The sequence below is a fragment of the Aquila chrysaetos genome, chromosome 4 (assembly GCF_900496995.4).
Source record: "Aquila chrysaetos chrysaetos chromosome 4, bAquChr1.4, whole genome shotgun sequence".
NCBI lineage: Eukaryota > Metazoa > Chordata > Aves > Accipitriformes > Accipitridae > Aquila > Aquila chrysaetos.
Window position 1 is genome coordinate 61,451,618 of NC_044007.1, and position 102,672 is coordinate 61,554,289.

The 102,672-nt window shown below is 38.0% G+C and overlaps 2 protein-coding genes across 2 annotated transcripts; both read right to left on the reverse strand.

Annotated features, from left to right (window-relative positions):
• Positions 1 to 33,474: 33,474 nt before the first annotated feature.
• LOC115340063 (protein-glutamine gamma-glutamyltransferase 5-like) lies at positions 33,475 to 47,278 on the reverse strand. Its single transcript, XM_030010854.1, has 13 exons — positions 47,116 to 47,278; positions 44,549 to 44,728; positions 44,007 to 44,249; positions 42,921 to 43,039; positions 42,294 to 42,422; positions 41,884 to 42,061; positions 40,846 to 40,978; positions 39,720 to 39,823; positions 39,373 to 39,615; positions 37,665 to 37,991; positions 36,610 to 36,767; positions 36,142 to 36,275; positions 33,475 to 35,170 (listed from the first exon to the last, which is right to left on the reverse strand). The coding sequence occupies exons 1-13, from the start codon at positions 47,276 to 47,278 to the stop codon at positions 33,475 to 33,477; spliced, it is 3,807 nt and encodes a 1,268-aa protein (XP_029866714.1).
• Positions 47,279 to 73,869: 26,591 nt separating this feature from the next.
• TMX3 (thioredoxin related transmembrane protein 3) lies at positions 73,870 to 100,345 on the reverse strand. The gene is made up of 15 exons (XM_030012133.1): positions 100,244 to 100,345; positions 99,895 to 99,949; positions 95,437 to 95,476; positions 94,089 to 94,212; positions 90,863 to 90,908; positions 89,282 to 89,362; positions 87,771 to 87,870; positions 87,441 to 87,518; positions 85,125 to 85,191; positions 82,436 to 82,534; positions 81,141 to 81,198; positions 80,189 to 80,242; positions 79,814 to 79,870; positions 76,131 to 76,260; positions 73,870 to 73,973 (listed from the first exon to the last, which is right to left on the reverse strand). The coding sequence occupies exons 1-15, from the start codon at positions 100,287 to 100,289 to the stop codon at positions 73,944 to 73,946; spliced, it is 1,065 nt and encodes a 354-aa protein (XP_029867993.1). The 5' UTR covers positions 100,290 to 100,345; the 3' UTR covers positions 73,870 to 73,943.
• Between the last annotated feature and the right edge of the window lie 2,327 nt (positions 100,346 to 102,672).

The following is a 102,672-nucleotide window of genomic DNA, read 5'->3' on the forward strand; positions in this document are numbered from 1 at the left end:
TGGCAGAGGTGCTTGCCAAGCCACTCTCCATTTATCAGCAATCCTGGTCAACAGGGGATGTCCCAGAGGACTGGAGGCTTGCCAATGTGACGCCCATTTACAAGAAGGGTTGGAGGGAGGATCCGGGGAACTACAGGCCTGTCACCTTGACCTCGGTACCAGGGAAGATTATGGTGCGCTCACATGGCAAGTCCAGGACAAACAGGGGATCAGGCCCAGCCAGCATGGGTTCATGAAAGGCAGGTCCTGCTGGACTAACCTGATCTCCTTCTATGACCAGGTGACCCACCTAGTGGATGAGGGAAAGGCTGTGGATGTTATCTACCTCAACTTCAGCAAGGCCTTTTTCCCCTGTTTCTCACGGCATACTCCTTGAGAAGCTTGCGTCTCATGGCTTAGAGAAGTGTACTCTTCGTTGGGTGAAAAACTGGCTGGATGGACGAGCCCAGAGGGTTGTGGTGAATGGAGTTAAATCCAGTTGGCGGCGGGTCACAAGTGGTGTTCCCCAGGACTCAGTATTGGGGCCAGTTCTGTTTAATATCTTTATCAATGATCTGGATGAGGGGATCGTGTGCACCTTCAGTAAGTTTGCGGATGACACCAAGTTGGGAGGGAGGGTTGATCTGCTCGAGGGTAGGAAGGCTCCACAGAGGCATCTGGACAGGCTGGATTGATGGGCCAAGGCCAATTGTATGAGGTTCAACAAGGCCAAGTGCCAGGTCCTGCACTTTGGTCACAGCAGCCCCATGCAGCACTACAGGCTTGGGGAAGAGTGGCTGGAAAGCTGCCTGGCAGAGAAAGACCTGGGGGTGCTGGTTGACAGCCAGCTAAATATGAGCCAGCAGTGTACCCAGGTGGCCAAGAAGGCCAACGGCATCCTGGACTGCATCAGAAATAGTGTGGCCAGCAGGAGCAGGGAGGTGATTGTTCCCCTGTACTCGGCACTGGTGAGGCTGCACCTCGAGTACTGTGTTCAGTTTTGGGCCCCTCACTACAGGAAAGACATTGAGGTGCTGGAGCGTGTCCAGAGAAAGGCAATGAAGCTGGTGAGGGGCCTGGAGCACAAGTTTTATGAGGAGCAGCTGAGGGAACTGGGGTTGTTTAGTCTGGAGAAAAGGAGGCTGAGGGGAGACCTTATCACTCTCTACAACTACCTGAAGGGGGGTTGTAATGAGGTGGGTGCTGGTCTCTTCTGTCAGGTGGCTGGAGATAGGACAAGAGGAAATGGCCTCAAGTTGTGGCAGGGGAGGTTTAGGTTAGATATTAGGAAAAATTTCTTTACTGAAGGGGTCGTCAGGTGTTGGAACAGGCTGCCCAGGGAAGCGGTTGAGCCACCATCCCTGGTGGTATTCAAAAAGCACGTAGACAAGGCACTTCAGAACATGGTTTAGTGGGCATGGTTGATGGTTGGACTCGATGATCTTGAAGGTCTTTTCCTACCTAACCGATTCTATGATTCTCTGTATATCATTTCACATTCATCTACATTGACTTTCTTCTGCCATTTTGTCCCCAGCTGACTCAGGCAGCCCCTTCACAGTTTCTCACAGCCTTTTTCTTACTTTGTACACTTTACAGAGTTAGGACGCTTTTTTACCTTATTTCCCCTATCATTTCCCAAAGCATAACTGAATATTCTGAAAAGCACAGGCTCAGTGCAAATCTCTGTTGGAAAACATGAACATTTCTTCCTATGCTTATTTTACAGGTTTTTATGCTACTACTTATCCACCTAAGGACCTTCCCTTTTATTCCAAGAAGCTTAGCTTCTTAGCTCTTAGTGGCTCCCTGTGAGACAACATTTAATTGTTTTATCTTCTTTGTTAAGATTGATCCAGTCAAGCTTTATGCACAGAAGCAGAATTTTGGGCATTGAAAATACTTTCAGGGCTGGCTGTAGACGTAGTTGAAGTAAGAAACTGTATTTGTCAACAAACTCAACTCATTCTTACTAATGGCAAAAACATGGAAGCCAAGCGGGTGGCTGCTGCTATTACAGGCTACTGAGGGAGTGAGAGATGCAGAGCAGAAGCTATATCAGGGTAGGAGCAAGTGGAGTTGTCTCTCAGTGGCAGTCTCCTTTATGCCAGGGATACAAAGGGAAGCCTGACTCTGCTCCGAGCTTTCTCCTGATTCACAATCTTCTCTTAGAGGTCACACTAACAGTTGGACTAGATGATCATTGTAGGCCCCTTCCAACTGAAATATTCTATTCTATTCTATTCTATTCTATTCTATTCTATTCTATTCACCCTTAGTGGTCACATCACACATTTTTTTGGCAAGGTGGCAAAGCACTGAGGCCTAATTCTCAGGTAGAAAAATTTAATTTTACTTCCTATGACTTTAAAGCTACTGGTGTGTCCATAGAAAAAAAAGAATGATTGACCCCAGGTTCACTTTAGGCATTTGTAGAAACTTGTCTGTCTAGTCAACTCATGTCAGCCTTTTGCAAGAGACTAACAGCATCTCTCAGTTTATCTAGACAGCTCAGTATTATCACAACAAACTCCATTTCCTACCTGTGCTTCTGCAATTTCATTTCCCTTGACCAGAAATCCTTTTATGCAAGAGTACACATCTAAAAATAAAAGGCTCAAGAAAAGCCAGAATCCTTGGAGAATGCAGTCTGGTCCAAATATCAGATAATGGTTTGGATATTCACATTGTTTTAAGCCAAAAATTATTTTTCAGTCCTCCATGCAGATAGGGCTTGTTTTATTTCAGAGAAAAATACAGAGTTTATTTTGACATGTAATCTTCTAGAGCATCCAGATTCATCGGTAGTACAGTCCATTAGTATCTAACTTGCCTGTCAGTCTGTATCATTATCATCAGCAGCACCTGCTACTGAACTGCATAGAGTGAGCTACAGATTTAATGAACAGGTGTTTATTTAATACTGAACTTATTTTAAAGGTGTTCTGTTATCAATTGATATGCTTCCAGCAACACCAAGATGCTTCAGGAATAAAAATATCAGGCACTTAATGAGAATTCTGTCTCTAATGGGTGAAAAGACTATGAAACAGGTCAAATTCACTCCTTGGCAACACTGGTTAAAAAAGTTTTTCTAGCAAATACACAAAACCAAGGCAACAAAAGTTATAGCTGCCAATAACAATAACCCTTCACTGCACACTGTCTCAACATAACTAAAGCACTAAGAATGCCATGGGAAAATCTGAACTCTTTCAAGGGTGTAGAAGAACTACAGAAAGCCAAAGTTATTATTCTTATTAGCCTTTGTGTAACGCTTCTTTATGACTGACAGCAGAGAATATGCAAGACCATTAACTCAGCTGTATAATTGGATGAAACTTGCAGGCTAAACAACTCCAAAATAAAAAGAGCAAATGTATAAATTGTCTACATGAAATTTTGAGGCAGGTAGTAGCTCCAGCCTCATCAGAATCCCATGTGCTTATGGCCCTCTTTTTTAAGCCTGAGTTTACTTTATACTTCTCTTGACCTGGTCAAATAATAATATGCGTCTCATGTAATACAATTACAATAAAGTGTTTGCCAGCAGGATGATAAGAAAACTGCTTCTTTATAGCACTGCAGTTCATGTCTATAGGAATGACATATGAAATAAGTGGAATATTACTCCTTCTTTTGCATATACTGGAGAGCACAAATCTACAGAATTAATCTATGAGATCTCCACATTGTATGGATCTGTGCAGAAAGCTGCAATCATGGTGATACACAAAGATCCTGAATTAAAGGTAAGAATAATAATCTTCCTCTACTTAAATTTCCTTTGGTGTGTAAAATAATGGCCATTTTTTTGCTGGCAAAAGGAAGGACTGATAGGTATGTGTGTTGTTGACTGTGGTAATGACAAGATATGAGGTTACTACAGTTGAAAGAAACTCATGGAATTCTTGAGTAATTTTTAAATTAAAATATGGACACAAAGGTCTTTAGTTAAATATAACAATAATAAATACCCATTCAAAAAAATCCTGTTGTGTCCAGAATATGTCACAGAGAAATTTACTCATTAATGAAGTACCTGAGAGTATATTTGTAACAGGGTGGAGGTAAGGAGGAGAGCAGAGACAGAAATATTTTTAAGGTGCCTATTTTTTACATCTTCCTCTTTTTCTAACAGTATTTCATCCTCAGCTTTTCTTTCCTTCACATCTATTTCCTTATATAAGTTTTCTCAATGCCAGCCCAGAAGATAAGCAGTAACTAGCTTTTTTGCAACAGGAATGTTGTTCATAATTTATAAAGTATTGACACTGAAAGATATGGGAGGAAAGAGAAGAGGAAGAGAAGAGACAGAGAGAAGAGAAACACAGAAAAGTGAATGGTAGCCTGCAATAAAACAGCCATTCTTCTTAAGTTAATGGAAAAAACATGGCCATGAAATAATGATGGTTCTTGTAGCCCATTTGTTGACATTTTGAAATAAGACATAGTAAGCATTAGCTGGCTAATTTAAAGTATTAATTGTAAATTGGGGCTTGAAGCAGAGGAGAGGATGGAGAGGAGAGAGAGGCTCAGGACCGACTGGTGCTACTGACAGCTCAGATGGGGACTGGGAACTACCCAAACCACATCAGTGCAGCCAACTCCAAAATGAAACTCCTGTCAACTTCACTTCATCTCCACCACTGTCAGCACTGTGCTCCCTCCATTATACAGTAGCCTCCTATTCTCTCTCTCTTTTCTGATTGCTATTGGAGTTTATACCTCAGGGAATAATGCCACATTATTTTTCACTTTGTGTGTAATCACCTGTCTCTTTAAATCAGCATCAGGTGACAGCTCAGGACCTTCACACCAAAAACCTCTTACTGATCTGGTGGAAAGTAAGACTTATATCCCAGTGCTTCATCAGGTTTTTTAGCAGCTGCTTTATGAGAGTAGCCTCAGAGAAAGCTCCTGTTTTCACCTGTTTTCCTTGCCCTGACACCATTGTTTTCTGGATGGAAGCATGCTCCTCTGGCTTAATTTGCTTTACTAGCACACAGTGCATTGGGGCTTTTACAGTTGTTGCTGACTTGTGAAACAATTACTTGCAATGGCAGCGGTGCCATATTTCTGTGGGGTTTATTTCCCCGTAGAATGTAAGGATAATTCAGGTTGGGAAAATCCAAGATCTTATTATGCAGTATGTCCAATCAGAAAAAAAAAATACAATAAGGACAGACAAAAATCATGTCATTCCATTAAAAAAGTACTTACAGGGCTATTACTCCATCTCAGTAGAAGGGAAGACAAGGAAGTTCAAATCTGACCATTGAGGAAATACAAAATGAAGCACTGTAGATGCAGCTAGGTAATTAGCGGGCAGACAGGAACCAGGTTCTGCTGGTTGGAGCATGTTAGGCTTCATGCACTGCCCCTGCCCGGGGCAACTTAGTGAGTCCTAGGAACTGGCCACAGCAACAAAAGGTCAGCCAAGAAGACACGCCTAGCAACTAATAATGGGCAAAATGTTTATTTTCTCCAGGCAGACAGCGGAACCTTCTCTAGAGCTGTACTGCATGTCCTTTTCCCATCTGATGTCAGTGGTTAACTGGTATTTTACATATTAAGACTCTTCTAGTCAACCTCCAGACAGGTAATAAAGGTGAAAGAGGGTGATTTCTGCCTTTATTTCTTTAGAAATCCCAGAGATCCTCTAGACAATGAAAAAGAAGGAGAAAGAAGCAGGAGTAAGAAGCAAGACAAATTATTAAGAGCAGGTTCAGCAATCACTGCATCCCTTTTGAACGGCTCATGATGAGGTGTACCTGTTCTGTTTTCAGCTAAGGCATATTTGATGTGTCGGAGAAGATTAAAGGATTGAGAATGAAGGTAATTTAACAACAGAAAAATAGTAGCATCATTTCTGCAGATAAGAGAGAGAGGAACTGGCGGTAGAGCTGTGAAAGGAGGGAATGGAAGGGTCATAGCTGGTATAGATCAAGAGGAAGAAATCTGCAGGTAGAGAACAGAATTGAGGATAAAAAACCATGGAAAGTAAGAAGTGCCAGAGGAAATCAGTGAAGTGGTGAAAGATGAGAAAGGAGTAGCAAAACGAGAGGATTATGGCACAGCATTCATTTGCTGGAGAGGGAAACACCTGTTGCGTTAATCAGAGCAGTCATTGGCCTGCAGATACCTTGTTCTGTCAGAGGTGCTGGGCTGGGTCCATGGGGTCTGTGGTGACACAAAAGAGGCTGGTGAGGGTCAAAGTGCAGTACTTCCAGAAAGAACACTAGATTCTGCTTCATTGCATGGGGACAGATAAAACTGAGTAATTATGCTGGTTTTATGGAGAGATTATTGGCATCTTTTGTGGCCTCCTTTCTTTGGGCCTATCTTCTCTTTTTTTTTTTTTTTTTTTTTTTTTTTTTTTTTTTTTGGGAGGTTAGTGTTGTGGCCAAAACAGTACCAACTTCGGGAATTTTAGTTAATTTAATTTGCTGATGGTTAAAACAAACTTTTGATGACTGATTTGGGTATTGAGAAAAAACAACCACCAAAACATAAGCAATTAAACAAACACTTAGGGAAACACCTACTGTTCACCTTCCCCATTAATCCAACACCTCTCCTTCCCCCTCCTTGTTCTCACCTCCCCTTGGTTTTGCCTCTGGTTACACTCAGCCCCTCCCAACCCCTTTGGTGAGGCAAGGGCCAGAGCAGGAGGTAGGGGCTGTGCTCCACATGGTTTCTTTTTGCTTCATTTTCCTTCACCACTCATGGCTTCTTCCTTGTTTCCCTCGCCCCCAGTGTGGGTTGACTATGGCTGCAGTCCCTTGGGAGTGTCCCCTCCCCAGTGTGGGTCACCCACAGCCGTGGTCCCTCAACAGTCCCTCCTCTGGCAGGGAGCACATCCTTCCCGGAGCGTGTCTCCAGCCATGGCCTAGCCATTTCTCCTCACCTCTTTCCTCCTATATCCCCTCCCCACAGCGGCTGCAGCTCTTCCTTAAATATGTCAGGGTCAGGGCCCTGAGGATCCCTGATGGCCTGTTCCCATTGGCGTCGGAGCCGTTTGGGGCCGTTCACGAGTGGCACATGCGGATCGTGGCCTCCCACGCAGGACACCTGCAGGCCCCTGCCCAAACCCTGCCAGGTGTGCCCAGTGCGGGACTGGCCGAGAGCAGCGCACAGAATAACAAGGATATTCACTCAAGGACAGACCTTTCCTAGCATTAAAAGGCATTCACAGGTAACTCAACTGATCTCCAAAGACATTTATAAACAAGAGCTCATATTCATGAGGAATAAAATCAAGGAAGAATGATTAACTGAGCCTCCCAAAGCCAGGAGTCATTACAAAAAATACCTACTCTTACAGTCAAGTTTGAAATCCAGAAGTCTTTTATATTCCTATACACAGTCTGCTGTTAATTACAGGCCTAAAATTGTTATCAATGAAAGGACTCATTGATTTCAACAATAAATAAAGACTAAATTGCAGGTTTTGCTGCATAAACAGTAAATACATATTGTTGCAGTCTCAACCTACCTCTGTCCTATGTTTAACCTGCCAACTAACTACAGTAATTATGATTGATTTCAGCACCTACCTTTCCTTTACAACTAGAATTAATCCTTCCACTCTATGTTCCTTAGTGAATAACCAGTGTGCTTGAAAATATTTCCCTGTTTGCTTACATGTATCTGTCTTGACAGTGAAGAAGGAGATTCCCTGTACCATTTTTTTAAATGTAACACTATACATTTGCCCATATAGGTCAACATCACAGGTGTTGCTCTGGAGGATTAAGACACTGTCATTAAACCCCACTGGGAACAAATGGCCTCAAAGATAGCTTAGATCTCTCACCTCAGAATTTAATTCTCAGCATTTTAGGACCAGTTACTGAAGCAATGAGAAACTAGAGGTTTATCTAAGATATACTTAAGAAAAAAATGGCCAAACTACTGACTTTAATTTGTACACTTATTAAATAGTTGAAGAGGAAAAAGAAGCTAATACAATGCCCATGAAAGCATTTCCCGTGAGAAGAAATAAAAAGATTATTTTGGTAGTATACAGGAGCATGAAAGCCTTTAAAAGAACTAAATGTCACCCAAACAGGTGACACACTGCCTTCAAACCAGCCTTGACCACAGGACAGCTAATGTAAGCAGGGGTCGAGGTGCTGTGCTCTCCAAATTTCAGATGAAATGTTGCATTTCATTGAATTAGTTTAACTTCTTTCTACTTCCTGAATTTATTTCCCTAGGTGTTTGCGTGCAACATGAGGGGGCAGGGGTGAAAGGGAAGAGCGCACTCTGCAAAAGTCAATTCTGAAGGAAGATTTTAAAATCTAATTGTTTATGCTGTGCAGTGCAGTTTGGTGTAATTTACATGCTTGTTTTCTTACCCAGGAAGATAAAAGGCATCTGAATAGTAACACAGAAGTAGAAAATCAAAGGAAAACAGACAAACAAGAAACAAACCTACACCCTGCTGCCATGGGGCATTGCTAAGGTTTGGAAGAAATAGATTTCTTTGCAAAAAATGGTGATGAGCTTCCTTGGAAACACATCTGATCTGACAGAGAAAGAATTATACAGAAACCAGAGCAAAGGAGGTGAAGGAGAAGGAATATCAGAACTGAGCGTAACTTCAGGGCTGTGTCTTATCCTTTGGTTGTCTGAAGCAAGTTACCCCTTATTGGATTTACTTTGAGCTACTTAGGAGAGAAACATTATTGTACTAACATCTGAGCCTTAAAGGGACAAGGTGCGCTTTTAAGTTAAAACACAGTATAGATGCACTTAAACTCCTGTTTGTCAAACTATTGCTGTTTAACCAGTTTATTCACAACATCAAACACTGAACGTGAAAGAACTGACTGAAATACGTACGCTGTCAAGAGCGCTGCCAGACATTCTCCAGATGTAACCAACAGAAAACATAACCTTGGTTATAGAACCATATTAGTATTGTCTTTTGGTGCATAGCTTCTAATAACAGTAGTCTTTTCAGTACCAGAGTTATTCCTCGATTCACTGTTTTGAAAAGGCACATTTATCCACAGACAGAACATAGAGTTTAAAAAAAAAAAAAAATTGCTTTAAAAGGTTCATGACGTCCTGCTGACAAACAGTACAAGTCATCGTTACTTGCTAAATGACTAGGTTATTTGCTGAATGACCAGGTGATGGAATTAGTTATAATTTTGCTTTAAAACCTGACATGCAACCATTGCCCTTTAATTGTCTTGACACAAATTGCAGATCTTTTAATTACAAATTTCTTAACAGCTGTCCTTCCCCTTGGCTGCCCTACACTACAGTTTCATTCCACAAATGTATAATGCATCTCCTGAGAGATATGCAAGTTAACATTACTTTGCTTGAACATCTGTAGTCACCCAGTAGTGAAATTCCTCACAGCACCCATTGATTTCCTCATTCTTACAGTTTGCTCCAGTCCTCCAGTTCTCCATTAACAGTCCCTTTGACTACCTTAAAATGAGTCCAAGTTCTGCATATTCATATGGAACAACTTATTTATAATAACATGTCCCTTTCTGCATGAGTTAAAGCCTTCCCTTTCTTCTTAGAGCATGATTAACAAAGCTAAACACATACTCTTCAGTATTTATAAGCAGGACACAAGGGAGACAAATCAGAAGAACTTTTTTTTTTTTTTTTTGGTGGGGGGAGATACACTGTGCCAGCTGTTTATTACCCAAAAACTGATGAACAACAAAACTGAAAGCAGATGCAAAACATCACACATACACACACACACAGAATCACACCCAGTTTTAATAACATCTGCCTCCTGTCCCCACCCACTGCCCCTGGCTTTTTTTAATGCACAACATTGACTGTCCATCTTAAGTCATTCAGAGGAAGAAATAATAGAGCTTCTTTTTATTTGGCACAGAAGGTCTTGCAAAATGAAAGTGGAAAGAACATTTGAAAGGCTTTCAGAGTCCACAGTGCTATTTTCAGAGAGCCTTTGTTAGTGTTTTCAGAGACAACAACAACAATCTAGGCTCTGATTCCTCGTCCTTCCCCCAGGGAAATTCATAACTCTGTTCTCAGGCTTCCTGAGCACCTGCATGCCTGGCTTTCACAAAACATGGTATATTTTTGAAATTTCAACAGTTAAAAAAAAGGTAACACCACATAAAGCTATATTGTGTTCTAGGTCTGCCCACTGAGGTGCCTTCAGTCCACTATGCCCAATTCTGACAAAGTTTAAAGTTATTGTATTACTTTCAAAAAGTACTGGAGAACTTTTTAGATATATTATTTTTTCAGCTCAGCTTTTCTGCATAAACACATTTAATGGTAGGAAGACTTGGTGCATTCACACTTGTGATAAACACTGAAATCTAGATTTTCAAACAGCTAATGCCTCTGATTTAAGATTATCAACTTGAGGATCAGGAAATGTACTTTTACATTTCTGACTTTAAAACATTTTCTTAAAGTTGTTTAAAGATAGGTAGTCAACTATTTGGAGCTCCAGATAGGCTTGTGAAAATTTAAGCTCCAAAATTTTGTATGGTATAATACACAATATTACACTTCAGTACTGTTTTTTTCTGCTATAATATACCTTTATATTTCAAAATAGTGAAATGCTATCTGTTATCATGGTATGAATATCCTCTAAGCCCATGTATTGACAGAAATAATGGAGTTCTGAGAGGAACTCATGGAACATAGACTTTTCTCCATTTTTTAAAATAAAAAAATATCCTGCTTAGTATACTGTTTGTTGATTAGCTTTTAAAAAAACTCTAAGGGTGAAACTATTTATGTATTTTTATATGGCTTGTTTTTTCTAAGGCTTTTCGTATTCAGCCCAGGCAGAATATTTTGTTTCCCAAACTCGGTTCTTCTGAGTTAATCTATAAAACACAGAAATAGAATAGAATAGGAAATTTTCTTTAATTTTGTTCTCTGCATGCCTGCTTAAAGGTATACTGTATTTTATTTATCTTAACACAGTTCTTTAAAGAACAGCAGTTTGCATATAACTTCCATAGTGACTTACTATAAAGAGACAAAAATTACATAAACCTCCTTCTCAAGTGAATTACAAATAATGTACGTAAAATACTTTGGTTATCTGTTGGTGTTTTATTTTTTCAAAGGCTTATACCTACCTACTTTGCATGTGGTGTCTTCTGCTGAAGCTTGGTTTCTGCAGGAAACATCAGAGTTAAACCAAGCACATATACATTCACAAAATCCAGTAACTGTCAAAGTTTTGCCTCATTACAAAGGACCATCCAGATGCCAAAGCAATGGAACATAGTCTACTAGAGGCAGCATCTGGCACTTTGGCAAACTCAGCTGGCAGATGGTTTTACATTTGCTTCTCCTGCTCTTCCTTTTACTGCCATATTCTCAGGTTTTTTTCTTGATACAACTTCATTCTAGAAAACTAGCCACTGTTCGTGTAACTGTTCTGTTTTATACCAATATTTCATTACTTTTAAATAAATACTAAAAATAAAAGAACAGAATAAAATAAATTCTTGTGTTTCTACAACTGTATTGCGTTTACTTATGTGTAGACATTGAATTCTGAATTCAGACATCCTGCTGGTTTTTTTAAGCATAAGTTATATGTGTGTCTTCTTACACACAGTTCACACTCCACCTCACAATGAGTTTGTATCTGAGAAGCACAAGGCAAGTTCTAAAATGGGGAAAGTTTATAAAGTTCTAAGTTTTCATACACTTCTAATAAAAAAACCACTCCTACCTTCATTTTTAAGAATAAGCTCATTTATAGCTATGATGAACAACTCTAAACCAATGAGTTTGCTTTTGCCCAGCATTTTAGAGTGAAAGCACTACATAGCTGATACTTCTGTTATTGATATTCCTGAGCAAAAAGCTCAGGCCTTGCCACTCACTATGAAAAGAGGAAAATAGTGGGTCTGGATTTCAAATCCAAAGCTTCATAATCAAGTTCTACCTCTTCCAAGGAAGGAATGCCTAAGACAGACCCCAGTGATGGAACAAGTCTATATACAGTTTAAATGATTCCAGGTCTACCTCAATATCCAAACTAAATAGCTGAACACTGAGGTTTGCGAGCACCTTTAACAGTAACCAAAAACTAACAGTGGTTTGCATCTGCAAAGTGGTGTGGCATTTGCTGATCTACATTGATTCATCAAATGTCATTTCATGATACCTGAACAGGCAACCTTACTACTTAAATAGCACTGTTATGTGATCTACCATCTATGTCATTATATGTATGTGTCTCTACTGCCACCTACTTGTGCTAGCACTAGGAAAGTTTTCTTTCTACCTTTGAAAAGCTGTAAAGAGAGTGTCATGAATTACAGATGGCTTTTCTAAACTTTCTATTTAAGTTTCATCTCTATTCTCTATTAAAAACAATAAATCTTAACAAAACCTATAGAAACAATGGAGGCAGAAATAAAAGAAATGTCAGGGAGCTTCAAAAACTGTACAAAAAAGTGATGGTTTTTTACTTTCTGCCAGGCAGAAAGGACCTGCATCTAATTGCATTGTTGCACAAAGGTAAAATTATCTGCCCTGGCTTCCCATAAGCCTTCAATGGTACATCTCATCTAATTCTCACTCTTTCAGCAAAATCCATGTCTGTATACATAGAAAAGGTGAGTTACTTGTACATGTACTTATATATACATATGAGTAAAAGGTGATCTCAAATAGGAATGTAAAATAAAAAATAATTTAAAAAAAGCTCTGCAATGAATGATGAATCAGGTGAAAGGAGTAGACAATTCCTATCTTTTCGTAAAAACAGAAAGCCCAAAAGAACGTAGTGAACTACTATAGCAAGGGCAACACTGAGAAGGAAGCAATGTGAGAAGATAAAGTAAAATTCAGGAGAGAATTTGGCACACAAGTGGGGAAAACAAGTGAGGAAGCCCTCCACACTTGAGAGGAGTTATTGCCATGATAATGATATCACTTAGATTCACACAAGGGTTGTCAAATATACACCAATTCACTTTGACTCATGAAATCACTGGCATGAGCCTAAGCACTTGAGAAGCGCAGTCTGAATTACGTGGTCAGATAGACAAATACAATGTGGTCATTTGTCAAGGCCAGTGCCAGGACATTATGTTTGTTCAATATGTTTGCAGCATAGACATTTGATTGCCTTCAGAATTTTAGCTTTTCTGTGCATAGATGAGCTCTGGGTCCTGAAAAGTTGAGTATCTTTGAGAGTTTTGCCATCACTGTACAAAGATGATGACTACTATACTGAGGCTTCTGGTAATACCTTTCTTGTAAATAGCTGACAGAAAATGTGTAATTTCAAAACACAGCAAGAACACCAACTGCAGTAAATAAAAGGTTCTTTCTGCACAAAGCTTTTTTTCAGGGTTTTCCCATTTCAGTGGGGAATGAATTAAATGACTGTACTAAAGAATAAAGAAAACATAAAAGAGAAACCATAATAGGTCCTGAGAACATTGTGACTGGCTGCAGACATTTCTATGCATCTGTGAGACCCTACATAGTCTTTATGTCATTAGATAGGTGTTACATTTAAAATAATATTTCTATATTACTTAACATATTATTATAATGTTGGCTGTAATTTACTTCCCAATGCACTTGTAACGCTGGTGTGAAAGGCTGGACTCCTAGCAACTGCTGTTTGACAGATTTTCACATAATACCATGTTTTCACACAGAGTATTTGTATGTGTGAGCTAAAGTTACTGTCCAAATCTTGTCTGAGAAGACCCTGATGAGGAAGGGGAAGAAAGCTTCTTGTTTTCACACCTGGAACATGTTGACAGGGAATACCACTGACACAGTCAGAGCTGTGGGCTTTTTTTGCCACAGATTAATGACCAAGACACAAACGACCTCCATTAGCCAGGAGAACACCACTGCTTGGCAAGGACCACCAGCCAGACACTGTAAGAGGGCAAACCAGCCAACATGGACCTGAAATGGAGCCCTGAAAATCCACACAGAAGAAAGCTACTGTCAGAAAGAGGGTGGCTGGTCCCTGTGTGGAGCTGAGTGGCTGCCAGACGTTATCCCTAGGGGCTGTAGGCAGTCGGCATCTGAGCTGACCTGGATGAAGAGAAATAAGTGCTCCCTTTCCAGGACACATGCTCCCAGATCAAGGCCAGCGCTGACCCATCGCCAGGGATGGGAAAACAGGAGTGGGAAAACAGCACAAGTGCATGATAGCAACCGCCTCACCTCAGTGTAGACAGGGTTTGGCTGATGTATTGCAGGCTGGGCTCCAGGACAACTGTCTGGGACATTGACTTCACAAAACCAAATAGGGCATGGGAACGTTCCTGAGGCCTGAATACCATTTGTCCCTCCCATAGGTACTGTAGGTTTCAAGCTCCCCAACCTGACAACCGTGAATGTGGAGAAGAAAGGTCACTTTGCTGAACGGTAGGGTGCCAGGGAGCAGCAAGGGTGGGTGGCTCTGCAAGGGAAGGTGAAGAGGGAGCCAAGGGGGACACCAGGGCTGGCAGGGCAGGGACCTCACTTGCAGAGGCACCAGATGAGGTTTCCCACAGCTCTTTCTCCCAAATTGGGTGTTTTCACAGCAATCTGATGCTCTAAGGTCACAGCTGCAGCACCTCTGAGGAGAGCTTGTGCACAGGCTGGGGAGGAAATTGCAGAGGGGGTACTACAAAAAAAGGACATTACAGACCAAGCAGGGCAATTAGAGCCTGTCGTTGCCTCCAGAACCCTGACAGTTTGGGTAGTGCCTTATATATTTAAAAGAAAGTGCGGGGAGGTAGGTGGAAGTCACGAGATGGGCGTACCACAGACAAGGTGGGGTGAACCGATTGCTGTGAGAGCTTTGGTGACACAAGTAGGTCTCTGTACAGTTAGGCACCAGGTGACACCCTGTCTAGGGTGGACACTGTTAGGCTATTTAGGATGTTGCAGTTTGGATACAAAAGCATTTTCTGGAATGAGCTGCCACTCACAGAACCATTTGGGAAACACACAGTGGCATAACAGGCAAATCAGAGCAGTTAATTACACAGGAGTAAAAGGTAAACTAGTTATCTTATTCTGTCTTCCTGGGAAAAAAAAAAAAACCAAAACAAAATACAAAACACCACACAGAGCTATGTCTCCCTGTTGTTTAAAAGCTCTCATTTGAAATTTGAAATACAGCATATGAATTCATAAAAGTTTATTTGGATTATGACTGTTCCTCAAGGGTATTTCTGTAGTTTTTCAGCAAACTGGTGTTCAAAAGCTGTCACTGAAATAAACGAAAAACAAGTTTACTTTCTGCAATCTTGGGTGGCCAAGTGTTGTCGACTGCAAAAGTCAGACACCATATTTGTGGTTCCCCATTTATGGGCTACACTGTGTGGCAATCTCAGCCTTCAAAAGCAGCATCCAAGACTGACTGAGGAAAAGGTTTACCTCTGTTCTCACTCCTTTACCTCATGGGGACACACTGGCACCAGCAGGGACGCTACAAACACGGCCATCTGTTATAAGTGAACATTACAATTCATCTCTAAGGGAAGAAGTCAAGTAGCCCAAATAACAGTATCCCTCCTGCAAGTTATATGCAGTACAATATATATCTTTTTTAAAAAATTCAGAAACTAAATGTTATATGAACAGAATGTAAGATTTTTAGACCAGCTTAAAATGTGTTTAGGGTGATGTCCATCTCCACCTTTAATACACCACTATTAAAGGAACATACTCTTGAATGTCCTGTCTCTTTAAAAAAAAATAATCTGAGCATCTTACAAGGTTTGAAAATCCAATTAGCTTTGACTTTCAGTTATTCTCTTAGCTGTGACTTGGCTTCCCCACCCCACTTAAGCTGATTACTAAAGTACACAGAAAAGACAGAATAACAAAGGATCAAATATTCCACCTTCAGGATTCTATATCAAATACAACAGTAGCTTAAACAATAGTATTATTCAGTACAAAACAAAAACTCTTGCTTACTATACTAAATTATGCAGTCAACAGGGTCAGAAATTCTAACTTGCAAGATCTATTAAGACTTCCACAAACCACAGTATCATAAAACCACCATGTGTCATATATGTTAAATCAGCCATTTCAACTTCATTTGTAGTTATAATGTTCCACCAAAACACCCCAATCACATCAAATGTGCAGAAATCCCCATACAGTGAACAGTGGGGCTATCTTTCTTTGAAAAACTTAACTAAACATTGAATAAACAACTGAGCAGATGTTCTTGTTTATTCCACAGTATTTTACTGGTCTAAAGCTGCACAGGGCTAGAAATCAGTTGATTAAGGCAGCTGTGAGTGCCCCCAGCAAGAGGGGGAATCTTAACAGATGCAGAATAACCCATCTGACCTCCTCATTACAAGGGATGCACCGGTGATACTGCAAGTGTATCAGAGAACGCAAGCACCGAATTCAGGCTGTCTCTAGCTGCTGAACAATCCCTTGCAGAAGCTGCCAGCTGGCATGAGCCGTAGGAATCGGAGCCTGAACTGTCCTAAACAACACTGCAGATCTGTTGTCAGAACTGGGTAGCCACAATGGACTCCCTGAAGACCTCCTGCTAGATTTTGTTTTTTGGTCCTAATTAAATGTTTTCAGGATACAACCCCAAAACTTCCAGTATTTCTCAGAATCCTTTTTATTTTCCCCATCTGCAACAATTTGTTTGTACATTTGTCCTACATTTGGCCAATTGTGCAATTTTTGGCCGAGAATGGCATGGCAGCTGTAGCTAAAAAAAAAATGAAAAAACTCCCCTACTAACCCTGCAGAATAGAAAGCATACAGACATTATAGAGGAAAGGGTGATGTCGTATCACCTAACCCAAGTTAGGTGTCTAAGCTAATATAAGCCAATATGCAGCAAAAAGTTCCTGCCTAGTGTCAAGAGGAGTGTGTCCTCCCACCCTGTTGAACCGTTAGACATGGAAAGATGGTCCAGATGGTAGGGAAACATCTGTCCTGATGCCTTACCTACTGCTTGTCCCAGCTGAACCACTCTTTTGCTTTCTGTGCACATAGCAGCATTTGTCAGCACGCCAAGATAAAGTGTACAGAAGGAAAGGGCTGCAGAAGCAAGTTTGGTCTGTTCTTTCCTCAGAGAAAAAGGAAATTTTAAGAAGCAAAAGGAAATTTTAAGAACCAAAATTACAAAAGGGACGACTGCAAGCTTCCATAGCGAGAAGCTGTATGTTTAGACACTGACATTTGGAGGGATCTGTCAGTTACAGAACTCAGTAAGTCTTTTTGATCTCAGCTAACAGACTTGGCTAATCTTATGTTAAAATCAGATTTACACTTTTCCATTATTGGGTAAACTGAAGGATTAAGTTCTGTGTGTTTACTAGGTGGAGTTGCTTTTCAATATTAGCATATATACTTAAAATGAATCCAATTTATAGCACCACAAAATGGACACATACAGATTGCATGTGGCTCGCATGCTGTGTGATATGTAAACCCCGTTTCTCAGGCACCGCAAGAGAGAAGCCAATTCCAGAGCTCCCAGCTGGGTCCCCGGTCCCTCGGGCGACCTTGTTAGCAGCCTCCCTGCTGACTCCGTCCCTCACCCTATGCTCCCCAGTCCCTCTCTCTCTGATAAATACCAGGTATCCTAATAAAACACCGATTGACCGTCAGCAGGGAATGTGAAACATTGCTTGTCTTCATTTTTATGCTTTAAACACATCGTTTGTTTCGTTGTTTTCCTTCTCCTTCCCAGCCATTACCTGCTGTCATGTCATCTTGTCTCTACTCTTCCCTGGTGCTTTATGTTTCATTGCTCTCCTTTCACCCTCTCTCCATGCTCTGCTAAGCACCTTGGCTGCAAGCAGCTTAAGGAGATGCTCTCCCCTCTTTTCTAGCTTAATAACCATTATGCCAATCCCTGTTCTGTTGCACTGGGTGCACTGCGATTAATAACCATTTGTTGCCTCCACACCTTTTTACTCTAGCACTGATTTCATGGAGAAAAAAATATTTGCTCCTGGAAGATAAAAACTAGAGTAAATTACATAATTTTTTAGGTATATCAAATGCATTTTACTCCATTAACTGCAAAACATATTTTCATATAATTTCACATGTGTGCAAAATACTCTGTGTAAATGCGCCTTTAAATCTGCATTGGTCTTAGGTTGAAATATGTGGAAAATCAGGGATGAACAAGGTAAATGTGGAGACCATTTTGAAAGGATAGGATGTAGATTTTGCCTGTATACATGGAGAGGTAAAAAATGAGGCAATAGCTTGTTTACCACTTTTTTCTTTCCACCGTGCTTCCACCTTCACCTTCTCTTGGCAGTCCCTCACACTCAAACCAGGACATGCAGCAGGTTCAGTTTCTCTGCAGCTGTTGCTGATCTCCTGTTTGATGACTCAACTCAGCTACCAGTCTCTTCTCAGTGGCATTTACATTCCAAAATAGAAGACTCTTAATGTATGTCATGTCCATAAAATGGAAATATTTAGGGTGATGCTACACCCCGTACTTCCTGATGCTTATAAACTTGCCTGGGAAAGTACTGTTAACTTCAGCTGTGCCTTGCTGGTGGAGCAGGGAGGGAATTTTGGCATGGTTTTTTTATGTGTTGGCAGGGAGTTCCCAGTGGCTTAGATATCCAGTCTTGACACTGAATAGTTTCTTGACCTAATTGTATAGGTTTAAATGGTTCAAAAATATAAGCCATATGGGTTTTTTCAGGTTTGCAGCAAAATGGTGTATCTATGAAAGAACTTGAAATAACCTAGGTATTTCATATATACCCCAAGTCCTTTCTCTTAAAAAGCAGTTAGAGTAAGGAATTAATCCTGACAAAAAACATACAAGCTCGTGTGACTCAGGAATTATTGTGACTGATAGGCCCTTAACTTGACTAAAATAATCTTCTCTTACTGGAGTGTGAGTTCAATGCACGACATAAGCAGTGTTTCCAGCTGGTGAATGAATAGTTTGTAGCATTTCTCAATGGTATGCTGACAGGACACAGCATGACATAGTCTGCTATGTGAAGAATTGATAAGGAAAAATCATGCCTATTCAAGCAGCCACAAACAATTGCTTCTGCAATTGCAGTCAGAGGAAGAACCTAGAAAGCATTCATGGAAAGATGTATTTCATTCACCTAATATTTTAACATGAGGTAAAGGTGACAGTGAAACCAAGTACTGACAAAGAACTGCCCAACTGACTACAGGCAGAGGCCTTAGGGACTGCATTGCACGGTCGTGAATACAATGCCCAGTAGTGCAAGGTCACTGTGTGATACGTACACATTTACAGTATTTTGGGTGCATTTATGCTAGAATTATGGGACAGAGAGGTGCTTTTAAAGCTAATCCCTCAAATCTCAATTATGAGCTTTGGTTTATATTTCAAAGTCATCTTAGAACACATGAACAACATTTCTCTTGGGTGAGCTGACCTGGTAGATCAGCTCCACCCACTTATGTGCACTCCTGAAGCACATATTCTTGGGATATTGGCTGCTCAACATCAACTGTTCTGCTTTCCAAATTCACTTCTATTCACTTGCATTGTTATGTAGACATACCTTTTAGAGCTCAGGGGAAAGTTAGTGAGCGCAAACAATGACCTACATAGACTGTACTCAGTGAAGCTTCTTCAGTACCCAGGGAGGTTAGCGTACTACTTAGAAGGCATCTCCTATTTCTTGATACCCCAGTACAGCTCTACCTGGAATAGGAAGAATGCAAAGCATCAGTTGCTTTATACTATTTTTCTTAATTCAGAATTGCATGAACATGTTTCAGTAGAATCGTTCATTTTGAGTCATTTTTAACTTACTGTTATGTGTGCTCTTCATTTGTCCTAAGTAAATAGCATTTTTCCTGTACTGGATGACTGCAGTTTTTATAAGCAGAGGAAGGACCCTGGAAAGGTTCGGAGATGGACACACAGGCTTCTGGACTAAATTCTTAACGGCATGGACATTCACAAACCAATCCCTTCTTAAATATTCTGAGGATTAAAAATTGCTTGTACTGTTGGTTTTTTTTCTGTATTTGTTTAAGAAAAATGGTTGCAAATGTTATCCAAGTGACTCAGACTCACTTATTCAAATCAACATTTGCAAATACTTCCTGCTCTCACTTGCCCTACACATTTTATTAGAGAAAGCATTCAGATTATTCTGACTACTTGCCTGCACACAGAAAAACTAAGCATTTCTGAGGAACATTCTTTGACGGTTTTATATATTCTACACAGTAAAACAGGCATATAAGTTTATAATTACATACTCATATTTGCAATGAAAACTCTTACTCCTTGAGGGAGAATATGGCTTTGTCCTTATTTTTTGTAAAGAAATCTCCTATACTATTCAGGTAAAAGCCAAGAAAATGAGTCAGACTCAGAGGAATGTTCAAATAGATGTTATGGTGGTAAACACACTCACCAAACTCCCCAAAGCACAGAGCAGGCACTACCAGCAAAATGATCTTCATGAAGAGGGACAGTTACTAATTCCATAGGTATCATGCTGGAAAAAAATTAAAGCTCTAAGTTTGAATGAGATCTATTAAAGTCACAGATATTCTGAGAAAACGGAAGAGTACAATTATGTGCCTGCTGAGCTTCATGTCATGCTTCTTCTTATGTATATATGTCTATTTACTAAAATCCATTCAGAAATAAATAATACTGGGATCATTTTAGTGCCAACTATGTTAATCTAACTGCATTCCTCTACTATTCCTGGTTTTGCTCATTGCTATTGTGTAAATTATAGAATTTATAGAATCCTATAAATTACAGAAACAGACCCTGACTATCACGTTTAAATGGATCAGCTTTACACTGCAGTATCATAACCAGTTTAATATGACATAAGCCAGCTCAACCATCAGAGAGTCATCCCACCACCCCCTCATTCCTGGGTGCTTCTTTCTCCACCCATAACTGCAGACACATGCAGTCATACAGCCGTGCAATAACTACCTCAGGGAAGTAATCTGAGATAATTAACCTGGGGAAAAAAAAACCAAAAAAAAACCCTGGGTGTTTTTTCAAAGAACCCTCTTCAGCTGTCTGGGTTTTTGTTTTTTTTTTTTTTAATTTTTTATTTTTGACAGCACAAGGGAAAATGTTTTGGGCAAGAAAAAACTGCCAAGAATTTCCGGTGGTAGTGCCACCTTATGCAGATTTAAACTAACACAGAATGATGACATCATCATTCAGTCAATTCTGTGCACTCCAAAGAGCTATTAACTAAATAAAATGAATACAATGCTACTTCAAAACAAAGAGAAAATAACCTGGCTTAGAGTAAACCAATAAAATCTGAAGTAAAAAAAATGTATCACATAGACTGCTTGCCATATAAAATGGTAAAAATGCAATGCCAGCATATATATCTATGGTTCAAAAATACAACAGGAAATCTGAAAAAATTTAATATATGAAAAAGAAAATTAGCTGTCTGATTTTGCAATCCAGCTTCTGTTTCCTGCATAAGTACTGAAATAGAGTCAGGTATCGTCCATCATAGGAATTATCCTTAGCATTGGTTATTTTTTCCTGAAATAAATGTGAATTTCACAACGGGTTTAAGCTCTTAAAGTGAGTTATTGACAAACGCAGGCACCTACATGCAGAGTTCCGAGAACTTTATCTTGGAGGCACTGTAATTCTGTATGTGCCTAGTTTGTTGCTTTACTTTTGCCAAACCTTGCAGTTTGCACATCCCACTCTTGCTAGCTGAGCAGCATAAGCAGCTCGCTTGTGCCAAACCAGGTCAAGATCCGCAAGCTAAGCATTCTTTAGCACACTTGGCACTGGTAGGGTTGATCTTCCTCTAAGTGCAGCTACTGTTTTCCTTTAAGGTGGAGGAGATGACATTAGCTCTTTTATTGCATAGACTATTGGTTAGCTCATCCTCACGGGAGATGGAAATATCCTTAACCAGCAGAATGATATAGCACTTCATCACAGGCTATTTTGTGCAACATACCTTTCACTTCTCAATTTGAAACTCAGCTACTGAACTGAAAGAAATGCAAGAGCTATGAAATTTCTGAGCTATAAAGTGGCAATGAACATGACTCAGTAACCAAATGTTTAGGATATTAACCTGGGAACAGAGAAGCCTTGTTTTCCTGTCCCCACCCCAAAATCATTTTCTGTTTTTTCCTTTTCTTATATACTTTAGGGGCTAGTGGGTAAAATATAGAGGTGGTGCTGAGGACCAAATGTCCCCTCCACCTTAATCTCTACACTGTAAAATCATAGTGTGTCTCAGTCTGAGTCACCTACAGTCCCCCGTAATTTGTTCTGTTGCTCAGTATTTCCTACTAGATTGTTCCAGAGTCCAGTTATGCTGAGTTTGATGGGATAATTTTGAGACAAGCGATTTCCATTGTTTATTGTGTGGGAACTTATGTTATTGGTTTGGGTGTTTGGTTCCATTTGGGGAATTAGATCATTAAAAAGTCAGCACTGAGGCAGTCTGTCTATCTGGGAAGGGTCTGTCCTTATTCTTGCTGGTTTCTGTAAGTTATCTGTATTATACATCGGGGGGCCTAAACCGCCAGATCATACTAATTAAAAATAATAGTTACTAAATAATAATAATAATAACTACTATTATTACAGTCATAATAATGAAAGTAGTAACTGATTCACAATTTAAAAGCCTAATCATTATTACAGAATAGAGTTATAAAGGGAGAGGAAAAAAGATTTCTTCAAGAACTCCTGCCTTTCAAGGAGATAACTATATTTTTCAGCAGAAAATATTTGTTATACAGGTATAGATCATTTCAAGTATAAAATCAGCTTATTATTTTATCTCAGGTTCATTCTTTCAAAAGTTCTTCTACATACATTTTTAGTTTGATGCACATTTGTTGTCTGAATATTTATTATGAGTAGGGCTGTGACTGATATTTATTTCTCACAGGCACACACTAAGGTTGAAAATTTATTGGAGGTAGGGATGTTAACATCTCATTGCCAAAGCTGTATGTTATCCCAGTTTTCCAGGGATTTTGTCAGTAATTAGTATATTTCTGTGTCAATGAATCATTTGTATTTTCATTCTGAAAGATAATTTCAGCCCAGAGAGAGACTGTAATAAATACTTATTATGTACATGATATATTGTTAATGAAGAAGATGATATATTGCCAATGGAAAAAAAAAAAAAAAAAGATGTATTGTGAAAGCCTTGCTGAAATATAGGTAATGAATATTACACTTAGAATACAATTTTTCAGGTGCTCAAACATTATTATTAGATTTCATATCCCCTTCATACACACCAAGCTCTTCCCGTACAATTCCACACATTTCTTCCTGCTCCACTGAATCCGATGGGACTTTGGACGCCGACGTCTGTAGGAGCCACATCAAGCTGTGAATTAGTTGAGGAAGAAGAACATCTAACATGATTTTACGTGTCGGCAGGTTGTTCCGCATGATGCCAGGTCTGAAATACAAGCAGTTTGTCCAAGGAACATTTGGTAAAATCAGTTCTAGGAGAAAACGGGAAGAATTAAAATTCTGTATGGAGGTCAGCGTGCTTGTCAGGGACAACACGCGAGGGAGGCGAGCCGAGAGCCCAGTGCGACAGCAATGCCAGTAGGTCAGGGACCTCACCAGCACGGGAGCTGGTCCCACAGCTCCCAAGCAAGGCGGGGCAGAGCAGGGCCAGAGCAGGGGTCTCAGCCCCAGCATGGCTGGGCAGGGACGTGCGGATGGGCTGAAGCCGGGCTGGGATGTCAGCCCATGGTGGGTGGTCAGGGTCAGGAATGGGGAGGTGAGAGGCTCAGGAGTACCTGCCACCTAGCTCAGGCAAGACCAAGGGTGAGAGCTGCAGCTTCAAAGCAGGTCCCAAGCGAAGGACCTCACCTCTCTCAGCAGCTTGCACACAGCTCTGCTTCATGGCTACGCAGCTGCACCAGGCTGGACCCCAACGCAGGCCAAGCCCCTACAAGTGGGTGGGTGAGGGGAGATTTGCACGCAGGAAGGCTTTGAAATGTTATGCTATTATCTCTTGGGCTTTTAGTCCTATGGTCGTAAACTGTGAGATAACATTTCCAGAGTGAAAAACCAGATGCCAAAGCCAAAGGTATTGTCAGCCAAAGGCCAGACAACTAGCATCATCACTTATATATTACACAAATTAAAATTTCTTAGAATCTTAAAAAGGAAAAGTATTCCCAGTGGACATCTGTCAAAGGAAGAGTTTGATGCTCAGTTCAATAATCTTGGAAATAAATAACATAAAATGAAGTAAGACTCACTTTTAATGCAAAATCCTTTATCCAGCAAACTTAAAACCATGGATTTTAGCATCGACAGATGTTAGCCAAGGTCAAAAATTGGACGACAAGTTCTGCATTCACAAAAAAGCTCAAACAGAGTTTCTTAATGGTAAATCATTTGCAACCCAAATCTTTACTCTTTTGAGAGTATGTACAATCTACCAGCCATTGAAAAGTAGATGTCAAAATTTCTTCATTAAAAGAGGCTATTTGAGCATCATTATATTCCGATCTTGGAAACTAGGAATGCCCACGACAGGATGTCAATTCTTTCCTCCCTAATAGCTTACTTCAATGTTTTGATGAGGCTTAGTTTCCAGGTCTCTCACATGCAAGCTCTAAATACTTTGATATTGTAATGTTATCCCTCAAAATGTTTTTTTAGACAAAAATACCCATCTTGGTCCTGCCTCCCGAGTCCCTTGGACTTCTGAATCAACACAAAGGATGTTTTCTAGTTAGAGCACAATAAAAATACACAAGTGCTTATGTTACCTTTTTTCTCTTTAGTAATTATTTCAGTCAAACTTTGTGCCATAAAAATTCTCAACACAGGGCATTTTTGTAACATGCTATATTGTTTTTACACAAAACCAAATAATTATTTTCTTCCAATCCAATATCATGAACCACTTACTAATTTTCTTTCTTTTAATATCTGAGACATATGGTTTTGAATTAAAATGCTCTTACTTCACTCTCCCTGGTTTTTTTCAGATATAGCATTCCCACTTTATTTACTAGGGATTTATTAAGCCATGTGGTGAATAGTAGCATTACATCACATAGGACTCAGTCAAATAATTAAGCAGCTGCTGCATTTTAAATGCACTTTTCAGTTGCAGTGAAACAGATGAAGATAATGCTTACTATCTTACTTATACATTTTCTTACTTAAGTGCACTTAACACAGATATACGACAGGTATCCTGATTTGTAACAGCAACTCAAATCTAAATAGTTATTTGCCTAATGTCATTATCTTTTAATCATACATAACATTGTGCCAAATAATGAGGCAGTGCTGAGACCTCTCATTAAGGCAGAGTTCCTTTTTTTTCCGGAATAATAATATTAGGGTTTTTTCGGCTACAATTTACACTTTAATGGTTTCTGACAAAACTATTGTGTTCACATAAAAGCTTAGCAGAAGTATCTTAAAATTTGCAATCCAGATTAAGTTTGCCTCTTCAATTTTTTTATTAATGCAGAAAAGTCTAGCTGTGTTAAGTATAGGTTGTTAAATTTTGTCTTATTCCTACCTGAGTCCTAAGATGAGAAACCATTTGCACTATATCCAATCCGTATTGCTGGAGATTTCCATGTTCTTATCTCTGAAGTGCTTTAAAATGAACTGATAATTACAAAAAAAAAGTACACTGTCCTTTCCATTACCTGCTTTTATATTATAATAAACTTTTTTTTTCATTCTTATTTTCAGATGTTTGCTGATTCACAAAAAAAAAAAAAAAATCAGATAATTTGGCAATTAAAAATACTCGTTACAATTTTCAGAGGCGATTAACTGTTGAGGCAATACTCCACTTCAGAGACGTCAAATAATTCCTTACACTACAACAGAGATTATAATCTTTTAACATTTAAAAATTATATGCAAGAGATTTTAGCTCCAACATACCAATATATGTGTGTTTATTCTTGTGAAAGGAAGATTATCAGTGCCTTAGCCCTATTATAGTTTATTTTCAAACTGAAGACCAAATTGACTAGAACTAAACTTTTTAACAAAAACTTGGTCAATAAATCACAAGCTCTGAAATTAACAGAAAATTATCATCCACACATTCAGCAGTTGTTTTACCTTACTTTTATTAGTACTATTAGTATTATTTACTAGTACTCTTAGCACTACTAGTAGTTCTACTGAAACAAAAAGAGGAGAAATAATTTAAAGCTACTTCACTTTTCTATATAACCAAAATAACATGAATGTAAACTATTTAATACTTTCACCACTTGACCTTGAATACAGATCCCCAAATAATTTCAAGTAATTATCCCCCAAATTTGCCTGTTCTCCAGATATGGCACCTCTCTGCCCAGAATACCTGTGTGGGTTCATCCTTCAGCCATGGCAGTGGCAGGACCCATGGACCTGACAGCATCTCTTAACCTTCTGTACACGATTGAGACTCTCTGCTACACTGACTGAATGACTGCAGACTGCTGCTCTGAGGAACTTTTATACACAATTAACATTTTTCTATTGAGTTTTACATCTTATGCAGATGGAAGTATATATATATATATATTTACTATAAAAGTTACTTCATCCTGAAAGACAGTACCTGGCAGAAGTTTTTCACAATGGTTTCCCTCTGTCAGCTTTCTAGGGCTCTATCAGGCAAGGTAGAGAAACTAAATATTACATCTAAAAGCAACTCAAAGAACGTTCACCTTTATAAACTAAATCTTCTAGTAGACAGCCTCTTGCTAAAAAGCAGCATACAGGCCAAGCTTTGAAAGAAAGCAACTGAGAGATGAATGTATTCAGGACAGAAGAGCATTTACACTTATTTATAATTATTATTTTTATTTGCATGAACACTTCCATTTGCTTGAACATCTTTGCTCCTTTCATACTTCATTGACATAAAATCCCTTTCAGACATCAAAGTGGTTGCCATACTCATAAAAGGATAGGTGATAGCTTCATTATTTCAGGGTAGCCATGGCTTATAAGGAAAAAGTTCAGTAGTTAAGCCAATCCACACTGACAGATTTGGACAATCTTCCCCTGTGAACTTCATTTGGTAGAGTGTGAATAGCTGTGTTATCTCATACTGCAAGGCTTGTATCAACAAAAAACTGTCCTCTTTCTTTTTCCCACCACAAAAAAAAAAAAATCATACGAACTTACTTTTTGCCCTTCTGAAGAATGCATTTTCTTGGGATTAAGGAAGCAGATTTCAATTCAGTAACTATGGGAAGAATTGAACAGGAAGCTTCTACTGAGCAGGCAATGCCTTTTACATAATCACCGTGGTGACTAATGTTTAGGAGTTTTCCCCATCATTCACTCATTTCCCTCTAAAATCGAGAATATGATGCCATGTGGATGGTGAGAGTGTTAGTGGCCCAGACAAGGAGCCAGTGAATGCTGGCAGGTAGCCAGAACAGTTTGCCTTCACCTCTCTAGAGACAGCCAAGAAGAAAACATTTAGTAAAGAAGCATGTGGGAAAAAACTTTATGCTATGGGGATTATGCACATTATTCGGAGCAATAGCCACATCCATCCCTCTTGGAATCAGCAGAACAAGGCTAAACCTTTCCTTTAAAGTACAATCAGCATCAAGTGCCTGCAACATTTATATCAAGTAGTTTCCTATTTGATTCTTTGCTCACTGGAACTGAATGTGTCCTTTGTCTCCAGAAACACCCTCCCATGACAGATAGAGAAATTTACTGTCTCTTTTGTAATGGGGAAGAGAAAGACAGCACCTTTCTGCTACAGCTGGGAAAAAAAAAAAAAAAAAATATATATATATATATACAGTGGGGAAAAAAACAGAAGGACAGTCTTTTGGCATGTTGATAAGGCACTTAGCTGTGTATGTAATTCCTAGATTTTGGTTCTAGCTTAGAACTGTGCTTGCATTTTGCATTAAACTATAGATGCAGAGTAGATAAAATACAAATGACGAAGGCTATTTCTAAACTTTGCGGATATGCTTACGTTATATGCATTCTGACCACCTCAAGGATTAGACCACTAAGGGAATTTAGGCTGGAAATACCTAGCTTCTGGACCTTGATTTGGCTTAAAAGTAATGAGGAGCACACCAGGATCAATCCAGCTCTGACTGGGGCAAAAATCTATACATATTGGGACACAAACCTAGGCACCTCAAGATTTTAAAAAGAAATGGTAAAGCTCCTGCAGGGTTTGGATGTTACCAGGATTAAGCAGTATCCATCACAAAATTTTCAGAATTTTAATTTTGGGCATTTAGTGCCTAATTTTTGCCTTATGTGTCAGATAACCCTTCTATATCTTATTTCTATTTGATCTGTAGTCTTTGAATAAACTTCATACCTAGTTTTATAGGAGCCTATGAAATTTCACTGTGAAGTTGTTATAGACCAGATCTCAATGAATCCTGTTTATCATTCCTTCTGCATTGATATTGTCCTTGGCAAATGGCCTGAGTCAGTGATGCAGAAAAGTGCACATGTTAGTATTCAGCTAATGTGCAGTTGGGACCCCTAATGACTCATGCTATTATATAATTGACTGAGATCACCTAAAGGAAAGAAACAAGATCATTACAAAAACCTCAGTATTCTCTCTGTCTTATAATGTTTGTGCTCCGAAGACAGAATTCCCTATTAGAGACTCTGAAATGTCTATTGAAGGCTGTTGAAGCAATTTTGATGATATTTGCATTTGAGCAGCCTCTAGCTATTCTAGTTGTTCCCCCTGCGTGAAAAAGAGATGAAGGCCAAAAAAGGTCGAAAAGAAATTAAAAGATAAGGAAAAATTAGAAGATGAAGATGCTACGTTTAGCTCAGCCAGAATTATAGAGTATTTTTAGGTCAGGGTTAATATCCAGTGTCTGAGCTCTATACCCAGAAACTGCTGCAGATGATGGATTAGGTTTACTGGTATATTTTAATATATTGGAACAGCAAGGATTCCTGGTAATATTTATCCCAAACATCAGCATTTCTCTATTTCTAGTTAATCTAAAGCTAACTTGACATACTGTCATAGCTTTAATAAAATTTGAGGTTTGATATTCGAAAAGAGGAATTGGAGAACATCAGAATCACAGGAGAGATTTTCTAAAAGGAAATGGTGTATAGTGGTGACATTTCTTTACACCATAAAGATTTTCCCTTCTTTACACATAACTCCTGGTTTTCTAGACATTATTTAATTTTATTAATTTTTGCAACCAGTTCATATGTATCAATGAATGCTCTTTATTCAAACCCTGTAGCACTGAGATAGCTTGCACTAAACATGCCTTAAGAAGCGAACACACATGCAGCTCAGATGTAGGATGGCTGGATATGAACATACGAAAAAGTAAAGGCTGCTCAAATAGCTAATGCAGTCTACTGAACAGCATCAATGGCAACTTTTCTCAGGAGAGAGGAACAGGAAAAAAATTATGGTTAGTTGAAAAGTTAGACAGGTGTGGCCAGTTAGTATATCTGAAACAAATAGATTTAAAAACCAAATTAATGTGGTAGCAGAGTAAATTATTACTGTAAACAAGCAACAGAATAGTAACAAGGGCTCGGCTGTGCACGTACACTGTATTTGATCCTTGGGCTGGGAACACTTTCTGTTTTCAGTCCTGCATTGGTCTCCTGCACAGAACTTATTCCAGTGTTAGTCAGAGAGTCGGACAACTACCCAATACAAATGAGCATACGTGCACATTCCATAACATACCTTGCAGTTCAAAGACAAAGAATTTAAAAGCCTGAACAAGATCATCCAGGAAGAACAAAGGCGTGGAAGAAATTCCTCCCATCTAAGACATCAAAAGAAAGAAAGAGCTGGGATGCCTGTAAAATATTTGAATAGGACTTCCCTCTACAAATAAGGACCTTCCCTTATAAAAACACTTCTATAAATGCAGTATGAAGAAATCGAGTTTTGAAAGTTCAGATATAATGGAAATGTACAACAGATGACATAAAACTGCTGCATAACAAAAAAAGAAATCCTTGTCATCTTTTGCATTTTGAGTATTTTCACGTTTTCCTGGTCAGCATATTTCATTTCTTTATTTTTATACACTTCATAGTACATGTTCCAAAAGATTTTGTTTGGTTTTAACACTAAGTAAAATGAATATAGTGTTTCCCTAATTTAATCTTATTGTCTGATACAATATATCAAATTTAATTTACCTCGATAACTAATGCTTGGTAGGAAATTGGTTCATTGAGTTATACATTTCAATATTTTTTTTGCAGGTACTGGAATATATAAAAATAAATCACATTTCACTCAGGCATTTTATGGTATGTCACCAGCAAATGTCCAAACACACACAAACCTTAAGCATCTCAAGTTTGAAACAGTTAACTTGCAGCTAAATCTCCATAACTTTTCATCTAAAAAAAGATTTGTAAAGGTCTAATGAACTGTTAGGCATGAGAACTGAAAATTATCACATACTAGATTCTTCCTCATCTTTAAAAGAAATACAACCTTATTTTAGTTGCACACAAAAATAAATTCCGGTACTCCCATTTATTATATTAAATCATAGAAAAGGTAACTATAAAAATGCATGAGAAACTGCATTTTTTCACCTTCACTGGCCTAGAAACAAGTGAATATATTTCCCTTACTTCAATAAAATACATGTCTGAATGGAGATTAAAATTAGAAATGTATTCCTGAACACATAAATATGATAGTACTGTATTCAATATCTGATGACTATAACCGTCATGCTTGAGCTGGCCTCCCATTCTCTAAAATAGACTTCTCTATGTATCACACCACATTACAGAATACTGTTAATCTTCAGTATATTAAATACACTAGGCAAAAAAAACAACCCCAAAATATTTAATTCTGGTGGGTTCTACTACAAGAAAGTGCATTTGAGACAGCCAAACATGTAACTTCTGAAAAAAAACCCAAACAACCTACAAACAAACCAACCCACAACAAAACAAAACAGAACAGAAATTTTGTGGAAATTTAAACAATGCCTCTTCTTGATAGGAGATACCTTATAAAACATAGGTTGGAACCTTTCACTCAGAAACATTTAAGGAGCTAATTTAAATCCTGTTGTTTGGTGGGGGTTTTTTGTTGTTACTGGGGGTTTTTGCTGTTGTTTAGTTACCCCCACCTGCCCCCCCTACCCTTCAAATGATCATGAAGCTGTAAAGTGAACTTTGCTAGGAGACTACAACCTAGCTTTTGTTTTTACTAGGACGTATGTGACAACAACACATTCAAGATAATTTCTTTAGTATTAGAAGCATTTTGAATTTTAAAGGATTTCTGTTATCCTCTATGGCTCTAATTATAATGAACTTGCTACAGTTTTCAAAACCAATGTGTATTCAGCATACATGGCAAGAAGAGTGGGGAGTAAAGTTTGCACACACTCTCAACAACTCCAGTGACATTAATAAGTTGGGACCAAATCTTTGGAGTTTCTGAAATATGGAATCAGGCTCATTCTCAGAAATGCGGAAAATCAGAAAAGTCAAACCACTACTAGGAAAACAAATCTGAAATGTTATTTGGTAATGATGTAGGTGCCATATACTATTAACACTTCCTCAAAAAAAATTATATTTTTTCTTAAGTAGATAGTGTTGGTATCTCTTGTGTCTCTTCCTCTGCCACCCAAAGATTTGTTTGTTTTGGCTTGGCTTTTCTGTGGATTGTGAGTTTTGCAGCCCATGAAAGCAAAGGAAAAACTCATGCAGCATCTGCAAGTGGAAAGCTTTATTGTGAGCAAAGAGGATGGCTGAATTTTTCCTCTAATACCAAAGGGAGTATTTCAGGTATAGTAGGAAATCTATAGATTTCCCCTAACTTCAGATCTTATTTTGAAGCCTTGGTTTCAGACTTTACGGAAAGGAAGTGGAAATATAACAGAAATGGAGCGGAGGAAGATTTTACATTCCAGTGCATCTGGAGAGATTTATTCCCCACTTTTGAAGAGGTATTACCAAAAAAAGAAACCAAAACAGAATTACAGGTGTCGTTTTTAAGTTTCTATTTTTATTGTGAGTCAGGCAAAGAAATTTTCAGCAAACACCTAACAGAGACTATTGAAACTGCGTAAAAAACAAGTCACAGAATTATGATCACTCTACTACAATATCCAGGCAAATATTTCTTCTACCACACTCAGAATTGCTTTGTAGGTGATAGTGTTGGCATGTTCATAGCTACCATCTGACACCACACCTTTTCAAAATCCCTGGAAGTTTCCTCAATCTCATCACAGAGCATAGGGGTGTGAACTACAGTGATACTACTGAAATACTATTGCTACGTGACTGAAGATTCTGCAGCACCAGCAAAATTACCTTACCACAAAACCCCACTAACACTTGCTACTAAAAATAACGGAGCACTAGGGTAAAATAATGGAGGAATGGGAGGTGTTGTCAGTAAATACAGAATTCTTATGAGCAAATCCAAAATTTGGGGACAGTTCCATTATGACAATGTATTATTTCGATTCCTAAAACACTGGGAGAAGGTTAGCATTGAAACGGTACCAATTATCTAAAGAAGACGTAATACATTTTCATTCACCTTCTTAACCTTTCAGTTGGGAGGGCTGGGTGTTGGAAAGAAAGGATAATGTCATACTTCCTTCTCTAGTTCAGGTCTGGTGACAGAAGTTTTCTAGCTATATTGAATCAAAAAGGCACAGCCTTGGAATTAGAGCTTTTCCCATGAACCTAAATGCATGCAATATATATGAGAAAATTTTTGGAATATGCTACTTGAAAAACATTCAGTTGTGAAAGCCAATTAATTGGTTTTAATTGTTCATCGAGTTTTGCAGCCTTTCTAATCTGACCTTTGGATTCCTGATACTGGACCTGTAATACATCCAAAGTAGTAACACTAAATTTATTATAATTGCCTTTTTTTTTTTCTTCTTTTTTAACACTCTTCAGTTGATTTGTAACAATTTAGTTACTCCATGACCTCCACGCTTTTCATTGCCTCATAACTAAGGAGCGCATGCAGAACTGACCTGAGCCACAACAATACCGGGACTCAGGGGCCCAACGTCTGTTAGGCGAGATGTAAGGCAGGTCTGCTGCCACCTCTTTGCAGCGTCCCAAGGACCGCACATTTCATGCAGGGAGAGAGATTTGCTACGAGTGCTGTAGCCCAGGGAGATCTGAGAAATACGCATTGCAAGAAATCAAGAGAAGAGAGAGTGAAAGCACATCATTTATAAAACAGCTTGACCAAGCAAGTAAGTCCGATTACCTGCACTGTGCAACTATTGTCACGACGGCTCCACATTCATTTGTCACTTCCAACGTACCGTATCTCAAGACATACGAGTATTACATCAAAGGCATCCCTCAGCAGTCGGCTAGCAGCCTGCTTTCTGGCACATCTCAAACACGTGGATAAATACTCAGGACTACGTACGCTGCTCTCCATCACCCCATTTCTAACTTCTTTCAAAGCATCTGCGCACGGGCTTCAATTCACTGGCTTTGGCTTTTCCCCGGGTTACTCTCCGTTACAGGTATTTGCGTCTGAAGTAGGTGAGAGAGCTCCTGCTGGGGCTCCAGGGCGTGCGGGACCCTGCGTGGGGCAAGCCGCTGCCAGAGGGGCGCGACCCGGAGCGGGGCAAGGTGGCATAGGCGGAGGGAGAGGTGGAGCGGGGTAGGGTGGTGTAGGCAGAGCGGGACAAGTTGTAGGAGGAGCGGGACAAGGAGCTGTACGGAGGGCGCGTGAGCGTGCCGTAGGCGGTGCGGGACAAGGGGGAGTAGCCCGAGCGCCCCGTGGGGCTCCACGCTGAGCGGGAAGCGGGACCCCACGTGGAGTGGGTGCCCGAGCGAGCGGTGGTGTCGCAGGAGGGGCCCCACTGAGGGCCGCACACCGAGCGAGACCCCGGGGTGCCCACGAGCCGGGACACCGAGCGAGAGGTGGGGGCGCAGAGGGAGCGGGCCGTGGCGGCTGCCAGCGGGCGGGGGGCCGGGGGGCAGGGGAGGCAGGCTGCCGACGAGTCCTCGGGGCGCGGGGCGGGCGAGCTGGCGGGGCGGGCCCCCGCAGCCCCCAGAGAGACGGAGGCGGGGGAGCACAACGAGTGGGCCGCGGGGGGTCCCACCGGCCGGGGGGCCGGAGAGCACAGAGAGTGGGCTGCCGGGGGTCCCACGGGGCGGGGGCCCGGGGAGCACAGCGAGTGGGCCGGCGGGGCGCTCCCCACCTGCAGCCCTGCTGGGGTGGCGCTACGGGCGGCGGAGCGCGGCACCGGGGAAGCCGCTGGGCAGGGGCCTGGGGAACAGACGCCGTGGGCTACCGGGGCACTCGGGGGTTGGCAGGGCAGGGTGGCCGTCGGGCCGCACGGAGGCTGGGCGGTGGGAGAGGGCGCGGAGCCGCAGACGACGTGCGAGATGGAGGCAGCAGGCACCGAAAGGGGAGCTGGCGGCGGCACGGGACCGCCGACGGCGTGAGCTACCGGAGAGCACGCCGGGTGGGATGGCGGAGCAGACATATGGGTAGGGACCGCCTGGGTTGCCGCAGTGGGACCGGAGCCAGCCATGAAGTGGGTCAGCAGGGCACTCACCGCGTTATTCGCGGGGACAGAGACAGAGTAGGACATCGGCCCCCCTCCGCCTCCGGGCTGGTGCGCGGGAGCAGGACCGGTCTCGAACATCACGTGAGGCATAGGGGGGCACACGGGGTTGGACGTTGGGGCAGGCATGGAGCCGTACACGGTCGGAGGCATCGGTGCGCACGTAGCGGGAGGCACGGTCTCGCATACGACACGGAAGCCAGGATCGCATCCCAGGTTGAAACCAGGATTGACGCTTGGATTGAAGCCTTGGTTGCAGATGGAGTTGCATAAGGGATGGCCTGCAGGGAGGTACACGAAGTCGTACACAGGCTGGCCCCCTGCACTGCAGTTTGGGTTGCACATTGGGATACATATATATTCACACATGGAGTTGAACGCAGGGTCCGCCACGGGGACGGGCCCAGAGCCGTTCATGGGGAGGGAGCCGTTCTCGCACACCGGGAGCGACCCATTCTGGCTGACGGGCAGGCCGCCGTTCTGGCCTGCGGGGCAACACACTTCGGCCTTGGCACATCCCTTGCAGTAGGCAAACTTGTGGCATCCGAAGTTGGCCAGGAGCCGGTGGCTGCCAAGCCTGTAAGGTGTGAACTCCACGATGGTCCGTGCCTGTTGATTGGATGCCAGCGTTCCCAAACTGGACAGGGAGAAGGAAAAGAATTAGGACCCTGGGTAGCTCAGAGACATGAAGCGCTACGAGATGAGTGCACACGATTAGGTTTGATTTGCTATGGCATGTTTTCAGAGACAAACTGTTATGACAACTCTGTTATTCTTGCCTTCCTTCAAAAAAACTCACATTCTGTATTGTGAAAACCATGGTAACAACTTTTGTCCCAAAAGAAGATTTGGAAGTCTCCCATAGCTGGTTCTGTAATTGGAACTGGAAACTCATTCATGATGCTCTCTTGAATTCTTCAAAAATGTAGCACCCTTCTGCCTCAAAGATGTATTCACTGCTTCCCACTTCCAGTAGTCTAAGTTGGATCGGGCAGCTTTGTGGAATTGAGTTCACTATTATTCAGCAAGAACCATTCCTAATTGCTTCCCCTCAAAACTAGTCATACTTCTGTTGGTTCTCCTTGTCATGAACAGCAATGCATATTAATGAACAGCTACTTTTCCTAGGAAGTTATAGCATCCTGGAAGTTTCCAGCTTCCTGTGATTAACATGTTATGAGCTTAGAATGCATATTGCTTTTTCTCATTGTCGTTTTCTAATGGTTCACGTATGTGGTGCCAGTTCATGAATATTTAGAGGAATTCTATTATAAACTCAATAGGATTCTAAGGGGATGGGGGACCCAGCTAGAATTTCTTGTAAAGAAACAGTGCATTCCCTTTCAGACAGAAATTTGAAACACACACTTAAATTAAATCTTGAGAAAAATGAAGCTGCAACATATCTTGGCAGCTGTAAATGATCCATCAGTTTCAAGAGGAGTGAGGCTTTTAATGGAGTCTCAAAGTAATAAGGGGTAAAAAGTCCTGTTCAGGTCCTAACCATCAAAAATATCAGAACTATTGTCTTCCTCAAAACCTGCTCTGATCTAGCACACCTTAGTGAACCCCCAATATTATCCCCATTTAAATAATTAATGATCTTACTCAATGGTCATCGGCTCTTTGAATAAACCACAGCCTTCTAATGTCATTACACAGTTTTTCATATCTTCCTGGAGAGGATTGCAGAAGGAGATCTCTGCAGTACATGGTACTTTCAGCCTGGGCTGGCTTAGTAGCTAGTCAGAAAATAAACAAACACATTTTATGTTTTGTAACCCTTACAAAATTAACAATGAAGTAAATAAATGTAAGAAGGGGGGGGGGGGGGGGGGAAGGATTATTTATTCATACATGTTTCTTTCTGATTTACTTCTATGATCTCTATACATCACTCTAAGTCAACTGTTACACATCTAAAATCACACTGATCTTGCTAAAATAAAAGATGCAATAAAAGAAAAGAAAAAAAGAAAGAATTTAAATTTTTTCATCATTGTACCTAGGAATTGGCCAATAAGAGTCCCTAAGTCTGTTCCTTAGGTCACAAATCCCATAATTAAAGTTCTTTACCTTTACAATAACAGGTGGCCTGTTGATCACGATATCCCTGCTCACCATCAGAACTTCTTCACACTCTGGGTCTGAGACAGCAACTACTTTCATAATGTTGTGATCACAGAGATAAGGTCCATATTGACTATATGATATACACAGTGGAATTTTTTTCACTGTAAAACAAATTAATTTTAATTATTTTTTCTGATTTTTTGGGTAATATTTCCATTTCCCTTCCTCCTAAAGTTTAACTGGTACTTAAAATGGCTTAATTAAATATTAAGTTATCACAGCATCTTTGCCAACAGACATGACTTTTCCTGGTTTAGGGTGATATATCGCTACCTTCAACAACCAGCTTCACAGTTTTCAGTTAATGTAACTATATCAGTGCATTTACAAGGAGGTTGGTTTATTATTATTATTATTATTATTATTATTCAAAATTTGGAAACTTTCATTATAGTGTAATTCTTAAAGCAATAATTCAAATGTAGGCAAATTAAAGCTTGGTAAACCAGAATGTTAATATCAGTATGAAATTTCATCTTATAGTGATGTGTTTTAATTAAAGGGATCATTTTTCTTTCAGAAAAAGATATTAACCATGAAAACAAGTGTTTACGTTCTGATACACCTTTGCACTTCCCAGCATGTGATATATCTAGAAATAATTACTTTAGTGCTCAAAACAAGTGTTTTACACTGGCTAATATCTTCTGGCCAAAGGAAACAAATTGCTCTTCTGATAGACAGCTGCAACTTTATCTTTGTATTGAATATAGAATCCAGAATTGAATTTTTAGCAGAAACAAGTTTTTAAATGATCATAAGAATCTCTAAGCCTTGAGAAATTAAGGAAAGGCTACAATTTATCTGTCACTATACATGTAGTATTGATACTGTTGATTTTTGAGCAATCACTCTACAGCGAATTCAGCTGTCAACATTTAACATTGTATTTATTTCACTTCCCACCACTATTAGGAAGTCTCCACTAATCCTAAAAAAACCCAATCTCCTGAAAAGAACAGTAGACAAAAGGGTATTAGACAAATTCACCTTCTTACCTTCCCTTGGACCCAATGTGACATTCACACTGTCTTTCCAAAATTGATCCATTGGGCAACCACTGTAGGTTATTATTTGTGCACACAAATTAAACTTCAGGTTTTTGTTTTCACTACGCAAATTTTCAAGCAGCCAGTGCAGTTGGACATCTTCACCGTACATTGGGCAGTTAGCCATCTTTAACCTCATGTTAATACCAGAGTCACTCAAAAACGGGTTTTTCAGAGATGATAGCTCTCTCTCAATATGACAGTTGGAAGCATTGCAGTACCCTGGGTGAATTCTTCTGTAAGCCCGGTAATAGGCTTCTTTGTTTTTCACAGAACCTGTTGAAGAAGATACATGATAATGATCCTGCTGGAGGCACAAGGAGCCATATCTACCCAAGTAATAAAGATGAGTAAATTTCTTCCTCGTCCTCCCTGAAACCTAATGTAGTGGCTTGGTGTAGAACAAATCCACCAGATAATCAAACACAAGATACGGTAGTCTGAATGCATAGAAGAAAATAAGTATCTTGGAAAAACACTCAAAAAAATTTATTTTACTTTGATTAGTTAAATTTAAAAATGGTCATGTAAATCTCAAAATGTGTAGTTAGTCCAAAACTCAAAATATAACTGTTTATAAGGGTTAGGGTGAATACGAAATGCTACCATGTGTCTCAAAGGGCAAGATACACCATTCAAAGAAAGAAACTATCGATTGTTTTCTTTTTTGTTCCCATTCAAAAAAAACCCAGAGCTTGCAATTTTACAATCAACTGTGATCCACTCTTCTTTCCTTTAGGCAATTTTGCTGGTTGAACTCCTCCCTACTACTGGAAGATGAAAATCAGTAATCAGTAGCCCAAAGTAAGAACAGCAGAATATCCAAATAATACATGAATTCAGTAAGTAAGCATATTTTCTGACAGACCTGGTACAAGAAGCAACAAGCAAGAAGTTAATCCTGGGTTTAAAAAAATTTAGGGTGTTTTAGATTGCCTAAAGTCTGCTAATATTTTAAACTATTGTACAGGTGAGACCAAAACATGTACATACGAATAGTGGTATTAAAAGGGCTGGAAAGCATGTCCAGGCCGGCCAAGGACACTGGCTTTGCCTAGTTTGGAGAGAAGGAGGCTGAAGGGCAACCTCATTGCTCTCTACAGCTTCCTGAGAAGGGCACGTGGAGAGGGCGGTGCTGAGCTCTTCTCCCTGGGATCCACTGCTAGGACGCATAGGAATAGTTCAAAGCTGTGCCAGGGGAGGTTTAGACTGGACATGAGGAAGCATTTCTTTACCGAGAGGGTGGTCAAACACTGGAAGAGGATTCCTAGAGAGGTGGTTCATGCCCCAAGCCTGTCAAGTGCCTTAAAAAGAGGCATTTGGACAATGCCCTCAGTAATATGCTTTAACTTTTAGTCAGCCCTGAAGCGGTCAGACAGTTGGACTAGATGATCATTGTAGGTCCCTTCCAACTGAAATATCCTATCCTATCCTATCCTATATGGATGTAATTACTGTGTGTTTTGTTTAAATCATCTAAATATATTTAGAAGTTTAAGAATCAAGATCTTTGAACAGAAAGGCATCATCCTCTTTCTCAAAAAGATACAACTTCAGATTGTTCTACTCAATTTAACACAGGACAGATTACATTGATAATTTTATATGATTAGCATTTAAAATTTCCGCTAACCCATTTAATGACTTTTCATCATACCTAGTTCATACTTGTAAGCCCCAGTGATATCTTCGAATTGCTCGCTGCCAACACTCTTGGTGATTAGATGTTGTCCACATGGCCAAGCGTCACAGAAAAATTTTATTTTTTTGGCATTGTTTTGGGAGAGCCAGCCAACATAGTTCGAATTTACTCGAGAAAACATATGATGACCATCATAGTCCAAGTCCAGTTCCCCTTCTCTGATGCTTCGAACCCAGGTAGGACCGCTGCAAGTTGAACCTAAGCCAGGCAACAAAAATATTATAATATGTTATAACCTAAGTAGTAGAGAAACTCAACAACATAAGCTGAGGAAAACAGCTACAGTTATAGTAAACAGTTACCTCTGCCCGTTTCCAAAGGTGTTGGATCCAGACACTGCCAATCACCACAGCATTGATTTAGGTCTCTGCGAGCCATCCAAGATTCATTCCAGCAGTGATATCGCCTGTAGGATGCAGGAATATAGGATTAAAGACATCTCTTGGATCATCAAGTTCAATGCCTTACGACGAAGGAAAAACATGTCAGAGATAACCTTTTAATCAACTGAAGACTCTCCATTTCTTAACACAGTTAATGATGTTTGGGGACAGGAGCTGTTTGTTTTGCTTTATATCACTCAGACTGGAAATTTGTTCCAGAACCCTGCAGACCTGATTGCAAAACATTCTTCTTATAGCCCCTTTTTTATTTTATTTGATAAACAAAATAATTGTGTTGGCACATTGAGTAGTTTATTTTCCTAACATTTTCCTCCTGGTTCTTTAAAGGAAAATCACATACTGTCTTAGTCTTCTTTTTAATGGCTTAACAAAGAATAAACTCTTAAGTCTTTTGTGCTAAAATAAGATCCTCATTCCCTTAGTATTTCAGTTTGACCTCATCTTTTTGACATGTGAAAGGGCAGAAAATTCATTAAAAGCTCTCGCAGATGATACCTGGATGCAAACAAAATTCTGGTGCAGCAAAACTATGAACATACAGGTCGAGGGTGAAAACACGAAATTCTGCTATGATGAGTGATAACGTCATAGTTATATGAACATGAATTGAAGGGTTTACAGGAATGAAGCAATCCATGATAAGGAACCTCAGGAAGACAACATAATTATCAACCAAGTGATTATGACTGAAAATAATAGTCCTAGTCTGTGATAAATTTTCCCTTGCATTTCATGACCTACTTCATATTTTTACAGTTACTAAGATTGATGGCCTTATTCTTTACACTGAGAAGGATAAGCAGGTAGCGTCAATTCTCACAAAAAGTGGGGTTTTTTTTTCTTTTTTGAAAACGTAGACTGAGCAGACTGTGTCTTCAGTAACTGCATTCTTTTGAAATGCATTATTAGGAAACTAAACAGTCTTGCCACACCAGAGAGATACACTGATCTGCTAGATTTATACTAGTCTATCTATCATTTAGTTTTTGACAAAACCAGAAGAGGTTGTTTATTTCTTATTTACCATAGTTTGTCTTTACCACACAGGTTTTTTCCAGTACAGTCAAAAATCTCATTGATACCAAGGGGATTCTCAACTGAGCATGGAAAACAGAAGTTCGTGACAACACGGCTTGGAATTCCCAAACACCTCATCACTGTAAGGAAAAAGTATAATGAGTTATTACAAATAGTAATTAATCAAGCAAATCCTTCACTGATTTTATAAATAATTCTCCTATATTCTACCTTGCAATTATATAAACACAGCGGATAGGAGGCAATATTTGGGATGCAGTGATTCTGTCTTCAAAACTTATTTTTAGTGGTTGAAAAGTAGTCTGAAAAGAGCCTAGCATGAAGGAATAGCTTATTACTCTTCCAACTTTAAAAAAACCCACACAAAACCAGATCTGTTTTAAGTTCAGAAATAATGAACCTAATCCTGCATTAATAAAACACCCTAATGTTTTTTGTAAACAGTGTAGTACATATAAATTCATCTATAGAATATCAATTTAATTTTCTTCAATGTAGTAGCAGGTTCAGTAAATAAATGGTATAAAGTTGGAACTCAATTTTTTTGTCTGTTCTGTTTAGTTCACTATTATCTCATCCTTTGCAGTAAAAGAAGATAGTAGCCTGTTGCTTTTATGTTTTGGAGGAGACATTGCTAGAGGTCTTCTTCCTGTTCATAACTTAGCATTTTTTCTCATCCTTCAAACCTCGCCCAAAGGACAAGTTTTGGCTCCACAAAGCTGCACTTGCTCTGTGTTTTAATAAAAGCTGCAGTATCGATAGCTGCATGGTATAAAGGTCACAGAAAAGACAGTACTGCTTTTCTTCTTGCTCTTCATGCTGTATAGGAAAGCAATAGGTTGATGATAAACACTACGTTAGGAACCATGCCATATCATAACAAGATGAAAATATTACATTTCTTTTCTGGTAAAATGCTTATGAGTAATATTATTCCAGTAGGTTTTAGGGTCAGAGGTTTTTGATCCTGGTTTTCTCTCTTCCTTTTTGGATAACTAGGTAAGGGCAGACTGAAATGTCATACCTGTGCACATTACTGAAGCAAGAGACCCACAGTACCCATATCTGACTGGCCTGCATCTGCCATTGTACCACTGCTGAAGAATAGGAACACTTCCATTCCAGGAAAATGGTTTTGTTCCTTTCAGGTAATCATTGTTTTCTGGAATCTTCATGATGCTGTTAGTGGTATGGCTGCTTATCTAGAAAGAGAAAAGAAAAACAACCTTTCCAAATAGTTGACCATGTCTTCACATCCTAAGCATATCACAAAATCATCAGAGCTTAGTGTTACAAGTTTTTCCTGTGTATCTGAGCACAGAAAGGATTTTCCCTGCTACTCATACTGTGCTAGATTACAGTGCAATTTGTCCTTCTATAATACAATGAAATGACCCGAATTATTCAGAGGTCACACACCACTAGCGGTCTTACCATGTGATTTACCACCATGCTGACGTGCACAGGGTCATTGCGCCAACAATGGTCACGATCAGAGCCGTGATGGTAACTCGCACCCATGTCTAGGATCTTCAAGCAGATATCCAGAATCCCATCTTCAAACTGTGGAAAGAGTAGTTAACACAGACATTGTGGTACTCTGACATTGATAAAGTTCCTTTGTTGTCAATAATCCAGTCTTTTTCATTTGTATGAGCTGCCCTCTCTCCTTCCCTGACTTTTTTTTTTTTTTTTCCCTCTCCTTAATCAAGCACAGCTCCTAGTGGTCTGCATGGTTTTGTCTATCTGCCTGAAGGAAAACCAAAGACATTTTTGCTTATGTTTGACCAATGGAATAATTTTCCTTCAGAAGCAATACCCTGTTTCACCTTTTCCAAGAACATTCTGTAGTTTCCTTAATTTTATTACAGATCTTTCTTCCAGTTGCTTGGGCTACAGTGAGATGCTCAAACATTTTGTTCTGTGCATGCATAATCTGGACTGGTCCTAAAAATCTTTCGCACTCCATAACATAGCATGCATTTCAGAAAAAATATGGATAACACTTCATTTATCTGTATATGGATGACATATACTTCTGAACAAGACTTCAAAAAGTACCTGTCCAAAGTGCCATGGTCGAGAGGTAATATGCTTGTGAACTCCTTCATACAATATCCCATGTTCATTCAGAACATATTCTTCTCTATGGGCCTGATTGTCCATATATACAGGGTCATCTGGAAAAGATGCAGAGCTATCAGTCAGACAATATGTACATTTCTAGCACTTCTTTATCTTCTACTTCACTGGATCCCTCTTTCTTTTCCTACCTATTTTTGGTTTATACTTTTAAACATGTTCAAGGGTGTGGGCTCTTTCAACATTCACAGACAATTCTTTTCTACTTAGAGCTAGATATTATCTTTATTAAGCTTCTCCCTGCTGTAGTACACCTGAATTACAGAGCTTGCAATTTATCTTCACACTAAGCTGTTCTAGGAGTCAAACACTGCATGCTTAGAGTTGGATATCTGATTTTGATCAAATCAAAAGCACAGCCAATGTGAATATTTGCCATGCAATGATTTTGGCAAGGTCCTACAGACTCCAGAATTGCATGCTACCAGAACAAGGTCTACAGAATTCCATTTGTATTTGTACTATATTATTTCATGGTGATACCACAGAATTCACAGAATCACATAATCATTGAGGTTGGAAGGGACCTCTAGAGATCATCTGGTCCAACCACCCTGCTCATGCAGGGACACCTGGAGCCGGTTGCTCAGGACCATGTCCAGGCAGCTTTTTAATATCTCCAAGGATGGAGACGCCATGACCTCTCTGAGCAACCTGTGCCAGTGCTCAGTCACCCTCACACTAAAGCAGTGTTTCCTGACGTTCAGAAGGAACCTCCTGTATTTCAGTTTGTGCCCATTGCTTCTTGTCCTGTCAAGCCATTGTAAAAGTGGGGGTAAAAAATTACACTACATCCCTACTACCATTAAGAAACCAAATCAAAACACTGGCTTAAGACAGTCTTGAAGTCAGAGGAAAAAAAAAACAAACCACAAAACAAAATCCATTCCTGTTTCTCATTATTTCTGTGACTCCATCCTTCCCCAGCTAAGTAATAAATATGTTCATTTTTACTCATCACTAGCATTTTTCTTAAAACTACCTGATCATCACTTGAGTTCTTACCTGCACACCAAGGGTTAAAAAGGACATAAAAATCTCCGAGACATCGCTGATATGTGTGACCACAAGATGTGATTTGCATATTGAGAATGTAACGGCCAATGCAGGCACTGGAGGGAGGAAACACGCTGATATTGATGCATTTTGGCTGATGAATTTTGTAGGAAGAGCTCCAGCAGGTTTGATCTAGACATCTGCCCATTGGGAAGGTACATTTTGTCTCATTTGATTCACAGGGTCTGAGGCCTTTTTGGGAAAATAAATACAACTTTAATCAGACTAAACAAAGCACATGTAAAGGGCAAGTAATTTGCTTAGCCATCATTTGCAATGCAAAGCTCCCAAGGGTGGATTTCTTTTTCCCTTGTCACTTCTGTAGCAGAGTGAGAAAACTTTACATGTTAGCAGAACTGCCTGAGTGAGGGGAAGGTAGTCTCTTCACACAGAAGATTAATTAGTAGATACTATTTGTCACTGAGACTATGGGAAATATTACTTACCAGTAAAGGACTAGGAAAGACTACACAAAGTTTGGGAGTGACTACCTGTCTCCACGGTGAAAATAGCCTGGTCCACGGAGTCATCCCATTCCCGATTTTGGAAGCGAGCATAAAAGCTGAAGGCTTGCCCTCTCCTTATTATCTGTCTGTCAGTTCCAAAGAAATGGGTATTATGAATTTGGCAGTTGGAAGGACAGTTCAAGTCGACTTCTCCCAGCTCAATGACTGCAGGATGGAGAAAAGCACACAAAGGAAAAAAACAGATAACTGAGTTCCCATTATTGGCTGAGGTCAAGATCACATGAAAGTGTAGATAATGATGAAAGACAGAGATAAATGTTTCAAAAAAATCATTCAAGAGTTTGTTCAAAATCCAGCAACACTGAGATTGAGACATACATCCATAAAAGTATCCTTACAAGTTCACTACTTCCCCAGCTTGCAGGTGGAAACTTGTATAACGCTTTGATTTATAAAGCTGTGCTACAAGTTTCACATCTTTTATATAGTGCCTTCTTGCTTTATAAATATCTGATGCTGAGGCACAATATTAGTACCTCTACTTGAAAAATTGATTTTGTGTTGTTATATTCTCTCCACATTACAGCATGCTGTCTACAGTTACTTTTCAAACGCAGCTAGACAGCAAACGTTTTGCACATGCTATCAGTTGAGAGTTTTTTATACAAGTAATAAAATAATAAAGTAAATTGAATAAATAAAAGATTTAATAACAAATGTAGGTGTTGGAAAGCTTAAGTGGCACTCCAAATGAGTTATGAAAAAAATCAGATATGAATAAATATTCCCCCAAAATTGTAAATACTGTTAAATATGCATGCAAATGTCTCAGTCTGCATTTCCCAAAGTCATAAAAGGTTTGCAGACATCTTTGAGGAACTTAATGAAGAAGGAAATATTCACAAATTGTGATATTTAAAAAAATGCTGACAATCTATCCCAAGTGCTATGATTAGCTTGACAAAAATCTTAGCTGATCCCCCCTTAGGCATCCTGCCTGAATATCAGTCATTTCATAGGGGTAATTATGATCCTGGTGCCAGAAGGATGGGTGGCAACACTCATTTTTACTTATTTGCATACAACTTTTTATTTTCAAAAGTGCTTCACTCTAATTGAAGACAATGGGAGCCACAGATTCTCAGCAGTTTTGAAAATTGGACTTGCTGAACTACAAAGTCTTGTATATTATTTTAATTCTAAAGGGTTAAATTTGGTCCTGCTAAGCCTACAGAACAACCAAACAATGCAACTTTTCTAACTATATTGGCACTAAGTTGAATACAGGGTTGGTATTTAGGGAAAACTAATTTTTCCCATCCAGAAGCAAGGGTGTATCCACAAGAAAGGAGACTCATAGCTAAGCCCATGGGACTAGGACACTTTTAACACAAACCAGTGGAGTTTCCCAGGATCACATCCTGAAGTAAATCATAATTGAAATAAATTGGGAGGGGAGGGAAGGGGGCCAGGTGTGTGTGGTGGGGAGGGGGACCCAAAACAAAACAAGCAGGTTTTTCTGATTTCTTTCCTTGAACCAAAATAATTTATTTTTTCGTCTAACCATTTAAATTTGGTCATTCAGCTCTTCAGCAAAGGTCAGTAGATAAATGTAGACCTGGGCATTGCCCATGTTAAAAACATGCACACTGTCAACAACCACCAAAAAATACACCAATGCATTACATCATTATTGCTCATGAATGCATCGTACCTGCTGACAAGAAAGAGTAACAGAATTGAACTGAAAATCTCATATCTTAATGAGAGCTGTCAACCATAATGCAAAGTGTTCTGGTTGAACAGAAAGGATTAGAAGTGTTTATAGCACACATGACAAATTCCTGTGGTCAAGAACACTGAAAGAACCTGATAGATCCTCACCCATCCTCTGGAGGCGTTTATAAACCAAAACAACTACACTTCATCCACTCATTAATCCAGCTGAACCGGAACATCAGGGTGTTGAGATATTACATGTTTCTCAGGGAAGTTCTCTAAAGTCAGCCCACAGTTTGCTTATCAGAGTTAATTAGCACAACTGGATCACAAAGAAGCTAACAATTGCCTTCTTAAGCAAAGGCAGCTCAGAGAAAATTCTAAAGGCCAATCAATTTCACATCTCTCACTGGTTTTCTCTCTCTGGTAGAAACCTGACCTTCAATACTAGTCAATGGGTTTTCTCTATCAATTCACATTTTGCCTTCATTCCAGAGAGAATACTTCAGGTATCCATTGTGAAATAATTGCTTCTAACATGAGAATACTAAAAACTAGAACTTTGTAGTTTATGCTGGAAAGAAAATGTATTCTTTTCCATGCTCTTTCTTATTCTCAGAATTGGGTGTTTTTTCACCAATTCTTCTCTGTAGCTCTCTTTTTCCTTTATAAAAGGAAAGGGTTTTTTCAAATTTTGGTTTTTTTCCTCCTTTCTCCCTAAGTCCACAAATAAAATCTAAATCATAGAACTAATCCCTAGACTTGATTCCACACAGCAATACGTACAATTTTTTTTGTCCCTACATCTGACCGTTTAATTATTTCCACTTTCAGTACTGAGTCAAGTGATAGTAAAGTTTCAAGACACTCACCTTCCATTTTTCTTCTACATGTACTAGTATCTGAAGCACAGTACTGGTGAAGGTATCTGCTCCTCAGCAAGATGCACTGCAAGGTCTGGCTGATCTCCTCTGTGAACCAACCTAATTTCCTCTCAGTAACATTTATATTCAGAGCTAAAAGGCTGTCACACATATTGCGTCAACAAAATACCAGTTTACAAAGAGGCCCCACCCATGTGTCTACTGATGCTCATAAATGATTCATTTTAACTTCCAGCATTATTAGGGAGAGTCCTGCAGCCGAAGGGAGGGAGAATCTTGCTACCTCACCTATAGCATAGTACTCTCCATGTGCCACAACTTGCCATGTCTCAAAAATATTTAAAGACCAGGATGAATCTAAAGTCATTTCAGCATAAGCCATTATTTTTAGCCATTTAAAGTTCCCATAAATCCCAGCACCTACTGTTCCCTTCTGGCTAGACATCTTCAGTCACCTACAGGAAAATAATAAAGAACACTAGACTTAAGCTGACTTTAGACTCTCTGAATATGATCACCAGTGGACATTTTTATTATAATATAAGCAGAAATCCCAGCTTTCAGAAAGTCTGCACAGCACTCCCTCCAAGTGGAGGTCAGAGTAAAATGAACAGTTACAAACTTTCCCAGCTAAATTGTAAAATAAACAGAGGACATGCATTAAGATGTTTTTGAAGTCGACAGTAAAATTTAATTTTAAAATTACATAATTTATTTATACTTTGTGTGCATTTATGTTCTAGCACACAATCAGTTTTGCAGCTTCTTAGCTTGCTCCACCTCCCTTTCCCCAAAATTATTAAAACCATTTGAGATTTTTTCTGTTAACAGAAAACTTTTAAATATTTTGACACAAAAATGTATTATTTTATTTAGGTTCCAGGCATATTTAATAAAATAAAACAAAACAACTACAACAGCATTCTCTCTGCACACTCAGTGATGAGAACATTGGCCTGCAAATAGGAGAGATGGATTGCAATTTCCTCTATCAAAACCAGAATGAACATTTGCTACAGTTGCCTCCTATCCTTCTTGCTCTATGCCAAGCTTTAGTCCATAAGATATCCTTTGAATCCCTCCAAGTTATTCTACTTTGGGTTAAAAAACCCCTAAAACTAAAAAAAAAAAAAAAAAACCCAAAAAACAAACTCCCCCTCCCCCCCAAAAAAAACCAAAAACAAACCCCAAAAAATCATTCATTGATATAGAAAAAACATGATGACTGAAGTTCAGTTATTTGCGTAACTGCCTGGATTAAAATGGAACAGCTTAACTAACAGTGAAATAACCTAGTAAGCGTAACTTAACAGCTCAGATATTGTGAAATAACTTTACAGAACTTAAAGTAAAGAAAAAAAAAATCAACACATCAACAGTGGGTTCAGAAGAGAGTGGTTAAAACAGTTGTATGACAGATGCATATGAAAGTGAACATAATAGTCAATGTGTTCATATTTGAAATTTGTAAACGTTTGACTAGTCAGTAGGCAGACATGAAAAAAATATGTGAATCCTAAATATTTCATTCATTTCTCATATATCCGAAAACTTTCTTTTTCTTAATATTGGTCATTTGACTATTAAACTTCAACTCATTGAAAAATGAAAAATTAAAAACAATACTATTCCATAAGAAATAATTTAGCAGCCATTAACACATAATCAACTTTAAATCAACCTGTAAAATGGGAATGGCAGTGGTCTGTCTAGTCACCCATCGGAGACCTGCCTACAAACACATGCCCGTACTAGCATCCAGAGAACAAGCAGAAAAGTACCAAAGTGGGTGATAGTTTCCAAGAATAGATTAAAATCCCCTCAAATACCTCTAGTTTAATCACCTGCCTAAAATATTTTGGTAAATGAAAGCCTGCGACAAATAAAAGAAAACAAATAAGCATCAGTAAGTGGCTGCACCTGTGGGTTCAAAGAGACTTAATTAAGAGTTTAAAATAATAAAGGCCTGAATCAGGAGCGGAACACTTTCTGTATGGATGTGAGTCACTGACTTCAGTAAGTATGCTTGCTTAGATCCTTGAAGGTGCTTTGGTGCCTATCTGTCTCTGCAGGATCACCACATAGATACCCAGCCCCAAAGCAAAGCCTCCCAGATACCCAAGGTCCTGCCTATCAGTGTTTGCAAAGCCACCCAACTGCTGTTGCCAGCTCACAGCTATCAGACTGGTTGGTCCTCTCACTCAAGCCCAAGTCCCAAGCGCCTCAAGTAAGAAGCTTTAACAAAGTAGAAAATCACAGCATACTCACTCTCTGGGTGTACTCAGACTATTCTTACCCCTCTTGCCTTCCAAGCCCTGCACCATGTGAGTTGACTCAGGTAGTCCATGCAACAGGGCCACCACCCTAAAGAAAGAGGCATGGGAGGCTGAGCACAAACACAACATAGAGATACGGTTCAAAGAAAGGTTCTGCCTCTCAGCTTATGGCCTGTCTAAACAACTCCTGTGTCCCGATTGCTGACCTCCAAGTCAGGTTGCTGCCCTCTATCCAAGGAGTCTTCTCCTGGACAGAAACAGTTGCCTTCTCTGCCTGACAGTGAGGTATGCCAAGCTAAGGTTGATAGTCCCTTGGTCCCAGCTGGGGATGCTTTTCCCCTCTGCCTCCATTCTTCTTCCCCAACACTTCACTCATTGTCCACTCAAGCTGTCCTCTCCACATTACTACAGTATCTTATTTACACGTCCTCCATTCCCTGAAATTGTACAAAGAAGCTGATATACCTGATGCAGGCCTGAAAATTCTGCAGGACAGCGTATTTATGAGGATTTATGCACTTCCATTTAGGTTATGAAGTTTCTTTAAAGACCTTGACTTTGGCCCTGACTGCCCAAGCACATATGTGCTAAGAGTTTAGAAAGGATTTTTTAATTTGTGGAGTAATTGGTACTTACAATAGTACAGACTACATTTACCTTTTACAACTTTTTTTTTTTTTTTCCCCAAAACTATTGCTTGCATTACAATAGACTGACATATAGTAAGCATTGACAAAGTCAAGTGGCATGCCTGCTAAGGCTCTGAAATGTTCATAGCTTTCAATTGCCCATTATGTCACTAAGAAAGGGCAAGGATTGAAGAACAGGGCATCGCAATCACAGAAAGAACACCTGTGAACGGCGCGGATGCAGTTCCACAGCATCACTAATATATTCAGGAACAATAGAGAAGTCACAGTAATCAAGCATCCAAGGAATCCTTTCAAGAAAAAGGAACACAAAATGACAGCTCAAGAGGGGATAAAGGAAAGAATCAGAAAATATGTGAATTGAGATTAAAGTGTTTTGGTGAAAGTGTCATCTAGTGGAAAGCTGTGGTAACTACAGTGCCTAAAAAACATTTTAGCTACTCAACTAAGCATGTGTCAATAGGCAGCCCTAAAGTTCGCTTTTTGCACTTGGTCATATAATTGTATTCCTTTGATCACTGGACCTGGAGTTCACCTTATTAAGGAACTTACAATTTTGTAAAAATAGCAATGAGTGACTGAGTAAAAAGTTACCTGTTAAGTTGGGATATTTGAAGTCGTTAACTGGCATTGCTATCTGCTCCAAGAGTTCAGGAGTATTCAAGTCTAACAAGGAAAGGGGATAGAGAAGAAAAAAATTGGATGCCATAGGTTAACTCTAAAATAAGCACATGTTTTTAGGAATCCACATCCGATGTTTAGAAGCTTCATATTACAAGGGCAATAGGCTGGCAAACTAACATGAACTCTGTCACAGAACACACCCAGAAGTTTCTTAAAATTCATAAATCAATTTGCAATAAGGGTGCCTTTCATTAAAGAACCTGAAAGCACTGGCAGCTACTCTGTTGAGTGTAAGCAAGTATTACAACACCCTATTTACAGACAAATTAGAACAAAGAAATGCTTCAAATGAAATCTCAAACAAGAAGCCTATGTCTTTTAAGAAGTACATGGCAGCTTTGTCTTTCTAGAAGCTGAAGGAAATTAGTAGCATTAAATAATTGTAGGTGGTTTCTGACACAATAAAACCACCAGTCTTCATACAAAGAAACCAAAAACCCCTTCAAGGCAGCTCCTGTCCAAGCCGGTCCATAGGATTTGCTTTGCGTTCTGATGGAGCTACTCGCTCTCTTGTCTCTTAGCCTTTTACTGGGTTTCCATTAACCGTGTAAGCCACTTTTTTTCTCCATTTAATAGGATGTTTTTCCCAATATCCACAGTGCCAATGAGAAAGACACACACCTATAATGTTGCAGTATATGCAGAATGCAGAAAGGTCAAACAATTACAGGATGTGTACCTCATAAGAGCAAGCAACAACATCATTTGTGCTTAAGGCATATTGTCATCATATTTAGAACAGAACCCAGGTAAAATGCTAACCTCAGTCATACTTTAGGCCTTACTTCTGTACTTCACCTTTGCTCAATAGCACTTCCATAGGTTTGGTGGTTTTTTTGGGGGTTGTTTTTTTTTTTTTTAAATTGGCTCTTTTTTCATGTACCTTAATAACAGTAGCAATGGTGACCGGGTTAACATAATAGACTAAAAGTATAAACATTGCATAAATTGCAATTAATAAGTTTCAATAAAAAGAAAAATTTTATTTGTCTACCAAAAAAACCCCCAACCAACCCCTTTCCACAAACTGAAGCTAGAATTTATAGCTGAGTAATTTACCAGGTAACCTACTGAGTACTGTAAGTTCACTTTCAAATGAGTTTTTTCACAACTGTATTTAAAAACGGAAGGCAAATAAGGTAGCAGTACTGTAAATTCAAACCTCAACTTACTGAGCAGTAGCTTTCTCACACAGAGAAACCTATAAATCACTAGGCCCGTGATTACAACCCACCAGTCTAACTGCCCATGCCACGGAGTAGACACCATGGATCTTTTACATAGGCAGGCAATGCTCATTGGAAAAGATTCAGTCTGAGCAGTGTGAGTTGAAAGAATAAGACAAGGAGACACATTTACTGGGTTGGATCACAGGAGGTTTGAGGCTCTGTAGAAGAATGAAAGTTGGCTCCTATTCTGTTCGTTAATTTAAGGTGTCAACTTCTAATGAAGACTGCTTGTTTAAAAAAAAAAAAAAACCATCCATTTTCTCCACTAACACTTTTTTGTAGATGTTCATTTAAAATTTCTTTATATAAGAGTAGAATTCAACATCTTGAGGTAGAGCTCTAAAATACAGATCTCCATCCCAGCAAAAAAGTAAGAGTCTTGAGTACTGACATTTACAATATAAAGAGCTCCTGCTTTTACCTGGGAACTACCTAATGGTAAAAACAGAGATGAGGAAATATTTTGGTTCTGACAAGCTGCATTCAGTACCCACCTGATGTAACTTTTTCAAGATTTCTAAAATGTCCCATGCATTGCTTATTTTGAAATTAAAAAATATGTAGTTATGTTCTGTTTTTATTTTAAGCAGTTGGGAGTAGAAGACTCATAAGTTAAAATTGACAGGGACAGACTCTTAAAATTCCTGGCCATGTCAGATCTCCATAGTGGATATCTTGGACATATACATAACATGGTATATGAAGAAGATAGTATTGTGTACAAAGAGTAAGGACGATGCCATGTATCAGAAATGCAAACCCCAATTTTTATTCTTTTTTAAATATATATACAGACATATGCTTTCTTCAATGAGAAATAGCATAGCAACTCACTTGTAGGCTCTGAAGTCACATATTTGGGTTGGGGGGAGAAGGGGGAATAAACAAATACATTTCAACTTTTAAAATTTTTTTAGATTATCAGGCCTGACAGCTGCTTATTTCTCTGCTTATTCAGGAATGATTAGACAGCAGGTTTGTGCAGACAAACTAACGCATTTGCTGGAACGCCAGGCAATGACATTGCCCTATTGGTATTTGCCTCAGCTTTCAGAGCCTTCCCAATAGTAGGGGATTGGGAATTGATTTCAGTGAAACATGGAGCTCTGTTTTCAGCAGTATAAATACAGCACAAGACATAGAATGAAAAGTGTCAAAGAAGGATAGGGAGCTGGAAGCACTGGTTTAGGTGGAGGCAGGCAGTAGTGCAAGTCAAAGCAAAAGCTACTGTTCCCCCATGTTGAAACCATCTTCCATGGATTGGTTTTAGACACGTAATAGGCTCCATTCCACTTCTGATTGCTCGTCCAACTCAAACTCTGCTCCTTCAACAGATTTTTACCTCTAGTTCATTATTGTGTCAGGAAGGACAGGCAGCTCAACTCAAACACTAATGGCAAGGTATGAAAGGAGGTCAAAACATAGGCCAGGACTAGCATGAAGACAGCTTATGTCTCTCAACATGAAGCAGTAAATACTTCCAGCTCCTGTACAAGTATAAGCATGGTGTACAAACATAATCTTAGAATGATGCAGCAAATACTTTCAACTCTTTTACAAACACAGCTGTACAAACACACGTATAAATGCCAACACCTTTCTTTGAAGGCCCTTGTCTCCCTTTACTAGAAGTTCCTGAGTCAGTAGCCTTTCCTAACTTAATAAATATTCTTGGCTTGCTTTGAGATCTCTGCCTTTTGGCAAGATGATTCTTGACGCATCATTTAGCACCTTATATATAGAGAGGCCACAATCAGGTTTTTAACAAGACCATTTCATAGTATTTTATCTTTTCTACAATAGCTTCTGATACACACTTCAGTCTATATTTATAAAGCTTTACTAAGCAAAATACCCATTAACATATTCTGTAAAAGCTATATAGGTGCTACCATCTTCAAAACAAAAAGATATCATAACAAAAGGAACTACCTTAGCTTAACTTGGATTCAATATACAGCTTTTATTCAGTAAGCATTAGACATAGAAAAGCTGTAGTACACACAGTGCAAATGTTTTGGCAAAACGTTGTGTAGTTATTCGTGATTCAGCATCAATTTATACTGTCAAAAGATATTAGAAAGTTCCAAAGAAGATGGTTTGGTTGGTTGGTTGGGTTTTTTTAGCAGGATGCTGTATGTAAAGTCATTATGCTCACTGGACTGAATTTTAAGTTAATGATCTAAGTTAAGACAAGTGTGAGGTGTTAGTTTCATCTAGCCGTGCTTTGCTTTGTCCTGAAAACTGGCACAGACAACTTGTTTTTGCAACTCTTAATGAAATTCCTTTACACATTATAGAAAAAAATAGCATAGGACTGAACATGCATCCTTATACCAAGATGACCAGTAATTCAGATACAATTGGCTTAGTACTGTTTCCCTTTATACATAGGCAGCTTCTTCACCTAACACATCTCAGCAAAAATTCACAGTGCTGAATTTTTCACATATTGAATTATTTTCAGTAGAAAATCCAGAGTAAGATTCTGCTTTCAGTTACTTTTATAGTTGTTTTAATACATTCCTAAGTGCACAATCCTTCCAAATTTCAGCTGATACACAGAAAGAAAATCCAGCTCACACCTTTCTTCTTGGCACTTCACTATCAGAACAGTGAAAAATAATTCATTAACCCAGTAAAAAAAAAGTAGAATGACAACTTAATTGCATTATGAAAATAAGCAGGGAGACATCTACACACCCAGGTATCACATATTTCAAGCAGCACCTTCCAGTTTTTCTAGTTAGCTTTTAAATAGGACTATATTTTAAGGACATACTAAAATGCTTTGGGCTAGCTTACTACATACAGGCATGGATTCTCTGCATGTTGAAGTTACAGTAGCCATAACCTTGGTTTGCTGCCTTTTAAACTAATCTAGCTGTCTTCAGTAATGTCTTTGTCTAATCCTGCTTTCAATTATGTTTTAAAGCTTTTTTTTTCTTTAACATCAACTTTCTCAGTTTCTGTGCAAAGAAACTGAATATTCACAAGATCTATTGCAAATAATTTTGCTACACTTAGAAATCAATAATAATATCAAGTCTATTCTTTGCTGGTTTCAAACACCACACATTAGAGAGTGCCATCCTAACATCCTATACAATAATCTGAAATGAGTTCTTTTTTTCATAAGCACACATCCAGCTGAGCAATAATTACAGTGAAATGTGCTGTCATCTTTCCTAAGAATAGCAATTAGGGATATGAGCCTGGATGTCTTGTATGCTTATGGAAACATTTTTTCTTTCCAGCTAATGATCATCCAAATAGTAAATCATTAAAAGGAAAATGGCAAAGGGTGTGGATAGTGGCTGCCATCAGCCTTGTGCACCAGCTCCAAACTCTGTCATCTTCCTTTGGAAGGGAAAGCATGATGATGCAATAGTTAAAATTCTTCACGCTTCTTTGGAGAAGAAAACAAGTACAGGTAATTCATCTTGTTATTTATTATTGGTAATATTTAAAGACAAATCTCCCATGTTTTTCTCCCTTTATTGATCTGGGAAAACATCTTTATATTAGACTATCCTTATTATGTGGGGCAAAGAGAGTCAAAGACCATCTCATGCAAAAAATAGCCATGTATCTATGATTATTATAATAATTTAAATCAACATCTAAAAGCACAGGCATCTAAGTACCTCTCATCACCAGAGAATCACCAGCTTTCCTTTTTCTAATCAGACCAATTTTTAACATTCACATACTAGTGTGAACTGATTGCCAAGAGGAATGAAAAAGACCTCCTGGGCTCTATCACTGCTCCACTGCACTGGAAACAGGAATCTGGAGCTCTTTTTTGTTTAATGTCTCAATGTCAAATAAACATTTAAACAAAAGTAATTACTACCAACTCTTAGTATTATTTTTATTATTTTTCAATTAACACTACAAGGGTAACTGGTACCTTCTTTGCACTTTTTCGAGTGATACACGCCAATCTGTTGTACGACCAATGCACCAATAATAACAACATTCTCTTGAGACTTAGAAGAACCAGCTTCCAGAGATACAGGAGAAGCTACTTCAAACCAAACAGTGTAGGTGTGACTTTAACTCTTATCTCCCAAATTGTATGTGATCTAATCCCAAAGCCCTAACGGCAAAATTTTCTCATCTCCACCATTTAGGTGAAAAATCATAGTGTTAATTAAACAAACACCTCCCCCCACCCCCCCCCTTTTTTTTTTAAACTCAAGTACAGCAAATTTCTGTGAATTTCCCCCTCAATAAGTAAGCACATTCCAATGGAAACCATTTTTTTCATCTACTGCTAATTTTGAACTTGTTCAGAAAAATATATTTTAGAACATAGGACATGTCAGCACTGAAAGAAAGCTTGATAAAAACATAAAGAAGGAGACAGCAAAGCAGGACTGAGACACTATTGTTTAATTAAAAAATGCTTCCCTCTTTTCCAAATACTTTGACCAATCTTTTTTTTTTAGAACAAATAAGTGTCATCAAATCTATTGAAAATTATTCCCCTTCCAAGTATTTGTTTTTCTTCCTCCAAGCAATAATGCATTTCAGGTTTTGCATTTGTTAACCAATATACTGCATACAGACCACAGGCATGTTCAGAAACAAAGCAACACATTGTATTTCATCAACCTCACCGTGATGAAGCCAGTTCGTACATATTCCTGAAGCACATTATTGCCCACTTTGAAGAAATTCCAAAATTGTGATGGCTGCTACTCATGCTCGGGATATAAAAAGTTTTAAAACTGATAATACTCCACAGCAATATAATTTAAACAAAGCCCCAGTAAAATATTATAAAGATAGGACACAAGATTAGAACAATAATGTGTTAGGGCATTATGCAAGATTTACAAACACCTTAGTTACAACCTGCATTAAGCACTACAAGCAAACTAATAACACACAGCTCATGGTTTAATCCCAACACAATAACCAGAGATAAGTATTTTTTTAAATGTTTGATGTTTGACATACAAAACTGTAATTATAGGGATATTCCCATTTAGCTGTGCGTAAGTAATAGCGAACACTTTATAAAAGCCTCATGCACAGAAAGAACAGGCCTAGCAGCACCTCAAAGAGCATGTCTATCGAACATTTGTTATTTACCACTGTCAACAAATCACTCCTGCAGAACAGGTTACACATTTGTACTGAAATTCCACTGCCTTCATTATGACATCAAAGAGCTTACAATCTAGGAAAACATCAGGGCCGATCTGGATGTCAGAACTGGTTTATCATTATGACAGGGGTTTTTTTTGGGGGGGGGGGGGGGGGGGTGGTGTTAACCATTTTTATTTTTATGGACAAATATGTATCATAAATTACATATTATATATTATACTAGGATAGACATAAACTTTACTAGTCTTTTTTAATACTGACTGTATGCTTAACTCCCCCATTGCCCTTTTTTTCCCCTTTTGTGTAAAAAAATATGCAATTGATTTTCCATATTGAAAAACAGAGATTTATTAGATCTTTTAGTTAAGTAAATCCAACACATCCTTTATATTCTGCCTATATCCCTGACCAAAATATATTCTTCCCATGATTTTCCCCATACACTTTCTATTCATATTTATGATTTGGGGGAAACCATGATGAAGTTATGAACCATACTCATTTGCTTTGGAGTCATTTATAATCTGCTGAAAATTAGACAACACTTTCCTGTGCTTCGGTGTTTATTGATACAAATTAATCTTGCTTATATATCAATCCTTGTTTATACCATGAAAAACCTGTATTTAAATCTATATTCTGCTACTGTACCGACCTTTGAAAAGTGTCTGTTCCAACAATCCATCAGTACAATATAAAACTTAGAAAAGTTTGGCTATACCTGGAATGTTAAACACTTGACTTTCTGAAACACTCAGCTGACAGCGAGTGTCTTTCAAGTTCATTTTAAAAAATATATTCAGAAAATCTTGGAGTAATAAGAGTAAGTAAAAAAGACAGAACATAACAGAAAAGTAGCATTATTCCTTACCAGACATATTATTAACCTGACTGTGACTTTTCCTTCCCACACTTAAGAAAAGAGAAATTTAAATAGATTAAGCAATTTTCTAAAAATGAAAGCTTTTCCATTAAACAAAAAAAACCCTACATGACTTTAATGATTATCAAGAGATTTAATGCTAACTGTACTCTAAATTAGAATCTAAGTATAACTTCTCATTTTTTATTAAGAATCACTATAAAACACTGTGTTTAAATGTAATCTAAACACAACTGGAGTAAAATGCTTTTTTAAAATGTCTTGATACAATAAAAAGCATTCATTATAACCAGAAGTGCAAAAATGTAGCCAAGTAAGGTATATATGGCACATTGTTGAATCTTTTACTGACTTCTGTCCACCATTAATTAGTTAATTTACTATTAATTTCAAAAGAAATAGATGAAGAGTAATCATAACTCAGCAAGTGTATTATCAAACACCTGAGGTTTTTTTCTTTTCTTTTTGCTATTAGTGAAACTGGCACAGAAAATAAGCATTAGAAATAGAAAATATTGGGGTGGGTGGGAAAGACCTACTGTAAAAGTTTTTATTGTCTTTCTAGCAGTTCCTACAGGAAAATCATACACAGCTTATGGTTAGACTGCTAAAGTATCTAACATTTATGTATTATAAGCACGATGCAGACATAAAACGTGTTGTATGAACAGCATTCAAGCACCTAAGCAGCTGAGACTGTTGGCTTCCTTTACATTGGCATTCCCTTTTCTTTGGTGAAGAAAGTTGGCTTAAAGATCTTACATACTGCTCTACTGAGTTCTCAGAAAAGGAATTTAAAAGTACTGTAAGGGTAAGAAAGGGGTAAGAAAAATGGGTAAGAAGTAGCTCACACTCCATTCTCTTGAAGTATATATATAAAAAAATAATTAGTATGCAGCTCTAAAAGTTACATTTTAGTAGAAAACATGATGTAAGAGTCCCAGAAGTTCAGTTATGGGACACTTTCATAGTGCATCATATTAGAAATGTTTCTAGAACAGGACAGAGTATCTTCACACTAGAAATGCATACATTCACCAACTACAGGTGAGTAGAACAGTATGAGGAGAAAGATACTGAAACTAATAGACATCTAAATACAACAGACTTTGTTTTGCTGTCTCTGTCCTAAAGACAGACAATTGAAGAGTATCCCAGCATGGAGAAAAATAACATATTCATGGATGGGCCACAACAGTAAAAACAAATGCATTGAGTTACAGTAGTCGAATGCTCCAGAAAAAAAATTAGAGTTGGTTTGGGGTTTCTTTTTTTTAGTTTGGAAATGGCATCATCCTCAACATTCTGTAACCCCACTTGGAACAGCACAGCAGAGTAATTTTCAGGCAAATTCACCATTTTAGGTGCACGCATTCATTACCTCTCTAAAGTAAGGTATTATTTTGGATTACTCAAAAGACAGCTCAAGATGGTAATCAGAGCATTTTAGAAAACTTGTTCATAAAAACCAAACAAATGGTTTGCAGCAGATAACAGCTCTGCAACTAATATTACAACTTTCACTTAAACCTCTAACAGTTAAAACACAGAATGCACAAAACTCTTTTGGAGCTGAGTCAAACCCATGATTCATTGTAGCAATGTAGTCTCTCTTTTGATTAGTAGGAGGTTTTAACTGGCAATCATCTTTCTCTCAAATATATATGTTAGAATTTTAAACTGTGTTGACCAATTATTTTCAAATATAAAGCATTAAAATCCACTTCTGGGTTTTATTGGTTGTAACTAATGAGTCACAAAGCGCTCTGAGTGGTGGGGATCATGAGGGGAACATGTTAGAACATTTGCAAAGAGAAAACATTAAAGGAAGAGACATGAAAACATTATTTTTGAAAATTCTTTTGAAAAACACTATGCTTTTTTCCACTGAATTATTTCTAAATATGTAATTATATTTCAGAGACTTCCAGTGGCCTTGCACTAGGAGGACTGGATTAGGCTGTTAATTATTAAGATCCCACATTAACACATGGAGTTAGATTCAGAGACTTGGCATTTACTAATATTACCATATTAACAGAGAGGCACTGCTGGAAGATTATGACTGGAAATCCCAATTAAATTCTATGGTCTGTTTTCACAAGCAACAGAACTGTCTTGATTTTTGTTGAAAAATGCATAGTGTTAACTACAGAGATGTTCTTTTAATTTTCTGTGGAACAGACCACCCATGGTATTCTAAATCTATTTTTCAGGGAAGACAATCTACATTTTCTCTATTAACCTCCCTAGTAATTGAGTCACATGCTGTTAAAAAATTGAATTATACAAATGATTGACAGTTATAATCTTTTTCTCTTTTTATTCATCAGTGTGATTTTTTTTCCTGAATCTCAGAAGACTTAAAGAATGGATAATTAAACAATCCTTTAATATTGCCCTTGTGTGAATATATGAAACTGAAAAGACATAGATATTAATTTAAATAAGCATATTATCATTGTTACCTGTGTGATCTAGTAACACCTGTGTGATCTAGGTATGAAATTTTATTAATGATGAATTTATTTTGAAGTTTTATATTTTGTCTCTCATTGGGATTTAGAGTTGTAGAGAGACTTCAATTGTTTCTATACTTACACTGTCCGCATTTAAAGACATTTCATAGCGACTGTGTAGATACATGTAGTCTATAAAATTATAAATTTAGATTATTTACCATTACGCAGCAAGTTACTCTAGAACAGCATAAAGGTGCTGAACAACCTGATGGTCAACGGAACACAGAAGCAAAGAGACAGAAGTAAATTACCTTAGAATTCTGTTTCTTACAGCTGTGTTTCAGACAGTTGACAGGGAGAGGTTATTTTGCTTTGAACAATCTGTAGACCGACTTCTTTTAAAGTTAAGTATTACCTTAGTCTTTCATCTCCAGAGCCCATGGTTCAAATATTTCAATGAACCACAGTTTACCAGACATCAACTACGGTGCTGCAGGACCAGACTAATACAATTTTTTCTGGGACACCTGAACTGTGGCATAGCCTAAACAGCACCATATAGAAATCAAACATTTCAGCTCATTGCAGCAGACACAGATACTAGAAATTATACTAACTAGCAGTCTTAATGCCTAAGCTTTAATAATCACAGGCAAATTAACTTTTAATTTGTGATGTTTGGGGGTTGCGTTGTACAAGAGAGAGAGTTTGCGAAATCATCATTTTTCCTGTTCCATTTCTGTAGGCTGCACAGAAATTTAGAACTTGCACATCTAGAAGTTTGCTGACATAATGGCATTGACAAACAAGCAATTCACAGAAAAAATTACCTTGCAAAAAGGTAATAAAGTACAGTGGTAGAAAGCTTTGAAGAATCCACAGAGAACTTATAGTTCTGCTCAAGCATAAACTATTTGGACTAATTGGGAATTATTCTTGTGAATATTACAGAAGCACTGGTCATGTCTAAAACAAGCAAAATGAGATTTTCATTATGAGAACACAGCTTATCAACTGCACAGGACCCGGTAGTTTGTTTCTATGTTGACATTTATGTTAACAAAGAAAGGGAAGGAGAAAGATACACCTTGGCTAGATGAAAATCAGAACGCCATTATGGCATTCTGGAAAAACAAAGACCATTAGTTATGCTCAGTTAAAACAGTTTTGCCAAGAGAACAAACACATATCAACTGCTCTTTGACAGTAACCACTGTGTTTTCCACAGACATTGTGCCATTGCATTATAATGACTCGCTTCTAGATCACATTATTATCTGCTTTCTCTAGATTTCACTCAAAACTATAAAAACAGGAGACAGGGAGGAAAGAAAAGGCCTCTGAAAAAAAGCATTGGTTTTTTTCAATCTGAAAAATATATGCTCTGCATCCATATTCTAATTAACTAGACATCAACTGCTGATCCAAAGATTAACTATATGAACAACAGGAGTAGCAGATAAGTTTGTATCTACAGTATTTTAATCACAGAAATTAATAATGGGCTAGAGGGAAAGAAGTAATTTGCAAGACCATGTTTATCATCTGAGGTCAAGACAAAATTAATCAGCTAATGCTTATCTGTATGGTCTTCACTGAAAGGAAGGCTTAAATTCTTCATTAACTGTAGTAAAAATTCAAGAGAGGCAAATCTAAAATTGCCTTGTTTTCTAAATATAGGAGTGAAATGTGACAACTCCCAAGAGGAAGGCTCAAAGGCAAGATGTTATATGTACTGCATACAAATGTGTTAAATCTCAAATCTGTAAGTTACCTGTAACAAGCTTTTCCCTTATTTTAATAATAAAATATGCTATTAATTTCAACTCAGCCAGTCAAAATTAATGAACAAACCTATGTAAGATACCAGAATATTGAGCATGTTGGGCCACCAAGGAAACAACATCATTATGAAACAGCCTGAGAGGTCACGCAGTAGCCTGAATGAAGATTTTTAACTACAGACTGTTTCATCGTTATCTGGTATTTTCTATATCTTTCTGACTGGTAATATATATGGAGGGAAAGAAAGGAGAATCAAAAAAAGCTTGGAAAAGGGCAGGGGAAAATGACATGGTAAAAGAGTTAGAGGGTACAATACAAAAGGAAAAGAGACAATGAAAATTAGATGAAAGGGGAAAAGAAGGGAAACAAAACAGAACAACTTAATAGATATAATAGGCAAGTGACCAACTGGTTGAAGAGAGCAGTCTTTTCAGCCAAGAGGAGTGGTCAAGGCTATCACTAGTCATCAGCATACATCTCTGGCCACTGCTGGTTAAAGGTGTCTTTTGCTTTTCTGTCAAGTTACTAGGAACATAATATATATAGCATTTGGGACTGTATCCTCTGTTTCTCCAAGGTTACAACCACAATGTTCTCATCTAACTTGGGAAAAGTGCTTCCAAAATAAAGCATTGCAGACATTTGAGATTTTCATTTGACCTTCTTTTGCAACAGTTCTTAAATCTGTCCACCTGATAAAGCTCTTAGATTCTCATACGGAAAACTCTACCAAAAAACCTCCAACTGCTACATGCCAGACAGATTAGTCTAAAATTCGTGTAGTTATCTTTCTCTATACATGAAAGAAATTTCTCTCCTAAAATGCAAGTCTGAAAATCCTGTCCCTTTCTATAATGCAGCTCCTGTTTCTCTCGGATATTTGCATAGGTAGTCATGCACAAATGAAAAGGATTGCTGAGTCTGGACTCAGACTTCAAGCATTCTGTGGTTTTAAATGTACATGCAGAACTGCAAAGCAGAATTTATCTACAAATGTATAACCTAGTGAGTCATCCTATCACTATGACAGCGATTGTCCACAGTTACACTCTGTGAAGTGCATCCTTCCTACTCTTACCTAGTTATATCCTCTGCAAGATGCATTTTGCCTAAAATGACAAGACTTGAGATTTTTTCCTCTTCCATTTTAACTGTCTCCTAGCAAGGAGAGGTTAAGGTACATTACAAACAATATTACTGCACTACTGAAAGAGGGATCATGGGATAGCAACCCACAGGGTCTTCACAGTAAGGACTCGGCCAAATCATCTCTGTTTTCTGGAAGAAGCAAGCAAGGACGAAATAAATACCTAAGTCAGCATAGCCAGCTTGTCATGAAATATCCTTAAAAAGTTTCCCACTTTGCTGCTGCCTCCAAACCCTTGGGGCTCCCTCATACCCTGGCATGCTGGTCCATCCAAGGAGTTGTATTCACCCGGATCAGTTCATTTATCCACTTACAGTGCTGCTCTCCCAACAGCTTGCACGGCTGTAATTTGAAGGGCAGCGTACAAAGGCACAAAGCTAGAAAGTCCTTAAGCCAGCACTGTCATTAAAGTGGCAGTATAATGAAACTATGGCCTAAGTGCCTAAAACTGCACTCCACGTCAAAGGAAGATGGCCAGAAACTGAACTTAATGCTCCATGGCATGTCTACACTCTAATTTAAACATGACAGGGCAAGTTCACTGCCCAAGGACCAAGAGGCACAGACCAAGAGGCACAGACCAACCTACATCTATGATCATGAACTCACTGTCCCCAAAACGGAGTGGCCTTGTCCTAGCTTCAAACGAGCATGCATGGGCCCAAGCAGAGGAAATACCCTGCAGGTGTTTGTGTCTGCTCACCTCTATACCTCATGTATTCTTCCTCGCCTTATGATACATCATCACAGCGATGCAATGATGACTTTAAAGTGTTTAGAAAGAGTCCTTTCCCCTGTGTCTTCAGACGGTCATTAAAACTACTTACAGCAGCACACATCCTGCATGTCAAAGCTGAGGCTCCCGAAGTCTCTGCTACTGCCACTTTTCAGGCTCATGTTCATTGCAGCCAACATCCAACTCTTTCGGAAAACCACTGCGGCTAACCCACGCGTGTGCGACGGAGGCTACCAGAGCCACTGCTCACTGGAGACACTGCTCCATGCAGTCGAGCTCCTGCTTCTGGGAAATGATGTGGGACAAGAAACTGGTGTTGGAGTTCAGCCATGCTAGGTCACACCAAGGGTCTGCACCAAGGTATTTTTTCTTCTACAGGGAAGAAGTGAAAAGAACTGCCAGTGCTATGGAAACTTTTCACGTTTTCTTGCTAACGTGGTGCATCATATCCTGATATAACCTCAGGCTTATTAACACTCTTTTAAGACGACTGGCATGGTAGAGTAGCATATTATCCGAATGTGAATATTACAAGCATCGTTATTTTATTATGCACTTCCTTTATAACTCTTTCCCAGCCTCCATTCACCTTAACATGAGGAAGAGTCTTACTTTAAGACCATCCTGCCTTTAGCCCTCATTGCGAACTTCATTTCCCTATGAGCCTTGCTGCATGTTTCTAGCCAAGATCACTGTCCTGGTTTCAGCTGGGATAGAGTTAACTGTCTCCCTAGTAGCTGGTACAGTGCTGTGTTTTGAGTTCAGTATGTGAAGAATGTTGATAACGCTGATGTTTTCAGTTGTTGCTAAGTAGTGTTTAGTCTAAAGTCAAGGATTTTTCAGCTTCTCATGCCCAGCCAGCGAGAAAGCTGGAGGGGCACAAGAAGTTGGCACAGGACACAGCCAGGGCACCTGACCCAAACTGGCCAACAGGGTATTCCATACCGTGTGACATCACATCTAGTGTATAAACGGGGGGGAGTGGGGGCGGGGAACTGCCACTGGGGGACTAGCGGGGTGGCGGTCGGCAGGTAGTGAGCAATTGCACTGCGCATCATTTGTACATTCCAATCCTTTCATTATTGCTGTTGTCATTTTATTAGTGTTATCATTATTAGTTTCTTCTTTTCTGTTCTATTAAACCATTCTTATCTCAACCCAAGGGTTTTGCTTCTTTTTTCCCCGATTTTCTCCCCCCTCCCACTGGGTGGGGGGGAGTGAGTGAGCGGCTGCGTGGTGCTTAGTTGCTGGCTGGGGTTAAACCACGACAATCACACCTTTTGGATGCAACAGTGAAGGATGTCAGTATGAAAAATTCCTCCCACCTCATAACCACTATTTACAAAACTAAAGGCAGGCTTGCAACTTCTTCCTTGGGATTAAGCCATAGATAATCATTCTCCATTAGCTAACACACAACACCCGGGCTTGATTAATTTTCCGTACACAGCTTGAGCTTTGCAAAGCTAAGTGAGGAACTCGAGGTCTTATTTCTAGTATGTCTTAACATTTAATTTCTGACAACTGAAGCTGACACAGAGTTATGGCCCACTGAAAGAACTCCATGTTTCTGCATTATGCCTGAACTCCAGGTGCTCTCTGGAAACTAAAATCCAACACAGATTCACATGAATGCACTGACAGCTTTCCTTTTGAAGACAGACCACTTAAATTAAAACACATGATGCGAAGTATAAAACTAGAAATACACTATGTTCAGGTAAAGATTCATATCTGCATTTAAATCCTGTTCTGAAAATCAAGTATTACTTACTCTCACTCTGCTAGAAGTCCTTTTATTTTAAATCATGACAATATGATAAGAGAAGCTCCCAGCTACTTAAAAGATCTGTTCCAAAGAGTATTTTTTATATTCTGGTACATCTGTCTGTCAGAGGCACTCAACATAGAACAATACTTCTGTTTACCTTTTAGAAAATACTTCTTCTTCTCCTTCAACCCATTCTGAAAGCCTTTTGGTACTTCTTACTTCACAGTAGAATCAGATAAATCTTAAAAAGTTAACACCACAATATATCACATCATCTCTTGCAACCTGTGGCATTTGGGATGTGATTGAAGCATTTTGGGATTTCATAAATAAGCCACAAAGAACAAAAATATGCATCCCTTCTGCATTTGTTCTTTTAAAAAGTATCTATTTTTAAAAGATGGGGAAGAAAAGGGAGAAGTTATGCACCATAGTATTGCCATCTCAAGGTTTAATTCAATTCTCAAGTGTTTTTTATTTGCATAGAGCATAATTTTGCACAAAGGCACAGCATAATTTATAATTATTTTCTCCACTGAGACTCTTGACATAGCTACTAAATGATAAATCTGCTAAAGGCAATTAATCTCTTTCTCCAGCTCAAGAGCAACTAAGGCACTGTCAAGGACTTCTCTGGGCCAACAAGTATTTCTCCCATCTTCTGCAGGAAATACCTTCAAATTTAATTTTTGTAGTGACTGAAAAGAAGGAAGCCTTAGCTTTTTTCCACTTTACATAAAAGGAGATCTCTTACTTCAAGGGGAATTCTGTTCCTAGAAACTTTGTTTCTATATAGACCATCTACATGCCTTCTGCTACTTGAGATGCGGTCTGCCATAGGACCACCTTTTTTGTGTAACTCCTCCTGTTTAGGACAGAGAAGTTATTCTGATACTTTAAGATTTAAATGTTTGTTGACAAAAAACAATTTCCAAAAATGTTGAACAAAACCACTCTGATATTTTGATAGCTTCTAAGTGGTATCTTTTTTTTTTTTTTTTAAGTCTCCTTTTAGAAAATGTTAACTAATAAATTTTAACATAGAGCTGAGGACAACAGCGTATGTTTAGTGAGTTGTGTGATCCTGCAAGAAGTGTTAAGCAGAGGCAGCTCAACTGGCTCGATGTGCAAACGTAAGATCAAAAAAAGACATATTTTACAAAAGCAAAGAGGAAATAAAATTAGCCAGTAGCCATCCAGAACACCAGTCTGCATTTTAATTTTTAATGTACAGTGTACTGTCAGGATATTCAGACAAACTCTTTTAGAGAAGCATACTAAGAAAAAAAATTGAAGATTAACTAAAAAGTTACAGTCAATTCTAAGTCAAAATGACTCAAGGATAAAAGAAAAAAAAACAACCAACCCTACTTTGGGAGGGGATTAAAAAACTTAAGTACCTAAGTCCCAAAGTCTTTTTGTTTTCTTTTGAGTCAGTTAAAGTTTTTACAGTCTATGAACAGTACATTGTCTGCTTTGGATTTAGAGTCAACATTTACTATTCAGGTAAAGAGAATGAAATTGCAGCAACTGTTGCAATATTTTATTTTTTTAATTATTAAAAAAAAACCCCAACAACACTTCTTTAGGATGAAAATACAAATCCTACATTTTTTATTAGATCTCTAATTCCTGAAAGCATTAAGACTGCAAGTTGCCACCTTTGCAAGAATTTAAATATTCTCTAAGTTATCATTCCTTTAAAGTAGCAGTGTAGCAACCTAAGATGAGAATTGGATTTTGGGTTTTTTTTGGTTTTGGTGTTTTGTTTTTTTTTTTAAAACAAACACTGAACATTAAAGTATGTTATTTTGAGTGATTTGGAGTGTATGTTTCTGCTGAGAAACAGCAAAAACATCCATAAGTAATCCTGACTGGGTAGTAATGCTATTCACTCTCTGTCAGGCAAACTTACCAGCCAAAGGCCCTCTGTAAAGTAAATGGAGATACAAGATTTCTTTTGGAAGGGCTTAAACTCCCACTAGCTATGCACGCATGTTAAACATAGCTAATCCACATCAAAACATAAGACACAGATACAACAATACATGGCCCTGCTCCATTCCTTTCTCCCACTCCCATTTCTTCTGTCTATGCATTTTCATCCCCTTCATGTGTCAGCCTTAGTGCTTACCAAAGTTTCAATCTCCTAAGACAGCCTAAAACCACACATCATTTTGGTCAGGACAGTCATTAACCCAGCTGAAGACTACACCAACTTTGCAACAGGGGCTGCTGAGTACTAAAACCGATGCAATGGAAGTGAAGTGACAGAAGCACACACAAGAAAAGCAAAACTGTTTTCAGTACAAACTGGCTGTCAAGTCATACACTCATTCAGTGATGTTTTCCTCTTTTCTCCAATCTAAACTTACAGGGAAACTGACCTAGAAAGCAATACTATTCCTCACATTAGTAAAAGTCTTAAAGGTCTCCTTGCTCCTCCTCAAAGGACCTTCTAGATCTTTCAGGTTTTATGGTTAAAAGCCACAATACTCCATTCAAAAATGTTTTATGTAAAATACTTGTAGTCTATTTATCCTTGCTAAGCAACTGCAAACATTTCTATACTCCTTGGTGTATAAGCAGAAGGAAGTTTGCTAGCAACAGGAGAGTTCACAGCTGCTAAATGGTGCTTTACGTCAGTAAATTGATATACAGGATAGTAGCAGTAATCCTTTAAAATGGTTAAAATTTCTGAAATCAGAGAAAGAGAATTGTTTCGGGAATGCACACACTGCCTAGGCAGTCTACAAAAACCTTGCAAGTTAAGAGTTCAACAAAGCATTCAACACAATATTGTCAAAATTGTCTTCGTGGGTTACAGCAATATAACATGCAACAGTTTCCTGTGATTCAATCTGTTAGCAATGTCCTCAGCGATGACAACAAAACAGCAGAAAGTTGCCTTCTTTCCCAAGAAGATTGAGAGCCAGTACCACTCTCTCACCACCTGTAACACCTGTAGTCTCACGAGATTTTAACAGCTTAAGGGAAGCACATTCTGTTTTTGCACGCTTTTCACCGACTTGAGCTTTTGGCTATCATCAGAACTCTCCACCCTCCCAATCCTCCACCTACAACCACTTCTTCAAACATGCTGACAAAAGAGAAACAGGGTAAATTAGTTCTGGGCCAAAACAGAGCAAGCTAAACCTTCTACTTAAATACTTCATGAAAATTAAGCACTTTGCCATCTTCAACACATCAGGTCTACCAGAGTGTAATCATTCCATTCTTTAAGCAGTGAGCACCACAGCGTGGACAGTATCTGTTAAAACAGCCTAGGTAAATCATGAAGCACTAAGAGACTGCGTACATCCAAGTGTCAAGGCTACTCAAGTTCTTCCAGAAGCAGATGTACACTGTAACAGCCTGCCTCAGGTTCCCTTTGCTACTGAAACTCTTGTAAGAATTTGAGAGTATGCTAATGGAACTAACTGGTATTTTAGAATTTCTTTTTCAGAAATGCATTCATTTTATACTGCTAGGATGCTCCTACATCTAGAGAGTATTTTCAAAACATTGACAAGAAGGTATCGGACAGGATGAACTCATTTTTCTTTTTAAAAGCTACCAGCTGCATTTCTGTCCTGTGTTACTCCAGGCCTAAAGTATGCTTACAACGACTGTCCCAGGAAACACAGCCTCCTACACAATGTGTAATATCTAAGCTTAACACAGTGTAAATTAAGCAAAGGAAACAAGCTCTTTTAAATGTTTTTATTACAGAAAAACAAAAGGCTTACACTTGACTTAAAAAAGCAGCATTATTTCATGAATTCAAAGTTATTATAGTGAAGTTGCTTTAGGAAACCTTTAAAGACTGAAGAAAAAAAAAACCACACCAGATCCCCCTTCAGACAGCATTCTAGATTACTTGCATGACCACACCAAACTCCTTAATTTCACAACACTTCTGACACCCTGCTTATGATTTGTATGCTTTTCTTCTCCCTATGTCTTGTTGACTATAGCTGGAAGAAGGATTTGGTGAAAACAGCAGTACATTTCAAGTTTAATTTTCAACAGTTCAGTACACATCTGATTGATATTACAGTTCAGAAGTGACTGAGACACATGCTTTCCTCCTAACTCTAGCAGTTAACTGTTGCAGTTTTAACAGACCCTAGTGAGATCTGTTTCTTGCACAGTATTTATCATATTCAGGTCCGTATCTTGGAAGATTTCTCAGCAAGTTATTTGGCTATTACTGATTATAAACACAAACAAAAATAACCACAAAAATTAAGGCTCATAGCTGAAACAGTTCTTAACAGTGCAGCAGAATTCAGAATTATTTTTTTTTTAACTACACACCATAGAGGGAACAGCAGTGTTCCAGTGACCACCTCAGGTTTTTTATTAAGTCAAAAGCTGCAGGTTTCCAGCCTGAGCCAAAATTAAATATGTAATTGATCTGTATTTGAAATCTTGAGAAAGGAGACAAACCAAGAAAACATATTACTGCCTTAATAGTCCTACATTTTGACTCTCAGCACTGAGTCGTGCTAAAGTCCAAAGAAATTTACAGGCTTGTCATTAAGAGCTTTTTTTTTTTTTTTTTTTTTTTTTTTAAAACAACTCAAGAGCTCTACACGATGTTAAAAAAACCCAACTTTCTAAACACATTTTTAAGCAACTCACTCTTCACATATATGCTACAACTACACCTCAAAGATTCTGCCAAAAAAAAAAAAAAAAAAATCAAAAAGCAAGAAAACTCAAGTCACTATGTACAACTAGCTATAACGATAAAAAATTAAAAAAGGCAATTCACAGAAGGAAAAAGGAGAAAACAAAAAAGGAAAAAAACCCCTGTATCAGACACCTGCTGCTCAGTAATCTATGAATTCTCACCCCCTCCCCCCCAAAAAGGTTAGACTTAGAAACAGACATGGAATTTTTCTGAAAAAATTCCTGATCTCCTTAGATATTGTTTATACCATTACATAACAAGAATCTTTGAAGTCAGGCATCTACTTACTGTACTCTGCACTGCAACATGAAGCCAGCTGTTACCAAGCTACTTAAACAGAAGAAACAAGTTTCTTTCCTACAAGGAAAACGGTTGCAATACATTTTCCCTGGTTATGATTTATATCATCATCAGGTTTACTGAAACAGAACTTGTCTATTTAAGCTTACCCACATTTTTCATTTAAAATTCCTTGATTTAGTGGTATAGCATAGCAATTTCTTATGTGATCAAGCTGCTTTATAAGTAGGACATTATAATCTTTATAATACAGTAATATAGCCTTAAAAAAAAAAAACAAAAAAAAAAAACCCAAAAAACCCCAAAACCAAACCCCCCCAAAACCCAAACACAGAATGAATACTAAGAGGAAGAGCAATGTATGTTTTGTTTCTGTGGTACTCTCCATGACATCAATGCCAAAGGCTGTTTTATAGCTTATTCTTGGAGATTTTAACCCTGGACACAAACTAGTCCTTTTCACAGTCACAGGGTTGTATTAAAAGTAAATTTTATGATTAAACAGGTAAAAAAAAATGCATTATACTGACCAATCTCCATGAATGTTAATATTATGCTCTTAACTCCCTCCTTCAGAGTAGCTAAGTCTCAAACAAAACTATCAATACCAACTACCTCAAAGATATATAACAACCTGAAATAAACAGTGTAGAACAAATTTACACCATTCCAAAAGCTTGTCATTAAATGCAAAATAGTCAGAGGGTGTTTATATTTTTGTCTTCCTTTATCACGTTGTACTGTGGATTCAGTAAACAAAGATCATTTGCAGTGTAAGTTTGTGTAAGCACTCATACAAAACAATTTAACAGGCAATCGTTTTAAAAGGGTTATAGTATAGTTTTCCAATATTTTTAGCTGCTAAAGCACTAATAAAGACTTAATTTAGCATATAACTCCCACATCCTATATCAAGTAAACATTCTTGACTGCCAATAATTACATTATTACATAGTAAAACAGTCCTCTAATCACTAACAATTTACATTTAACTTGGGAAAATAGAAAAGTTTGGGGTGGGGTTTTTTTTCCAAAATAATGTGCAACAGGTAGAACACACGAATTCTTGGAAAACTCTAAGTTGTCTTTAGCTATCAGGCTCTGACAGACTTCAAAAATCTCTTAATCTTTCTTAGTTTTCAGCCTTAATTTTGTATGAATGAGTGTTTTGCTGGGCTATATTAGTAGTAGTTCATCACATACACTAAGGTCAAGTAGTATTATCTTTATCTCACTGTTCTGGAAATGAACAATTCAAAGATCTTAAAAAAAAAAACCAAACAAAAAACAAACAACAAAAAACAGTGTAGAATTGTACCTGCAAATTTCTTCAGTTTAAATTGTTCTTTGTTAATCTATTAAAGACAATTAAGAGAACATCCATTTTTTTTCCCATCAATTTCTCAGAAAATTTGAATACATGCAAGTCAAAACTACCATAATGCAGCAAAAAGGTCCTCTTTCATGAAGATCATCAATAAATGACTGCCTTCAATAAATAAGTCTATTTGGAAATTCTAGAGAATTCTTTTGCTAAACAAGTTAGTCTTTTTTCTTTTCCATTATGTCTTTCTGTTTAAGCTCTCCATCTGAAAGTTCTGTATATTTTCCGTTCTTTTCCTCCTCTTGTTCTTCCTCACTGCCTTCGTCTGTGAGCTCCCGATCACCATTTTCCTTCTTAGCTGCCTCATGTTCATCTACCCCTCCATCTGTATCAGCTGTGCAGATTCCATAACACATAATGCTGATGACCCCCAGGGGCAATCCAAAGAGAAAGCATCCCAGAAGTGGTGAACTCTTGAACACAGACTGTTGAAACACAAATTTGAAGTAAAAACACCTTCAGTGAATATAAAAAATTACCGCATTGCTTCTTTTATTACTCTGTGTATTTATTCAGAATCATCCAAAATGACAGTCAGGTTTTTTAGTTTGGTTTTTTTTTTTTGGTTGGCTGGTTGGTTTTTGTTTTGGTTTTTTTGGGTTGGGGTTTTTTTTGTTTGTTTGTTTTTCAGAAAGGAGGAGCAGTCCTCATTTTAACAATTCCTACTATAAGTTCATAAAAAAAGACTTGGAAGTTCAAATATCACAATGTTGCATTGGGATAGTTAATGTTAACATGCCAACTGTATATCCTATTCATTGTTTGAAGCTTGAGAAACAGTTGTTCTAACAGTGTTAAAATGACACTTTGAAGCAACCAGTTTCATCTCTTATTTGTGTCTCATTCTCAAAAATTAGTTTGAGTAATAAGGGATCTGCAGAAACATTCTGTTATTAGACAGCTTCCTACTGCAGAGTAGTTTAATGGCACAGGAGGAAGGGCTTTTAGCCATCAGTTTCTGAAACCAAATGTTGCACATTCACAGAAGTTTGGAAGCCACTCATACAGAAACATGTGAGTTTCAATTTAAACTCACAGCACAGGTTTTTTTGCTTGTGTAGGACAAGTGAAGAAATGGATTTGTGTATATCTTCCAAACAAAATTCTGTTAAGCATAATTAGCCTACAAGAAAGATGATAAAAATATTTGCTTTAAAACTACACCAAGTGTAGTATTTAATCCCCTTATGCGTTAACTAATTAGATTGAAACGCTAACATTTCTCAGAACATGAAAATGCTATCAATTTCAGTGAAAGGATGTCAAAAGGGTCAAGGAAAAGATATGAATTTTCCTTGTTCTATCCCTTAAAGTACATGTCAGACTAATACAAAAAAGGAATGAAAAATGAAGAAATTAATGTATATTGAATATTTAGCCCACTGGAAAGTATTAAAAACTTTAATCAAGGCTTAAACCTAACGTATACATACCTATAATATATACACAATATATATAATACAAACAAACTTACATAAAAATATTTCTAAACCCTCTGAAAATATTTGCATCTTAATTGACAAGGGCACCATCTAATTTAATGAAAAATAAAACTTACCACTACAGTAGACTTGGCATCATAGATGATTCTCTTGACTCGTTGCAGAAGTCCATCACCACCCTGTGCCTGAAATTTCAAATGGAACCATGTCAAAACTGCTGACACTTTTCAGTTATGATTCCAAAAGTTCATTCTTCAGACCTTGCAATCTTAAGTCCCTTTAGAAGGAAATGAAAAGTAATTATTCTTGCATCTCATGATGCGCAGACACTCCAACTTCTCAAGCATGGATAAACATTTCAATAGTCTCATGCAAAATTCTCTCGCGATTGTTTTAAACAATCAGTGCAAACTTTAACAGCAGACTGGCACTCCACTCTCTTACCATAGACCAACACTAACAGAAACTACCAACTGTCCTGATGTAACAATTACAAAATTGCAGAGATCATCAGAACTTTCCTGCAGCTGATGGATATCTATTTACGGATTACCACAGAAGCAGTTAGAACAATCTAAGAACTAAGTAACAAGAAGGTATGAATGTGTAATAAAGAAAACTTGTGTCAAGCGATGACAGACTATACCTACATTGCCATAGCAGTCTTCAAAATAATTACATGAATCCAAAGGCAATTTGTCTGTTGAACAGGACCAGTTTTCATGTATCTTGAGTTGCCAGAGAAACAAACCTACATGTTGGAAGCCAACTGATCAGCACTTGACCCTGACCAAAACCCCTCAAATTACAAAAAAAAGTCCACAAAAATGAAACAGACTCATAGAAGGCTACCTACGGGGCCTTACAGAAAACAAGACAGTCAAGGTGAATAATCCAACACTTCCCAAAGAAGGGAAGGGGTGAATGTTATACTTCTCAGAAATTTAACTGTGGTTCAGAAAGTCTGCATCCTATTACTTGTTTACCAGCATAATTTGGAGACTGTCATTCCTCAACAGCTGCACAATTTCTTGGGCCTGAATGTAGCCAAATTAGTGCCATTTTATGTCTATAGACACCATTTAGCTTAAATGAAATCACATTCTGTATTGTCTGTCTTGTATTAGCAGTCTCACATACATATAGGGATATGAACTTAGACAAACCTTTAATCATTCTAGTTGAAATATTGCAAACAAAAGGTAGAAAGACCTAAGTGATACTATGGCAAAAACCACAAGGCATCACAAACGAATTTCCTCACAGTTAAAAAACAGACAGAAACCAATTTCATTTGTTGTTTCAACCAGAAGGATATATTTAAATAGAGTCAAACAGATGTTGATAACATAATTCAAGGCAGTTAACAAAGCATTAAAAAAGTGAGAATTGAAGAACAAAGAACCACCAAATAAGTTAAAGGAATACCCCTCACCTTGCAGCTGGAAGCATGGCCAGTGAAGTCATGAACAGCAAGCAAACCCACCTATGTTATGTTGCTACATCAATTTGTCAGATTAAATAAACTAAAGTACCCCATATGACTGAAACAATCTACATCATTACTTGTCATTACCACCCGATGACCTAAAACCGCTGGCATAATGTAAAGTGGGATTCAGCTAACGCAGTAAGCATTCAATATACGGTGAATTCGGGCTTAAACCAACACAGGTTTTTCCCAGGAGGCAGTCAAATGATTTGTTAGCACTGCCCCCTTCGTGGCAAAACCTTCTTGACCCATAAGCGCAAATGAAACCTCTGATACATGGTCTCTTTCTTCATCCACACAACATAGCCTTCTGTCCAACTTACAGTACACTGAGGGAATAAGCAAACCTGAGTTTGTTTTGCCAACATTAAAAAATTGTCTAAGCCATCAGTTCCAGATGGATTTATTAATTTTGTCATTTTAACAAAAGACAGCTCATTTCTAGTTTTAGAGCAGAGAGGGGTAAGCTTGTGTCTGTTTGTAATATGCAAAGCAAGTATACCACTGGTTTTTGAATCTGACCTATCATTCATCAAGCTATTGCATTTATTAATTTACCACCCAAAAGAAAGGGTAGAGTTGAATTATGGACTACAAAGAAAATTTTAAACAAATGCATTTAAAACAAACCAGGAGATGAATAAAAAGCTTTCAATTTACCAGTGACACCAGTAAAAGGAATATCAAGAGAAGTCAGCTAACATTATGCTATAAACAAAAAAAAAAAGCTTGCTTTCTACAAGAGGTTCTGCAGTCAGAACAGCGAGCAACGGCACACCTCAAGAATTCACAATCACATATTCACTGACAGCACCCAAGACAGGAAGACAGGCAGATAAAACACATGGTGTTAACAGTCAGAATAACCAAATTTTTTCCCTGCTTTAGCATCTAAGGAAATAAACACCAACCAACATATTCCAAGTCACAATGAAGACTTACTTCAGCTGTACCATCCAAGATATTGTTAATAAACTGAACCATGTCTTCTGTGTTCTCAATGTGCCTATCTGGTAGAAAATACTGCTGATTGGAGGTATTCAATACAACAATAGTAGGGATTGTCAAGTCACTGGAAACATAAAACAGATAGTTTATACATTTAAAGAACTACTGTGTAAAACACTGCAAATAATTCCTACATCATTTAAAAGGGTATCCATTAATCTTCACTTTGTGTGTGTTCCTTACAGCAGTTCCTTAAAGGCAAGCGGGAAGGGAGAAGAGAGTCACCTGAAGGGTACGAGCATGTTTCTCATTAATATCTTTTCCTTCACATCCGTGTCAGTGACACTACTGAAGCTTATTGCATTTTACATACCCATAGCGACTGCAAATCAGGTAACTTACAACTTGCCAATTAATAAGAGATCACAAATAATAGCCTTGCATATGAAAGGTACTATTAGCATAACATGTTAAGTGTTTTAGTGCACAAAGGCAAATGTATAGTCCAAAAATTCAGTCCCATATAGCCATGGTCCAACTGATTAGCTCTATCAATCAACCTCTACCTGACAAGTCAAAAGAATAAGCTATACCAACCAAAGTTTTTCTACATCTCTTTTTAGACATGGCAGATGAGCTACAGAGTTTTTAAACAATTATTATGCAGCAGTTGACCTTCACATGCATAAGCATTATTTAGTAACACAGAATCAGAAAGAAAGAAAAAAGACAAAAAAAAAAAAAAAGAAAAAAAAGGTTAGAAATTATCTCTGGAGATAAACCAGTAAAATCTACTGTTCAAAGTAGCCCTAAATTCAAAATTAGATTAGGTTTAGAAAAATGTAATACTGCACAAGTACATTGTTCAACAAGAAAGACTTAAAATACATTAAATAAGTAAGGTGAAAAGTCTCTTGTACTCTTTGCCAGTTATCTACACTTCTGTCAATAATGAACTTAAATACTAGGTGGCTTTTCTTCACAGCAGAAGATGCAAACCTTGTTCTTCTACATTTTCATTCTTGTCTAACAGTGCCCCACCCATGTACATTTGTAATCCATGCAATATTGATGATGATTTCAGCCTTAACTGTGGCTATTAATACATAATCAATTATTTCATGAAAATATTCTTTAGCATTTATTCAAGATTCCCATTTTTCTTTGAAGTCATAGAAATTATTCTAATTCTTCTCACACATTTTAGGTGGCTTGTTTGTTTAATTTAAGTTCAATTCCAAACCTAGAAGTGAACAAGTTTAATACTTATACACGAAAATTTTCTAAACTCCTAGAAAGCTGAATACTCTTAAGACTTAAGGTGCAGACCACGTTCCTAGTACTCAAGCTGAAAGCATGGTGGCACCTCAAAAAATATAAGGCCAACTACAGAGATAACAAAATAATTTTATCCTTTCAAAGGAACTTTAAAAAAACCCAACCAAACAGCAAAGCTTTGTCAACAATGACAACCTGCAACATAAGATTCTCTAAGTACAATTTTTCCCTTGACATTTTTATTCCCTGTTTATTAGGAACAAACAAGAAATGTAAGTAGGAGGCAATCAAACTAAATCAGATGTTTCTGCAAGTGCCTAGTAACAAGTTATCAACCTCTGCCAAAACACCTCATCCCAGTCAAAACAGAACAAGTTTTATTACTTGGATGCAGAAAAGATCCCCCTCTGCCCCCACCAAAAAAGTGCTTCTATTACATTTCACAGTCTGGTAACTGAGGTTCTTGGAGTTGGTTGTAGAGCAGTTGAAAGATAAAACTCCATATGCAAATTTTATATGCTGCAGAGAGATTCATAAAAACACATTTAATAATGTTTTAATGTTTCTTCCAAGAACTGGGGAATTAATACTTTACATATACCTATAGCTGACATTCCAATGATGCTATATGCCCTAGCTTACACAAAGGTATCTTTGCTTTCAGTAAAATACATAATATTCTGTTTTCTTCTTTTGTGCATAGCTTTATACCATTTTTAATCCAAGAAAAGCATGTTCATCTACTGCTGAAGAAACAGATAAATTATAATGTCTACTAATGGAGTTACAGCCAGGTTCATAAGTGCTTCTATCAGGGACTACTACTTCTATCCCCATGAATCATACAATATTTTGTCCTTTGTGAAGAAACATAATTTGTTCCTATGTGCATCTAGCACAGTAAAAAAAGTATTCTGCAATACATTTCTCACGATTCAGGAGGCTTTTTCTATTTCCACTTGCTGCCATCTCGTGGAAAACTAAAGCACTTGCAATACGGTTTTACTCGAATTATTCAAGTAGCCACATGAAGAGCAGCTACTTAGAACACTGAACATATTTTGCTGCATTCTTTTGCTGCTTTCCACTTATGCTGGAAATATATACACTCTGTTTAGAAAATAATTAAAAGCCTGTGAGCACTTTAACAGCCATTTCCCATATACTACAAATTATAAAATCAGGCATTTTGCAGATTAAGTTAAACAATCCAGCTGAACAGATCTTGCCACTAGATCACTACCACTGTAAGTGGCCATTCTGTCGTCTTCCCCTTCATTTTCTTCCTCCCAGGGACCTCATCTCCCTCCCCTGCTTCTTTGCACATCAGTTCTGGTACTCAGCAGAATATGAGGGAAGACATTTAAGGGTTTTATTGGATCAGCAAAATAACTCCCCTACTCTCCTAGCCAAAAAAGTAAACACTTTTCTGCCAGATAAACAGGCTGAACCAGCTCAGCAGACAGTCAGACATAAGAACCTGCATAGGAGAAGCAATTAATGAAGTGAGGAAGGTCTCACTTTTGGCAACTATAACACACTAGATCAATCACATCACTTCAACTGAGAGACAGCTGGTTTTAAATTAATTGTATTCACATGTTACTCCACAAACATTCCACAGAAAAACAGACCTTGTACCTCCTGAATCCCCATGAAGCTCCTAGAAACTTTAGGGGCACAAACACATGCCTTGTTCATGCTTTGATCCCCAAGAAAGGTGTTTGGAAAACTTACAGGGCTGGCATGTTGACCCGTTTTTCTCTTCTTTCACTCAAAAGTCCAGAGGAGAACAAGTAGTCAACTGTAAATGCTGAGCAACTTAACTTTCTAATTAGGCATTTTTAGACAAGGATCACAATACAGGCAAATGTCAAGCATCTTGTCAAACTACTTAGATATTTCAAAATGTACCATGTACATATCAAGTGCAGACAGCATCTTCCATGCATTTTATGCTTTTCTGCAGAAGTGTATTTCTATGCATGTCTTAAAAATGTATCAAGAATTAAGTGTGCCTCTCCACAAATAAAAACCATAGATAATGCATAACCATTATTTACATTTCCTGTTACAAATTGACATAATTTTTGTCTAGTGCCCTGTACATTTAAGGAAGAAAAAAACCAACACAGTGCTAAGAGTAATTAATTTAACAAAGCAGACCTAAAAAATAAGCTTTGTCTATCAGCATTATCAGTAAGCCAAACTTCCAACATTAAATTATGCAGTTTAATTTAACAAACAATGGACACTATGTTACATGCTGAACTCTGAGGACAGTGATTTTTTTTTTTAACCCATGAAAGTCAAGAATTCTTCATAAGATTGTTTGCAATTAAATATACTTAGCAACAAATATAAGAGAAGAAAGAATATTCAAATAAGAATTTACTTACTCCATTAGTAAACTATTAATGTAATCATTTCCATCCATATGGCCAAACTGGAAATCCCTGTAAGAGAATCAGTGAAAAAACAGAATGAGGAAAAAGAGAACAGAATAGTGGGTTTCAGCAAAAGTTCTTCCTTAAATATTTTTCCTATAACTGAAGATGAGAGCACGCACTCAGCAACATAATTCAAAAATTGACAACCTATAAGACAGTCAGCATCCCAAAACACACTCAGTTAATGGAATGGTTTTATTGAATATCAGTATATGAATATAAAAAGCAGGCATTAACATTTTTCATGTAGAAAAAAATAACTGATGCCTTAGAAAGGTTAATGCAGAAGTTCATTTAAGATACCATAGTACCATATGTACCTACCTGTGAAAGTGATCCTGATAATCTCTAGCAACTTCCTGAATAATAGATTTTAGTCTGGAGGCAGGGGGGGAAAGAAAGAAAAAAAAAAAAAAAAAAGGAAATTGATAATCCAGGATATACTCTGTCAAAATACAACCAATAAGCATTGAGATTTCCCCAGTAACCAGCAAATAGTACCTCATCAGCAATAAGGATTCCCTATTCATTAACAAAACCCACCTCATTCATCTTTCTTGGTTTCTAAGGGTTGAAAGGCTATCTACCATATAGACTCAACACAAGAAAAACAGACAGACAGACAGTCAGGCTGCTTCACTCCATCTATTGCCTTCTCAAGATGCAGCACTGTGACTCTGAAGAAAATCCAAAGAGATATGGGAAAATACCACACACAGTACTTTAACAATATTTCTTAGTCTAATTATGTATGCAATCAGAAAGGGACAGGGGAAGGTTTCGTTCCTCTCAGACTCTTCAGCAAACTCCAGCCCAACTGAAAACGCCCCTTCTTAATGTAAGTTCCACAGACAACTAATATATAAGCATCATTAAATTCATTTTTAATGCAACCAAGCTAAAGAACAGTCATTTATTTAAACTTACTAAGTTCATCTCAAAGTCATCTGAACTCAAGTACTGTTGTCTAAGTTTAAAAGGTGAAGCAATAGCTTTAAAAAAGCTATGCAATCACTGTTTGCTCCTGTGCTCTCATTAACAAATGGCAGAAGACTGATACAGGAACTCCCATCATCTCATTGAACTCACATGTGTTTCAACAGAGCCATAAATTAATTCAGCCAATTCAGTAGGCTGAAGTCATAAATTGGAGAACATCCACAAGTTAGAACCATTCATTTAACCTAGTATTTTTTAATATTAAAGAAACTTCCAAAGTTCTCTGTGTGATACCAGCACATTTTTCCCATAGTGTCAACAATACTCAATTCTGTACCTGGTATGTTCCACTGAAGAGTTTTTATCATCAATGACTGCAATAGCAACAAGTTTTCCTAAAATAAGGAATAAAATGCTTGAAAACATTTAAAAAGAAAGACGCATTCTCAGATGGAAAATACTCCAAGCTACAAGATCAGATACTCTCCAGGGACAGGAATTATTTTAAGTATAAACCAATCTCGATGCCAAATAGCCTCTTTTAGCTGACCAAATTGTGGTTTTCTTAAAGCTACTGAAAATAAATTAAGACGTGGCTTAATGCCACACTACTACCATTCTATGAAAAGCCTACCTATAGAAAGAAGTTAAAAGGGGAAAAACACAGATAAAAATTAATTCCCTACTCAAGCTGCGTATTTGCATATACCTAAATAGGAGGCTATGGAAACCTTTATTATAGAATGGCAATTACAAGCTGATTCTAAGTGATTGAATCAAGATTGTATGGATTCAGTAATGACTGTTTTTCACACTATCGAAAATTTGGAGTATTATCCTTCACAAAAAAACCATGGAAAATTTACTAGCAGAGCCCAGAATTCATTACATAAGAAAAACAACCTAGTTCACAGACCTCTGTCAGAAGAGCTGAAAGACCAAACACCAGAATATACTGATCTTTTCAGGATTCACTTTGTGAAGTTTTTCTGATTAAAATAAAAAAAATCCAAAGCCTCCTAAGGTGAACCAGATCAAAATATGTTAGAAAGCTGGCCAAAGGTTCTCCAAATCAAGTACTTCCTATTAGGAAAGCAGATCTGTCATCAGCTGGATTAACTAAACCCTCTGGAGTGCAAAAAATTTTACTCGACAAAAGCTGAAGTATTCCAGGACAGGTCCACTTTGGTACATACTCTCCTTCTTTCCTTACCATATCTAGTTTAAAGATACCTGAATCTAGTAGATGTAAGACATGTCTAAACCCATCCATATTTGATACTTCTAATTCCAGCCATAAAATTCCCTGTAAGTATTGCAAGAGCTAATATGTAATTTATACAAAACCTAAACTGCTCCTAAATTAAAAGTCCTACTAATTTTCTGTGAATACTACAGGATTACATATACTAATTTTTATGTTTTGATGAAAGGACTAGCGTAGGCTTTGGATGAAGCCTCTAGTCAATAGAGCAGGTCTGACCAACATCAGAAAAAAGACTGGCACTATCAACTCTAACTCTGAGATTAATTAATTTTTGAGGTTTAAAAAACACATTCATAGTGGTTTTTAATTTTTCTTAGTGTTAAGTACAAGAGATGCCAAAGAGTTTAGTGGTAGCAGCATCTTACCTGTATCTCCAAGTTCATACAGCGTAAAGCCATCTACATTAAGATAACCTTGAAATCTTTCTCTATTTATCCAGGATGACAAATCACCATCTTCATACTCTAAAAAAAAGGAAAAAAAAAAAAAAAGAATGCATTAAAAAATATATTTTTTTTTTGGTAAGGTGAGCAATCAGATTTACTTATTTCAGTACTATACAGGCAAACACTATTTTTTTTTTTCCCTTTTTTCCTTTTTTTGTTGTTAGACAAGACCTCACATATTTCTGGACATTTCTCTTCAGTTTTAAAACTTCTAAAGCTATTTTCAATTGTTGAACAAAAGTGTATTATAGCAAAGCATGAAAAACTGATTTGATAATTTTTTTTCCCAAATCAAGGATAAACAATACTATTCTAGAAGATAACTGTGACCCACTGCAGAAAGAACAGTTTCAATCCCTGTTTTTAAAGGGGGGGGGGGGGGGGGGGGGGCAAGTTTCAAAGTAAAGAGATATAAAAATACAGAAAGCAGTATTTGTGAGAGTCCTTAAATGAAATGGAAAGAAATCAAGAAAAAGTAGTTGCATTAACAGCATTGTGAATGTAAATGAACAAATATTTACATGATTCAGAATCCGTTATACTGAAGGCTACAGTTTCAGATGCTAGATGTTTTAACCCATAAGGAATCAAATTCTAACACATACCACCAACACCATTACAATCAGATCACAAGTAAAAAAGAAAAATGTGTATAAACATATATATGATGCATATATATAAACACAGACATATAAATGCACATTAAATAAATAAATTTATGTTAAATCCTATAGTATAGAGTGAGTTATCAATAACTTCAGGTTAACAACTAATTGTCGTAAGATTGCAGCAAACAATTCCACGCATAAAGCTTCCCATAGATCTCTGTCCCATTCACCTACTGTGGGGGAAGAAAAAAAATGAAAAAACCACCAGACAATGCCAGAGTATTGAAATGGATTTTGCTAAACCATTTTCTTATAGTGAGCTCTTCAAATTTCTGCCCAATCATAACAGCTGCACATATAACCTTACCCAGTCTCTTATAGTGCATCTTTGTAACTTGCTTGACTTACAATAATGTTTCTAGTACATTATAAAGAGTAAAATTTTTACAAAGTAAATTAGAAGCCTGGATTATTACGAGTTTCGTGTTTCTTTTGAAAGGTATGGAAAAAGCAAGCGGGCCACGCAGCAAAAAGCAGTTCAGAAGTGTTTCTCTTTGACAAGCTTGCCTTCTCCAAGCCCGTTTTAAAAAAAAAAAAAAATTAAATAAAATAAAATGCAAATCAAGTAGGCTGTAGAGTGAATTTTTATCTGGATGATGATTGGTAAGGCAACAGACTGAAGAGGAAGACAAGTACAGCCACTCCATGAAATCACAAAGAATATCCTTGATGGCCCATCTGGAGTATTTTGCTGTGGTACTACTGATCTTCAGAAATTAAAACAGGAGAATAATCTTCCAAGTGATAAGTTTTCAACTTAAAGTAAAAACCTGCATTTAAAACAATCTAAATCAAGAGTAGATGTTTTTGTAAATAAGCGGTGTACCTATAAGCCAACCCATGATATGTAACATAAGTATGCGTGTGTACGTGCATCTAACAGACTATAAAGCATGGGCTTTACAGTATAGTCTGAGTATAATCTAGTACTTATATATGGATATCCATGTGTATGGATACACACTTTTTATATAAATGGCAAGTGTACTGCTGTCAGTGGTGTTATGAAACACTACTAGTCTCAGGTGGCCATTCTACAGCCTACAGGCTCAACAAGCCAGTTAAAGTTATTTATCCAGCCTAAAATTGCATATCAACAGTCCATGTCTTCATAATCTCTTTTTGTGAGAGACACTTTCAGGAAGAGAAAAACAGACTGAATGGTCAACCATTCTATGTATGCATAGTACGCTCCGTCAGTTATATAAGGAGAGGTTATGCTGTCTGATCCTGTCCCACTACCAATATCCAAGTAACACAAATGTGAAAGTCACATATGCTCAAAGCTATCAGTTAAGGCCCTCCAAATTTTAATATTGGGAATAAAGGCAGAATCAGTTTCCTTTTCCTTCACAGTGTTTGAAGGAAGGCTTGCTGTACTAAGAAAGTATGCAGCCTGTCTTGCCAAGGCACAACAAGCTCAAACTGGACCCTTTTATGCAATCTCAGAGCAGAGTACACATCTATAAAAACCTCAAGTTAACTTCAAGAGATCTGACTGTCAGGAAGAGCACTTACGAGAAAAATCTGATTAAATATTTGGAACTGTAAATTCATCTTACGTGTGACTCATTTTCAGCAAGAGTTTTCTTCTGTTTTGTATATGATGAATTTGGACAGTGAGTGAAAAGATAACTTATAAAAAGTGCATTAATGCCAGCAAAGCAGTAATATTAGAAGCTACATCTTACTGATAACACAAAGCAAACGTCATCACTTCTACATCAGTATTACTAAAATGAATTTCTTCTCAAATGCATTCGTTCTATAAGAACTAGTTAGTTTTTTTCTCTTCTCCTTCATGAAGGAGCTGTTATTTATCATAAAACTGGGGAATTTCCCAGCACCCCAACACAACCTTCAAAAAAATCCCAACTGTTCCAGTTTCTCCATATATACTTTAAATATCTTGTTTTAAGGTAATGTCCACTTTTACTTACCATCATAAACAAAGTAAGTTCCATCTTTGAAGACTACAACAGCAGGTAATTCAGGCAACGTTACATACTGAAAGAGGTGGTTTTCAATTAATCCATGGAAGATTAAAAGATTTTTAAACAAACAAACAAACAAACAAAATCTTGAAATATGGAAATGTAGCCCATGGGGAAAATCTCAAAGTACATTAAAGTGTTTTCTGTCTACATTTACTAAAATAAATTTATCAGCTTCCGCATATTAAAAAGTAACACAACATAAACATATTTTTGAGAGGTAGGTCTCACAAACTGTAAATGAAGCAGGATTTTTACTAGTATCTGCAGTAGCACAAAGAATATTTTATTGGTTGGACATGAACATTAGATAGGAGTTCATAACTTGAAGGTTTTATCAATCATGCTTTCTGTTCCCAAGTTGTGCTGTTGTCACCATACCTGTCATACTGTTACTTCTACTAAAAAGAGAGTTAATATTGTAGAGTAAAATAGTAACATTGATAACATGCCCCACTAAATCGGGGCTATTTCCCGTAGTTCAGGCTAATGGGAATATAAAGACACAGGTTCAGCAGATAGGGCTGCAAATAGCCCTAATTTAGGCAAACAGAACAATGAATGCCTGCATTACCATCCTAAACATGATATTTAGGATGGTCAGCAACATACTCAAAAAAACCTACAAGGTGTAGAAACCTTTCCCTTGGAACTTAAAAGAATCTTACTCAGCTCATGTTTTCAGTAAACTGTCACAGAAGAAATACTGCATCTATGCCTTACTGCTTGCTACCATTCTAAGTTAAAATTCTAATAGTATTTGTGGTTAAGAAAGGACTGTATCATCAGCTTAGTTTTGATGATGACATTGGCTGAACTGTCTAATTTACAGATATGTTTGGGAAACATAAGAACAGTATCATGAGCACGTTTGCAAATGACATGCCTTCTGTAATCATTCTGCATTACCCTCCTTGGAAATAAAAGTAAAAGCAGTAGCTTTATAATGTAACACCTTATATGAATGAGCAAGAAGGTGGTAATTCTAGGTGATGCTTTATTCTCTTATCTGCCCAAAACATAGTTTAGCATCTTTAAAGGGCAAATCAGTCTATATACAGCTTATGGCTTGCAAAAGATGCCTGAAGCTTGGAACAAGATTACCTAAGGTGATGAAACAAAGTCTAACAGTGAATACTGTCATGCAAAGCCTCATTACAACTAGCAACCAGTGATTTTGTAACATTTTTATTTCTTTCCATAGAATATTGCATACCATCACTACTTCAGTATAAATGACATTTGTGTGAAATCACATCCAGTGGGAAAAACAGCTCACTGCTTACATCACTATGATCACAGAATCTCAGAGAGTTCCAGCCTTTTACACTCTTTCCACTGCACGAGTGAACAGTACTCTTCTTGCTCAGCTGGGGCTGAAGTGCAAATAGCAACATTCAAATTGAGGTAGCTTTTGATACACAGCTTCTGGAAATCTAACAATATACTATTTATAATGAGGCCAGTTCTACTTATGATGTTGGAAAATGCAGGAGCCTAAAAAAAATAAGTTATGCTAGTTCTCACCCTGCTAGTCCCAAACTAATTTCAAAGTCATGCATTATCAGGCATGGAGTAGACTTGGGTCCCACTTGGAGATAACAATAAATTAAAAAGCCTCTTAATTTTGCTTCAACACATAAGCAACAACAGTTAGACTAACAATAGTAGTAGCAATTTTTTCCACCCTTGTGACTAACTGTAAATAACTTTCTTGTTACAGAATTCTCCAAAGAGCCACATGAGAATTCTGCAGCCAGTAGATTGGATCAGTTGATCCCTGGGCAGACTAATGTTTTGATCAGCTGTATTGCACAAGGTGAAAATAACTTACCTTTTCACTTACTTCTCTATTAGGGTACCAGTGGTACTCCATGCCACAGACCCCCAAACTAGTTATAAAAGTGGTTGGTGAAAGGGTTGTCAGGAGCAACAAGAGTTTTGCATTGGCTAAAAATCAAAGTATCTACCTTCTTGAGCAGGTTGTACGGTACACGTTGAGTTCTGCATATCTTCTGTTTAATTTTATTAATATGACTGAACAAGTAATTTGGCTAATACAAAGCAATGACAGACTGAAACTTTGTTTGTATTCTTTCCCCAAATACTCAAAAATGATATGTTTCAGTGTAATTAGATTGAAATTTATCAAAGCCAAATATATTGTAAGAAGCAATTTCTGTGCCATCAAAACAGCAAAATTACATATATGAGGACAACTATACCATTTCTGTGGAAATACTAGGAACTGAAACAGCTTACCTCAGGCAGCACATCTTCTGAGGCAGAAAAAAAGTACGTATAAACTATTAGTTCTGAAGCAACTTCAATGTATTTTTCCTGCAAAAATACAAACAATGTTTTTTAATTTCTGAACTTCTAGTAAGCTTCACACGGAAGTTTTGTGACATACGTTATCTTCAAAGAGTAATTACAAAATATAGTTATGACACAAGATTGTAAGAACACTTCAATAAACATAAAAAAAGATGCGTATTTATTACAAGCATGCACTTCAGTCTTTTAGAAGATATTTTAAACTACCTCTGTGACTACCCAAAAAAAGTAAGTTTATTTAATCAAGCTTCAAACCTTTAAAGGAGATTCACCACCAACATACACAAAGAGTACACGATGTCTCTTTTGCACATGCTCAAACATATGCTGGCTAGGAAGTGGCCTGATAAGAGGTCTGGGAGGAGGGAAAAAAGAGAAAGAAAAATCTCAGTTTCTGCAAGCTGCAAAACCCAAACAAATGAAAATCCCCAACAAAATGCCATACAGTTTTTTGTGGTTTTTTTTTTTTTAAAAACTAAATTACCCAATGCAAATTCATTTAGTTTCTCAATCTATTATTTCAGTTTCAGCTGAAAGCAATAAAACTAAAAATCCCCCCAAAATAAACCTGTTATGTTCCTCAAACAGCACACTTAAATTTGAAATTAATATCTTAGTACAAAATGCTGCTATGATGTAAACATGCATGCCATTTACTGGCCACAGAATCACAGATTGGGTTGCATTAGAAGATACCTTCAAAGATCATCTAGTCCAATCCCCCTGCCATGGGCAGGGACATCTTTCACTAGATCAGGTTGCTCAAAGCCTCACCCAACCTGACCTTGAACGCTTCCAGGGATGGGGCATCCACAGCTTCTCTGGGCAACTTGTACCAGTGCCTCACCACCCTTACAGCAAAAAATGTCTTCCTTATGCCCAATCTGAATCTACCCTCTTTTAAGTTTAAAATCTTTGCCCCTTATCCTCTCAGTACAGGCCCTGATAAAAAGCCTCTCTCCGTCTTTCTTATAAGCCCTCTTTATATAGTGAAAGGCCACAACAAGGTCTTCCCAGCCACAGTAAGGTATTAAGTCATTTGAGAGAGAGAATTCCAAATGTAAGCACAACAGTTAGAAAATGTGGTCTTAGAAATAAATAATCCTACAACATTCTGGTAAATTATTAGAGATCACTGATATTCCTAAACTACAGAATTCTGAACAATGATTAATATTATGTACCTATATGAATGCTTCTTAATTATATTTAAGAATGAAGGACAGAAATGTGATTCTTTTTTCTCTCCAAAGATTACCATCTATAACATTTTGAAGCCACAGGCCACTGTAGAGGAGGAAAAAGCCAACAGAAATTGTTATGAACAATTCTATAAAAGCAATTTCCTTATGTTGCCAATTGCCGCAACTTTTGGTGGATAAGCATATATTAAACTAATATCTATAAGATAACTTTTGAGTATTAAACAGATTCTGCCTTAGTAATGATGTCTATCTATCTACCAACATTTAGGTCAGTATTCTTGTTTCTGGCTTCCATGAGTTTCATTTGTTCATAGTTTCCGCTACTTTGAAAAGCCCTTAGTTCTTGCACTGTAAAGAAGGGATTGTGACTAGCCAGTCTCTACTTTCTCTGTGCCACTCACCACCAGTCTCACATGCAACCACACGTATAGTACATATTCTAGTTTTTAACTTCGTGTCAATGTCTTGTTCTTTTTTAAATAGATTTAATTTTTGGCCAACCTTAAAACCATTCAGAATTATTAAGTCACCAGAACCAGTCTCACAGAAGAGTAGACTTACCCTGCCACTCTATTAGCAAATTCAATTATATCATCTTTGGTTCTAGGTCCTCTATAGTTGTATGCCAAGTCACCTTTTAAGCTAAAGAAATAGGGAAAACAAAAAAAAGAACAGAATTGAAAACAACTAAACTATATCTGCAAATGAAGATTGAGTAATTCTACGTGTTTATTACAGTCGCCTTTTAGCAAGTGATAAGCAAGATCATTTTTCAAATAGTCAGATAAAAGAAGTGGTCAGCAGAATGTAAAACTCAATAATGCAATACAATGCAATTAGGGACTAAAAACTTATTTACACATCATCTGATTTACTGACTTTTAAAAATAATTAAACCTCTTTCACAATTATTTTTTCCTAGTGCACGGAAGTAATTTACTTTGTAAACACACAGATCATTTGGAACATTTGCTTATGACCACATAAAAAACCCCACATGCCCAAACCAAATTCCAAACATTCAGCATTTATGCCACTTAGGGATTAGTCCTTTTAAAAGACAAACATATAAACTTCTTTAATGCTTTTTTATCATTGAAAAGTATCAAATGACCTGCAAAACCTTCTGAATTTACATTTTAAATTAAGCTTCCATGAAGTGTTGGTCAGTTCACTGTACTCTGCTGACAGGGGATGTAGCACACTTGCATTATAAGAATAATCAAGGAAGTTTTACTAATTCTAACAGGCTTTTTCTGAATCCATATAGGTTTAGGAAACTCACAGGAAAAAAGTAATCATAAACCCAATCTTCTATGCCTCTATATGCCAATAAAGTTTTTCATCCTTAAAGATTAATAAACTGAACATCTCTGCCACCTTTTTGAGAAAACTAACTTGACAAGATTTATTACATATTGTGAATACTCTTTGCTTAAGCAATAACCTGCTAACAAACCCAGTATGTTCACAGTAAAAAGTACATAAGCAAGTACATATAGTATCATTATGGACTGGTATTTTCCTGTAAATTTTGTCCTCCATTGATTTTTCTTTTTTAATTACATGAAGAAAAAAATCTACATATACTTCTCTTGTCAAACAACTGCTCTCACACTTCACCCTATATAGTAACCACTACGGTCATTTACATAAGATTTTCAGGTACACTGAAAAGTAACTAAAAACAAAAAACGCAATCAGCAACTCACAAAAACTTAACAGGAAGACTCAGGTATGCACTTACGGCCTGAATCACTCTAAAGGTGTCAGATCAATTGGTGCATGAAATTCCTTTTTATAGTAATAATTTAAAATATATATATTTATATACATACACTTTTACAAAGTTGCATAGAAAACAGCAGTTAAATGAATTCCAAATTTGCTAACGTGCCTTTAAGAATTGTTTCTAAATAAGATGCTTGATATTACTGAATTTCAAAGCAAAACAGTCCAGCAGAAATCAAAGACAATGTCAAAACAAGATGGTGGAGTACTTTTGTTTGGTTTGTGTTTTAGGGCTTTTTCGTGGTTCATTTGTTTGGGATTTTTAAGTAGAGAGGACTATTTTTTTAACTGTCATAAAATCAGTGGTAGGATACATAACTGTTCAAAACTCAGCGGGAAGCATCAACTTACAGCTTAATTGTTGGATAGCCTCGCACACCAAATTCAGATGCAATACCTGAAAGAAATGTGTTAATGCCAAAGTGAACCAAGACTTTCTTGCTCTCCTACCTTAATCTTTAAACATAGTTTACTATTCAAGCCACATAAATAAATGAAAAACCTACCACTTAGTTCAGTATGAATTATTTTACTTGCTTTCAAGCAGCTGCTGTTATGAAGCTATATCATTAAATTTTGGACCTCTTTCAGAGGTACTGCAGGGTCCCATTGTAGGCTCTCAATTCATATGCCACAAGTCAAATGGCATGAGAATCCTCTAAATAGACATGCTTGGTCAGTTTTCACCAAAAGGTAGTATGCATTTAATATGCATATACAATTGGCTGAAAGTATCAGCGGCAAGAATTAAGCATCATGCATGTAGAGTTGTAAACACTAATGCTTAAAAGAAATATAAAAGACAATTAACTACTCGTACTACAGTAATGGGTAACAACAGAAGTGCAGTATCATACTGGAGTAGTTACAAAAAAGTCAGTTTTTAAAGCATATTCTGCAGAGATAAATGTCTACAGTCATCAACTTCACCAGAAATAGACACTTTCTACGCAATCAGTTACTTACCTGCTGCTTACTAAAGTGGTAAAAAGACAATTGCAGAACTTTTTTCCCCTACCTCATGTTTGTTTAAAACCTTATATTTTGCTCCCATCAATTAGAGGAGTACAATTTGCAACCACCCTTCCAGTTGTGAGCATAGCAATTGCCACCTTAAACTACACTTTCCAGTTAATTCAGTGTTTTCCAAAAGTTAAACTAAGTAGTCTTCAAAAAAGGCTAAAATTCTGACAACGCTTGTGCAGTTCCCTACTGAAAAACAACCCCTGCACTCAAAATGCACCAAGATTCAATACTTTTAACATAAACATTCTGAAGCTACCAACCACATGCCAGAGCAGCAGATGTGGGAGAACCTGTGTGCAGGGCTCTGAATAACAGTTTAGAAATTGTGACCCTAAGGCTGCTTGCCTGGATCAAGACCATAATTGCACAGAACTAAAAATAAATCTACCGGCATCTTAGTCAAAGGAGATTGATCTAAGAAGTACGCATACTAGGATGAATTTGATACTGATCCTTTTCTCTCATAGCTGTACTACATAGAACTAGAATGCATTAAAATGTGTATTAGAACATTCAATCACAAGACCTATTGACAGGTAGTTAATTTCTCTTTGTAGAACTCTTGAGCACAGTCAGGAGAACTACAAAATAGACACTTTTTAGTTTTATTTTTTTTAAACATCCCAAACATGGAGATTACTAAAATCCTCTCAACATCATGGAAGTGACTTATTTACATCATCACCTCCACTTGTTGATATGAAGAATGCAGAATAGGCAAACAGCAGCAATTATGCTAGCTCCCAGGTGTGACATATTTCTACTTTGATCCCATTCAGTGGACTTCTGAGGCTAACCCCCATGAAAATTCAACTGATACCACACCAGGTGACTGTTCTGTTGATGTAACTGCTGTATCCTCTTTCCACACAGCTACCAGAGGCAACGCTTATTGGATGCTTTATATGTTCAGCTGTGATCTCACCTCTCTGATGACAAGCTACCCAAAGTTCTGATTCTTCACACTACTTCAGATTCCTATTAGGAACACAAACTGTGCAGAGCCCACTATTCATGTTCCTTCCCAGTTACACATGTGTGCCCAGCTGCATTTTCTTCTGATGTTCTCAAGATTGAATTACTTTGATTTCAGAGAATCTTTAGATTGGGAAGACATTAAGCAGAGTTAACTGAGCTTTTCATATCCAGATGTTGTAAAATTTCCATTTTCAAAATAAAAGCATGAAACCATTTCAAAAGATTTATCAGACTCTATTCTTCATAAAACTAGTAACAAATCTGAGAAGAAAAATATTTCCAGGGCACAAAGATACCCTTGCAGTTTGTAGTAATTTTGAAAAAAGCAAAACTGAATTTTAGAACAAAACCAACATGCCAATTCTGTTCTAGGTAGCAAATACAAAAATTTAGTATCAGGATGCCAGAATATTTCAAGGTAAGAGTTTATACAATTTGTATGATTTAAAATTTTATATAGATGACTGGAATGTTAGAGATCTACCAAATGTATTCCTAATTTTGAAGTTACCTGGTTGCATGATCTTGAAACTTTTCATTCTCCAGACTTATTTTGCTTTAGCAAATAAGTATCTTTAAGATGAAACATGAGGTCAAATTTATGTGGTTTTACAAAAATAACTACATACAATAAATTGGTGTTTGAGACAAGATCATTTTGATCTCAAAAGACCAAACTCTGCCATATGTAGGCACAGAAAAACTGGAATATCACAGGAAAAAAGTATTCTGCATAATATTTTATGTAAATATAACAATCCTGAAAAATCAGGTTTAATGGTATTAACTAAAAACATTACATGTATTAATAGAGTTTCATTACATACAGATCTTACTTGGGCCTCACTGCTCCCTATGCCTTCCCTCTTAAATATCCTCCTGGTTCTACATACTTTTAAGTGAAATGACAATAAACAAGCACACTAAAACTAAGAAAATACTGTTAAGCATGCAACAATCCTCTCATATCTACCCAAACCACTTCTCTAAATACCTAAAGTTTTGGGTTTTCTCCAAAAAGGTCAGTACATATGAAAGGCATCATCAAAAAAGAAAGCATTAAAATAGCTGAAATTGGTTCTTCAAGAAGACATTTACAGAGAAACACGGGGAGAAATTGGCTCAGCACTGATGTAATGACTTCAGTGATTTCAGCAGGCTTTTGGTGTAATGTCTTAAGGACTGATTACCTGAAAAGAATAATAGCAAGAACACAAGTATAATTGTTGTACAAGTTCAAGGAACCTAAAATTGGATGCTGTCAAGACACGCACCACAAAGATGCTTGTATAATGGTACTCTAAGAAGCCTATCAAAAGTGGATCTTTGAAAAGCTTTTACCTTCCATTTGTCAGGAAGAACTCCCTACATAAGCAGAAACAAGTGTGATAAAAAATGCATACTACAGCATGTTGTCACTTTTAGAAATAAAAAGATCAGGAAATTGTTATCCAATGACTGTTTGCAAACATTTGTTATGACACAGAAGAGAAGAATGACTTAATGAAAAAAATTAAGAACAGTTTCAAAACAGAGGCTCTCATGAAATTACCCCTAGCCAAACCATACTTACTAGAAAAGGAAGTTGCATCCATCTTCCCAACTTTTACTGGAGAGCCCATGTTTTTCATTTCTATACCCACTTCATTCCAGACAGGCTCCAGTTTCTTGCAGTGGCCACACCAAGGTGCATAAAACTGAGAAGCAAATGCATTTGCATTAAAAAAAAAAAAAAAAAAAAAAAAGGAAAAAAAAAAGAGAGAGAGAAGTTAATGAAGATAAATAATTAAGAGAAGTTGATTCTATGATTAACCCCCAAATATATCAGCAAGGCTTATTTTCCAGTCATGGTGAGATCTCAGTCTTAATAAAACTGCAAGTTAATTACAATGCTGGAGTGACAGAGCTTTTATGATTTGGTGCTACTTTTAATGTGAAAGCACAAGTTTGAAAAGAATACATTCAACCGCTGTACTATTATACCATTTCTTATTTAAAAATAGACTGTGTGGTAACTTTTTTTTTTTAAAAATCTCTTTTTTTAAAAGTTAGAAGATCACGTAATTGATCTACCCAGGAATATGAATTTATTTGCCAATAGGGGAACACTATTCTTCGAAAGGAAAGGCAATATATATATATTGCCCTCTGGATTCCAGTTTTTCAGCAACTACTTTTATACAAGCACACTGTAAAATTGATCCCATTTGCTCAGGGCCAACAACAGCTCAGGGCTGCAACACCTCAGTGAAATTAATAGGGAAGATACCACTATTTTGGTATAACAAGATCAGGTTGCAACTTGACAAAGTTGGATTTTGTTTTCCTATACATTACTGATCAATTCTGAATCTGCATATATAGTTTTCCCCATTCAAAAATCACAAATCTGAATTATACAATTTGGGAATTACAGTTTATATTTGGGTGAGCTAAAAAGAATTTTATCTCATTCCCAAACAAGCTCAATCTTTTAAATAATTCCTTGAAATAAGAAGCACTGAATCTTTCCATATGTTAGAAAAGCAAAAGAAACCTCTCATATATTTGATGTTGTAGTGCTAAATGTCTAGAACACAAATTAGCTGGTGTAACTAAAGAATGGAACTAAAAATTCTGAACAGAGATTATCACCTCCTGACTCTGAGTGTTACGTAATCTGCTTTCCTTTTTTAAGGACTGTAAAACACAGGATGAAGCATCCTGTCTGCATCCAGTACTCAGTCTAATTCCTGGTTCATCCTGAACACAGACAGATTGCTTATCCATCCTGTCAGAAGAATTACTATCGTGTCATTTTTCCAGCACCATGTACAAGCAATTTTCCAAATGATGAAGCAGCCTTACTACAGAGTGTAGCATTGTACATTTTGTGTTTTGATTTCCACTAGCAGGTCTTCCCATTTTTCTCATATACTCACATCTACGAGCCAAATATCATCTTTACGGTTTTCTTTAAACCTAGGAGGGGAAAAAAATGAAATCAGTATATGATATATTTGAAAATAAGTGAAGCGCATGTATGAAACAGGCAAAGTCTACAATTAAGTTGGTATAAACTATAGACACAAGAATTCTGTTTTGTTTCTTTCTTTGAGGGTGGGGGGAAGGAGGAAATAGTTATTTTTCAGTATTAAGATTGCCCCCGCACAAGAAATTACATACTCAGTTGTACCAATTAGGTTTCTATAACTATTTGCCAAGACAAAAAAAAAAAACCAAACCAGAAAAACAGTAAGAAATCAGAAAACACACCAAAACACACAAAAGATATTTGATTAGGATATGTAATCTAAGGGGAAGAAGTATATTGCAGCTGTTCTAGTTATATTAAATACTGTTGTTGACTGTTTAGAACATGTTGCATTTTTATAGATCAGCTGGTACAGACTCTTTAGAGCATTGGTTTACACTGTTAATCTTAGCCTTACTGAATGTAGACTAACTAAATTATGTTTACTGTTAACATGCAAAGCAATTTTAATTCAACCTTCTTTAACATTTTACTATAGGTGTGTCAGTTTTTGTTTTTATCAAAGGTGCACGCAAGAAACCAACTTATTGGAATAAAAATATTCAAGTTATTGATAAAAACCAGAGATACACAGGTACTACTGAATACTCTTAATGCTAGAAAAATAACATCTTAATGAACTGACTAGCTTTACTAACTGTAAATTTGTCACTAAATGCTAAAACCTCCAAAACAAAAATAGAACATGATAAATCAAAGTTCCTCATTACCTCTTGAAATGTTCCCTACACATTTCACTGAACTGTTGTCACTACAAGATCATAGAAATTATCACATTACTTAACTATTTCTATGTTGAGAATTAAATAAGCCAGAATTTTAATGTAAGGTTTAGTTTTGTAAAAGATAGGCTTCGTAAAAGTGACTAGAACTGGGAATAATGTCACGTGCTATAAAATACATTACACACATTCGTGCTGTACCACTCTTATTGTGAAAGGAGATGAATATATATATATATAATTACTCAGTAAGTGTGTGATCTGCACTCCAAGTTAAGATCCAATTAATAAAAGTTATAGCCCAACTTTTCAACTCCCAATATGCAGCATGCCTATAAATGGCTCATAGGTGGCAAACAGAATCAGAGAACATTTATTATATTTCATTTAAAGTTGAACAAACCTGTAATGGTCCATAATGGTTTTGAAGAAATACTAATGCTGATGCTGGCCTACTCTTTGAAAGAAATAATTCAGAAATCATGAATATAATCTAATTACAGCACTGAGTATTTTAAACTTAGAATTGCAGCATTTCACTGGTAATTTCAAGCCTTTTTTGTTTTATTGACAGCATACCAAGGTTGCAATTCTTGTACAGCAGAAAAGGTATTTGCAGTGACTAACATAAAACTGCTACAGGAAAGCAGCATTTTTAAGTCACAAAATTGCTTAGTTGACCACCTCACTAAAAATTTACTTCACCACCCTAAGTGCTACAGAACTAATGAAAGAACTAGCTAGAGTCTAGTGCCTCTTGAGAATGCTAATGAAGCTCCAGCTAACTTCCAATTACAATGTCAAACAATTCGTTATGATGCAAAAGGCAGAAAGCAGCTACTGAATCATCAGATCCTGGGCCGTGCTTCAATTTAGAGTACCACCCTTGGCTTGTAAAAGAATGTACAATGAAATGTTCTCCTCCCCCTGACACAGTATGACTGTTATGAGAGATTGCAGAGAGCATTAAAGCACTGAGAAAGGTAGACTGAAATCTTGCAAAACCAGTAGACATCAAGGAAAAGAGGGAAAGAAAGGAAATGTCTGGAGGCAGAACATTTTTCAATGGAATTTAACAACTTTAGCCTAAGATACTGTAAAAAATACTGTAGTTCTTACAATAACAAATTTCAATCTTTACCACTCATTTACAAGCGCCTATTTAATCAACTTCCACAGAAACCAATATATGAAGAGTGAAAAAAGCCAACTATCTGAACTCATTCTAGTTTTGGTAATGTCAAAGACTGAACTATTAGACAGTTTCAAGAAAGTTCAACATACTGTTGAAGAAAAATGGAAATCTCTGTACAAATGGGTATTTAAGCATTTTCTGAAGGTGCTGTTTCTAGGCCCTGTAAATACATTTCCAAGCGCAAAATTTCAGTCTTTTTTTAACTGTCCTATGCAATCCTCTCTCTGTCAGCTGACACAGGCACAATCATACTGGTGGAAAAATGACACAGGTGTTGCATATCCTTGAATCAAAATTATTTGCTCAAATACATACAACTTCCCAACATTTGGCACTACATGATCAAATGTTGCCTCAACCTCCACTTAATCCATGCACCCCACTTAATCGTTAACGGTTAAAAGAAACCAGTGTGAAGCAAAACTGAAGACCAAGGCCACAATTCCAATGGCCTTAAACTAGTCCAGCTGCTGTTTCTATTCTTCCCCATCTCCCTTCTCACCCCCCGGCACTATTTCTGATGCTTCTGTTCCTGAGTTGAGCCACCAATGCAACCTCGCAGACAGAAAAATATTTCCCTTTTTAGTCAGGTTACTTATCTGCTTCATTATCACACTGGAACAAGTCACCAAATATTACAAGATGAGTACTGATCTGAGGCAGCCAGCAGTTCGATCAGCACAAGCTGATAGGAACCACAGCTCTTATTCTGCATCCCTTCCACAGCCCAGTTGGGTGATGCTGGGTAACCTGCATCTCTGTTAGTTCTTCTTTGCTACTTGTTTTCCTATATCCTGTAAGCTTGGGAAAGGGACCTGCACCTTGTGCTAGTAGGCATTGTTTGCAACTACCAAAATTCAAATAAAACCCAAAGTTTTCAGCAACAGCAAAAACTCCATGATTTTTAAGCATCTATAAAATAGAAAACTTGAAACTTTCACCAGTCACTGCTCCCAATTTTTTTTAAACTGTTTTCCTGACCTTCTTCACCATTTGCCAATTAGCTAAAAAAAAAAAAAAAAAAAAAACAACCCACAACCTATCCTGAACAAATCCCCATTTAATTTTTACTCCCAACTACAAATACAGACTTCTGTATATTTTGTAGTTGAAAAATCCAAGTATTCTAAACCAGGATTTTCTTTTATCAGCTATTTCAAAAAAGTTATGTGACTACAGAATTATGCTTCTTCACTCCAAAACAGCAATTACATTTAAATTTATACCTCTGGAAACATAATATGGGAACATGATAGGGGAGCACAGATACACTCTATTTTATTCACTTAGCCTCTTTATCTTCAGTCCTTGAAAATATGAGGCATGTTTCAAAAATAAGCTTTGAAAATCAAGTCCAAGCAGTTTCTGTGCTTTGGATGCTTTTTTACAACACTTCAAACACCAGTCAGAGATGCTGATTTATCTCTCTTCAGTACCCCTTCCATACATTCTCATTCTCTCCCCCATAATTCCACTGTACCTCATTTGATCCTATGATTATCTGGTCTAGCTGAATAAGCAATATGGTAAAAAAGTGAATGGTTTTCTGACTTTTTAGCTTTATGATGCATTTTATCATGGATTGAACCCTCATGAAAATATCACCTTCGACTGGCTTAAATTTATCATAAAGCAGCCACCTAACACCACCTTCTCCTCCCCTACCAGACAGTATTTTCTATACCTTCTATTTCAATTATAATAATTGTTCTCCGTTGTAGCACTTTACATCAACCAGCTGATCTGACAAAAACAAAAATAATTTCATTTTTGAAAAGCTAGTTTTTATTAGAAACAGCACGTATGTAGCCATCAAACTGCTAAAGCAAGGCAGTACACGAACAATGACACTACATAACCAAGTTAAGGGCAGGACTACCCATTTCAACACCTCCAGAGTCTCAGGGCTAAATCTGTTGTAAAAGCACATTTTTACACCGGAATATAATTGGGACTTCAAGCAGCCATGAACTCGTCCTGCAGGCCTCCTTCTCTCTTCCATTTCTGGCCATGCATGAATGCACTTATACTCGTTCTTCCAACTCCCTGTGCCAGCTACGCAGCAAACCCTACTGAAGAATTTCGTCAAGCACAATCAGCTTTTAATTGGGGCAGGCTTCAATCTACCAATACTTTTACTCTACCGAAAAGAAAGAAAGAGCAAGGAAGCCTGAGAACATTTTTGGCAACAGCACCCATAATAACAGCTTTTAAAAAAATCGCAAAATTAAAGTGTTCCTCAGCTTCATTAAATTGCACCTACTTAATACAGGCCACAATCTTTCTGCCATTCCTGCTAAGAAAAAGACAAACTTTTCCAGTGCAGTTTTCTTGACAACCACACTCTGCACGAAGCTGTGTGTCCTGGATCATCCCCCCCGCAAAAAGAAAAACAATAGTCAATAAGGTAAGGCACCCCGGTACTTACGACTCATCTAGATCCTCCACAAAACCGGCACCTGATGCCACCGCATGTGCAACCACTGCGAGGTTAAGAAAAAGGGTACCGTGACTGATCTCCAAACCAAACCTGGGGTGCTCACCCACGCCAGCTGACAGGCTTACCGCCAGCGCACCTTCCCCCCCCTCCTCTGCCCTCCAACCCCCTCCCACAGCCCCAGCCTTCCCCGCTGCCCCGCATCGCCCGCCCGCGGCAGCGCTGCCCGCTGCTCCCCTCGGCCCTTCTCCCCCCTCCGAACTCCACCGCTTTTCCTCCCCTCCGCCCGACCAGGCCGCAGCCGGGAGCCCGAAGCGGCTGGCGGCCGCCCGGCCGTTACCTGCCGCCCAGAGGAGCCACCGCCGCCGCCTGCCCGCCGCTGCCATCTTGACAGGAGCCCCGGCGCGGCCGGAAGGGGAAGCGGCGCGCGGCGGCGTCGACCTTTCCCCCAGCTGCGCAGGCGCGGGGGTCGCGGGCGGCCGTTGCGGGTCCGTTCCCGCGCGCGGGAATGCGGAGGCGGCGGTTCTGCCTGAGGGGAGTAACGGCAGCCACGGGCCGGCCCGGCAGCGGCGGCGTGCCCCGCGCACACCCCGGGTCTCTGCGCCGCCGAAGGGCGCCCTCGGAGGCGGGGGGGGGTGGGCAGTTGTGACACCCTGACACGGTGACGGGACGCGGCGTGGCTGGACGTTGTCATCTTCCCGCTGGTTTCCAGAGTTGGGGCCCGCCAGACTCTCTCATTCAGTAAAATCAATGCTCTGATTCCTTGGAACGTGAGTTTCGGCAGAAAAACGTGTACCACCTGTCTCGTTGCCAGCTGTCTTCCATGGATAGAGCTCATCCCGTACCACTTGATGCTGCTGCTGTGTCAGCAACCCTCCTTTAGCACGTTTGTGAAAAACAGGGGCTTGCTCCCTGCTGCCTAACATCCGTATCATTCTCTTCAGCTTTCCTCATTCTTTCAAACCTGTTGCAGTCTTTCCTATCTTCAACTAGCTTGTCTTTCTTCCAGTACAGATCTGCAGGTCCTGGAAGGGCAAGTAATCCAGCTGAGAAACCGTTTTTTAAAAAGTTCAGTTAAAGCAGGTCTGGGACTATTCAGCCTGGAGAAGAGAAGGCTCAGGGGGATCTTACTAAGGTGTACAAGTACCTGAAGGGAGGGTATAAGGAAGATGAAGCCAGGCTCTTTTCAGTGGTGCCTGGTGATAGGACCGGAGGCATTGGCCACACAGTGAAACACAGGAGGTTCCCTCTGAACTTTAGGAACACTGCTTTAGTGTGAGGGTGACCAAGCACTGCCCACCAGTCTCCCACCTTGGAGATAATTCAAAAGCCACTTGGACACAGTCCTGAACAACCGCCTGTGGGTGACCCTGCTTGGGCAGGGGGTTGGACCAGATGACCTCCAGAGGTCCCTTCCAACCTCAACCATTCTGTGATTCCATAATCTGTTCCTTTTCAGTTTTGATTCTTTCAGTACAAGTTCTTACATACACCTTTCTCCCCTATACTGGAGTTACTTTCCTCAGCTGTACTTGCAAATGTTTGAGTCCTTTGTTGGAGAAGGATAGATTCTTTCCAGTGACAATTCAGTTCCTCTGACTTCAGTGTTCAAGTCTCTTCTAACAATAGGGTCTGCAAGCAGCAAACATTGCAGTTGCCTCACTTTTGGGCTGCTCTGTGTGTGTGTATGTGTGCACGCATGCGTGTATCTATACGTATGTAGATACACGTTCTCCTTCTCTAGCAATAAAAATGAACTGGCTATTCATTACCTTCCTCACTAGCCCATACCTGGCCTGGTGAGGACCTCCCCTTCACTTAATGCTTTTTGGGTGTATATGTTGGATTCATCAAATAATCTCGAGTTGTCCAGCACTTTGGAAAAGCCAACCACCATATCACAGGTTTAATGGCTGAGAAATAGGTCAAGACCTGAGAGTGTATGCCATGGCTCACATTAGAATTCAAAAGTATCTGACTCTGGCCTCTGGTAGATGCATCTTTTTCTTACCTGTGTTTCACTGAAAGATTATGCAGTATTACACATCTTGATAAGACTATTTAACTTCTTTTTTCTCCTCCCCCTGCCCCCATCAATAGGAGAGCTAATAAGTTGCTAACATCTGTATTGGATAAACTATGAGAACTATTCACTGAATACAGAGAATTTGTTCCACAGCATTTCACTTGCTGTATACCACAGTTAGCTAAGTGGTATTTGTATGCCTGACCAAATGAGAGCTGGCATCTGTTTTGATCCTAATCTAGCTGCTGTCTAGACTGAGACAATGGAAACAATTTACCCCATCAATCCTTTAGTGGAAAATCCATATGGGAGAAAATGGGAATAGACAAGTAACTGTTAAATTGGTATAATCCTCTTCTCTTACTCAGACAGTTCATGGTTGGCGTTAAATAACTTTTAAAGTGAAAGGAACATTTTATATAGTTTTGTATAGATTTGAATAAAGCTATTTGCACATCCTTTAAGTCCTGTTAGTCAGCACTGAAGTTTATTCTCTCAGCAAATAATGGAATATGATTGTTCTAACTTTTGCATTTTGCGAGCCAAAGTCATCTTCTGCAAACCTGTACACTATTCTTGAACGATACTATTTTGAAATTGAAGGAGACACTGTTTATTTACACCTTTGTAACTAAATTTATGTACACCCACATACACAACACTGTGCTATATTTATTTATACAATTTATAGTGCAGCTTTACTGCCTAAAATGCAATATGCATGTAAAAGATAGCTCTTGCAC

What these genes read in the sequence shown, in the direction of transcription:
- LOC115340063 (XM_030010854.1), bottom strand. Translation starts at nt 47,278, where the DNA reads ATGTGTGACAGCCTTTTAGCTCTGAATATAAATGTTACTGAGAGGAAA. An exon ending in TATTTTCACCGTGGAGACAG is followed by an intron (nt 44,250 to 44,548) that starts GTAGTCACTCCC and finishes TTTCCCAAAAAG; the next exon opens with GCCTCAGACCCTGTGAATCA. An exon ending in GGCTTACAAGTATGAACTAG is followed by an intron (nt 37,992 to 39,372) that starts GTATGATGAAAA and finishes CTTCTTCAACAG; the next exon opens with GTTCTGTGAAAAACAAAGAA.
- TMX3 (XM_030012133.1), bottom strand. Translation starts at nt 100,289, where the DNA reads ATGGCAGCGGCGGGCAGGCGGCGGCGGTGGCTCCTCTGGGCGGCAG. An exon ending in ATGATATTTGGCTCGTAGAT is followed by an intron (nt 94,213 to 95,436) that starts GTGAGTATATGA and finishes TTTGCTTCTCAG; the next exon opens with TTTTATGCACCTTGGTGTGG. An exon ending in GTGGTGAATCTCCTTTAAAG is followed by an intron (nt 87,519 to 87,770) that starts GTTTGAAGCTTG and finishes GTATTTTTGCAG; the next exon opens with GAAAAATACATTGAAGTTGC.